Genomic DNA, 144,179 nt, shown 5'->3' with positions numbered 1-144,179 from the left:
AGCTTCGGAATCTATAACTAGTGTCACAGGAATGGTTCAAAGCATAGACAGTAAGAAGAGCCAGTCTTCTTGTACTTGAGTTGGAATTGTGCCTATGTATTTAATTCCGATGCAATTTCTGTGTTTCATCGTCAATAAGAAGGTCAGAGGGTTACAGTAAACCTGAAGTGAAGCATCGGAATCTATAACTAGTGTCACAGGAATGGTTCAAAGCATAGACAGTAAGAAGAGCCAGTCTTCATGTACATGAGTCGGCATTGTGCCTTTTGTTTTTAATTCCGATGCAATTTCTGTGTTTCATCGTCAATAAGAAGGTCAGTGGGATACAGTAAACCCGAAGTGAAGCATCGGAATCTACAACTAGTGTCACAGGAATTGTTCAAAACATAGACGGTAGGAAGAGTCAGGTTTCTTGTACTTAAGTCGGAATTGTGCCTTTTCTATCTAATTCTGATGCAATTTCTGTGTTTCATCGTCAATAAGAAGGTCAGAGAGATACAGTAAACCTGAAGTGAAGCATCGGAATCTATAACTAGTGTCACGGGAATGCTTCAAAACATAGACAGTAAGAAGAGTCAGTTTTCTTGTACTTAAGTCGGCATTGTGCCTTTTCTATTTAATTCTGATGCATTTTCTGTGTTTCATCGTCAATAAGAAGGTCAGTGGGATACAGTAAACCTGAAGTGAAACATCGGAATCTATGACTAGTGTCACAGGAATGGTTCAAAGCATAGACAGTAAGAAGAGCCAGTCTTCTTGTACTTGAGTCGGCATTGTGCTTTTGTATTTAATTCCGATGCAATTTCTGTGTTTCATCGTCAATAAGAAGGTCAGTGGGATACAGTAAACCTGAAGTGAAGCATCTGAATCTATAACTAGTGTCACAGGAATGGTTCAAAACATAGACGGTAGGAAGAGTCAGTCTTCTTGCACTTAAGTCGGAATTGTGCCTTTTGTATTTAATTCCGATGCCATTTCTGTGTTTCATCTTCAATAAGAAAGTCCAAGGGATACAGTAAACCTCAGGTGAAGCATCGGAATCTAAAACTAGTGTCACAGGAATGGTCCAATACATAGACAGTAAAAAGAGCCAGTCTTCTTGTACTTGAGTCGGCATTGTGCCTAAGTATTTAATTCCGATGCAATTTCTGTGTTTCATCGTCAATAAGACGGTCAGAGGGATACAGTAAACCTGAACTCAAGCATCGGAATCTATAACTAGTGTCACAGGAATAGTTCAAAGCATAGACAGTAAGACGAGTCAGTCTTCTTGTACTTAAGTCGGCATTGTGCCTTTTGTATTTAATTCCGATGCAATTTCTGTGTTTCATCGCCAATAAGAAGGTCAGAGGGATACAGTAAACCTGAAGTGAAGCATTGGAAATTATAACTAGTGTCACAGGAATGGTTCAAAACATAGACAGTAAGAAGAGTCAGTTTTCTTGTAGTTGATTCGGCCTTGTGCCTTTTGAATTTAATTCCGATTTAATTTCTGTGTTTCATCGTCAACAAGAAGGTCAGAGGGATACAGTAAACCTGAAGTGAAGCATCGGAATCTATAACTAGTGTCACAGGAATGGTTCAAATCAAAGACAGTAAGAAGAGTCAGTTTTCTTGTACTTAAGTCGGCATTTTGCCTTTTGTATTTAATTCCGCTGCAATTTCTGTGTTTCATCGTCAATACGAAGGTCAGAGGGATACAGTAAACGTGAAGTAAAGCATCGGAATGTGTAACTAGTGTCACAGGAATGGTTCAAAACATAGACAGTAAGAAGAGTCAATTATCTTGTACTTAAGTCGGCATTGTGCCTCTTCTATTTAATTCCGATGCAATTTCTGTGTTTCGTCGTCAATAAGAAGATCAAAGGGATACAGTAAACCCGAAGTGCAGCATCGGAATCTAAAACCAGTCTCACAGGAGAGTTTCAAAACATAGACAGTAAGAAGCGCCAGTCTAATTGTACTTGAGTCGGCATTGTGCATTTTGTATTTAATTCCGATGCAATTTCTGTGTTTCATCGCAAATAAGAACGTCAGAGAGATACAGTGTACCTGAAGTGAAGCATCGGAATCTATAACTAGTGTCACAGGAATGGTTCAAAGCATACACAGTAAGAAGAGTCAGTTTTCTTGTACTTAAGTCGCCATTGTGCCTTTTGTATTTAATTCCAATTCAATTTCTGTGTTTCATCATCAATAAGAAAGTCCATGGGATACAGTAAACATATAGTGAAGCATCGGAATCTAAAACTGGTCGCACAGGAAAAGTTGAAATCATAGTCAGTAGGAAGAGTCAGTCTTCTTGTACTTAAGTCAGCATTATGCGTTTTGTATTTAATTCTGATGCAATTTCTGTGTATCATCGTCAATAAGAAGGTCCAAGGGATACAGTAAACATATAGTCAAGCATCGGAATCTAAAACTGGTCTCACAGGAAATGTTCAAAACATAGTCAGTAAGAAGAGTCAGTCTTCTAGTACTTAAGTCGGCGTTGTGCCTTTTGTATTTAATTCCGATGCAATTTCTGTGTTTCATCGTCAATAAGAAGGTCCAAAGGATACAGTAAACCTGAAGTGAAGCATCGGAATCTAAAACTGGTCGCACAGGTAAGGTTCAGAACATAGACTGTAGGAAGAGTTAGTTTTCTTGTACTTGTGTCGGCATTGTGCCTTTTCTATTTAATTCCGATGCTATTTCTGTGTTTCATCGTCAATAAGAAGGTCAGAGACATACAGTTAACCTGAAGTGAAGCTTCGGAATCTTTAACTAGTGTCACAGGAATGGTTCAAAGCATAGACAGTAAGAAGAATCAGTCTTCTTGTACTTGAGTCGGAAATGTGCCTATGTATTTAATTCCGATGCCATTTCTGTGTTTCTTCGTCAATAAGAAGGTCAGGGGGTACAGTAAACCTGAAGTGAAGCATCTGAATCTATAACTAGTGTCACAGGAATGGTTCAAAACATAGACGGTAGGAAGAGTCAGTCTTCTTGCACTTAAGTCGGAATTGTGCCATTTGTATTTAATTCCGATGCCATTTCTGTGTTTCGTCGTCAATAAGAAGGTCCAAGGGATACAGTAAACCTCAGGTGAAGCATCGGAATCTAAAACTAGTGTCACAGGAATGGTTCAATACATAGACAGTAAAAAGAGCCAGTCTTCTTGTACTTGAGTCGGCATTGTGCCTAAGTATTTAATTCCGATGCAATTTCTGTGTTTCATCGTCAATAAGACGGTCAGAGGGATACAGTAAACCTGAACTGAAGCATCGGAATCTATAACTAGTGTCACCGGAATGGTTCAAAACATAGACAGTAGGAAGAGCCAGTCTTCTTGTACTTGATTCGGCATTGTGCCTTTTGTATTTAATTCCGATGCAATTTCTGTGTTTCATCGTCAACAAGAAGGTCACAGGGATACAGTAAACCTGAAGTGAAGCATCGGAATCTATAACTAGTGTCACAGGAATAGTTCAAAGCATAGAGAGTAAGACGAGTCAGTCTTCTTGTACTTAAGTCGGCATTGTGCCTTTTGTATTTAATTCCGATGCAATTTCTGTGTTTCATCGCCAATAAGAAGGTCAGAGGGACACAGTAAAACTGAAGTGAAGCATTGGAAATTATAAGTAGTGTCATAGGAATGGTTCAAAACATTGACAGTAAGAAGAGTCAGTTTTCTTGTAGTTGATTCGGCCTTGTGCCTTTTGTAGTTTATTCCGATGCAATTGCTGTGTTTCATCGTCAACAAGAAGGTCAGAGGGATACAGTAAACCTGAAGTGAAGCATCGGAATCTATAACTAGTGTCACAGGAATGGTTCAAATCAAAGACAGTAAGAAGAGTCAGTTTTCTTGTACTTAAGTCGGCATTTTGCCTTTTGTATTTAATTCCGCTGCAATTTCTGTGTTTCATCGTCAATACGAAGGTCAGAGGGATACAGTAAACGTGAAGTGAAGCATCGGAATGTGTAACTAGTGTCACAGGAATGGTTCAAAACATAGACAGTAAGCAGGGTCAGTTATCTTGTACTTAAGTCGGCATTGTGCTTCTTCTATTTAATTCCGATGCAATTTCTGTGTTTCGTCGTCAATAAGAAGATCAAAGGGAATATAGTAAACCGGAAGTGAAGCATCGGAATCTAAAACCAGGCTCACAGGAAAGTTTCAAACATAGACAGTAAGAAGAGCCAGTCTACTTGTACTTGAGTCGGCATTGTACCTTTTGTATTTAATTCCGATGCAATTTCTGTGTTTCATCGTCAATAAGAAAGGCCATGGGATACAGTAGACATATAGTGAAGCATCGGAATCTTAAACTGGTCTCACAGGAAATGTTGAAATCATAGTCAGTAGGAAGAGTCAGTCTTCTTGTACTTAAGTCAGCATTGTGCCTTTTGTATTTAATTCTGATGCAATTTCTGTGTTTCATCGTCAATAAGAAGGTCCAAGGGATACAGGAAACATATAGTCATCCATCGGATTCGCAAAACTGGTCTCACAGGAAATGTTCAAAACATAGTCAGTAAGAAGAGTCAGTCTTCTTGTACTTAAGTCGGCGTTGTGCCTTTTGTATTTAATTCCGATGCAATTTCTGTCTTTCGTAGTCAATAAGAAGGTCCAAGGGATACAGTAAGCCTGAAGTGAAGCCCCGGAATCTAAAACCGGTCTCTCAGGAAAGGTTTGAAACATAGAGAGTAAGAAGTGCCAGTCATCTTGTATTTGAGTCGGCATTGTGCATTTTGTATTTAATTCCGATGCAGTTTCTGTGTTTCATCGTCAATAAGTAGGTCAGAGGGAATCAGTAAACCTGAAGTGAACCATCGGAATCCATAACTAGTGTCACAGGAATGGTTAAAACATAGACAGTAGGAAGAGTCAGTCTTTTTGTACTTGAGTCGGCATTGTGCCTATGCATTTAATTCCGATGCAATTTCTGTGTTTCATCGTCAATAAGAAGGTCAGAGGCATACAGTTAACCTGAAGTGAAGCTTCGGAATCTATAACTAGTGTCACAGGAATGGTTCAAAGCATAGACAGTAAGAAGAATCAGTCTTCTTGTACTTGAGTCGGAATTGTGCCTATGTATTTAATTCCGATGCAATTTCTGTGTTTCTTCGTCAATAAGAAGGTCAGTGGGATACAGTAAACCTGAAGTGAAGCATCTGCATCTATAACTAGTGTGACAGGAATGGTTCAAAACATAGACGGTAGGAAGAGTCAGCCTTCTTGCACTTAAGTCGGAATTGTGCCTTTTGTATTTAATTCCGATGCCATTTCTGTGTTTCGTCGTCAATAAGAAGGTCCAAGGGATACAGTAAACCTCAGGTGAAGCATCGGAATCTAAAACTAGTGTCACAGGAATGGTTCAATACATAGACAGTAAAAAGAGCCAGTCTTCTTGTACTTGAGTCGGCATTGTGCCTAAGTATTTAATTCCGATGCAATTTCTGTGTTTCATCGTCAATAAGACGGTCAGAGGGATACAGTAAACCTGAACTGAAGCATCGGAATCTATAACTAGTGTCACCGGAATGGTTCAAAACATAGACAGTAGGAAGAGCCAGTCTTCTTGTACTTGATTCGGCATTGTGCCTTTTGTATTTAATTCCGATGCAATTTCTGTGTTTCATCGTCAACAAGAAGGTCAGAGGGATACAGTAAACCTGAAGTGAAGCATCGGAATCTATAACTAGTTTCACAGGAATAGTTCAAAGCATAGAGAGTAAGACGAGTCAGTCTTCTTGTACTTAAGTCGGCATAGTGCCTTTTGTATTTAATTCCGATGCAATTTCTGTGTTTCATCGCCAATAAGACGGTCAGAGGGACACAGTAAAACTGAAGTGAAGCATTGGAAATTATAAGTAGTGTCATAGGAATGGTTCAAAACATAGACAGTAAGAAGAGTCAGTTTTCTTGTAGTTGATTCGGCCTTGTGCCTTTTGTATTTTATTCCGATGCAATTTCTGTGTTTCATCGTCAACAAGAAGGTCAGAGGGATACAGTAAACCAGAGGTGAAGCATCGGAATCTATAACTAGTGTCACAGGAATGGTTGATAACTTAGGCAGTAGGAAGAGCCTGTCTTCTTGTACTTGATTCGGCATTGTGCCTTTTGTATTTAGTTCCGATGCAATTTCTGTGTTTCATCGTCAACAAGAAGGTCAGAGGGATACAGTAAACCTGAAGTGAAGCATCGGAATCTATAACTAGTGTCACAGGAATAGTTCAAAGCATAGACAGTAAGACGAGTCAGTCTTCTTGTACTTAAGTCGGCATTGTGCCTTTTGGGTTTAATTCCGAAGCAATTTCTGTGTTTCATCGCGAATAAGAAGGTCAGAGGGATTCAGTAAACCTGAAGTGAAGCATTGGAAATTATAACTAGTGTCACAGGAATGGTTCAAAACATAGACAGTAAGAAGAGTCAGTTTTTTTGTACTTGAGTCGGCATTGTGCCTTTTGTATTTAATTCCGATGCAATTTCTGTGTTCCATCGTCAATAAGAAGGTCAGAGAGATACAGTGTACCTGAAGTGAAGCATCGGAATCTATAACTAGTGTCACAGGAATGGTTCAAAGCATACACAGTAAGAAGAGTCAGTTTTGTTGTACTTAAGTCGGCATTGTGCCTTTTGTATTTAATTCCAATTCACTTTCTGTGTTTCATCGTCAATAAGAAAGTCCATGGGATACAGTAAACATATAGTGAAGCATCGGAGTCTTAAACTGGTCTCACAGGAAATGTTGAAATCATAGTCAGTAGGAAGAGTCAGTCTTCTTGTACTTAAGTAATCATTGTGCCTTTTGTATTTAATTCTGATGCAATTTCTGTGTTTCATCGTCAATAAGAAGGTCCAAGGGATACAGTAAACATATAGTCATGCATCGGATTCTAAAACTGGTCTCACAGGAAATGTTCAAAACATAGTCAGTAAGAAGAGTCAGTCTTCTTGTACTTAAGTCGGCGTTGTGCCTTTTGTATTTAATTCCGATGCAATTTCTGTCTTTCGTAGTCAATAAGAAGGTCCAAGGGATACAGTAAGCCTGAAGTGAAGCCCCGGAATCTAAAACCGGTCTCTCAGGAAAGGTTCGAAACATAGAGAGTAAGAAGAGCCAGTCATCTTGTATTTGAGTCAGCATTGTGCATTTTGTATTTAATTCCGATGCAGTTTCTGTGTTTCATCGTCAATACGTAGGTCAGAGGGAATCAGTAAACCTGAAGTGAAACATCGGAATCTATAACTAGTGTCACAGGAATGGTAAAAACATAGACAGTAAGAAGAGCCAGTCTTCTTGTACTTGAGTCGGCATTGTGCTTTTGTATTTAATTCCAATGCAATTTCTGTGTTTCATCGTCAATGAGAAGGTCAGAGGGATACAGTAAACCAGAAGTGAAGCATCGGAATCTATAACTAGTGTCACAGGAATGGTTGAAAACTTAGGCAGTAGGAAGAGCCAGTCTTCTTGTACTTGATTCGGCATTGTGCCTTTTGTATTTAGTTCCGATGCAATTTCTGTGTTTCATCGTCAATGAGAAGGTCAGAGGGATACAGTAAACCTGAAGTGAAGCATCGGAATCTATAACTAGTGTCACAGGAATAGTTCAAAGCATAGACAGTAAGACGAGTCAGTCTTCTTGTACTTAAGTCGGCATTGTGCCTTTTGTATTTAATTCCGAAGCAATTTCTGTGTTTCATCGCGAATAAGAAGGTCAGAGGGATTCAGTAAACCTGAAGTGAAGCATTGGAAATTATAACTAGTGTCACAGGAATGGTTCAAAACATAGACAGTAAGAAGAGTCAGTTTTTTTGTACTTGATTCGGCATGTGCCTTTTGTATTTAATTCCGATGCAATTTCTGTGTTTCATCGTCAACAAGAGGGTCAGAGGGATACAGTAAACCTGAAGTGAAGCATCGGAATCTATAACTAGTGTCACAGGAATGGTTCAAATCAAAGACAGTAAGAAGAGTCAGTTTTCTTGTACTTAAGTCGTCATTTTGCCTTTTGTATTTAATTCCGCTGCAATTTCTGTGTTTCATCGTCAATACGAATGTCAGAGGGATACAGTGAACGTGAAGTGAAGCATCGGAATGTGTAACTAGTGTCACAGGAATAATTCAAAAACATAGACAGTAAGAAGAGTCAGTTATCTTGTACTTAAGTCAGCATTGTTGCTCTTCTATTTAATTCCGACGCAATGTCTGTGTTTCGTCGTCAATAAGAAGATCAAAGGTATACAGTAAACCGGAAGTGAAGCATCGGAATCTAAAACCAGACTCACAGGAAAGTTTCATATCATAGACAGTAAGAAGAGCCAGTCGACTTTTACTTGAGTCGGCATTGTGCCTTTTGTATTTAATTCCGATGCAATTTCTGTGTTTCATCGTCAATAAGAAGGTCAGAGAGATACAGTGTACCTGAAATGAAGCATCGGAATCTATAACTAGTGTCACAGGAATGGTTGAAAGCATACACAGTAAGAAGAGTCAGTTTTCTTGTACTTAAGTCGGCATTGTGCCTTTTGTATTTAATTCCAATTCAATTTCTGTGTTTCATCGTCAATAAGAAAGTCCATGGGATACAGTAAACATATAGTGAAGCATCGGAATCTAAAACTGGTCTCACAGGAAATGTTGAAATCATAGTCAGTAGGAAGAGTCAGTCTTCTTGTACTTAAGTCGGCGTTGTGCCTTTTGTATTTAATTCCGATGCAATTTCTGTGTTTCATCGTCAATAAGAAGGTCCAAAGGATACAGTAAACCTGAAGTGAAGCATCGGAATCTAAAACTGGTCGCACAGGTAAGGTTCAGAACATAGACTGTAAGAAGAGTAGTTTTTTTGTACTTAAATCAGCATTGTGCCTTTTCTATATAATTCTGTTTCAATTTCTGTGTCTCGTCGTCAGTAAGAAGGCCCAAGGGATACAGTAAACCTGAAGTGAAGCATCTGAATCTAAAACCGGTCTCACAGGAAAGCTTCAAAACATAGACAGTAAGAAGAGCCAGTCTTCTAGTACTTAAGTCGGCACTGTGCCTTTTCTATTTAATTCCGATGCTATTTCTGTGTTTCATCGTCAATAATAAGGTCAGAGGCATACAGTTAACCTGAAGTGAAGCTTCGGAATCTATAACTAGTGTCACAGGAATGGTTCAAAGCATAGACAGTAAGAAGAGACAGTCTTCTTGTACTTGAGTTGGAATTGTGCCTATGTATTTAATTCCGATGCAATTTCTGTGTTTCATCATCAATAAGAAGGTCAGAGTTATACAGTAAACCTGAAGTGAAGCATCGGAATCTATAACTAGTGTCACAGGAATGGTTCAAACATATACAGTAAGAAGAGCCAGTCTTCATGTACATGAGTCGGCATTGTGCCTTTTGTTTTTAATTCCGATACAATTTCTGTGTTTCATCGTCAATAAGAAGGTCAGTGGGATACAGTAAACCCGAAGTGAAGCATCGGAATCTACAACTAGTGTCACAGGAATTGTTCAAAACATAGACGTTAGGAAGAGTCAGCCTTCTTGTACTTAAGTCGGAATTGTGCCTTTTCTATCTAATTCTGATGCAATTTCTGTGTTTCATCGTCAATAAGAAGGTCAGAGAGATACAGTAAACCTGAAGTGAAGCATCGGAATCTATAACTAGTGTCACGGGAATGCTTCAAAACATAGACAGTAAGAAGAGTCAGTTTTCTTGTACTTAAGTCGTCATTGTGCCTTTTCTATTTAATTCTGATGCAATTTCTGTGTTTCATTGTCAATAAGAAGGTCAGAGGGATACAGTAAACCTGAAGTGAAACATCGGAATCTATGACTAGTGTCACAGGAATGGTTCAAAGCATAGACAGTGAGAAGAGCCAGTCTTCTTGTACTTGAGTCGGCATTGTGCCTATGTATTTAATTCCGATGCAATTTCTGTGTTTCATCGTCAATAAGAAGGTCAGTGGGATACAGTAAACCTGAAGTGAAGCATCTGAATCTATAACTAGTGTCACAGGAATGGTTCCAAACATAGACGGTAGGAAGAGTCAGTCTTCTTGCACTTAAGTCGGAATTGTGCCTTTTGTATTTAATTCCGATGCCATTTCTGTGTTTCATCGTCAATAAGAAGGTCCAAGGGATACAGTAAACCTCAAGTGAAGCATCGGAATCTAAAACTAGTTTCACAGGAATGGTTCAATACATAGACAGTAAAAAGAGCCAGTCTTCTTGTACTTGAGTCGGCATTGTGCCTAACTATTTAATTCCGATGCAATTTCTGTGTTTCATCGTCAATAAGACGGTCAGAGGGATACAGTAAACCTGAACTGAAGCATCGGAATCTATAACTAGTGTCACAGGAATGGTTCAAAACATAGACACTAGGAAGAGCCAGTCTTCTTGTACTTGATTCGGCATTGTGCATTTTGTATTTAATTCCGATGCAATTTCTGTGTTTCATCGTCAACAAGAAGGTCAGAGGGATACAGTAAACCTGAAGTGAAGCATCGGAATCTATAACTAGTGTCACAGGAATGGTTCAAAGCATAGACAGTAAGAAGAGCCAGTCTTCTTGTACTTGAGTTGGAATTGTGCCGATGTATTTAATTCCGATGCAATTTCTGTGTTTCATCGTCAATAAGAAGGTCAGAGGGATACAGTAAACCTGAAGTGAAGCATCGGAATCTATAACTAGTGTCACAGGAATGGTTCAAAGCATAGACAGTAAGAAGAGCCAGTCTTCATGTACATGAGTATGCATTGTGCCTTTTGTTTTTAATTCCGATGCAATTTCTGTGTTTCATCGTCAATAAGAAGGTCAGTGGGATACAGTAAACCCGAAGTGAAGCATCGGAATCTACAACTAGTGTCACAGGAATTGTTCAAAACATAGACAGTAGGAAGAGTAGATCTCTTGTACTTAATTCGGCATTGTGCTTTTGTATTTAAGTCCGATGCAAATTCTGTGTTTCATCGTCAATAAGAAGGTCAGAGGGATGCAGTAAACCTGAAGTGAAGCATCTGAATCTATAACTAGTGTCACAGGAATGGTTCAAAACATAGACGGTAGGAAGAGTCAGCCTTCTTGTACTTAAGTCGGAATTGTGCCTTTTGTATTTAATTCCGACCCCATTTCTGTGTTTCATCGTCAATAAGAAGGTCCAAGGGATACAGTATAAATGAAGTGAAGCATCGGAATCTAAAACTGGTCGCACAGGTAAGGTTCAGAACATAGACTGTAAAAAGAGTTAGTTTTTTTGTACTTAAATCTGCATTGTGCCTTTTCTATATAATTCAGGTTCAATTTCTGTGTTTCGTCGTCAAAAAGAAGGCCCAAGGCATACAGTAAACCTGAAGTGAAGCATCTGAATCTAAAACCGGTCTCACAGGAAAGCTTCAAAACATAGACAGTAAGAAGAGCCAGTCTTCTAGTACTTAAGTCGGCATTGTGCATTTCCTATTTAATTCCGATGCTATTTCTGTGTTTCATCGTCAATAAGAAGGTCAGAGGCATTCAGTTAACCTGAAGTGAAGCTTCGGAATCTATAACTAGTGTCACAGGAATGGTTCAAAGCATAGACAGTAAGAAGAGCCAGTCTTCTTGTACTTGAGTTGGAATTGTGCCTATGTATTTAATTCCGATGCAATTTCTGTGTTTCATCGTCAATTAGAAGGTCAGAGGCATTCAGTTAACCTGAAGTGAAGCTTCGGAATCTATAACTAGTGTCACAGGAATGGTTCAAAGCATAGACAGTAAGAAGAGCCAGTCTTCTTGTACTTGAGTTGGAATTGTGCCTATGTATTTAATTCCGATGCAATTTCTGTGTTTCATCGTCAATAAGAAGGTCAGTGGGATACAGTAAACCCGAAGTGAAGCATCGGAATCTACAACTAGTGTCACAGGAATTGTTCAAAGCATAGACAGTAGGAAGAGTAGATCTCTTGTACTTAATTCGGCATTGTGCCTTTTGTTTTTAATTCCGATGCAATTTCTGTGTTTCATCGTCAATAAGAAGGTCAGTGGGATACAGTAAACCCGAAGTGAAGCATCGGAATCTACAACTAGTGTCACAGGAATTGTTCAAAACATAGACGGTAGGAAGAGTCAGCCTTCTTGTACTTAAGTCGGAATTGTGCCTTTTCTATCTAATTCTGATGCAATTTCTGTGTTTCATCGTCAATAAGAAGGTCAGAGAGATACAGTAAACCTGGAGTGAAGCATCGGAATCTATAACTAGTGTCACGGGAATGCTTCAAAACATAGACAGTAAGAAGAGTCAGTTTTCTTGTACTTAAGTCGGCATTGTGCCTTCTCTAAATAATTCTGATGCAATTTCTGTGTTTCATCGTCAATAAGAAGGTCAGAGGGATACAGTAAACCTGAAGTGAAACATCGGAAACTATGACTAGTGTCACAGGAATGGTTCAAAGCATAGACAGTAAGAAGAGCCAGTCTTCTTGTACTTGAGTCAGCATTGTGCCTATGTATTTAATTCCGATGCAATTTCTGTGTTTCATCGTCAATAAGAAGGTCAGTGGGATACAGTAAACCTGATGTGAAGTATCTGAATCTATGACTAGTGTCACAGGAATGGTTCAAAACATAGACGGTAGGAAGAGTCAGTCTTCTTGCACTTAAGTCGGAATTGTGCCTTTTGTATTTAATTCCGAAGCCATTTCTGTGTTTCATCGTCAATAAGAAGGTCCAAGGGATACAGTAAACCTCAGGTGAAGGATCGGAATCTAAAACTAGTGTCACAGGAATGGTTCAATACATAGACAGTAAAAAGAGCCAGTCTTCTTGTACTTGAGTCGGCATTGTGCCTAAGTATTTAATTCCGATGCAATTTCTGTGTTTCATCGTCAATAAGACGGTCAGAGGGATACAGTAAACCTGAACTGAAGCATCGGAATCTATAACTAGTGTCACAGGAATGGTTCAAAACATAGACAGTAGGAAGAGCCAGTCTTCTTGTACTTGATTCGGCATTGTGCCTTTTGTATTTAATTCCGATGCAATTTCTGTGTTTCATCGTCAACAAGAAGGTCAGAGAGATACAGTAAACCTGAAGTGAAGCATCGGAATTTATAACTAGTGTCACAGGAATAGTTCAAAGCATAGAGAATAAGACGAGTCAGTCTTCTTGTACTTAAGTCGGCATTGTGCCTTTTGTATTTAATTCCGATGCAATTTCTGTGTTTCATCGCCAACAGGAAGGTCAGAGGGATACAGTAAACCTGAAGTGAAGCATCGGAATCTATAACTAGTGTCACAGGAATGGTTCAAATCAAAGACAGTAAGAAGAGTCAGTTTTCTTGTACTTAAGTCGGCATTTTGCCTTTTGTATTTAATTCCGCTGCAATTTCTGTGTTTCATCGTCAATACGAAGGTCAGAGGGATACAGTAAACGTGAAGTGAAGCATCGGAATGTGTAACTAGTGTCACAGGAATAATTCAAAACATAGACAGTAAGCAGGGTCAGTTATCTTGTACTTAAGTCGGCATTGTGCTTCTTCTATTTAATTCCGATGCAATTTCTGTGTTTCGTCGTCAATAAGAAGATCAAAGGGATACAGTAAACCGGAAGTGAAGCATCGGAATCTAAAACCAGTCTCACAGGAAAGTTTCAAAACATAGACAGTAAGAAGAGCCAGTCTACTTGTACTTGAGTCGGCATTGTGCCTTTTGTATTTAATTCCGATGCAATTTCTGTGTTTCATCGTCAATAAGAAGGTCAGAGAGATACAGTGTACCTGAAGTGAAGCATCGGAATCTATAACTAGTGTCACAGGAATGGTTCAAAGCATACACAGTAAGAAGAGTCAGTTTTGTTGTACTTAAGTCGGAATTGTGCCTTTTGTATTTAATTCCAATTCACTTTCTGTGTTTCATCGTCAATAAGAAAGTCCATGGGATACAGTAAACATATAGTGAAGCATCGGAATCTTAAACTGGTCTCACAGGAAATGTTGAAATCATAGTCAGTAGGAAGAGTCAGTCTTCTTGTACTTAAGTCAGCATTGTGCCTTTTGTATTTAATTCCGATGCAATTTATGAGTTTAATCGTCAATAAGAAGGTCCAAGGGATACAGTAAACATATAGTCAAGCATCGGATTCTAAAACTGGTTTCACAGGAAATGTTCAAAACATAGTCAGTAAGAAGAGTCAGTCTTCTTGTACTTAAGTCGGCGTTGTGCCTTTTGTATTTAATTCCGATCTAATTTCTGTCTTTCGTAGTCAATAAGAAGGTCCAAGGGATACAGTAAGTCTGAAGTGAAGCCCCAGAATCTAAAACCGGTCTCTCAGGAAAGGTTCGAAACATAGAGAGTAAGAAGAGCCAGTCATCTTGTATTTGAGTCGGCATTGTGAATTTTGTATTTAATTCCGATGCAGTTTCTGTGTTTCATCGTCAATAAGTAGGTCAGAGGGAATCAGTAAACCTGAAGTGAACCATCGGAATCTATAACTAGTGTCACAGGAATGGTTAAAACATAGACAGTAGGAAGAGTCAGTCTTTTTGTACTTGAGTCGGCATTGTGCCTATGCATTTAATTCCGATGCAATTTCTGTGTTTCATCGTCAATAAGAAGGTAAGAGGGATACAGTAATCCTGAAGTGAAGCATCGGAATCTATAATTAGTGTCACAGGAATGGTTCAAAGCATAGACAGTAAGAAGAACCAGTCTTCTTGTACTTGAGTCGGCATTGTGCTTTTGTATTTAATTCCAATGCAATTTCTGTGTTTCATCGTCAATGAGAAGGTCAGAGGGATACTGTAAACCAGAAGTGAAGCATCGGAATCTATAACTAGTGTCACAGGAATGGTTGAAAACTTAGGCAGTAGGAAGAGCCAGTCTTCTTGTACTTGATTCGGCATTGTGCCTTTTGTATTTAGTTCCGATGCAATTTCTGTGTTTCATCGTCAACAAGAAGGTCAGAGGGATACAGTAAACCTGAAGTGAAGCATCGGAATCTATAACTAGTGTCACAGGAATAGTTCAAAGCATAGACAGTAAGACGAGTCAGTCTTCATGTACTTAAGTCGGCATTGTGCCTTTTGTATTTAATTCCGAAGCAATTTCTGTGTTTCATCGCGAATAAGAAGGTCAGAGGGACTCAGTAAACCTGAAGTGAAGCATTGGAAATTATAACTAGTGTCACAGGAATGGTTCAAAACATAGACAGTAAGAAGAGTCAGTTTTTTTGTACTTGATTCGGCATGTGCCTTTTGTATTTAATTCCGATGCAATTTCTGTGTTTCATCGTCAACAAGAAGGTCAGAGGGATACAGTAAACCTGAAGTGAAGCATCGGAATCTATAACTAGTGTCACAGGAATGGTTCAAATCAAAGACAGTAAGAAGAGTCAGTTTTCTTGTACTTAAGTCGTGTTTTTGCCTTTTGTATTTAATTCCGCTGCAATTTCTGTGTTTCATCGTCAATACGAAGGTCAGAGGGATACAGTAAACGTGAAGTGAAGCATCGGAATGTGTAACTAGAGTCACAGGAATGGTTCAAAAACATAGACAGTAAGAAGAGTCAGTTATCTTGTACTTAAGTCAGCATTGTGGCTCTTCTATTTAATTCCGATGCAATTTCTGTGTTTCGTCGTCAATAAGAAGATCAAAGGGATACAGTAAACCGGAAGTGAAGCATCGGCATCTAAAACCAGTCTCGCAGGAAAGTTTCAAAACATAGACAGTAAGAAGAGCCAGTCGACTTGTACTTGAGTCGGCATTGTGCCTTTTGTATTTAATTCCGATGCAATTTCTGTGTTTCATCGTCAACAAGAAGGTCAGAGGGATACAGTAAACCTGAAGTGAAGCATCGGAATCTATAACTAGTGTCACAGGCATGGTTCAAATCAAAGACAGTAAGAAGAGTCAGTTTTCTTGTACTTAAGTCGGCATTTTGCCTTTTGTATTTAATTCCGCTGCAATATCTGTGTTTCATCGTCAATACGAAGGTCAGAGGGATACAGTAAACGTGAAGTGAAGCATCGGAATGTGTAACTAGTGTCACAGGAATGGTTCAAAACATAGACAGTAAGCAGGGTCAGTTAGTTTGTACTTAAGTCGGCATTGTGCTTCTTCTATTTAATTCCGATGCAATTTCTGTGTTTCGTCGTCAATAAGAAGATCAAAGGGATACAGTAAACCGGAAGTGAAGCATCGGAATCTAAAACCAGGCTCACAGGAAAGTTTCAAAACATAGACAGTAAGAAGAGCCAGTCTACTTGTACTTGAGTCGGCATTGTACCTTTTGTATTTAATTCCGATGCAATTTCTGTGTTTCATCTTCAATAAGAAGGTCAGAGAGATACAGTGTACCTGAAGTGAAGCATCGGAATCTATAACTAGTGTCACAGGAATGGTTCAAAGCATACACAGTAAGAAGAGTCAGTTTTGTTGTACTTAAGTCGGCATTGTGCCTTTTGTATTTAATTCCAATTCACTTTCTGTGTTTCATCGTCAATAAGAAAGTCCATGGGATACAGTAGACATATAGTGAAGCATCGGAATCTTAAACTGGTCTCACAGGAAATGTTGAAATCATAGTCAGTAGGAAGAGTCAGTCTTCTTGTCCTTAAGTCAGCTTTGTGCCTTTTGTATTTAATTCTGATGGAATTTCTGTGTTTCATCGTCAATAAGAAGGTCCAAGGGATACAGTAAACATATAGTCATGCATCGGATTCGCAAAACTGGTCTCACAGGAAATGTTCAAAACATAGTCAGTAAGAAGAGTCAGTCTTCTTGTACTTAAGTCGGCGTTGTGCCTTTTGTATTTAATTCCGATGCAATTTCTGTCTTTCGTAGTCAATAAGAAGGTCCAAGGGATACAGTAAGCCTGAAGTGAAGCCCCGGAATCTAAAACCGGTCTCTCAGGAAAGGTTTGAAACATAGAGAGTAAGAAGAGCCAGTCATCTTGTATTTGAGTCGGCATTGTGCATTTTGTATTTAATTCCGGTGCAGTTTCTGTGTTTGATCGTCAATAAGTAGGTCAGAGGGAATCAGTAAACCTGAAGTGAACCATCGGAATCTATAACTAGTGTCACAGGAATGGTTAAAACATAGACAGTAGGAAGAGTCAGTCTTTTTGTACTTGAGTCGGCATTGTGCCTTTTGTATTTAACTCCGATGCAATTTCTGTGTTTCATCGCAAATAAGAAGGTCAGTGGGATACAGTAAACCCGAAGTGAAGCATCGGAATATATAACTAGTGTCACAGGAATGGTTAAAAACATAGACAGTAAGAAGAGCCAGTCTTCTTGTACTTGAGTCGGCATTGTGCTTTTGTATTTAATTCCAATGCAATTTCTGTGTTTCATCGTCAATGAGAAGGTCAGAGGGATACAGTAAACCAGAGGTGAAGCATCGGAATCTATAACTAGTGTCACAGGAATGGTTGAAAACTTAGGCAGTAGGAAGAGCCAGTCTTCTTGTACTTGATTCGGCATTGTGCCTTTTGTATTTAGTTCCGATGCAATTTCTGTGTTTCATCGTCAACAAGAAGGTCAGAGGGATACAGTAAACCTGAAGTGAAGCATCGGAATCTATAACTAGTGTCACAGGAATAGTTCAAAGCATAGACAGTAAGACGAGTCAGTCTTCTTGTACTTAAGTCGGCATTGTGCCTTTTGTATTTAATTCCGAAGCAATTTCTGTGTTTCATCGCGAATAAGAAGGTCAGAGGGATTCAGTAAACCTGAAGTGAAGCATTGGAAATTATAACTAGTGTCACAGGAATGGTTCAAAACATAGACAGTAAGAAGAGTCAGTTTTTTTGTACTTGAGTCGGCATTGTGCCTTTTGTATTTAATTCCGATGCAATTTCTGTGTTTCATCGTCAATAAGAAGGTCAGAGAGATACAGTGTACCTGAAGTGAAGCATCGGAATCTATAACTAGTGTCACAGGAATGGTTCAAAGCATACACAGTAAGAAGAGTCAGTTTTGTTGTACTTAAGTCGGCATTGTGCCTTTTGTATTTAATTCCAATTCACTTTCTGTGTTTCATCGTCAATAAGAAAGTCCATGGGATACAGTAAACATATAGTGAAGCATCGGAATCTTAAACTGGTCTCACAGGAAATGTTGAAATCATAGTCAGTACGAAGAGTCAGTCTTCTTGTACTTAAGTCAGCATTGTGCCTTTTGTATTTAATTCTGATGCAATTTCTGTGTTTCATCGTCAATATGAAGGTCCAAGGGATACAGTAAACATATAGTCATGCATCGGATTCCAAAACTGGTCTCACAGGAAATGTTCAAAGCATAGTCAGTAAGAAGAGTCAGTCTTCTTGTACTTAAGTCGGCGTTGTGCCTTTTGTATTTAATTCCGATGCAATTTCTGTCTTTCGTAGTCAATAAGAAGGTCCAAGGGATACAGTAAGCCTGAAGTGAAGCCCCGGAATCTAAAACCGGTCTCTCATGAAAGGTTCGAAACATAGAGAGTAAGAAGAGCCAGTCATCTTGTATTTGAGTCGGCATTGTGCATTTTGTATTTAATTCCGATGCAGTTTCTGTGTTTCATCGTCAATACGTAGGTCAGAGGGAATCAGTAAACCTGAAGTGAACCATCGGAATCTATAACTAGTGTCACAGGAATGGTTCAAACATAGACAGTAAGAAGAGCCAGTCTTCATGTACATGAGTCGGCATTGTGCCTTTTGTTTTTAATTCCGATGCAATTTCTGTGTTTCATCGTCAATAAGAAGGTCAGTGGGATACAGTAAACCCGAAGTGAAGCATCGGAATCTGCAACTAGTGTCACAGGAATTGTTCAAAACATAGACGGTAGGAAGAGTCAGCCTTCTTGTACTTAAGTCGGAATTGTGCCTTTTCTATCTAATTCTGATGCAATTTCTGTGTTTCATCGTCAATAAGAAGGTCAGAGAGATACAGTAAACCTGAAATGAAGCATCGGAATCTATAACTAGTGTCACGGGAATGCTTCAATACATAGACAGTAAGAAGAGTCAGTTTTCTTGTACTTAAGTCGGCATTGTGCCTTTTCTATTTAATTCTGATGCAATTTCTGTGTTTCGTTGTCAATAAGAAGGTCAGAGGGATACAGTAAACCTGAAGTGAAACATCGGAATCTATGACTAGTGTCACAGGAATGGTTCAAAGCATTGACAGTAAGAAGAGCCAGTCTTCTTGTACTTGAGTCGGCATTGTGCCTATGTATTTAATTCCGATGCAATTTCTGTGTTTCATCGTCAATAAGAAGGTCAGTGGGATACAGTAAACCTGAAGTGAAGCATCTGAATCTATAACTAGTGTCACAGGAATGGTTCCAAACATAGACGGTAGGAAGAGTCAGTCTTCTTGCACTTAAGTCGGAATTGTGTCTTTTGTATTTAATTCCGATGCCATTTCTGTGTTTCATCGTCAATAAGAAGGTCCAAGGGATACAGTAAACCTCAAGTGAAGCATCGGAATCTAAAACTAGTTTCACAGGAATGGTTCAATACATAGACAGTAAAAAGAGCCAGTCTTCTTGTACTTGAGTCGGCATTGTGCCTAACTATTTAATTCCGATGCAATTTCTGTGTTTCATCGTCAATAAGACGGTCAGAGGGATACAGTAAACCTGAACTGAAGCATCGGAATCTATAACTAGTGTCACAGGAATGGTTCAAAACATAGACAGTAGGAAGAGACAGTCTTCTTGTACTTGATTCGGCATTGTGCCTTTTGTATTTAATTCCGATGCAATTTCTGTGTTTCATCGTCAACAAGAAGGTCAGAGGGATACAGTAAACCTGAAGTGAAGCATCGGAATCTATAACTAGTGTCACAGGAATGGTTCAAAGCATAGACAGTAAGAAGAGCCAGTCTTCTTGTACTTGAGTTGGAATTGTGCCTATGTATTTAATTCCGATGCAATTTCTGTGTTTCATCGTCAATAAGAAGGTCAGAGGGATACAGTAAACCTGAAGTGAAGCATCGGAATCTATAACTAGTGTCACAGGAATGGTTCAAAGCATAGACAGTAAGAAGAGCCAGTCTTCATGTACATGAGTCGGCATTGTGCCTTTTGTTTTTAATTCCGATGCAATTTCTGTGTTTCATCGTCAATAAGAAGGTCAGTGGGATACAGTAAACCCGAAGTGAAGCATCGGAATCTACAACTAGTGTCACAGGAATTGTTCAAAACATGGACAGTAGGAAGAGTAGATCTCTTGTACTTAATTCGGCATTGTGCTTTTGTATTTAAGTCCGATGCAAATTCTGTGTTTCATCGTCAATAAGAAGGTCAGAGGGATGCAGTAAACCTGAAGTGAAGAATCTGAATCTATAACTAGTGTCACAGGAATGGTTCAAAACATAGACGGGAGGAAGAGTCAGCCTTCTTGTACTTAAGTCGGAATTGTGCCTTTTGTATTTAATTCCGACCCCATTTCTGTGTTTCATCGTCAATAAGAAGGTCCAAGGGATACAGTATAAATTAAGTGAAGCATCGGAATCTAAAACTGGTCGCACAGGTAAGGTTCAGAACATAGACTGTAAAAAGAGTAATTTTTTTTGTAGTTAAATCTGCATTGTGCCTTTTCTATATAATTCAGGTTCAATTTCTGTGTTTCGTCGTCAAAAAGAAGGCCCAAGGCATACAGTAAACCTGAAGTGAAGCATCTGAATCTATAACCGGTCTCACAGGAAAGCTTCAAAACATAGACAGTAAGAAGAGCCAGTCTTCTAGTACTTGAGTTGGAATTGTGCCTATGTATTTAATTCCGATGCAATTTCTGTGTTTCATCGTCAATAAGAAGGTCAGAGGCATTCAGTTAACCTGAAGTGAAGCTTCAGAATCTATAACTAGTGTCACAGGAATGGTTCAAAGCATAGACAGTAAGAAGAGCCTGTCTTCTTGTACTTGAGTTGGAATTGTGCCGATGTATTTAATTCCTATGCAATTTCTGTGTTTCATCGTCAATAAGAAGGTCAGTGGGATACAGTAAACCCGAAGTGAAGCATCGGAATCTACAACTAGTGTCACAGGAATTGTTCAAAACATAGACAGTAGGAAGAGTAGATCTCTTGTACTTAATTCGGCATTGTGCCTTTTGTTTTTAATTCCGATGCAATTTCTGTGTTTCATCGTCAATAAGAAGGTCAGTGGGATACAGTAAACCCGAAGTGAAGCATCGGAATCTACAACTAGTGTCACAGGAATTGTTCAAAACATAGACGGTAGGAAGAGTCAGCCTTCTTGTACTTAAGTCGGAATTGTGCCTTTTCTATCTAATTCTGATGCAATTTCTGTGTTTCATCGTCAATAAGAAGGTCAGAGAGATACAGTAAACCTGGAGTGAAGCATCGGAATCTATAACTAGTGTCACGGGAATGCTTCAAAACATAGACAGTAAGAAGAGTCAGTTTTCTTGTACTTAAGTCGGCATTGTGCCTTCTCTAAATAATTCTGATGCAATTTCTGTGTTTCATCGTCAATAAGAAGGTCAGAGGGATACAGTAAACCTGAAGTGAAACATCGGAATCTATGACTAGTGTCACAGGAATGGTTCAAAGCATAGACAGTAAGAAGAGCCAGTTTTCTTGTACTTGAGTCAGCATTGTGCCTATGTATTTAATTCCGATGCAATTTCTGTGTTTCATCGTCAATAAGAAGGTCAGTGGGATACAGTAAACCTGAAGTGAAGCATCTGAATCTATGACTAGTGTCACAGGAATGGTTCAAAGCATAGACGGTAGGAAGAGTCAGTCTTCTTGCACTTAAATCGGAATTGTGCGTTTTGTATTTAATTCCGAAGCCATTTCTGTGTTTCATCGTCAATAAGAAGGTCCAAGGGACACAGTAAACCTCAGGTGAAGCATCGGAATCTAAAACTAGTGTCACAGGAATGGTTCAATCCATAGACAGTAAAAAGAGCCAGTCTTCTTGTACTTGAGTCGGCATTGTGCCTAAGTGTTTAATTCCGATGCAATTTCTGTGTTTCATCGTCAATAAGACGGTCAGAGGGATACAGTAAACCTGAACTGAAGCATCGGAATCTATAACTAGTGTCACAGGAATGGTTCAAAACATAGACAGTAGGAAGAACCAGTCTTCTTGTACTTGATTCGGCATTGTGCCTTTTGTATATAATTCCGATGCAATTTCTGTGTTTCATCGTCAACAAGAAGGTCAGAGAGATACAGTAAACCTGAAGTGAAGCATCGGAATCTATAACTAGTGTCACAGGAATAGTTCAAACATAGAGAGTAAGACGAGTCAGTCTTCTTGTACTTAAGTCGGCATTGTGCCTTTTGTATTTAATTCCGATGCAATTCCTGTGTTTCATCGCCAACAAGAAGGTCAGAGGGATACAATAAACCTGAAGTGAAGCATCGGAATCTATAACTAGTGTCACAGGAATGGTTCAAATCAAAGACAGTAAGAAGAGTCAGTTTTCTTGTACTTAAGTCGGCATTTTGCCTTTTGTATTTAATTCCGCTGCAATTTCTGTGTTTCATCGTCAATACGAAGGTCAGAGGGATACAGTAAACGTGAAGTGAAGCATCGGAATGTGTAACTAGTGTCACAGGAATAATTCAAAACATAGACAGTAAGCAGGGTCAGTTATTTTGTACTTAAGTCGGCATTGTGCTTCTTCTATTTAATTCCGATGCAATTTCTGTGTTTCGTCGTCAATAAGAAGGTCAGAGGGATACAGTGAACCGGAAGTGAAGCATCGGAATCTAAAACCAGTCTCACAGGAAAGTTTCAAAACATAGACAGTAAGAAGATCTAGTCTACGTGTACTTGAGTCGGCATTGTGCCTTTTGTATTTAATTCCGATGCAATTTCTGTGTTTCATCGTCAATAAGAAGGTCAGAGAGATACAGTGTACCTGAAGTGAAGTATCGGAATCTATAACTAGTGTCACAGGAATGGTTCAAAGCATACACAGTAAGAAGAGTCAGTTTTGTTGTACTTAAGTCGGAATTGTGCCTTTTGTATTTAATTCCAATTCACTTTCTGTGTTTCATCGTCAATAAGAAATTCCATGGGATACAGTAAACATATAGTGAAGCATCGGAATCTTAAACTGGTCTCACAGGAAATGTTGAAATCATAGTCAGTAGGAAGAGTCAGTCTTCTGGTACTTAAGTCAGCATTGTGCCTTTTGTATTTAATTCCGATGCAATTTCTGAGTTTAATCGTCAATAAGAAGGTCCAAGGGATACAGTAAACATATAGTCAAGCATCGGATTCTAAAACTGGTCTCACAGGAAATGTTCAAAACATAGTCAGTAAGAAGAGTCAGTTTTCTTGTACTTAAGTCGGCGTTGTGCCTTTCGTATTTAATTCCGATCTAATTTCTGTCTTTCGTAGTCAATAAGAAGGTCCAAGGGATACAGTAAGCCTGAAGTGAAGCCCCAGAATCTAAAACCGGTCTCTCAGGAAAGGTTCGAAACATAGAGAGTAAGAAGAGCCAGTCATCTTGTATTTGAGTCGGCATTGTGCATTTTGTATTTAATTCCGATGCAGTTTCTGTGTTTCATCGTCAATAAGTAGGTCAGAGGGAATCAGTAAACCTGAAGTGAACCATCGGAATCTATAACTAGTGTCACAGGAATGGTTAAAACATAGACAGTAGGAAGAGTCAGTCTTTTTGTACTTGAGTCGGCATTGTGCCTATGCATTTAATTCCGATGCAATTTCTGTGTTTCATCGTCAATAAGAAGGTAAGAGGGATACAGTAATCCTGAAGTGAAGCATCGGAATCTATAACTAGTGTCACAGGAATGGTTCAAAGCATAGACAGTAAGAAGAACCAGTCTTCTTGTACTTGATTCGGCATTGTGCCTTTTGTATTTAACTCCGATGCAATTTCTGTGTTTCATCGCAAATAAGAAGGTCAGTGGGATACAGTAAACCCGAAGTCAAGCATCGGAATCTATAACTAGTGTCACAGGAATGGTTAAAAACATAGACAGTAAGAAGAGCCAATCTTCTTGTACTTGAGTCGGCATTGTGCTTTTGTATTTAATTCCAATGCAATTTCTGTGTTTCATCGTCAATGAGAAGGTCAGAGGGATACTGTAAACCAGAAGTGAAGCATCGGAATCTATAACTAGTGTCACAGGAATGGTTGAAAACTTAGGCAGTAGGAAGAGCCAGTCTTCTTGTACTTGATTCGGCATTGTGCCTTTTGTATTTAGTTCCGATGCAATTTCTGTGTTTCATCGTCAACAAGAAGGTCAGAGGGATACAGTAAACCTGAAGTGAAGCATCGGAATCTATAACTAGTGTCACAGGAATAGTTCAAAGCATAGACAGTAAGACGAGTCAGTCTTCTTGTACTTAAGTCGGCATTGTGCCTTTTGTATTTTATTCCGAAGCAATTTCTGTGTTTCATCGCGAATAAGAAGGTCAGAGGGACTCAGTAAACCTGAAGTGAAGCATTGGAAATTATAACTAGTGTCACAGGAATGGTTCAAAACATAGACAGTAAGAAGAGTCAGTTTTTTTGTACTTGATTCGGCATGTGCCTTTTGTATTTAATTCCGATGCAATTTCTGTGTTTCATCGTCAACAAGAAGGTCAGAGGGATACAGTAAACCTGAAGTGAAGCATCGGAATCTATAACTAGTGTCACAGGAATGGTTCAAATCAAAGCCAGTAAGAAGAGTCAGTTTTCTTGTACTTAAGTCGTGTTTTTGCCTTTTGTATTTAATTCCGCTGCAATTTCTGTGTTTCATCGTCAATACGAAGGTCAGAGGGATACAGTAAACGCGAAGTGTAGCATCGGAATGTGTAACTAGTGTCACAGGAATGGTTCAAAAACATAGACAGTAAGAAGAGTCAGTTATCTTGTACTTAAGTCAGCATTGTGGCTCTTCTATTTAATTCCGATGCAATTTCTGTGTTTCGTCGTCAATATGAAGATCAAAGGGATACAGTAAACCGGAAGCGAAGCATCGGAATCTAAAACCAGTCTCGCAGGAAAGTTTCAAAACATAGACAGTAAGAAGAGCCAGTCGACTTGTACTTGAGTCGGCATTGTGCCTTTTGTATTTAATTCCGATGCAATATCTGTGTTTCATCGTCAAAAAGAAGGTCAGAGAGATACAGTGTACCTGAAGTGAAGCATCGGAATCTATAACTAGTGTCACAGGAATGGTTGAAAGCATACACAGTAAGAAGAGTCAGTTTTCTTGTACTTAAGTCGGCATTGTGCCTTTTGTATTTAATTCCAATTCAATTTCTGTGTTTCATCCTCAATAAGAAGGTCCAAGGGATACAGTAAAACATATAGTCAAGCATCGGAATCTAAAACTGGTCTCACAGGAAATGTTCAAAACATAGTCAGTAAGAAGAGTCAGTCTTCTTGTCCTTAAGTCGGCGGTGTGCCTTTTGTATTTAATTCCGATGCAATTTCTGTGTTTCATCGTCAATAAGAAGGTCCAAAGGATACAGTAAACCTGAAGTGGAGCATCGGAATCTAAAACTGGTCGCACAGGTAAGGTTCAGAACATAGACTGTAAGAAGAGTAGTTTTTTTGTACTTAAATCAGCATTGTGCCCTTTCTATATAATTCTGTTTCATTTTCTTTGTCTCGTCGTCAGTAAGAAGGCCCAAGGGATACAGTAAACCTGAAGTGAAGCATCTGAATCTAAAACCGGTCTCACAAGAAAGCTTCAAAACATAGACAGTAAGAAGAGCCAGTCTTCTAGTACTTAAGTCGGTATTGTGCCTTTTCTATTTAATTCCGATGCTATTTCTGTGTTTCATCGTCAATAAGAAGGTCAGAGGCATACAGTTAACCTGAAGTGAAGCTTCGGAATCTATAACTAGTGTCACAGGAATGGTTCAAAGCATAGACAGTAAGAAGAGCCAGTCTTCATGTACATGAGTCGGCATTGTGCCTTTTGTTTTTAATTCCGATGCAATTTCTGTGTTTCATCGTCAATAAGAAGGTCAGTGGGATACAGTAAACCCGAAGTGAAGCATCGGAATCTACAACTAGTGTCACAGGAATTGTTCAAAACATAGACAGTAGGAAGAGTAGATCTCTTGTACTTAATTCGGCATTGTGCTTTTGTATTTAAGTCCGATGCAAATTCTGTGTTTCATCGTCAATAAGAAGGTCAGAGGGATGCAGTAAACCTGAAGTGAAGCATCTGAATCTATAACTAGTGTCACAGGAATGGTTCAAAACACAGACGGTAGGAAGAGTCAGCCTTCTTGTACTTAAGTCGGAATTGTGCCTTTTGTATCTAATTCCGATGCCATTTCTGTGTTTCATCGTCAATAAGAAGGTCCAAGGGATACAGTATACCTGAACTGAAGCATCGGAATCTAAAACTGGTCGCACAGGTAAGGTTCAGAACATAGACTGTAAAAAGAGTTAGTTTTTTTGTACTTAAATCTCCATTGTGCCTTTTCTATATAATTCAGTTTCAATTTCTGTGTTTCGTCGTCAATAAGAAGGCCCAAGGGATACAAAAAACCTGAAGTGAAGCATCTGAATCTAAAACCGGTCTCACAAGAAAGCTTCAAAACATAGACAGTAAGAAGAGCCAGTCTTCTAGTACTTAAGTCGGCATTGTGCCTTTTCTATTTAATTCCGATGCTATTTCTGTGTTTCATCGTCAATAAGAAGGTCAGAGGCATTCAGTTAACCTGAAGTGAAGCTTCGGAATCTATAACTAGTGTCACAGGAATGGTTCAAAGCATAGATAGTAAGAAGAGCCAGTCTTCTTGTACTTGAGTTGGAATTGTGCCTATGTATTTAATTCCGATGCAAATTCTGTGTTTCATCGTCAATAAGAAGGTCAGAGGGTTACAGTAAACCTGAAGTGAAGCATCGGAATCTATAACTAGTGTCACAGGAATGGTTCAAAGCATAGACAGTAAGAAGAGCCAGTCTTCATGTACATGAGTCGGCATTGTGCATTTTGTTTTTAATTCCGATGCAATTTCTGTGTTTCATCGTCAATAAGAAGGTCAGTGGGATACAGTAAACCCGAAGTGAAGCATCGGAATCTACAACTAGTGTCACAGGAATTGTTCAAAACATAGACGGTAGGAAGAGTCAGCCTTCTTGTACTTAAGTCGGAATTGTGCCTTTTCTATCTAATTCTGATGCAATTTCTGTGTTTCATCGTCAATAAGAAGGTCAGAGAGATACAGTAAACCTGAAGTGAAGCATCGGAATCTATAACTAGTGTCACGGGAATGCTTCAAAACATAGACAGTAAGAAGAGTCAGTTTTCTTGTACTTAAGTCGGCATTGTGCCTTTTCTATTTGATTCTGATGAAATTTCTGTGTTTCATCGTCAATAAGAAGGTCAGAGGGATACAGTAAACCTGAAGTGAAACATCGGAATCTATGACTAGTGTCACAGGAATGGTTCAAAGCATAGACAGTAAGAAGAGCCAGTCTCCTTGTACTTGAGTCGGCATTGTGCCTATGTATTTAATTCCGATGCAATTTCTGTGTTTCATCGTCAATAAGACGGTCAGAGGGGTACAGTAAACAAGAAGTGAAGCATCGGAATCTATAACTAGTGTCACAGGAAAGGTTCAAAACATAGACAGTAGGAAGATCCAGTTTTCTTGTACTTGATTCGGCATTGTGCCTTTTGTATTTAATTCCGCTGCAATTTCTGTGTTTCATCGTCAATACGAAGGTCAGAGGGATACAGTAAACGTGAAGTGAAGCATCGGAATGTGTAACTAGTGTCACAGGAATGGTTCAAAACATAGACAGTAAGAAGAGTCAGTTATCTTGTACTTAAGTCGGCATTGTGCTTCTTCTATTTAATTCCGATGCGATTTCTGTGTTTCATCGTCAATAAGAAGGTCAGAGAGATATAGTAAACCTGAAGTGAAGCCACGGAATCTATAACTAGTGTCACGGGAATGCTTCAAAACATAGACAGTAAGAAGAGTCAGTTTTCATGTACTTAAGTCGGCATTGTGCCTTTTCTATCTAATTCAGATGCAATTTCTGTGTTTCATCGTCAATAAGAAGGTCAGAGGGATACAGTAAACCTGAAGTGAAGCATCGGAATCTATGACTAGTGTCACAGGAATGGTTCAAAGCATAGACAGTAAGAAGAGCCAGTCTTCTTGTACTTGAGTCGGCATTGTGCCTATGTATTTAATTCCGATGCAATTTCTGTGTTTCATCGTCAATAAGACGGTCAGAGGGGTACAGTAAACCAGAAGTGAAGCATCGGAATCTATAACTAGTGTCACAGGAATGGTTCAAAACATAGACAGTAGGAAGAGCCAGTCTTCTTGTACTTGATTCGGCATTGTGCCTTTTGTATTTAATTCCGATGCAATTTCTGTGTTTCATCGTCAACAAGAAGGTCAGAGGGATACAGTAAACCTGAAGTGATGCATCGGAATCTATAACTAGTGTCACAGGAATAGTTCAAAGGATAGACAGTAAGACGAGTCAGTCTTCTTGTACTTAAGTCGGCATTGCGCTTTTGTATTTAATTCCGATGCAATTTCTGTGTTTCATCGCCAATAAGAAGGTCAGAGGGATACAGTAAACCTGAAGTGAAGCATTGGAAATTATAACTAGTGTCACAGGAATGTTTCAAAACATAGACAGTAAGAAGAGTCAGTTTTCTTGTACTTGATTAGGCATTGTGCCTTTTGTATTTAATTCCGATGCAATTTCTGTGTTTCATCGTCAACAAGAAGGTCAGGGGGATACAGTAAACCTGAAGTGAAGCATCGGAATCTATAACTAGTGTCACAGGAATGGTTCAAATCAAAGACAGAAAGAAGAGTCAGTTTTCTTGTACTTAAGTCGGCATTTTGTCTTTTGTATTTAATTCCGCTGCAATATCTGTGTTTCATCGTCAATACGAAGGTCAGAGGGATACAGTAAACGTGAAGTGAGGCATCGGAATGTGTAACTAGTGTCACAGGAATGGTTCAAAACATAGACGGTAAGCAGAGTCAGTTATCTTGTACTTAAGTCGGCATTGTGCCTCTTCTAGTTAATTCCGATGCAATTTCTGTGTTTCGTCGTCAATAAGAAGATCAAAGGGATACAGTAAACCTTAAGTGAGGCATCGGAATCTATAACTAGTGTCGCAGGAATGGTTCAAAACATAGACAGTAAGAAGAGTAAGTCTTGTTGTACTCAAGTCGTCATTCTGCCTTTTGTATTTAATTCCGATGCAATTTCTGTGTTTCATCGTCAATAAGAAGGTCAGAGGGATACAGTAAACCTGAAGTGAAGCATCGGAATCAATAACTAGTGTCACAGGAATGGTTCAAAACATAGACAGTAAGAAGAGTCAGTCTTCATGTACTTAAGTCTGCATTGTGCCTTTTGTATTTAATTCCGATGCAATTTTTGTGTTTCATCGTCAATAAGAAGGTCAGAGGGATACAGTAAACCTGATGTGAAGCATCGGAATCTATAACTAGTGTCACAGGAATGGTTCAAAACATAGACAGTAAGAAGAGTCAGTTTTCTTGTACTTAAATCGGCATTGTGCCTTTTGTATTTGATTCCGATGCAATTTCTGTGTTTCATCGTCAATAAGAATGTCAGAGCGATACAGTAAACCTGAAGTGAAGTATCGGAATCGATAACTGGAGTCACAGGAATGGTTCAAAACACAGACAGTAAGAAAAGGCAGATGTCTTGTACTTAAGTCGGCATTTTGCCTTTTGTATTTAATTCCGATGCAATTTCTGAATTTAATCGTCAATAAGAAGGTCAGAGGCATTCAGTAATCATATAGTGAAGCACCGGAATCTAAAACTTGTATCACAGGAAATGTCAAAACGTAGTCAGTAAGAAGAGTCAGTCTTCTTGTACTTAAGTCGGCATTCTCCCTTTTCTATTTCATTCCGATGCAATTTCTGTGTTTCATCGTCAATAAGAAGGTCAGAGGGATACAGTAAACCCGAAGTGAAGCATCGGAATCTATAACTAGTGTCACAGGAATGGTTCAAATCATAGACAGTAGGAAGAGTCAGTTTTCTTGTACTTAAGTCGGCATTGTGTCTTTTGTATTTAATTCCGATGCAATTTCTGTGTTTCATCGTCAATAAGAAGGTCCAAGGGATACAGTAAACGTATAGTGAAGCATCAGAATCTAATACTGGTCCCACAGGAAAGGTTCGAAACATAGACAGTAAGAGGAGTTGGTTTTCTTGTACTTAAGTCAACATTGTGCCTTTTCTATTTAATTCTGATTCAATTTCTGTGTTTCGTCGTCAATAAGAAGGTCCAAGGGATACATTAAACCTAAAGTGAAGCATCGGAATCTGAAACCGGTCTCACAAGAAAGGTTCAAAACACAGGCAGTAAGAAGAGCCAGTCTTCTTATACTTGAGTCGGCATTGTGCCTTTTTTATTTAATTCCGTTATAATTTCTGAGTTTAATCGTCAATAAGAAGGTCAGAGGCATTCAGTAATCATATAGTGAAGCACCGGAATCTAAAACTGGTCTCACAGGAAATGTCAAAACGTAGTCAGTAAGAAGTCAGTCTTCTTGTACTTAAGTCGGCATTCTCTCTTTTCTATTTCATTCCGATGCAATTTCTGTGTTTTGTCGTCAACAAGAAGGTCCAAGGGATACAGTAAACCTGAAGTGAAGCATCGGAATCTAAAACCGGTCTCACAGGAAAGGTTCAAAACATTGACAGTAAGAAGAGCCAGTCTTCTTGAACTTGAGTCGCCATTGTGCCTCTTGTAATTAATTCCGATGCAATTTCTGTGTTTCATCGTCAATAAGGAGGTCAGAGGGATACAATAAACCTGAGGTGAAGCATCGGAATCTATAACTAGTATCACAGGAATGGTTCAGAACATTGACAGTAAGAAGAGTCAGTCTCCTTGTACTTAAATCGGCAATGTGACATTTACATTTAATACCGATGCAATTTCCGTGTTTCATCGGCAATAAGAAGGTCCAAGGGATACAGTAAATCTGAAGTGAAGCATCGGAATCTATAACTAGTGTCACAGGAATGGTTCAAAACATAGACAGTAGGAAGAGCCAGTGTTCTTGTACTTATGTCGGCATTGTGACTATTGTGTTTAATTCCGATGTAATTTCTGGGATTCATCGTCAATAAGAAGGCCAGAGAGATACAGTAAACCTGAAGTGAAGCATCGGAATCTATAACTAGTGTCACGGGAATGCTTCAAAACATAGACAGTAAGAAGAGTCAGTTTTCTTGTACTTAAGTCGGCATTGTGCCTTTTGTTATTAATTCCGATGCAATTTCTGTGTTTCATCGTCAATAAGAAGGTCAGTGGGATACAGTAAACCCGAAGTGAAGCATCGGAATCTATAACTAGTGTCACAGGAATGGTTCAAAGCATAGACAGTAAGAAGAGCCAGTCTTCATGTACATGGGTCGGCATTGTGCTTATGTATTTAATTCCGATGCAATTTCTGTGTTTCATCGTCAATAAGACGGTCAGAGGGGTACAGTAAACAAGAAGTGAAGCATCGGAATCTATAACTAGTGTCACAGGAATGGTTCAAAACATAGACAGTAAGAAGAGCCAGTCTTCTTGTACTTGAGTCGGCATTGTGCTTATGTATTTAATTCCGATGCAATTTCTGTGTTTCATCGTCAATAAGACGGTCAGAGGGGTACAGTAAACAAGAAGTGAAGCATCGGAATCTACAACTAGTGTCACAGGAATTGTTCAAAACATAGACAGTAGGAAGAATAGATCTCTTGTACTTAATTCGGCATTGTGCTTTTGTATTTAAGTCCGATGCAAATTCTGTGTTTCATCGTCAATAAGAAGGTCAGAGGGATGCAGTAAACCTAAAGTGAAGCATCTGAATCTATAACTAGTGTCACAGGAATGGTTCAAAACATAGACGGTAGGAAGAGTCAGCCTTCTTGTACTTAAGTCGGAATTGTGCCTTTTGTATCTAATTCCGATGCCATTTCTGTGTTTCATCGTCAATAAGAAGGTCCAAGGGATACAGTATACCTGAACTGAAGCATCGGAATCTAAAACCGGTCTCACAGGAAAGCTTCAAAACATAGACAGTAAGAAGAGCCAGTCTTCTAGTACTTAAGTCGGCATTGTGCCTTTTCTATTTAATTCCGATGCTATTTCTGTGTTTCATCGTCAATAAGAAGGTCAGAGGCATTCAGTTAACCTGAAGTGAAGCTTCGGAATCTATAACTAGTGTCACAGGAATGGTTCAAAGCATAGATAGTAAGAAGAGCCAGTCTTCTTGTACTGGAGTGGGAATTGTGCCTATGTATTTAATTCCGATGCAATTTCTGTGTTTCATCGTCAATAAGAAGGTCAGAGGGTTACAGTAAACCTGAAGTGAAGCATCGGAATCTATAACTAGTGTCACAGGAATGGTTCAAAGCATAGACAGTAAGAAGAGCCAGTCTTCATGTACATGAGTCGGCATTGTGCCTTTTGTTTTTAATTCCGATGCAATTTCTGTGTTTCATCGTCAATAAGAAGGTCAGTGGGATACAGTAAACCCGAAGTGAAGCATCGGAATCTACAACTAGTGTCACAGGAATTGTTCAAAACATAGACGGTAGGAAGAGTCAGCCTTATTGTACTTAAGTCGGAATTGTGCCTTTTCTATCTAATTCTGATGCAATTTCTGTGTTTCATCGTCAATAAGAAGGTCAGAGAGATACAGTAAACCTGAAGTGAAGCATCGGAATCTATAACTAGTGTCACGGGAATGCTTCAAAACATAGACAGTAAGAAGAGTCAGTTTTCTTGTACTTAAGTCGGCATTGTGCCTTTTCTATTTGATTCTGATGAAATTTCTGTGTTTCATCGTCAATAAGAAGGTCAGAGGGATACAGTAAACCTGAAGTGAAACATCGGAATCTATGACTAGTGTCACAGGAATGGTTCAAAGCATAGACAGTAAGAAGAGCCAGTCTCCTTGTACTTGAGTCGGCATTGTGCCTATGTATTTAATTCCGATGCAATTTCTGTGTTTCATCGTCAATAAGACGGTCAGAGGGGTACAGTAAACAAGAAGTGAAGCATCGGAATCTATAACTAGTGTCACAGGAATGGTTCAAAACCTAGACAGTGGGAAGAGCCAGTTTTCTTGTACTTGATTCGGCATTGTGCCTTTTGTATTTAATTCCGCTGCAATTTCTGTGTTTCATCGTCAATACGAAGGTCAGAGGGATACAGTAAACGTGAAGTGAAGCATCGGAATGTGTAACTAGTGTCACAGGAATGGTTCAAAACATAGACAGTAAGAAGAGTCAGTTATCTTGTACTTAAGTCGGCATTGTGCTTCTTCTATTTAATTCCGATGCGATTTCTGTGTTTCATCGTCAATAAGAAGGTCAGAGAGATACAGTAAACCTGAAGTGAAGCCACGGAATCTATAACTAGTGTCACGGGAATGCTTCAAAACATAGACAGTAAGAAGGGTCAGTTTTCTTGTACTTAAGTCGGCATTGTGCCTTTTCTATCTAATTCTGATGCAATTTCTGTGTTTCATCGTCAATAAGAATGTCAGAGGGATACAGTAAACCTGAAGTGAAGCATCGGAATCTATGACTAGTGTCACAGGAATGGTTCAAAGCATAGACAGTAAGAAGAGCCAGTCTTCTTGTACTTGAGTCGGCATTGTGCCTATGTATTTAATTCCGATGCAATTTCTGTGTTTCATCGTCAATAAGACGGTCAGAGGGGTACAGTAAACCAGAAGTGAAGCATCGGAATCTATAACTAGTGTCACAGGAATGGTTCAAAACATAGACAGTAGGAAGAGCCAGTCTTCTTGTACTTGATTCGGCATTGTGCCTTTTGTATTTAATTCCGATGCAATTTCTGTGTTTCATCGTCAACAAGAAGGTCAGAGGGATACAGTAAACCTGAAGTGATGCATCGGAATCTATAACTAGTGTCACAGGAATAGTTCAAAGGATAGACAGTAAGACGAGTCAGTCTTCTTGTACTTAAGTCGGCATTGCGCTTTTGTATTTAATTCCGATGCAATTTCTGTGTTTCATCGCCAATAAGAAGGTCAGAGGGATACAGTAAACCTGAAGTGAAGCATTGGAAATTATAACTAGTGTCACAGGAATGGTTCAAAACATAGACAGTAAGAAGAGTCAGTTTTCTTGTACTTGATTAGGCATTGTGCCTTTTGTATTTAATTCCGATGCAATATCTGTGTTTCATCGTCAACAAGAAGGTCAGGGGGATACAGTAAACCTGAAGTGAAGCATCGGAATCTATAACTAGTGTCACAGGAATGGTTCAAATCAAAGACAGAAAGAAGAGTCAGTTTTCTTGTACTTAAGTCGGCATTCTCCCTTTTCTATTTCATTCCGATGCAATTTCTGTGTTTCATCGTCAATAAGAAGGTCAGAGGGATACAGTAAACCCGAAGTGAAGCATCGGAATCTATAACTAGTGTCACAGGAATGGTTCAAATCATAGACAGTAGGAAGAGTCAGTTGTCTTGTACTTAAGTCGGCATTGTGTCTTTTGTATTTAATTCCGATGCAATTTCTGTGTTTCATCGTCAATAAGAAGGTCCAAGGGATACAGTAAACGTATAGTGAAGCATCAGAATCTAATACTGGTCTCACAGGAAAGGTTCAAAACATAGACAGTAAGAGGAGTTAGTTTTCTTGTACTTAAGTCAACATTGTGCCTTTTCTATTTAATTCTGATTCAATTTCTGTGTTTCGTCGTCAATAAGAAGGTCCAAGGGATACATTAAACCTAAAGTGAGGCATCGGAATCTGAAACCGGTCTCACAAGAAAGGTTCAAAACACAGGCAGTAAGAAGAGCCAGTCTTCTTATACTTGAGTCGGCATTGTGCCTTTTTTATTTAATTCCGTTATAATTTCTGAGTTTAATCGTCAATAAGAAGGTCAGAGGCATTCAGTAATCATATAGTGAAGCACCGGAATCTAAAACTGGTCTCACAGGAAATGTCAAAACGTAGTCAGTAAGAAGTCAGTCTTCTTGTACTTAAGTCGGCATTCTCTCTTTTCTATTTCATTCCGATGCAATTTCTGTGTTTTGTCGTCAACAAGAAGGTCCAAGGGAAACAGTAAACCTGCAGTGAAGCATCGGAATCTAAAACCGGTCTCACAGGAAAGGTTCAAAACATTGACAGTAAGAAGAGCCAGTCTTCTTGAACTTGAGTCGCCATTGTGCCTCTTGTAATTAGTTCCGATGCAATTTCTGTGTTTCATCGTCAATAAGGAGGTCAGAGGGATACAATAAACCTGAGGTGAAGCATCGGAATCTAAAACTAGTGTCACAGGAATGGTTCAGAACATTGACAGTAAGAAGAGTCAGTCTTCTTGTACTTAAGTCGGCAAAGTGACATTTACATTTAATACCGATGCAATTTCCGTGTTTCATCGGCAATAAGAAGGTCCAAGGGATACAGTAAATCTGAAGTGAAGCATCGGAATCTATAACTAGTGTCACAGGAATGGTTCAAAACATAGACAGTAGGAAGAGCCAGTGTTCTTGTACTTACGTCGGCATTGTGACTATTGTGTTTAATTCCGATGTAATTTCTGGGATTCATCGTCAATAAGAAGGTCAGAGAGATACAGTAAACCTGAAGTGAAGCATCGGAATCTATAACTAGTGTCACGGGAATGCTTCAAAACATAGACAGTAAGAAGAGTCAGTTTTCTTGTACTTAAGTCGGCATTGTGCCTTTTCTATTTAATTCTGATGCAATTTCTGTGTTTCATCGTCAATAAGAAGGTCAGAGGGATACAGTAAACCTGAAGTGAAACATCGGAATCTATGACTAGTGTCACAGGAATGGTTCAAAGCATAGACAGTAAGAAGAGCCAGTCTTCTTGTACTTGAGTCGGCATTGTGCTTATGTATTTAATTCCGATGCAATTTCTGTGTTTCATCGTCAATAAGACGGTCAGAGGGGTACAGTAAACAAGAAGTGAAGCATCGGAATCTATAACTAGTGTCACAGGAATGGTTCAAAACATAGACAGTAAGAAGAGCCAGTCTTCATGTACATGAGTCGGCATTGTGCCTTTTGTTTTTAATTCCGATGCAATTTCTGTGTTTCATCGTCAATAAGAAGGTCAGTGGGATACAGTAAACCCGAAGTGAAGCATCGGAATCTACAACAAGTGTCACAGGAATTGTTCAAAGCATAGACGGTAGGAAGAGTCAGCCTTCTTGTACTTAAGTCGGAATTGTGCCTTTTCTATCTAATTCTGATGCAATTTCTGTGTTTCATCGTCAATAAGAAGGTCAGAGGGATACAGTAAACCTGAAGTGAAGCATCGGAATCTATAACTAGTGTCACAGGAATGGTTCAAAACATAGACAGTAAGAAGAGTCAGTCTTCATGTACTTAAGTCTGCATTGTGCCTTTTGTATTTAATTCCGATGCAATTTTTGTGTTTCATCGTCAATAAGAAGGTCAGAGGGATACAGTAAACCTGATTAAACCTGAAGTGAAGCATCGGAATCTATAACTAGAGTCACAGGAATGGTTCAAAGCATAGACAGTAGGAAGAGTCAGTCTTCTTGTGCATAATTCGGCTTTGTGCCTTTTCCATATAATTCCGATGCAATTTCTGTGTTTCGTCGACAATAAGAGGGTCAGAGGGATACAGTAAACCTGACGTGAAGCATCGGAATCTATAACTAGTGTCACAGGAATGGTTGAAAACATACACAGCAAGAAGAGTCAGTCTTCTTGTACTTAAGTCGGCATTGTGCCTTTTGTATTTAATTCCGATGCAATTTCTGTGTTTCATCGTCAATAAGAAGGTCCAAGGAATAAAGTAAACATATAGTGAAGCATCGGAATCTAAAACTGGTCTCACAGGAAATGTTCAAATCATAGTCAGTAAGAAGAGTCAGTCTGCTTATACTTAAGTCGGCTTTGTGCCTTTTGTATTTAATTCCGATGCAATTTCTGCAATTCATCGTCAATATGAAGGTCCAAGGGATACAGTAAACATATAGTGAAGCATCGGAATCTTAAACTGGTCTCACAGGAAATGTTCACAACATAGTCAGTAAGAAGAGTCAGTCTTCTTGTACTTAAGTCGGCACTGTGCCGTTTGTATTTAATTCCGATGCAATTTCTGTGTTTCATCGTCAATAAGAATGTGAGAGGGATACAGTGAACCTGAAGTGAAGCATCGGAATCTAGAACTAGTGTCACAGGAATGGTTCAAAACATAGACAGTAGCAAGAGTCACTCTTCTTGTACTTAAGTCGGCATTGTGTATTTCTATTTAATTCCGATGCAATTTCTGTGTTTCGTCGTCAATAATTAGGTCCAAGGGATACAGTAAACCTGAAGTGAAGCATCGGAATCTATATCTAGTGTCACAGGAAAGGTTCAAATCATACACAGTAAGAAGAGTCAGTCTTCTTGTACATGAGTCGGCATTGTGCCTTTTGTATTTAATTCCGATGCAATTACTGTGGTTCATTGACAATAAGAAGGTCAAAGGGATGCAGTAAACCTGAAGAGAACCATCGGAATCTATAACTAGTGTCACAGGAATGGTTCAAAACATACACAGCAAGAAGATTCAGTCCTCTTGTACTTATGTCGGCATTGTGCCTTTTGTATTTAATTCCGATGCAATTTCTGTGTTTCGTCGTCAATAAGAAGGTCGAAGGGATACAGTAAACCTGAATTGAAGGATCGGAATCTATAACTAGTGTCATAGGAATGGTTAAAACATAGACAGTGGGAAGGGTCAGTCTTCTTGTACTTAAGTCGGCATTGTGCCTTTTGTATTTAATTCCGATGCAAATCCTGTGTTTCATCATCAATAAGAAGGTCCAAAGGATACAGTAAACCTGAAGTGAAGCTTCGGAATCTATAACTAGTGGCACAGGAATGGTGCAGAACATAGAAAGTAAGAAGAATCAGTCTTCTTGTTCTTAAGTCAGCATTGTGCCTTTTGTATATAATTCCGATTCTATTTCTGTGTTTCACGTCAATAAGAGTGTTAGAGGGATACAGTAAACCAGAAGTGAAGCATCGGAATCTATGACTAGTGTCACAGGAATGGTTCAAATCATAGACAGTTGGAAGAGTCAGTCATCTTGTACTTAAGTCGGCATTGCTCCTTTTCTACTTAATTCCGATGCAATTTCTGTGTTTCATCGTCAATAAGAACGTCCAAGGGATGCAGTAAACCTGAAGTGAAGCATCGGAATCTATAACTAGTGTGACAGGAATGGTTCAAAACATAGGCAGTAATAAGAGTCAGTCTTCTTGTACTTAAGTCGGCATTGTGCCTTTTGTATTTAATTCCGATGCAATTTCTGTGTTTCGTCGTCAATAAGAAGGTCAGAGGGATACAGTAAACCTGAAGTGAAGCATCGGAATCTATAACTAGAGTCGCAGGAATGGTTCAAAACATAGACCGTAGGAAGAGTCAGTCCTCTTGTACTTATGTCGGCATTGTGCCTTTTGTATTTAATTCCGATGCAATTTCTGTGTTTCATCGTCAATAAGAGTGTCAGAGGGATACAGTAAACCTGAAGTGAAGCATCGGTTTCTATAACTAGTATCACAGGAATGGTTCAAAACATAGACAGTTGGAAGAGTCAGTCTTCTTGTACTTAAGTCGGCATTGTGCCTTTTCTTTTTAGTTCCGATGCAATTTCTGTGTTTCGTCGTCAACAAGATGGTCCAAGGGATACAGTTAACCTGAAGTGAAGCATCGGAATCTATATCTAGTGTCACAGGAATGGTTCAAAACATAGACACGGAAGAGTCAGTCTTCTTGTACTTAAGTCGGCATTGTGCCTTTCCTATTTAATTCCGATGCAATTTCTGTGTTTCGTCGTCAATAAGAAGGTCCAAGGGATACAGTAAACCTGAAGTGAAGCATCGGAATCTATAACTAGTGTCACAGAAAAGGTTCAAAACATAGACAGTAAGAAGAGTCAGTCTTTTGGTACTTGAGTCGGCTTTGTGCCTCTTGTATTCAATTCCGATGCAATTTCTGTGTTTCATCGTCAATAAGAAGGTCAGAGGGATACAGTAAACCTGAAGTGAAGCATCGGAATCTATAACTAGAGTCGCAGGAATGGTTCAAAACATAGAACGTAGGAAGAGTCAGTCTTCTTGTAATTATGTCGGCATTGTGCCTTTTCTATTTAATTTCGATGCAATTTGTGTGTTTCGTCGTCAATAAGAAGGTCAGAGGGATACAGTAGACCTAAAGTGAAGCATCGCAATATATAACTAGTGTCACAGGAATGGTTCAAAACATACACAACAAGAAGGGTCAGTCTTCTTGAACTTAAGTCGGCATTGTGCCTTTCGTATTAAATTCCGATGTAATTTCTGTGTTTCATCGTCAATAAGAAGGTCCAAGGGATACATTAAACCTGAAGTGATGCATCGGAATCTATAACTAGTGTCACAGGAATGGTTCAAAACATAGACAGTAAGACGAGTCAGTCTTCTTGTACTTAAGTCGGCATTGTGCCTTTTGTATTTAATTCCGATGCAATTTCTGTGTTTCATCGTCAATATGAACGTCAGAGGGATACAGTAAACCTGAAGTGAAGCATCGTAATCTATAACTAGAGTCACAGGAATGGTTCAAAGCATAGACAGTAGGAAGAGTCAGTCTTCTTGTACATAATTCGACATTAAGCTTTTTCTAGTTAATTCCGATGCAATTTCTGTGTTTCGTCGTCAATAAGAAGGTCCAAGGGATACAGTAAACCTGAAGTGAAGCATCGGAATCTATAACTGGTGTCACAGAAAAGGTTCAAAACATAGACGGTAAGAAGAGTCAGTCTTCTTGTACTTAAGTCGGCATTGTGCCTTTTGTATTTAATTCCGATGCATTTTCTGTGTGTCATCGTCAATATGAGCGTCAGAGGGATACAGTAAACCTGAAGTGAAGCATCGTAATCTATAACTAGAGTCACAGGAATGGTTCAAAGCATAGACAGTAGGAAGAGTCAGTCTTCTTGTACATAATTCGACGTTGTGCCTTTTCTATTTAATTCCGATGCAATTTCTGTGTTTCGTCGTCAATCAGAGGGTCAGAGGGATACAGTAAACCTAAAGTGAAGCATCGGAATCTATAACTAGTGTCACAGGAATGGTTGAAAACATACACAGCAAGAAGAGTCAGTCTTCTTGTACTTAAGTCAGCATTGTGCCTTTTGTATTTAATTCCAATGCAATTTCTGTGTTTCATCGTCAATAAGAAGATCCAAGGGATACAGTAAACCTGAAGTGATGCATCGGAATCTATAACTAGTGTCACAGGATTGGTTCAAAACATAGACAGTAGGAAGGGTCAGTCTTCTTGTACTTAAGTCGGCATTGTGCCTTTTGTATTTAATTCCGATGCAATTTCTGTGTTTCATCGTCAATAAGAATGTCCAAGGAATACAGTAAACATATAGTGAAGCATCGGAATCTAAAACTGGTCTCACAGGAAATGTTCAAATCATAGTCAGTAACAAGAGTCAGTCTCCTTATACTTAAGTCGGCTTTGTGCCGTTTGTATTTAATTCCGATGCAATTTCTGTGTTTCATCGTCAATAAGAATGTGAGAGGGATACAGTGAACCTGAAGTGAAGCATCGGAATCTAGAACTAGTGTCACAGGAATGGTTCAAAACATAGACAGTAGCAAGAGTCACTCTTCTTGTACTTAAGTCGGCATTGTGCATTTCTATTTAATTCCGATGCAATTTCTGTGTTTCGTCGTCAATAATAAGGTCCAAGGGATACAGTAAACCTGAAGTGAAGCATCGGAATCTATATCTAGTGTCACAGGAAAGGTTCAAATCATAGACAGTAAGAAGAGTCAGTCTTCTTGTACATGAGTCGGCATTGTGCCATTTTAGTTTAATTCCGATGCAATTACTGTGGTTCATTGACAATAAGAAGGTCAGAGGGATACAGTAAACCGGAAGAGAACCATCGGAATCTATAACTAGTGTCACAGGAATGGTTCAAAACATACACAGCAAGAAGAGTCAGTCTTCTTGTACTTATGTCGGCATTGTGCCTTTTGTATTTAATTCCGATGCAATTTCTGTGTTTCGTCGTCAATAAGAAGGTCGAAGGGATACAGTAAACCTGAGGTGAAGCATCGGAATCTAAAACCGGTCTCACAGGAAAGGTTCAAAACATCGAGAGTGAGAAGAGCCAGTCATCTAGTATTTGAGTCGGCAGTGTGCCTTTTGTATTTAATTCCGATGCAATTTCTGTGTTTCATCGTCAATAAGAAGGTCAGAGGGATACAGTAAACCTGAAGTGAAGCATCGGAATCTATAACTAGTGTCACAGGAATGGTTAAAACATAGACAGTGGGAAGGGTCAGTCTTCTTGTACTTAAGTCGGCATTGTGCATTTTGTATTTAATTCTGATGCAAATTCTGTGTTTCATCATCAATAAGAGGGTCCAAAGGATACAGTAAACCTGAAGTGAAAGTTCGGAATCTATAACTTGTGGCACAGGAATGGTTCAAATCATAGACAGTAAGAAGAATCAGTCTTCTTGTTCTTAAGTCAGCATTGTGCCTATTGTATTTAATTCCGATGCTATTTCTGTGTTTCATCGTCAATAAGAGTGTCAGAGGGATACAGTAAACCAGAAGTGAAGCATCGGAATCTATAACTAGTGTCACAGGAATGGATCAAATCATAGACAGTTGGAAGAGTCAGTCTTCTTGTACTTAAGTCGGCATTGTGCCTTTTCTACTTAATTCCGATGCTATTTATGTGTTTCGTCGTCAACAAGAAGGTCCAAGGGATACAGTAAACCTGAAGTGAAGCGTCGGAATCCAAAACCGGTCTCACAGGAAAGGTTCAAAACATAGAGAGTAAGAAGAGCCAGTCATCTTGTATTTGAGTCGGCATTGTGCATTTTGAATTTAATTCCGATGCAATTTCTGCGTTTCATCGTCAATAAGAAGGTCAGAGGGATACAGTAAACCTGAAGTGAAGCATCGGAATCTATAACTAGTGTCACAAGTATGTTTAAAACATAGACAGTAGGAAGAATCAGTCTTCTTGTACTTAAGTCGGCATTGTGCCTTTTCTATTTAATCCCGATTCAATTTCTGTGTTTCGTCGGCAATAAGAAGGTCCAAGGGATACAGTAAACGTGAAGTGAAGCATCGGAATCTATAACTAGTGTAACAGGAATGGTGAAAACATAGACAGTAGGAAGGGTCAGTCTTCTTGTACTTAAGTCGGCATTGTGCCTTTTGTATTTAATCCTGATTCAATTTCTGTGTTTCGACGTCAATAAGAAAGTCCAAGGGATACAGTAAACCTGAAGTGAAGCATCGGAATCTATAACTAGTTGCACAGGAATGGTTCAAAACACAGACAGTAAGATGAGTCAGTCTTCTTGTACTTAAGTCGGCATTGCGCCTTTTGTATTTAATTCCGATGCAACTTCTGTGTTTCATCGTCAACAAGAATGTCCCAGGGATACAGTAAACATTTAGTGAAGCATCGGAATCTAAAACTGGTCTCACAGGAAATGTTCAAATCATAGTCAGTAAGAAGAGTCAGTCTTCTTATACTTATGTCGGCATTGTGCCTTTTCTACTTAATTCCGATGCAATTCCTGTGTTTCGTCGGCAATAAGAAGTCCAAGGGATTCAGTAAACCTGAAGTGAATCATCGGAATCTAAAACCGGTCTCACAGGAAAGGTTCAAAGAATAGAGAGTAAGAAGAGCCAGTCATCTTGTATTTGTGTCGGCATTGTGCCTCTTGTAATTAATTCCGATGCAATTTCTGTGTTTCATCGTCAATATGAACGTCAGAGGGATACGGTAAACCTGAAGTGAAGTATCGGAATCTATAACTAGAGTCTCAGGAATGGTTGAAAAGCATAGACTGTAGGAAGAGTCAGTCTTCCTGTACTTAAGACGGCATTGTGCCTTTTGTATTTAATTCCGATGCAATTTCTGTGTTTCATCGTCAATATGAACGTCAGAGGGATACGGTAAACATGAAGTGAAGCATCGGAATCTATATCTAGTGTCACAGGAATGGTTCAAAGCATAGACATGGAAGAGTCTATCTTCTTGTACTTAAGTCGGCATTGTGCCTTTTCTATTTAATTCCGATGCAATTTCTGTGTTTCGTCGTCAATAAGAAGGTCCAAGGGAAACAGTAAACCTGAAGTGAAGCATCGGAATCTATAATTAGTGTCACAGAAAAGGTTCAAAACATAGACAGTAAGAAGAGTCAGTCTTCTTGTACTTAAGTCGGCATTGTGCCTTTTGTATTTAATTCCGATGCAATTTCTGTGTTTCATCGTCAATATGAACGTCAGAGGGATACGGTAAACCTGAAGTGAAGTATCGGAATCTATAACTAGAGTCTCAGGAATGGTTCAAAGCATAGACAGTAGGAAGAGTCAGTCTTCTTGTACTTAATTCGGCATTGTGCCTTTTCTATTTAACTCCGATGCAATTTCTGTGTTTCGTCGTCAATAAGAGGGTCAGAGGGATACAGTAAACCTGAAGTGTAGCATCGGAATCTATAACTAGTGTCACAGGAATGGTTCAAAACATAGACAGTAAGAAGAGTCAGTCTTCTTGTACTTGAGTCGACATTGTGCCTTTTGTATTTCATTCCGATGCAATTTCTGTGTTTCATCGTCAATATGAACGTCAGAGGGATACAGTAAACCTGAAGTGAAGCATCGGAATCTATAACTAGAGTCACAGGAATGGTTCAAAGCATAGACAGTAGGAAGAGTCAGTCTTCTTGTACTTAATTCGGCATTGTGTCTTTTCTATTTAATTCCGATGCAATTTCTGTGTTTCGTCGTCAATAAAAGGGTCCGAGGGATACAGTAAACCTGAAGTGAAACATCGGAATCTATAACTAGTGTCACAGGAATGGTTGAAAACATACACAGCAAGAAGAGTCAGTCTTCATGTACTTAAGTCGGCATTGTGCCTTTTGTATTTATTTCCAATGCAATTTCTGTGTTTCATCGTCAATAAGAAGATCCAAGGGATACAGTAAACCTGAAGTAATGCATCGGAATCTATAACTAGTGTCACAGGATTGGTTCAAAACATAGACAGTAGGAAGGGTCAGTCTTCTTGTACTTATGTCGGCATTGTGTCTTTTGTATTTAATTCCGATGCAATTTCTGTGTTTTATCGTCATTAAGAAGGTCCAAGGGATACAGTAAACCTGAAGTGAAGCATCGGAATCTATATCTAGTGTCACAGGAAAGGATCAAATCATAGACAGTAAGAAGAGTCAGTCTTCTTGTACATGAGTCGGCAATGTGCCTTTTGTATTTAATTCCGATGCAATTACTGTGGTTCATTGACAAAAAGAAGATCAGAGGGATACAGTAAACCGGAAGAGAACCATCGGAATCTATAACTAGTGTCACAGGAATGGTTCAAAACATACACAGCAAGAAGAGTCAGTCTTCTTGTACTTATGTCGGCATTGTGCTTTTGTAGTTAATTCCGATGCAATTTCTGTGTTTCGTCGTCAATAAGAAGGTCGAAGGGATACAGTAAACCTGATGTGAAGCATCGGAATCTAAAACCGGTCTCACAGGAAAGGTTCAAAACATCGAGAGTGAAAAGAGCCAGTCATCTTGTATTTGAGTCGGCAGTGTGCCTTTTGTATTTAATTCCGATGCATTTTCTGTGTTTCATCGTCAATAAGAAGGTCAGAGGGATACAGTAAACCTGAAGTGAAGCATCGGAATCTATAACTAGTGTCACAGGAATGGTTAAAACATAGACAGTGGGAAGGGTCAGTCTTCTTGTACTTAAGTCGGCATTGTGCCTTTTGTATTTTATTCCGATGCAAATCCTGTGTTTCATCATCAATAAGAAGGTCCAAAGGATACAGTAAACCTGAAGTGAAGGCTCGGAATCTATAACTAGTGGCACAGGAGTGGTTCAAAACATAGACAGTAAGAAGAATCAGTCTTCATGTTCTTAATTCAGCATTGTGCCTTTTGTATTTAATTCCGATGCTATTTCTGTGTTTCATCGTCAATAAGAGTGTCAGAGGGATACAGTAAACCTGACGTGAAGCATCGGAATCTATAACTAGTGTCACAGGAATGGTTCAAATCATAGAGAGTTGGAAGATCAGTCTTTTTGTACTTAAGTCGGCATTGTGCCTTTTCTACTTAATTCCGATGCAAATTCTGTGTTTCGTCGTCAACAAGAAGGTCCAAGGGATACAGTGAACCTGAAGTGAACCATCCGAATCTAAAACCGGTCTCACAGGAAAGGTTCAAAACATAGAGAGTAAGATGAGCCAGTCATTTTGTATTTGAGTCGGCATTGTGCATTTTGTATTTAAATCCGATGCAATTTTTGTGTTTCATCGCCAATAAGAAGGTCAGAGGGATACAGTAAACCTGAAGTGAAGCATCGGAATCTATAACTAGAGTCACAGGAATGGTTAAAACATAGACAGTAGGAAAAATCAGTCTTCTTGTACTTAAGTCGGCATTATGCCTTTTCTATTTAATTCCGATTCAATTTCTGTGTTTCGTCGGCAATAAGAAGGTCCAAGGGATACAGTAAACGTGAAGTGAAGCATCGGAATCTATAACTAGTGTCACAGGAATGGTGAAAACATAGACAGTAGGAAGGGTCAGTCTTCTTGTACTTAAGTCGGCATTGTGCCTTTTCTATTTAATCCCGATTCAATTTCTGTGTTTCGTCGGCAATAAGAAGGTCCAAGGGATACAGTAAACGTGTAGTGAAGCATCGGAAACTATAACTAGTGTCACACGTATCGTGAAAACATAGATAGTAGGAAGGGTCAGCCTTCTTGTACTTAAGTCGGCATTGCGCCTTTTCTATTTAATCCCGATTCAATTCCTGTGTTTCGTCGGCAATAAGAAGGTCTAAGGGATACAGTAAACCTGGAGTTAAGCATCGGAATCTAAAACCGGTCTCACAGGAAAGGTTCAAAGCATAGAGAGTAAGAAGAGCCAGTCATTTTGTATTTGAGTCGGCATTGTGCATTTTGTATTTAAATCCGATGCAATTTCTGTGTTTCATCGTCAATAAGAAGGTCCAAGGGATACAGTAAACGTGAAGTGAAGCATCGGAATCTATAACTAGTGTCACAGGAATGGTGAAAACATAGACAGTAGGAAGGGTCAGTCTTCTTGTACTTAAGTCGGCATTGTGCCTTTTCTATTTAATCCCGATTCAATTTCTGTGTTTCATCGTCAATATGAAGGTCAGAGGGATACAGTAAACCTGAAGTGAAGCAACTGAATCTATAACTAGTGTCACAGGAATGGTTCAAAGCATAGACACGGAAGAGTCAGTCTTGTTGTACTTAATTCGGCATTGTGCCTTTTCTATTTAACTCCGATGCAATTTCTGTGTTTCGTCGTCAATAAGAGGGTCAGAGGGATACAGTAAACCTGAAGTGAAGCATCGGAATCTATAACCATTGTCACAGGATTGGTTCAAAACATAGACAGTAGGTAGAGTCAGTCTTCTTGTACTTAAGTCGGCTTTGTGCATTTTGTATTTAATTCCGATGCAATTTCTGCTTTTCATCGTCAATAAGAAGGTCCAAGGGATACAGTAAACATATAGTGAAGCATCAGAATCTTAAACTGGTCTCACAGGAAATGTTCTCAACATAGTCAGTGAGAAGAGTCAGTCTTCTTGTACTTAAGTCGGCACTGTGCCGTTTGTATTTAATTCCGATGCAATTTCTGTGTTTCATCGTCAATAAGAATGTGAGAGGGATACAGAGAACCTTGAAGTGACGCATCGGAATCTAGATCTAGTGTCACAGGAATGGTACAAAACATAGACAGTAGCAAGAGTCATTCTTCTTGTACTTAAGTCGGCATTGTGCATTTCTATTTAATTCCGATGCAATTTGTGTGTTTCGTCGTCAATAATAAGGTCCAAGGGATACAGTAAACCTGAAGTGAAGCATCGGAATCTATATCTAGTGCCACAGGAAAGCTTCAAATCATAGACAGTAAGAAGAGTCAGTCTTCTTGAACATGAGTCGGCATTGTGCCTTTTGTATTTCATTCCGATGCAATTACTGTGGTTGATTGACAATAAGAAGGTCAGAGGGATACAGTAAACCTGAAGAGAACCATCGGAATCTATAACTAGTGTCACAGGAATGGTTCAAAGCATACACAGCAAGAAGAGTCAGTCTTCTTGTTCTTATGTCGGCATTGTGCCTTTTGTATTTAATTCCGATGCAATTTCTGTGTTTCGTCGTCAATAAGAAGGTCGAAGGGATACAGTAAACCTGAAGTGAAGCATCGGAATCTAAAACCGGTCTCACAGGAGAGGTTCAAATCATCGAGAGTGAGAAGAGCCAGTCATCTTGTATTTGAGTCGGCAGTGTGCCTTTTGTATTTAATGCCGATGCAATTTCTGTGTTTCATCGTCAATAAGAAGGTCAGAGGGATACAGTAAACCTGAAATGAAGTATCGGAATCTATAACTAGTGTCAGAGGAACGGTTAAAACATAGACAGTGGGAAGGGTTAGTCTTCTTGTACTTAAGTCGGCATTGTGCCTTTTGTATATAACTCCGATGCAAATTCTGTGTTTCATCATCAATAAGAAGGTCCAAAGGATACAGTAAACCAGAAGTGAAGCTTCGGAATCTATAACTAGTCTCACAGGAATAGTTCAAAACATAGACAGTAAGAAGAATCAGTCTTCTTGTTCTTAAGTCAGCATTGTGCCTTTTGTATTTAATTCCGATGCTATTTCTGTGTTTCATCGTCAATAAGAGTGTCAGAGGGATACAGTAAACCAGAAGTGAAGCATCGGAATCTATTACTAGTGTAACAGGAATGGTTCAAATCATAGACAGTTGGAAGAGTCAGTCTTCTTGTACTTAAGTCGGCATTGTGCCTTTTCTACTTAATTCCGATGCAATTTCTGTGTTTCATCGTCAACAAGAAGGTCCAAGGGATACAGTAAACCTGAAGTGAATCATCGGAATCTAAAACCGGTCTCACAGGAAAGGTTCAAAACATAGATAGTAAGAAGAGCCAGTCATCTTGTATTTGAGTCGACAGTGTGCATTTTGTATTTAATTCCGATGCAATTTCTGCGTTTCATCGTCAATAAGAAGGTCAGAGGGATACAGTAAACCAGAAGTGAAGCATCGGAATCTTTAACTAGTGTCACAGGAATGGTTAAAACATAGACAGTAGGAAGAATCAGTCTTCTTGTACTTAAGTCGGCATTGTGCCTTTTCTATTTAATCCCGATTCAATTTCTGTGTTTCGTCGGCAATAAGAAGGTCCAAGGGATACAGTAAACGTGAAGTGAGGCGTCGGAATCTATAACTAGTGTCATAGGAATGGTGAAAACATAGACAGTAGGAAGGGTCAGTCTTCTTGTACTTAAGTCGACATTGTGCCTTTTGTATTTAATCCTGATTCAATTTCTGTGTTTCGTCGTCAGTAAGAAGGTCCAAGGTGTACAGTAAACCTGAAGTGAAGCATCGGAATCTATAACTAGTGTCACAGGAATGGTTCAAAACTTAGACAGTAAGAAGAGTCAGTCTTCTTGTACTTAAGTCGGCATTGTGCCTTTTGTATTTAATTCCGATGCTATTTCTGTGTTTCATCGTCGATAAGATGGTCCAAGGGATACAGTAAACCTGAAGTGAAGCGTCGGAATCTATTACTAGTGTCACAGAAATTGCTCAAAACATAGACAGTAAGAAGAGTCAGTCTTTTTGAACTTGAGTCGGCATTGTGAATGTTGTATTGAATTCCGATGCAAATCCTGTGTTTCATCGTCAATACGAAGGTCCAAAAGATACAGTAAACCTGAATTGAAGCTTGGGAATCTATAACTAGTGTCACAGGAATGGTTCAAAACATAGACAATAAGAAGAATCATTCTTCTTGTACTTAAGTCGGCGTTGTGCCTTTTGTATTTAATTATGATGCAATTTCTGTGTTTCGTCGTCAATAAGAAGGTACAAGTTATAACGTAAACCTATAATGAAGTATCGTAATCTATAACACGTGTCACAGGAATGGTTCAAAACGTAGACAGTAAGAAGAGTCAGTCTTCTTGTACATATGTCGGCATTGTGCCTTTTGTATTTAATTCCGATGCAATTTCTGTGTTTCATCGTCCATAAGAAGGTCAGAGGGATTCAGTAAACCTGAACTGAAGCATCGGAATCTATAAGTAGTGTCACAGGAATGGTTGAAAACATACACAGCAAGAAGAGTCAGTTTTCTTGTACTTAAGTCGGCATTGTGCCTTTTGTATTTAATTCCAATGCAATTTCTGTGTTTCATCGTCAATAAGATGGTCCAAGGTATACAGTAAACATATAGTGAGGCATCGGAATCTAAAACTGGTCTCACAGGCAATGTTCAAATCATAGTCAGTAAGAAGAGTCAGTCTGCTTATACTTAAGTCGTCTTTGTGCCTTTTGTATTTAATTCCGATGCAATTTCTGTGTTTCATCGTAAATAAGAAGGTCCAAGGGATACAGTAAACATATAGTGAAGCATCGGAATCTTAAACTAGTCTCACAGGAAATGTTCACAACATAGTCAGTAAGAAGAGTCAGTCTTCTTGTACTTAAGTCGGCACAGTGCCGTTTGTATTTGATTCCGATGCATTTTCTGTGTTTCATCGTCAATAAGAATGTGAGAGGGATACAGTGAACCTGAAGTGAAGCATCGGAATCTAGAACTTGTGTCACAGGAATGGTTCAAATCATTAACAGTAAGAAGAATCAGTCTTCTTGTACATGAGTCGGCATTGTGCCTTTTGTATTTAATTCCGATGCAATTACTGTGGTTCATTGACAATAAGAAGGTCAGAGGGATACAGTAAACCTGAAGAGAACCATCGGAATCTATAACTAGTGTCACAGGAATGGTTCAAAACTTACACAGCAAGAAGAGTCAGTCTTCTTGTACTTATGTCGGCATTGTGCCTTTTGTATTTAGTTCCGTTGCAATTTCTGTGTTTCGTCGTCAATAAGAAGGTCGAAGGGATACAGTAAACCTGAAGTGAAGCATCGGAATCTAAAACCGGTCTCACAGGAAAGGTTCAAAACATCGAGAGTGAGAATAGCCAGTCATCTTGTATTTGAGCCGGCAATGTGCCTTTTGAATTTAATTCCGATGCAATTTCTGTGTTTCATCGTCAATAAGAAGGTCAGAGGGATACAGTAAACCTGAAGTGAAGCATCTGAATCTATAACTAGTGTCACAGGAATGGTTAAAACATAGACAGTGGGAAGGGTCAGTCTTCTTGTACTTAAGTCAGCATTGTGCCTTTTGTATTTAATTCCGATGCTATTTCTGTGTTTCATCGTCAATAAGAGTGTCAGAGGGATACAGTAAACCTGAAGTGAAGCATCGGAATCTAAAACCGGTCTCACAGGAAAGGTTCAAAACATAGAGAGTAAGAAGAGCCAGCCATCTTGTATTTGAGTCGGCATTGTGCATTTTGAATTTAATTCCGATGCAATTTCTGCGTTTCATCGTCAATAAGAACCTCAGAGGGATACAGTAACCTGAAGTGAAGCATCGGAATCTATAACTAGTGTCACAGGAATGGTTAAAACATAGACAGTAGGAAGAATCAGTCTCCTCGTACTTAAGTCGGCATTGTGCCTTTTCTATTTAATCCCGATTCAATTTCTGTGTTTCGTCGGCAATAAGAAGGTCCAAGGGATACAGTAAACGTGAAGTGAAGCATCCGAATCTATAACTAGTGTCTCAGGAATGGTGAAAACATAGACTGTAGGAGGGGTCAGTCTTCTTGTACTTAAGTCGGCATTGTGCCTTTTGTATTTAATCCTGATTCATATTCTGAGTTTCGTCGTCAATAAGAAGGTCCAAGGGATACAGTAAACCTGAAGTGAAGCATCGGAATCTATAACTAGTGTCACAGGAATGGTTCAAAACATAGACAGAGGGAAGAGTCAGTCTTCTTGTACTTAAGTCGGCATTGTGCCTTTTGTATTTAATTCCGATGCTATTTCTGTGTTTCATCGTCGATAAGAAGGTCCAAAGGATACAGTAAACCTGAAGTGAAGCGTCGGAATCTATAACTAGTGTCACAGAAATTGCTCAAAACATAGACAGTAAGAAGAGTCAGTCTTTTTGTACTTAAGTCGGCATTGAGCCTTTTGTATTGAATTCCGATGCAAATACTTTGTTTCATCGTCAATAAGAAGGTCCAAAAGATACAGTAAACCTGAAGTGAAGCTTCGGAATCTATAACTAGTGTCACAGGAATGGTTCAAAACATAGAGAGTAGGAAGAATCATTCTTCTTGTACTTAAGTCGGCGTTGTGCCTTTTGTATTTAATTCCGATGCAATTTCTGTGTTTCATCGTCAAAAAGAGTGTCAGGGGGATACATGAAACCTGAAGTGAAGCATCGGAATGTATAACTAGTGTCACAGGAATCTTTCAAAACATAGAGAGTTGGAAGAGTCAGTCTTCTTGTACTTAAGTCGGCATTGTGCCTTTTCTATTTAATTCCGATGCAATTTCTGTGTTTCGTCGTCAATAAGAACGTCCAAGGGATACAGTAAACCTGAAGTGAAGCATCGGAATCTATAACTAGTGTCACAGGAATGGTTCTAAACATAGAGAGTTAGAAGAGTCAGTCTTCTTGTACTTAAGTCGTCATTGTGCCATTTGCATTTAATTGCGATGCTATTTCTGTTTTTCATCGTCGATAAGAAGGTCCAAGGGATACAGTAATCCTGAAGTGAAGTATCGGAATCTATAACTCTCGTTACAGGAATTGCTCAAAACATAGACAGTAAGAAGAGTCAGTCTTCTTGTACTTAAGTCGGCATTGTGCCTTTTGTATTTCGTTCCGATGCAGTTTCTGTGTTTCATCGTCAATATGAAGATCAGAGGGAATCAGTAAACCTGAAGTGAAGCATCGGAATCTATAACTAGTGTCACAGGAATGGTTAAAACGTAGACAGTAGGAAGAATCAGTCTTCTTGTACTTAAGTCGGAATTGTGCCTTTTCTATTTAATTCCGATGAAATTTCTGTGTTTCATCGTCAATAAGAAGGTCCAAGGGATACAGTAAACATATAGTGAATTATCGGAATCTAAAGCTGGTCTCACAGGAAATGTTCACAACATAGTCAGTAAGAAGAGTCAGTCTTCTTGTACTTAAGACGGCATTGTGCATTTTGTATTTAATTCCGATGCAATATTTGTGTTTCATCATCAATAAGAATGTCAGAGGGATACAGTAAACCTGAAGTGAAGCATCGGAATCTATAACTAGTGTCACAGGAATGGTTCAAAACACAGACAGTAGGAAGAGTTAGTCTTCTTGTACTTAAGTCGGCATTGTGCCTTTTCTATTTAATTCCGATTCAATTTCTGTGTTTCGTCGTCAATAAGAAGAAGAATGGGTAGCTTTGAGGGATGAAGTAGTGAAGGCAGCAGAGGATCCATTAGGTAAAAAGACGAGGTCTAGTAGAAATCCTTGGGTAACAGAAGAAATATTGAATTTAATTGATGAAAGGAGAAAATATAAAAATGCAGTAAGTGAAACAGGCAAAAGGGAATACAAACGTCTCAAAAATAAGATCGACAGGAAGTGCAAAATGGCTAAGCAGGGATGGCTAGAGGACAAATGTAAGGACGTAGAGGCCTATCTCACTAGGGGTAAGATAGATACTGCCTACAGGAAAATTAAAGAGACCTTTGAAGATAAGAGAACGACTTGTATGAATATTAAGAGCTCAGATGGAAACCCAGTTCTAAGCAAAGAAGGGAAAGCAGAAAGGTGGATGGAGTATATAGAGGGTCTATACAAGGGCGATGTACTTGAGGACAATATTATGGAAATGGAAGAGGATGTAGATGAAGATGAAATGGGAGATACGATACTGCGTGAAGAGTTTGACAGAGCACTGAAAGACCTGAGTCGAAACAAGGCCCCCGGAGTAGACAATATTCCATTGGAACTACTGACGGCCTTGGGAGAGCCAGTCCTGACAAAACTCTACCATCTGGTGAGCAAGGTGTATGAAACAGGTGAAATACCCGCAGACTTCAAGAAGAATATAATAATTCCAATCCCGAAGAAAGCAGGTGTTGACAGATGTGAAAATTACTGAACTATCAGCTTAATAAGTCACAGCTGCAAAATACTAACACGAATTCTTTACAGACGAATGGAAAAACTAGTAGAAGCCCACCTCGGGGAAGATCAGTTTGGATTCCGTAGAAACACTGGAACACGTGAGGCAATACTGACCTTACGACTTGTCTTAGAAGAAAGATTAAGGAAAGGCAAACCTACGTTTCTAGCATTTGTAGACTTAGAGAAAGCTTTTGACAATGTTGACTGGAATACTCTCTTTCAAATTCTAAAGGTGGCAGGGGTAAAATACAGGGAGCGAAAGGCTATTTACAATTTGTACAGAAACCAGATGGCAGTTATAAGAGTCGAGGGACATGAAAGGGAAGCAGTGGTTGGGAAGGGAGTAAGACAGGTTTGTAGCCTGTCCCCGATGTTATTCAATCTGTATATTGAGCAAGCAGTAGAGGAAACAAAAGAAAAATTCGGAGTAGGTATTAAAATTCATGGAGAAGAAATAAAAACTTTGAGGTTCGCGGATGACATTGTAATTCTGTCAGAGACAGCAAAGGACTTGGAAGAGCAGTTGAATGGAATGGACAGTGTCTTGAAAGGAGGATATAAGATGAACATCAACAAAAGCAATACAAGGATAATGGAATGTAGTCTAATTAAGTCGGGTGATGCTGAGGGAATTAGATTAGGAAATAAGGCACTTAAAGTAGTAAAGGAGGTTTGCTATTTGGGGAGAAAAATAACTGATGATGGTAGAAGTAGAGAGGATATAAAATGTAGACTGGCAATGGCAAGGAAAGCGTTTCTGAAGAAGAGAAATTTGTTAACATCCAGTATTGATTTAAGTGTCAGGAAGTCATTTCTGAAAGTATTCGTATGGAGTGTAGCCATGTATGGAAGTGAAACATGGACGATAAATAGTTTGGACAAGAAGAGAATAGAAGCTTTCGAAATGTGGTGCTACAGAAGAATGCTGAAGATAAGATGGGTAGATCACATAACTAATGAGGAAGTATTGAATAGGATTGGGGAGAAGAGAAGTTTGTGGCACAACTTGACCAGAAGAAGGGATCGGTTGGTAGGACATGTTCTGAGGCATCAAGAGATCACCAATTTAGTATTGGAGGGCAGCGTGGAGGGTAAAAATCGTAGGGGTAGACCAAGAGATGAATACACTAAGCAGATTGAGAAGGATGTAAGTTGCAGTAGGTACTGGGAGATAAAAAAGCTTGCACAGGATAGAGTAGCATGGAGAGCTGCATCAAACCAGTCTCAGGACTGACGACCACAACAACAACAACAAGAAGGTCCAAGGGATACAGTAAACCTAAAATGAAGTATCGGAATCTATAACAGGTGTCACAGGAATGGTTCAAAACGTAGACAGTAAGAAGAGTCAGTCTTCTTGTACTAAAGACGGCATTGAGCCTCTTGTATTTAATTCCGATGCAATTTCTGTGTTTCATCGTCGATAAGAAGGTCCAAGGTATACAGTAAACCTGAAGTGAAGCATCGGAATCTATAACTAGTGTCACAGGAATGGTTCACAACATAGACAACAGGAAGAGTCAGCCTTCTTGTACTTAAGTCGGCATTGTGCCTTTCCTATTTAATTCCGATGCAATTTCTGTGTTTCGTCGTCAATAAGAATGTCCAAGGGATACAGTAAACCTGAAGTGAAGCATCGGAATCTATAACTAGTGTCACAGGAATGGTTGAAACATAGTCAGTAAGAAGAGTGAGTCTTCTTGTACTTAAGACGGCATTGTGCCTTTTCTATTTAATTCCGATGCAATTTCTGTGTTTCATCGTCAATAAGAAGGTCAGAGGGATACAGTAAACCTGAAGTGAAGCATCGGAATCTATAACTAGTGTCACAGGAATGGTTCACAACATAGACAACAGGAAGAGTCAGCTTTCTTGTACTTAAGTCGGCATTGTGCCTTTCCTATTTAATTCCGATGCAATTTCTGTGTTTCGTCGTCAATAAGAATGTCCAAGGGATACAGTAAACCTGAAGTGAAGCATCGGAATCTATAACTAGTGTCACAGGAATGGTTGAAACATAGTCAGTAAGAAGAGTGAGTCTTCTTGTACTTAAGACGGCATTGTGCCTTTTCTATTTAATTCCGATGCAATTTCTGTGTTTCATCGTCAATAAGAAGGTCAGAGGGATACAGTAAACCTGAAGTGAAGCATCGGAATGTATAACTAGTGTCACAGGAATGGTTCAAAACATACACATTAGGAATAGTCAGTCTTCTTGTATTTGAGTCGGCATTGTGCCTTTTGTATTTATTTCCGATGCAATTTCTTAGTTTCATCGTCAATAAGAAGGTCAGATGGATACAGTAAACCTAAAGTGAAGCATCGGAATCTATAACTAGTGTCACAGGAACGGTTCAAAACATAGACACTAGGAAGAGTCAGTCTTCTCGTACTTAATTCGGCATTGTGCCTTTTGTATTTAATTCCGATGCAATTTCTGTGTTTCATCATCAATAAGAAGGTCCAAGGGATACAGTAAACCTGAAGTGAAGCATCGGAATCTATAACTAGTGTCACAGGAATGGATCAAAACATAGACAGTGAGAAGAGTCAATCTTCTTGTACTTATGTCGGCATTGTGTCTTTTGTATTTAATTTCGATGCAATTTCTGTGTTTCATCGTCAATAAGAAGGTCCAAGGGATACAGTAAACACATAGTGAAACATCGGAATCTAAAACTGGTCTCACAGGAAATGTTCAAATCATAGTCAGTAAGAAGAGTCAGTCTTCTTGTACTTAAGTCGGCATTGTGCCTTTTGTGTTTAATTCCGATGCAATTTCTGTGTTTCGTCGTCAGTAAGAAGGTCCAAGGGATACAGTAAACCTGAAGTGAAGCACCGGAAACTAAAACCGGTCTCTCAGGAAAGGTTCAAAACATAGAGAGTAAGAAGAGCCAGTCATCTTGTATTTGAGACGGCATTGTGCCTTTTGTATTTCGTTTCGATGCTGTTTCTGTGTTTCATCGTCAATATGAAGATCAGAGGGAATCAGTAAACCTGAAGTGAAGTATCGGAAACTATAACTAGTGTCACAGGAATGGTTAAAACGTAGCCAGTAGGAAGAGTCAGTCCTCTTACACTTAAGTCGGCTTTGTGCATTTTCTATTTAATTCCGATGCAAATTCTGTGTTTCGTCGTCAATAAGAAGGTCCAAGATATACAGTAAACCTGAAGTGAAGCATCGGAATCTATAACTAGTGTCTCAGGAATGGATCAAAGCATAGACAGTAAGAAGAGTCAGTTTTCTTGTACTTAAGTCGGCATTGTGCCTTTTCTATTTAATTCCGATGCAATTTCTGTGTTTCGTCGTCAGTAAGAAGGTCCAAGGGATACCGTAAACCTGAAGTGAAGCATCTGAATCTATAACTAGTGTCACAGGGATGGTTCAAACATAGTCAGTAAGAAGAGTGAGTCTTCTTGTACTTAAGTCGGCATTTTGCCTTTTCTATTTAATTCCGATGCAATTTCTGTGTTTCATCGTCAATAAGAACGTCAGAGGGATACAGTAAAACTGAAGTAAAGCATCGGAATGTATAACTAGTGTCACAGGAATGGTTCAAAACGTAGAGAGTAGGAAGGGTCAGTCTTCTTGTATTTGAGTCGGCATTGTGCCTTTTGTATTTATTTCCGATGCAATTTTTGAGTTTCATCGTCAATAAGAAGGTCAGATGGATACAGTAAACCTGAAGTGAAGCATCGGAATCAATAACTAGTGTCAGAGGAATGGTTCAAACATAGACAGCAGGAAGAGTCATTCATCTTGTGCTTAAGTCGGCATTGTGCCTTTTCTATTTAATTCCGATGCAATTTCTGTGTTTCATCGTCATTAAGAAGGGCAAAGGGATACAGTAAACGTGAAGTGAATCATCGGAATCTATAACTAGTGACACAGGAATGGTTCAAAACATAGACAGTAAGAAGAGTCAGTCTTCTAGTACTTCAGTCGGCATTGTGGCTTATGTATTTAATTCCGATGCAATTTCTGTGTTTCATCGTCAATAAGAAGGTCCAAGGGATACAGTAAACCTGAAGTAAAGCATCGGAATCTCTAACTAGTGTCACAAGGATGGTTCAAAAATTAGACAGTAGGAAGAGTCAGTCTTCTTATACTTAAGTCGGCATTGTGCCTTTTCTGTTTAATTCCGATGCAATTTCTGTGTTTCATCGTCAATAAGAAGGTCAGAGGGAAACAGTAAAACTGAAGTGAAGCATCAGAATCTATAACTAGTGTCACAGGAATGGTTCAAAACATAGACAGTAAGAAGAGTCAGTCTACTTGTACTTAAGTCGGCATTGTGCCTTTTGTATTTTATCCCGATGCAATTTCTGTGTTTCATCGTCAATAAGAAGGTCCAAGGAGTACAGTACACCTGAAGTGAAGCATCGGATTATTACTAGTGTCACAGGAATGGTTCAAATCATAGACAGTAAGAAGAGTCAGTCTTCATGTACTTAAGTCGATATTGTGGCCTTTCTATTTAATTCCGATGCAATTTCTGTGTTTCATCATCAAGATGAAGGTCAAAGGAATGAAGTAAACCTGAAGTGAAGCATCGGAATCTATAACTAGTGTCACAGACAAGGTTCAAAACATAGACCGTAAGGAGAGTCTCTCTTCTTGTACTTAAGTCGACATTGTGCCTTTTGTATTTAATTCCGATGCAATTTCTGTGTTTCATCGTCAATAAGAAGGTCCAAGGAGTACAGTACACCTGAAGTGAAGCATCGGATTATTACTAGTGTCACAGGAATGGTTCAAAGCATACACAGCAAGAAGGGTCAGAATTCTTGTACTTAAGTCGGCATTGTGCCTTTTGTATTTAATTCCGATGCAATTTCTGGGTTTCATCGTCAATAAGAAGGTCCAAGGGATACTGTAAACATATAGTGAAACATCGGAATCTAAAACAGGTCTCACAGGAAATGTTCACATCATAGTCAGTAAGAAGAATCGGTCTTCTTGTACTTAAGTCGGCATTGTGCATGTTGTATTTAATTCCGATGCAATTTCTGTGTTTCATCATCAATAAGAAGGTCAGAGGGATACAGTAAACCTGAAGTGAAGCATCGGAATCTATAACTAGTGTCACAGGAATGGTTCAAAACATAGACAGTAGGAAGAGTCAGTCTTCTTGTACTTAAGTCGGCATTGTGCTTTTTCTATTTAATTCCGATGCAATTTCTGTTTTTCATCATGAAGAAGAATGTCAGAGGGATGCTGTAATCCTGAAGTGAAACATCGGAATCTATAACTAGTGTCACAGAAAGTGTTCAAAACATAGACAGTAAGAAGAGTCTGTCTTCTTGTACTGAAGTCGACATTGTGCCTTTTGTATTTAATTCCGATGCAATTTCTGTGTTTCATCGTCAATAAGAAGTTCAGAGGTATACAGTAAATCTGAAGTGAAGCATCGGAATCTATAACTAGTGTCACAGGAATGGTTCAAAGCATAGACAGTAGGAAGAGTCAGTCTTCTTGTACTAAAGTCGGCATTGTGCCTTTTCTGTTTAATTCCGATGCAATTTCTGTGTTTCGTCGTCAATAAGAAGGTCAGAGGGATACAGTAAACCCGAAGTGAAGCATTGGAATCTATAACTAGTGTCACAGGAATAGTTCAAATCATAGACAGTAAGATGAGTCAGTCTTCTTGTACTTAAGTCGGCATTGTGCATTTTGTATTTAATTTCGATGCAATTTCTGTGTTTCATCGTCAATAAGAAGGTCCAAGGGATACAGTAAACACATAGTGAAGCATCGGAATCTAAAACTGGTCTCACAGGAAATGTTCATAACATAGTCAGTAAGAAGAGTCAGTCTTCTTGTACTTAAGTCGGCTTTGTGCCTTTTCTATTTAATTCCGATGCAATTTCTGTGTTTCGTTGTCAGTAAGAAGGTCCAAGGGATACAGTAAACCTGAAGTGAAGCACCGGAATCAAAAACCGGTCTCTCAGGAAAGGTTCAAAACATAGAGAGTAAGAAGAGCCAGTCATTTTGTATTTGAGTTGGCATTGTGCCTTTTATATTTAATTCCGATGCAGTTTCTGTGTTTCATCGTCCATAAGAAGGTCAGAGGGAATCAGTAAACCTGAAGTGGAGCATCGGAATCTATAACTAGTGTCACAGGAATGGTTAAAACATAGACAGTCGGAAGAGTCAGTCTTCTTGTACTTAAGTCGGCATTGTGCCTTTTCTATTTAATTCCGATGCAATTTCTGTGTTTCGTCGTCAATAAGAAGGTCCAAGGGATACAGTAAACCTAAAATGAAGCATCCGAATCTATAACAAAGGACAAAGGAATGGTTCAAAACGTAGACAGTAAGAAGAGTCTGTCATCTTGCACTTAAGTCAGCATTGTGCCTTTTGTATTTAATTCCGATGCAATTTCTGTGTTTCATCGTCAATAAGAAGGTAAGAGGGAATCAGTAAACCTGAAGTGAAGCATCGGAAACCATAACTAGTGTCACCAGAATGATTCAAAGCATAGACAGTAAGAAGAGTCAGTCTTCTTGTACTTAAGTCGGCTATGTGCCTTTTGTATTTAGTTCCGATGCAATTTCTGTGTTTCATCGTAAATAAGAAGGTCAGAGGGATACAGTAAACCGGAAGTGAAGCATCGGAATCTATAACTAGTGTCACAGGAATGGTTCTAAACATAGACAGTAAGAAGAGTCAGTCATCTTGCACTTAAGTCAGCATTGTGCCTTTTGTATTTAATTCCGATGCAATTTCTGTGTTTCATCATCAATAAGAAGGTCAGAGGGATACAGTAAACCTGAAGTGAAGCATCGGAATCTATAACTAGTGTCACAGGAATGGTTCAAAACTTAGACAGTAGGAAGAGTCAGTCTTCTTGTAATTAAGTCGGCATTGTGCCTTTCCTATTTAATTCCGATGCAATTTATGTGTTTCATCATGAAGAAGAAGGTCAGAGGGATGCAGTAAACCTGAAGTGAAGCATCTGAATCTATAACTAGTGTAGCAGAAAGGGGTCAAAACATAGACAGTAAGAAGAGTCTGTCTTCTTGTATTTAAGTCGACATTGTGGCTTTTGTATTTAATTCCGATGCAATTTCTGTGTTTCATCGTGAATAGGAAGGTCAGAGGGATACAGTAAACCTGAGGTGAAACACCAAAATCTATAACTAGTGTCACAGGAATGGTTCAAAGCATGGACAGTAGGAAGACTCAGTCTTCTTGTACTTAAGTCGACATTGTGCCTTTTCCGTTTATTTCCGATGCTATTTCCGTGTTTCGCCGTCAATAAGAAGGTCAGAGGGATACAGTAAACCTGAAGTGAAGCATCGGAATCTATAACTAGTGTAACAGGAATCGTTCAAAACATACACAGCAAGAAGAGTCAGTCTTCTTGTAATTAAGTCGGCATTGTGCCCTTTGTACTTAATTCCGATGCAATTTCTGAGTTTCATCGTCAATAAGAACGTCCAAGGGATACAGTATACCTGAAGTGATGCATTGGAAGCTATAACTAGTGTCACAGGAATGGTACAAATCATAGACAGTAGGAGGAGTCAGTCTTCTTGTACTTAAGTCGGCATTGTGCCCTTTGTATTTAATTCCGATGCATTTTCTGTGTTTTATCGTCAATAAGAGGGTCCAAGGGATACAGTAAACCTCAAGTGAAGCACCGGAATCTAAAACGAGTCTCTCAGGAAAGGTTCAAAACATAGAGAGTAAGAAGAGCCAGTCATCTTGTATTTGAGTTGGCATTGTGCCTTTTGTATTTAATTCCGATGCAGTGACTGTGTTTCATCGTCAATAAGAAGGTCCAAGGGATACAGTAAACCAGAGGTGAAGCATCGGAATCTATAACTAGTGTCACAGGAATGGTTCAAAACATAGACAGCAAGAAGAGTCGGTCTTCTTGTACTTAAGTCGGCATTGTGGGTATTGTATTTAATTCCGATGCAATTTCTGTGTTTCATCGTCAATTAGAGGGTCAGAGGGATACCGTCAACCTGAAGTGAAGCATCGGAATCTATAACTAGTGTCACAGGTATGGTTCAAAACATAGACAATAGGAAGGGTAAGTGTCTTTGTACATAAGTCGGCATTGTGCCTTTCCTATTTAATTCCGATGCAATTTCTGTGTTTCGTCGTCAATAAGATGGTCCAAGGGATGCAGTAAACCTGAAGTGAAGCATCGGAATCTATAGCGAGTGTCACAGGAATGGTTCAAAACATAGACAGTAAGAAGAGTCAGTCCTCTTGTACTTAAGTCGGCATTGTGCCATTTGTATTTAATTCCGATGCAATTTCTGTGTTTCATCGTCAATAAGTAGGTCAGACGGATACAGTATACCTGAAGTGATGCATCGGAATCTATAACTAGTGTCACAGGAATTGTTAAAACATAGCCAGTAGGAAGAGTCAGTCTTCTTGTACTTAGGTCGGCATTGTGCCTTTTGTATTTAATTACATGCAATTTCTGTGTTTCATCGTCAGTAACAAGGTCCAAGTGATACAATAAATATATAGTGAAGCATCGGAATCTAAAACTGGTCTCACAGGAAATGTTCACAACATAGTCAGAAAGAAGAGTCAGTCTTCTTGTACTTAAGTCAGCATTGTGCCTTTTGTATATAGTTCCGATGCAATTTCTGTGTTTCATCGTCAATAGGAAGGTCAGAGGGATACAGTAAACCTGAAGTGAAGCATCGGAATCTATAACTAGTGTCACAGGAATGGTTCAAAACAGAGACAGTAGGAAGAGTCAGTCTTCTTGTACTTAAGTCGGCATTGTGCCTTTTCTATTTAATTCCGTTGCAAATTCTGTGTTTCGTCGTCAATAAGAAGGTCCAAGGGATACAGTAAACCTGAAGTGAAGCATCGGAATCTACAACTAGTGTCACAGGAATGGTTCAAAACATAGACAGTAAGAAGAGTCAGTCTTCTTGTACTTAAGTCGACATTGTGCCTTTTGTATTTAATTCCGATGCAATTTCTGTGTCTCATCGTCAATAAGAGGGTCAGAGGGATACAGTAAACCTGAAGTGAAGCATGGGAAGATATAACTAGTGTCACAGGAATGGTTCAAAACATAGGAAATAGGGATGGTCAGTCTTCTTTTACTTAAGTCCTCATTGTGCCTTTACTATTTAATTCCGGTGCAATTTCTGTGTTTCGTCGTCAATAAGATGGTCCAAGGGATGCAGTAAACCTGAAGTGTAGCATCCAAATGTATAACTGGTGTCACAGGATTGGATCAAACATAGACAGTAGGAAGAGTCAGTCTTCTTGTACTTAAGTCGGCATTGTGCATTTTCTATTTAATTCCGATGCAATTTCTGTGTTTCGTCGTCAATGAGAAGGTCCAAAGGATACAGTAAAAGGATACAGTAAACCTGAAGTGAAGCATCGGAATCTATAACTAGTGTCACAGGAATGGTTCAAAACATAGACAGTAAGAAGAGTCAGTCTACTTGTACTCAAGTCGGCATTGTGCCTTTTGTATTTAATCCCGATGGAATTTCCGTGTTTCATCGTCAATAAGAAGGTCCAAGGGATACAGTACACCTGAAGTGAAGTATCGGAATCTATAACTAGAGTCACAGGAATGGTTCAAATCATAGACAGTAAGAAACTCAGTCTTCTAGTACTTAAGCCGGCATTGTGCCTTTTCTATTTAATTCCGATGCAATTTCTGTGTTTCATCATCAAGATGAAGGTCAGAGGGATACAGTAAACCAGAAGCGAAGCATCGGAATGTGTAACTAGTGTTACAGGAATGGTTCAAAACATAGACAGTAGGAAGAGTCAGTCTTCCTGTACTTGAGTCGGCATTGTGCCTTTTGTATTTAATTCAGATGCAATTTATGTGTTTCATCGTCAATAAGGAGGTCAGAGGAATACAGTAAACCTGAAGTGATGCATCGGAATCTACAACTAGTTTCACAGGAATGGTTCAAAACATACACAGCAAGAAAAGTCAGTCTTCTTGTACTTAAGTCGGCATTGTGCCTTTTGTATTTAATTCCGATGCAATTTCTGTGTTTCATCGTCAATAAGAAGGTCCAAGAGATACAGTAAACCTGAAGTGAAGCATCGGAATCTATAACTAGTGTCACAGGAATGGTTCAAAACATAGACAGTAAGAAGAGTCAGTCTTCTTGTACTTAAGTCGGCATTGTGCCTTTTGTATTTACTTTCGATGCAATTTCTGTGTTTCATCGTCAATAAGAAGGTCCAAGGGATACAGTAAACCTGAAGGGAAGCATCGGAATCTATAACTAGTGTCACAGGAATGGTTCAAAACATAGACAGTAAGAAGAGTCAGTCTTCTTGTACTTAAGTCGGCATTGTGCCTTTTCTATTTAATTCCGATGCAATTTCTGTGTCTCATCGTCAATAAGAGGGTCAGAGGGATACAGTAAACCTGAAGTAAAGCATGGGAAGATATAACTAGTGTCACAGGAATGGTTCAAAACATAGGAAATAGGGATGGTCAGTCTTCTTTTACTTAAGTCCTCATTGTGCCTTTCCTATTTAATTCCGGTGCAATTTCTGTGTTTCGTCGTCAATAAGATGGTCCAAGGGATGCAGTAAACCTGAAGTGTAGCATCGGAATGTATAACTAGTGTCACAGGATTGGATCAAACATAGACAGTAGGAAGAGTCAGTCTTCTTGTACTTAAGTCGGCATTGTGCATTTTCTATTTAATTCCGATGCAATTTCTGTGTTTCGTCGTCAATGAGAAGGTCCAAAGGATATAGTAAAAGGATACAGTAAACCTGAAGTGAAGCATCGGAATCTATAACTAGTGTCACAGGAATGGTTCAAAACATAGACAGTAAGAAGAGTCAGTCTACTTGTACTCAAGTCGGCAATGTGCCTTTTGTATTTAATCCCGATGGAATTACTGTGTTTCATCGTCAATAAGAAGGTCCAAGGGATACAGTACACCTGAAGTGAAGTATCGGAATCTATAACTAGTGTCACAGGAATGGTTCAAATCATAGATAGTAAGAAACTCTGTCTTCTAGTACTTAAGCCGGCATTGTGCCTTTTCTATTTAATTCCGATGCAATTTCTGTGTTTCATCATCAAGAAGAAGGTCAGAGGGATACAGTAAACCAGAAGCGAAGAATCGGAATGTGTAACTAGTGTTACAGGAATGGTTGAAAACATAGACAGTAGGAAGAGTCAGTCTTCCTGTACTTCAGTCGGCATTGTGCCTTTTGTATTTAATTCAGATGCAATTAATGTGTTTCATCGTCAATAAGGAGGTCAGAGGGATACAGTAAACCTGAAGTGAAGCATCGGAATCTACACCTAGTCTCACAGGAATGGTTCAAAACATACACAGCAAGAAAAGTCAGTCTTCTTGTACTTAAGTCGGCATTGTGCCTTTTGTATTTAATTCCGATGCAATTTCTGTGTTTCATCGTCAATAAGCAGGTCCAAGAGATACAGTAAACCTGAAGTGAAGCATCGGAATCTATAACTAGTGTCACAGGAATGGTTCAAAACATAGACAGTAAGAAGAGTCAGTCTTCTTGTACTTAAGTCGGCATTGTGACTTTTCTATTTAATTCCGATGCAATATCTGTGTTTCGTCGTCAATAAGAAGGTCCAAGGGATACAGTAAACCAGAGGTGAAGCATCGGAATCTATAACTAGTGTCACAGGAATGGTTCAAAACATAGACAGCAAGAAGAGTCGGTCTTCTTGTACTTAAGTCGGCATTGTGGGTATTGTATTTAATTCCGATGCAATTTCTGTGTTTCATCGTCAATTAGAGGGTCAGAGGGATACCGTCAACCTGAAGTGAAGCATCGGAATCTATAACTAGTGTCACAGGAATGGTTCAAAACATAGACAATAGGAAGGGTAAGTGTCTTTGTACATAAGTCGGCATTGTGCCTTTCCTATTTAATTCCGATGCAATTTCTGTGTTTCGTCGTCAATAAGATGGTCCAAGGGATGCAGTAAACCTGAAGTGAAGCATCGGAATCTATAGCGAGTGTCACAGGAATGGTTCAAAACATAGACAGTAAGAAGAGTCAGTCCTCTTGTACTTAAGTCGGCATTGTGCCATTTGTATTTAATTCCGATGCAATTTCTGTGTTTCATCGTCAATAAGTAGGTCAGACGGATACAGTATACCTGAAGTGATGCATCGGAATCTATAACTAGTGTCACAGGAATGGTTCAAAACATAGACAGTAGGAGGAGTCAGTCTTCTTGTACTTAAGTAGGCATTGTGCCTTTTGTATTTAATTCCGATGCAGTTTCTATGTTTCATCGTCAATAAGAAGGTCCAAGGGATACAGTAAACCTGAAGTGAAGCATCGAAATCTATAACTAGTGTCAAAGGAATGGTTCAAAGCATGGACAGTAGGAAGAGTCAGTCTTCTTGTACTTAAGTCGGCATTGTGCCTTTTCTGTTTAGTTCCGATAGAATTTCTGTGTTTCGTCGTCAATAAGAGGGTCCAAGGGATACAGTAAACCTGAAGTGAAGCACCGGAATCTAAAACCAGTCTCTCAGGAAAGGTTCAAAACAGAGAGAGTAAGAAGAGCCAGTCATCTTGTATTTGAGTCGGCATTGTGCCATTTGTATTTAATTTCGATGCAGTGTCTGTGTTTCATCGTCAATAAGAAGGTCAGGGGGAATCAGTAAACCTGAAGTGATGCATCGGAATTTATAACTAGTGTCACAGGAATGGTTTAAACATAGACAGTAGGAAGAGTCAGTCTTCTTGTACTTAAGTTGGCATTGTGCCTTTTGTATTTAATTGCGATGCAATTTCTGTGTTTCATCGTCAATAACAAGGTGCAAGTGATACAATAAACATATAGTGAAGCATCGGAACCTAAAACTGTTCTCACAGGAAATGTTCACAACATAGTCAGAAAGAAGAGTCAGTCTTCTTGTACTTAAGTCACCATTGTGCCATTTGTATTTAATTCCGATGCAACTTCTATGTTTCATCGTCAATAAGAAGGTCAGAGGGATACAGTAAACCTGAAGTGAAGCATCGGAATCTATAACTAGTGTCACAGGAATTGTTCAAAACAGAGACAGTAGGAAGAGTCAGTCTTCTTGTACTTAAGGCGGCATTGTGCCTTTTCTATTTAATTCCGATGCAATTTCTGTGTTTCATCGTCAATAAGAGGGTCAGAGGGATACAGTAAACCTGAAGTGAAGCATCGGAAGATATAACTAGTGTCACAGGAATGGTTCAAAACGTAGGAAATAGGGAGGGTCAGCCTTCTTTTACTTAAGTCGGCATTGTGCCTTTCCTATTTAATTCCGGTGCAATTTCTGTGTTTCGTCGTCAATAAGATGCTCCAAGAGATGCAGTAAACCTGAAGTGAAGCATCGGAATGTATAACTAGTGTCACAGGAATGGTTCAAAACATAGACAGTAGGAAGGGTCAGTCTTCTTGTACTTAAGTCGGCATTGTGCATTTTCTATTTAATTCCGATGCCATTTTTTGTGTTTCGTCGTCAATGAGAAGGCCCAAAGGATACAATAAAAGGATACAGTAAACCTGAAGTGAAGCATCGGAATCTATAACTAGTGTCACAGCAATGGTTCAAAACATAGACAGTAAGAAGAGTCAGTCTACTTGTACTCATGTCGGCATTGTGCCTTTTGTATTTAATCCCGATGCAATTTCTGTGTTTCATCGTCAATAAAAAGGTCCAAGGGATACAGTACACCTGAAGTGAAGCATCGTAATCTTTAACTAGTGTCACAGGAATGGTTCAAATCATAGACAGTAAGAAACTCAGTCTTCTAGTACTTAAGCCGGCATTGTGCCTTTTCTATTTAATTCCGATGCAATTTCTGTGTTTCATCATCAAGAATAAGGTCAGAGGGATACAGTAAACCAGAAGCGAAGCATCGGAATGTGCAACTAGTGTCACAGGAATCGTTCAAAACATAGACAGTAGGAAGAGTCAGTCTTCCTGTACTTGAGTCGGCATTGTGCCATTTGTATTTAATTCCGATGCAATTTCTGTGTTTCATCGTTAATAAGAAGGTCAGAGGGATACAGAAAACCTGAAGTGAAGCATCAGAATCTATAACTAGTGTCACAGGAATGGTTCAAATCATAGACAGTAGGAGGAGTCAGGCTTCTTGTACTTAAGTCGCCATTGTGACTTTTGTATTTAATTCCGATGCAATTTCTGTGTTTCATCGTCAATAAGAAGGTCCAAGGGATACAGTAACCCTGAAATGAAGCATCGGAATCTGTTACTAGCGTCACAGGAATGGTTAAAAAACATAGACACTAAGAAGAGTCAGTCTCTTGTACTTAAGTCGGCATTGTGCCTTTTCTATTTAATTCCGATGCAATATCTGTATTTCATCGTCAATAAGAGGGTCAGAGGGATACCGTAAACCTGAAATGAAGCATCGGAATCTATAACGAGTCTCACAGGAATGGTTCAAAACATAGAAAATAAGATGAGTCAGTCTTCTTGTACGTAAGTCGGCATTGTGCCTTTTGTATTTAATTCCGATGCAATTTCTGTGTTTCATAGTCAATAAGAAGGTCAGAGGGGATACAGTGAACCTGAAGTGAAGCATCGGAATCTATTACTAGTGTCACGGTAGTGGTTCAAAACATATAGATTAGGAAAGGTCAGTCTTCTTATACGTAAGTCGGCACTGTGCCTTTTGTATTTAATTCCGATGCAATTTCTGTGTATCATCGTCAATAAAAAGGTCCAAGGTATACAGTAAACCTGGAGTGAAGCATCGGAATCTATAACTAGTGTCACAGGAATGGTTAAAACATAGACAGTCGGAAGAGTCAGTCTTCTTGTACTTAAGTCGGCATTGTGCCTTTTCTATTTAATTCCGATGCAATTTCTGTGTTTCGTCGTCAATAAGAAGGTCCAAGGGATACAGTAAACCTAAAATGAAGCATCCGAATCTATAACAAAGGACACAGGAATGGTTCAAAACGTAGACAGTAAGAAGAGTCTGTCATCTTGCACTTAAGTCAGCATTGTGCCTTTTGTATTTAATTCCGATGCAATTTCTGTGTTTCATCGTCAATAAGAAGGTAAGAGGGAATCAGTAAACCTGAAGTGAAGCATCGGAAACCATAACTAGTGTCACCAGAATGATTCAAAGCATAGACACTAAGAAGAGTCAGTCTTCTTGTACTTAAGTCGGCTATGTGCCTTTTGTATTTAATTCCGATGCAATTTCTGTGTTTCATCGTAAATAAGAAGGTCAGTGGGATACAGTAAACCGGAAGTGAAGCATCGGAATCTATAACTAGTGTCACAGGAATGGTTCTAAACATAGACAGTAAGAAGAGTCAGTCATCTTGCATTTAAGTCAGCATTGTGCCTTTTGTATTTAATTCCGATGCAATTTCTGTGTTTCATCATCAATAAGAAGGTCAGAGGGATACAGTACACCTGAAGTGAAGCATCGGAATCTATAACTAGTGTCACAGGAATGGTTCAAAACTTAGACAGTAGGAAGAGTCAGTCTTCTTGTAATTAAGTCGGCATTGTGCCTTTCCTATTTAATTCCGATGCAATTTATGTGTTTCATCATGAAGAAGAAGGTCAGAGGGATGCAGTAAACCTGAAGTGAAGCATCTGAATCTATAACTAGTGTAGCAGAAAGGGGTCAAAACATAGACAGTAAGAAGAGTCTGTCTTCTTGTATTTAAGTCGAAATTGTGGCTTTTGTATTTAATTCCGATGCAATTTCTGTGTTTCATCGTGAATAGGAAGGTCAGAGGGATACAGTAAACCTGAGGTGAAACACCAAAATCTATAACTAGTGTCACAGGAATGGTTCAAAGCATGGACAGTAGGAAGACTCAGTCTTCTTGTACTTAAGTCGACATTGTGCCTTTTCTGTTTATTTCCGATGCTATTTCCGTGTTTCGCCGTCAATAAGAAGGTCAGAGGGATACAGTAAACCTGAAGTGAAGCATCGGAATCTATAACTAGTGTAACAGGAATCGTTCAAATCATACACAGCAAGAAGAGTCAGTCTTCTTGTACTTAAGTCGGCATTGTGCCCTTTGTACTTAATTCCGATGCAATTTCTGAGTTTCATCGTCAATAAGAACGTCCAAGGGATACAGTATACCTGAAGTGATGCATCGGAAGCTATAACTAGTGTCACAGGAATGGTACAAATCATAGACAGTAGGAGGAGTCAGTCTTCTTGTACTTAAGTCGGCATTGTGCCCTTTGTATTTAATTCCGATGCATTTTCTGTGTTTTATCGTCAATAAGAGGGTCCAAGGGATACAGTAAACCTCAAGTGAAGCACCGGAATCTATAACGAGTCTCTCAGGAAAGGTTCAAAACATAGAGAGTAAGAAGAGCCAGTCATCTTGTATTTGAGTTGGCATTGTGCCTTTTGTATTTAATTCCGATGCAGTGACTGTGTTTCATCGTCAATAAGAAGGTCAGAGGGAATCAGTAAACCTGAAGTGAAGCATCGGAATCTATAACTAGTGTCACAGGAATTGTTAAAACATAGACAGTAGGAAGAGTCAGTCTTCTTGTACTTAGGTCGGCATTGTGCCTTTTGTATTTAATTACATGCAATTTCTGTGTTTCATCGTCAATAACAAGGTCCAAGTGATACAATAAATATATAGTGAAGCATCGGAATCTAAAACTGGTCTCACAGGAAATGTTCACAACATAGTCAGAAAGAAGAGTCAGTCTTCTTGTACTTAAGTCAGCATTGTGCCTTTTGTATATAGTTCCGATGCAATTTCTGTGTTTCATCGTCAATAGGAAGGTCAGAGGGATACAGTAAACCTGAAGTGAAGCATCGGAATCTATAACTAGTGTCACAGGAATGGTTCAAAACAGAGACAGTAGGAAGAGTCAGTCTTCTTGTACTTAAGTCGGCATTGTGCCTTTTCTATTTAATTCCGTTGCAAATTCTGTGTTTCGTCGTCAATAAGAAGGTCCAAGGGATACAGTAAACCTGAAGTGAAGCATCGGAATCTGCAACTAGTGTCACAGGAATGGTTCAAAACATAGACAGTAAGAAGAGTCAGTCTTCTTGTACTTAAGTCGACATTGTGCCTTTTGTATTTAATTCCGATGCAATTTCTGTGTCTCATCGTCAATAAGAGGGTCAGAGGGATACACTAAACCTGAAGTGAAGCATGGGAAGATATAACTAGTGTCACAGGAATGGTTCAAAACATAGGAAATAGGGATGGTCAGTCTTCTTTTACTTAAGTCCTCATTGTGCCTTTCCTATTTAATTCCGGTGCAATTTCTGTGTTTCGTCGTCAATAAGATGGTCCAAGGGATGCAGTAAACCTGAAGTGTAGCATCCAAATGTATAACTGGTGTCACAGGATTGGATCAAACATAGACAGTAGGAAGAGTCAGTCTTCTTGTACTTAAGTCGGCATTGTGCATTTTCTATTTAATTCCGATGCAATTTCTGTGTTTCGTCGTCAATGAGAAGGTCCAAAGGATACAGTAAAAGGATACAGTAAACCTGAAGTGAAGCATCGGAATCTATAACTAGTGTCACAGGAATGGTTCAAAACATAGACAGTAAGAAGAGTCAGTCTACTTGTACTCAAGTCGGCATTGTGCCTTTTGTATTTAATCCCGATGGAATTTCCGTGTTTCAGCGTCAATAAGAAGGTCCAAGGGATACAGTACACCTGAAGTGAAGTATCGGAATCTATAACTAGAGTCACAGGAATGGTTCAAATCATAGACAGTAAGAAACTCAGTCTTCTAGTACTTAAGCCGGCATTGTGCCTTTTCTATTTAATTCCGATGCAATTTCTGTGTTTCATCATCAAGATGAAGGTCAGAGGGATACAGTAAACCAGAAGCGAAGTATCGGAATGTGTAACTAGTGTTACAGGAATGGTTCAAAACATAGACAGTAGGAAGAGTCAGTCTTCCTGTACTTGAGTCGGCATTGTGCCTTTTGTATTTAATTCAGATGCAATTTATGTGTTTCATCGTCAATAAGGAGGTCAGAGGGATACAGTAAACCTGAAGTGATGCATCGGAATCTACAACTAGTTTCACAGGAATGGTTCAAAACATACACAGCAAGAAAAGTCAGTCTTCTTGTACTTAAGTCGGCATTGTGCCTTTTGTATTTAATTCCGATGCAATTTCTGTGTTTCATCGTCAATAAGAAGGTCCAAGAGATACAGTAAACCTGAAGTGAAGCATCGGAATCTATAACTAGTGTCACAGGAATGGTTCAAAACATAGACAGTAAGAAGAGTCAGTCTTCTTGTACTTAAGTCGGCATTGTGCCTTTTGTATTTACTTTCGATGCAATTTCTGTGTTTCATCGTCAATAAGAAGGTCCAAGGGATACAGTAAACACATAGTGAAGCATCGGAATCTAAAACTGGTCTCACAGGAAATGTTCAAATCATAGTCAGTAAGAAGAGTCAGTCTTCTTGTACTTAAGTCGGCATTGTGCCTTTTCTATTTAATTCCGATGCAATATCTGTGTTTCGTCGTCAATAAGAAGGTCCAAGGGATACAGTAAACCAGAGGTGAAGCATCGGAATCTATAACTAGTGTCACAGGAATGGTTCAAAACATAGACAGCAAGAAGAGTCGGTCTTCTTGTACTTAAGTCGGCATTGTGGGTATTGTATTTAATTCCGATGCAATTTCTGTGTTTCATCGTCAATTAGAGGGTCAGAGGGATACCGTCAACCTGAAGTGAAGCATCGGAATCTATAACTAGTGTCACAGGAATGGTTCAAAACATAGACAATAGGAAGGGTAAGTCTTTTTGTACATAAGTCGGCATTGTGCCTTTCCTATTTAATTCCGATGCAATTTCTGTGTTTCGTCGTCAATAAGATGGTCCAAGGGATGCAGTAAACCTGAAGTGAAGCATCGGAAAATATATCGAGTGTCACAGGAATGGTTCAAAACATAGACAGTAAGAAGAGTCAGTCCTCTTGTACTTAAGTCGGCATTGTGCCTTTTGTATTTAATTCCGATGCAATTTCTGTGTTTCATCGTCAATAAGTAGGTCAGACGGATACAGTATACCTGAAGTGATGCATCGGAATCTATAACTAGTGTCACAGGAATGGTTCAAAGCATAGACAGTAGGAGGAGTCAGTCTTCTTGTACTTAAGTCGGCATTGTGCCTTTTGTATTTAATTCCGATGCAGTTTCTGTGTTTCATCGTCAATAAGAAGGTCCAAGGGATATAGTAAACCTGAAGTGAAGCATCGAAATCTATAACTAGTGTCAAAGGAATGGTTCAAATCATAGACAGTAGGAAGAGTCAGTCTTCTTGTACTTAAGTCGGCATTGTGCCTTTTCTGTTTAGTTCCGATGGTATTTCTGTGTTTCGTCGTCAATAAGAGGGTCCAAGGGATACAGTAAACCTGAAGTGAAGCACCGGAATCTAAAACAAGTCTCTCAGGAAAGGTTCAAAACATAGAGAGTAAGAAGAGCCAGTCATCTTGTATTTGAGTCGGCAGTGTGCCTTTTGTATTTAATTCCGATGCAGTGTCTGTGTTTCATCGTCAATAAGAAGGTCAGAGGGAATCAGTAAACCTGAAGTGAAGCATCGGAATTTATAACTAGTGTCACAGGAATGGTTTAAACATAGACAGTAGGAAGAGTCAGTCTTCTTGTACTTAAGTTGGCATTGTGCCTTTTGTATTTATTTGCGATGCAATTTCTGTGTTTCATCGTCAATAACAAGGTGCAAGTGATACAATAAACATATAGTGAAGCATCGGAATCTAAAACTGGTCTCACAGGAAATGTTCACAACATAGTCAGAAAGAAGAGTCAGTCTTCTTGTACTTATGTCGCCATTGTGCCTTTTGTATTTAATTCCGATGCAATTTCTGTGTTTCATCGTCAATAAGAAGGTCAAAGGGATACAGTAAACCTGAAGTGAAGCATCGGAATCAATACCTAGTGTCACAGGAATGGTTCAAAACAGAGACAGTAGGAAGAGTCAGTCTTCTTGTACTTAAGTCGGCATTGTGCCTTTTCTATTTAATTCCGATGCAAATTCTGTGTTTCGTCGTCAATAAGAAGGTCCAAGGGATACAGTAAACATGAAGTGAAACATCGGAATCTATAACTAGTGTCACAGGAATGGTTCAAAACATAGACAGTAAGAACAGTCAGTCTTCTTGTACTTAAGTCGGCATTGTGCCTTTTCTATTTAATTCCGATGCAATTTCTGTGTTTCATCGTCAATAAGAGGGTCAGAGGGATACAGTAAACCTGAAGTGAAGCATCGGAAGATATAACTAGTGTCACAGGAATGGTTGAAAACGTAGGAAATAGGGAGGGTCAGCCTTCTTTTACTTACGTCGGCATTGTGCCTTTCCTATTTAATTCCGGTGCAATTTCTGTGTTTCGTCGTCAATAAGATGGTCCAAGGGATGCAGTAAACCTGAAGTGAAGCATCGGAATGTATAACTAGTGTCACAGGAATGGTTCAAATCATACACAGCAAGAAGATTCAGTCTTCTTGTACTTAAGTCGGCATTGTGCATTTTCTATTTAATTCCGATGCCATTTTATGTGTTTCGTCGTCAATGAGAAGGCCCAAAGGATACAGTAAAAGGATACAGTAAACCTGAAGTGAAGCATCGGAATCTATAACTAGTGTCACAGGAATGGTTCAAAACATAGACAGTAAGAAGAGTCAGTCTACTTGTACTCAAGTCGGCATTGTGGCTTTTGTATTTAATCCCGATGCAATTTCTGTATTTCATCGTCAATAAGAAGGTCCAAGGGATACAGTACACCTGAAGTGAAGCATCGTAATCTGTAACTAGTGTCACAGGAATGGTTCAAATCATAGACAGTAAGAAACTCAGTCTTCTAGTACTTAAGCCGGCATTGTGCCTTTTCTATTTAATTCCGAAGCAATTTCTGTGTTTCATCATCAAGAATAACGTCAGAGGGATACAGTAAACCAGAAGCGAAGCATCGGAATGTGCAACTAGTGTCACAGGAATCGTTCAAAACATAGACAGTAGGAAGAGTCAGTCTTCCTGTACTTGAGTCGGCATTGTGCCTTTTGTATTTAATTCCGATGCAATTTATGTGTTTCATCGTCAATAAGAAGGTCAGAGGGATACAGTAAACCTGAAGTGAAGCATCGGAATCTATAACTAGTTTCACGGGAATGGTTCAAATCATACACAGCAAGAAAAGTCAGTCTTATTGTACATAAGTCGGCATTGTGCCTTTTGTATTTAATTCCGATGCAATTTCTGTGTTTCATCGTCAATAAGAAGGACCAAGGGATACAGTAAACCTGAAGTGAAGCATCGGAATCTATAACTAGTGTCACAGGAATGGTTCAAAACATAGACAGTAAGAAGAGTCAGTCTTCTTGCACTTAAGTCGGCATTGTGCTTTTTGTAGTTACTTTCGATGCAATTTCTGTGTTTCATCGTCAATAAGAAGGTCCAAGGGATACAGTAAACACATAGTGGAGCATCGGAATCTAAAACTGGTCTCACAAGAAATAATCAAATCATAGTCAGTAAGAAGAGTCAGTCTTCTTGTACTTAAGTCGGCATTGTGCCTTTTCTATTTAATTCCGATGCAATATCTGTGTTTCGTCGTCAATAAGAAGGTCCAAGGGATACAGTAAACCAGAGGTGAAGCATCGGAATGTGTAAGTAGTGTCACAGGAATGGTTCAAAACATAGACAGTAGTACTTGTACTTGAGTCGGCATTGTGCCTTTTGTATTTAATTCCGATGCAATTTATGTGTTTCATCATCAATAAGAAGGTCAGAGGGATACAGTAAACCTGAAGTGAAGCACCGGAATCTATAACTAGTGTCACAGAAATGGTTCAAAACATAGACAGCAAGAAGAGTCGGTCTTCTTGTACTTAAGTCGGCATTGTGGGTATTGTATTTAATTCCGAAGCAATTTCTATGTTTCATCGTCAATAAGAAGGTCCAAGGGATACAGTAAACCTGAAGTCAAGCATCGGAATCTATAACTAGTGTCACAGGAATGGTTCAAAACATAGACAGTAAGAAAAGTCAGTCTTCTCGTACTTAAGTCGGCATTGTGCCTTTTCTATTTAATTCCGATGCAATTTCTGTGTTTCATCGTCAATAAGAGGGTCAGAGGGATACCGTCAACCTGAAGTGAAGCATCGGAATCTATAGCTAGTGTCACAGGAATGGTACAAAACATAGACAATAGGAAGGGTAAGTCTTCTTGTACTTAAGTCGGCATTGTGCCTTTTCTATTTAATTCCGTTGCAAATTCTGTGTTTCGTCGTCAATAAGAAGGTCCAAGGGATACAGTAAACCTGAAGGGAAGCATCGGAATCTATAACTAGTGTCACAGGAATGGTTCAAAACATAGACAGTAAGAAGAGTCAGTCTTCTTGTACTTAAGTCGGCATTGTGCCTTTTCTATTTAATTCCGATGCAATTTCTGTGTCTCATCGTCAATAAGAGGGTCAGAGGGATACAGTAAACCTGAAGTAAAGCATGGGAAGATATAACTAGTGTCACAGGAATGGTTCAAAACATAGGAAATAGGGATGGTCAGTCTTCTTTTACTTAAGTCCTCATTGTGCCTTTCCTATTTAATTCCGGTGCAATTTCTGTGTTTCGTCGTCAATAAGATGGTCCAAGGGATGCAGTAAACCTGAAGTGTAGCATCGGAATGTATAACTAGTGTCACAGGATTGGATCAAACATAGACAGTAGGAAGAGTCAGTCTTCTTGTACTTAAGTCGGCATTGTGCATTTTCTATTTAATTCCGATGCAATTTCGGTGTTTCGTCGTCAATGAGAAGGTCCAAAGGATATAGTAAAAGGATACAGTAAACCTGAAGTGAAGCATCGGAATCTATAACTAGTGTCACAGGAATGGTTCAAAACATAGACAGTAAGAAGAGTCAGTCTACTTGTACTCAAGTCGGCAATGTGCCTTTTGTATTTAATCCCGATGGAATTACTGTGTTTCATAGTCAATAAGAAGGTCCAAGGGATACAGTACACCTGAAGTGAAGTATCGGAATCTATAACTAGTGTCACAGGAATGGTTCAAATCATAGATAGTAAGAAACTCTGTCTTCTAGTACTTAAGCCGGCATTGTGCCTTTTCTATTTAATTCCGATGCAATTTCTGTGTTTCATCATCAAGAAGAAGGTCAGAGGGATACAGTAAACCAGAAGCGAAGAATCGGAATGTGTAACTAGTGTTACAGGAATGGTTGAAAACATAGACAGTAGGAAGAGTCAGTCTTCCTGTACTTGAGTCGGCATTGTGCCTTTTGTATTTAATTCAGATGCAATTTATGTGTTTCATCGTCAATAAGGAGGTCAGAGGGATACAGTAAACCTGAAGTGAAGCATCGGAATCTACACCTAGTCTCACAGGAATGGTTCAAAACATACACAGCAAGAAAAGTCAGTCTTCTTGTACTTAAGTCGGCATTGTGCCTTTTGTATTTAATTCCGATGCAATTTCTGTGTTTCATCGTCAATAAGAAGGTCCAAGAGATACAGTAAACCTGAAGTGAAGCATCGGAATCTATAACTAGTGCCACAGGAATGGTTCAAAACATAGACAGTAAGAAGAGTCAGTCTTCTTGTACTTAAGTCGGCATTGTGCCTTTTCTATTTAATTCCGATGCAATATCTGTGTTTCGTCGTCAATAAGAAGGTCCAAGGGATACAGTAAACCAGAGGTGAAGCATCGGAATCTATAACTAGTGTCACAGGAATGGTTCAAAACATAGACAGCAAGAAGAGTCGGTCTTCTTGTACTTAAGTCGGCATTGTGGGTATTGTATTTAATTCCGATGCAATTTCTGTGTTTCATCGTCAGTTAGAGGGTCAGAGGGATACCGTCAACCTGAAGTGAAGCATCGGAATCTATAACTAGTGTCACAGGAATGGTTCAAAACATAGACAATAGGAAGGGTAAGTCTCTTTGTACATAAGTCGGCATTGTGCCTTTCCTATTTAATTCCGATGCAATTTCTGTGTTTCGTCGTTAATAAGATGGTCCAAGGGATGCAGTAAACCTGAAGTGAAGCATCGGAATCTACAGCGAGTGTCACAGGAATGGTTCAAAACATAGACAGTAAGAAGAGTCAGTCCTCTTGTACTTAAGTCGGCATTGTGCCATTTGTATTTAATTCCGATGCAATTTCTGTGTTTCATCGTCAATAAGTAGGTCAGACGGATACAGTATACCTGAAGTGATGCATCGGAATCTATAACTAGTGTCACAGGAATGGTTCAAAACATAGACAGTAGGAGGAGTCAGTCTTCTTGTACTTAAGTAGGCATTGTGCCTTTTGTATTTAATTCCGATGCAGTTTCTATGTTTCATCGTCAATAAGAAGGTCCAAGGGATACAGTAAACCTGAAGTGAAGCATCGAAATCTATAACTAGTGTCAAAGGAATGGTTCAAAGCATGGACAGTAGGAAGAGTCAGTCTTCTTGTACTTAAGTCGGCATTGTGCCTTTTCTGTTTAGTTCCGATAGAATTTCTGTGTTTCGTCGTCAATAAGTGGGTCCAAGGGATACAGTAAACCTGAAGTGTAGCACCGGAATCTAAAACCAGACTCTCAGGAAAGGTTCAAAACATAGAGAGTAAGAAGAGCCAGTCATCTTGTATTTGAGTCGGCATTGTGCCTTTTGTATTTAATTTCGATGCAGTGTCTGTGTTTCATCGTCAATAAGAAGGTCAGGGGGAATCAGTAAACCTGAAGTGATGCATCGGAATTTATTACTAGTGTCACAGGAATGGTTTAAACATAGACAGTAGGAAGAGTCAGTCTTCTTGTACTTAAGTTGGCATTGTGCCTTTTGTATTTAATTGCGATGCAATTTCTGTGTTTCATCGTCAATAACAAGGTGCAAGTGATACAATAAACATATAGTGAAGCATCGGAACCTAAAACTGTTCTCACAGGAAATGTTCACAACATAGTCAGAAAGAAGAGTCAGTCTTCTTGTACTTAAGTCACCATTGTGCCATTTGTATTTAATTCCGATGCAACTTCTATGTTTCATCGTCAATAAGAAGGTCAGAGGGATACAGTAAACCTGAAGTGAAGCATCGGAATCTATAACTAGTGTCACAGGAATTGTTCAAAACAGAGACAGTAGGAAGAGTCAGTCTTCTTGTACTTAAGGCGGCATTGTGCCTTTTCTATTTAATTCCGATGCAATTTCTGTGTTTCATCGTCAATAAGAGGGTCAGAGGGATACAGTAAACCTGAAGTGAAGCATCGGAAGATATAACTAGTGTCACAGGAATGGTTCAAAACGTAGGAAATAGGGAGGGTCAGCCTTCTTTTACTTAAGTCGGCATTGTGCCTTTCCTATTTAATTCCGGTGCAATTTCTGTGTTTCGTCGTCAATAAGATGCTCCAAGGGATGCAGTAAACCTGAAGTGAAGCATCGGAATGTATAACTAGTGTCACAGGAATGGTTCAAAACAAAGACAGTAGGAAGGGTCAGTCTTCTTGTACTTAAGTCGGCATTGTGCATTTTCTATTTAATTCCGATGCCATTTTTTGTGTTTCGTCGTCAATGAGAAGGCCCAAAGGATACAGTAAAAGGATACAGTAAACCTGAAGTGAAGCATCGGAATCTATAACTAGTGTCACAGCAATGGTTCAAAACATAGACAGTAAGAAGAGTCAGTCTACTTGTACTCATGTCGGCATTGTGCCTTTTGTATTTAATCCCGATGCAATTTCTGTGTTTCATCGTCAATAAAAAGGTCCAAGGGATACAGTACACCTGAAGTGAAGCATCGTAATCTGTAACTAGTGTCACAGGAATGGTTCAAATCATAGACAGTAAGAAACTCAGTCTTCTAGTACTTAAGCCGGCATTGTGCCTTTTCTATTTAATTCCGATGCAATTTCTGTGTTTCATCATCAAGAATAAGGTCAGAGGGATACAGTAAACCAGAAGCGAAGCATCGGAATGTGCAACTAGTGTCACAGGAATCGTTCAAAACATAGACAGTAGGAAGAGTCAGTCTTCCTGTACTTGAGTCGGCATTGTGCCTTTTGTATTTAATTCCGATGCAATTTATGTGTTTCATAGTCAATAAGAAGGTCAGAGGGATACAGTAAACCTGAAGTGAAGCATCGGAATCTATAACTAGTTTCACGGGAATGGTTCAAATCATACACAGCAAGAAAAGTCAGTCTTCTTGTACTTAAGTCGGCATTGTGCCTTTTGTATTTAATTCCGATGCAATTTCTGTGTTTCATCGTCAATAAGAAGGTCCAAGGGATACAGTCAACCTGAAGTGAAGCATCGGAATCTATAACTAGTGTCACAGGAATGGTTCAAAGCATAGACAGTAGGAAGAGTCATCTTCTTGTACCTAAGTTTGCATTGTGCCTTTTATATTTAATTCCGAATCTATTTCTGTGTTTCATCATCAAGAAGAAGATCAGAGGGATGCAGTAAACCTGAAGTGAAGCATCGGAATCTGTAACTAGTGTCACAGAAAAGGTTCAAAACATATACAGTAAGAAGAGTCTGTCTTCTTGTACTTAAGTCTACATTGTGCCATTTGTATTTAATTCCGATGCAATTTCTGTGTTTCATCGTCAATAAGAAGGTCAGAGGGATACAGAAAACCTGAAGTGAAGCATCAGAATCTATAACTAGTGTCACAGGAATGGTTCAAATCATAGACAGTAGGAGGAGTCAGGCTTCTTGTACTTAAGTCGCCATTGTGACTTTTGTATTTAATTCCGATGCAATTTCTGTGTTTCATCGTCAATAAGAAGGTCCAAGGGATACAGTAACCCTGAAGTGAGGCATCGGAATCTGTTACTAGCGTCACAGGAATGGTTAAAAAACATAGACAGTAAGAAGAGTCAGTCTCTTGTACTTAAGTCGGCATTGTGCCTTTTCTATTTAATTCCGATGCAATATCTGTATTTCATCGTCAATAAGAGGGTCAGAGGGATACCGTAAACCTGAAATGAAGCATCGGAATCTATAACGAGTGTCACAGGAATGGTTCAAAACATAGAAAATAAGATGAGTCAGTCTTCTTGTACGTAAGTCGGCATTGTGCCTTTTGTATTTAATTCCGATGCAATTTCTGTGTTTCATAGTCAATAAGAAGGTCAGAGGGGATACAGTGAACCTGAAGTGAAGCATCGGAATCCATTACTAGTGTCACGGTAGTGGTTCAAAACATATAGATTAGGAAAGGTCAGTCTTCTTATACGAAAGTCGGCACTGTGCCTTTTGTATTTAATTCCGATGCAATTTCTGTGTATCATCGTCAATAAAAAGGTCCAAGGTATACAGTAAACCTGGAGTGAAGCATCGGAATCTATAACTAGTGTCACAGGAATGGTTCAAAACATAAACAGTAGGAAGAGTCAGTCTTCTAGCACATAAGTCGGCATTGTGCCTTTTCTATTTAATTCCGATGCAATTTCTGTGTTTCATCGTCAATAAGAAGGTCAGAGGGATACAGAAAACCTGAAGTGAAGCATCGGAATCTATAACTAGTGTCACAGAAAAGGCTCAAAACATATACAGTAAGAAGAGTCTGTCTTCTTGTACTTAAGTCTACATTGTGCCATTTGTATTTAATTCCGATGCAATATCTGTGTTTCGTCGTCAATAAGAAGGTCCAAGGGATACAGTAAACCAGAGGTGAAGCATCGGAATGTGTAAGTAGTGTCACAGGAATGGTTCAAAACATAGACAGTAGTACTTGTACTTGAGTCGGCATTGTGCCTTTTGTATTTAATTCCGATGCAATTTATGTGTCTCATCGTCAATAAGAAGGTCAGAGGGATACAGTAAACCTGAAGTGAAGCACCGGAATCTAAAACTAGTGTCACAGAAATGGTTCAAAACATAGACAGCAAGAAGAGTCGGTCTTCTTGTACTTAAGTCGGCATTGTGCCTTTTGTATTTAATTCCGATGCAATTTCTGTGTTTCGTCGTCAATAAGAAGGTCTAACGGATACAGTAAACCGGAAGTGAAGCACCGGAATCTATAACTAGTGTCACAGGAATGGTTCAAACATAGTCAGTAAGAAGAGTCAGTCTTCTTGTACTTAAGTCGGCATTGTGCCTTTTCTATATAATTCCGATGCAATTTCCGTGTTTTATCGTCACTAAGAAGGTCAGAGGGATACAGTAAACCTGAAGTGAAGCATCGGAATGTATAACTAGTGTCACAGGAATGGTTCAAAACATAGACAGTAGGAAGGGTCAGTCTTCTTGTACTTGAGTCGGCATTGTACCTTTTGTACTTATTTCCGATGCAATTTCTGTGTTTCATCGTCAATAAGAAGGTCAGAGGGATACAGTAAACCTGAAGTGAAGCATCGGAATCTATAACTAGTGTCACAGGAATGGTTCGAATCATAGACAGTAGGAGGAGTCAATCTTCTTGTACTTAAGTCGGCATTGTGCCTTATGTATTTAATTCCGATGCAATTTCTGTGTTTCATCGTCAATAAGAAGGTCCAAGGGATACAGTAAACATATAGTGAAGCATCGGAATCTAAAACTGGTCTCACAGGAAATGTTCACAATATAGTCAGTAAGAAGAGTCAGTCTTCTTGTACTTAAGTCGGCATTGTGCATTTTGTATTTAATTCCGATGCAATTTCTGTGATTCATCATCAATACGAAGGTCAGAGGGATACAGTAAACCTGAAGTGAAGCAATGGAATCTATAACTAGTGTCACAGGAATGGTTCAAAGCATAGACAGTAGGAAGAGTCATCTTCTTGTACCTAAATTGGCATTGTGCCTTTTCTATTTAATTCCGAAGCTATTGCTGTGTTTCATCATCAAGAAGAAGATCAGAGGGATGCAGTAAACCTGAAGTGAAGCATCGAAATCTATATCTAGTGTCACAGAAAAGGTTCAAAACATAGACAGTAAGAAGAGTCTGTCTTCTTGTACTTAAGTCGACATTGTGCCATTTGTATTTAACTCCGATGCAATTTCTGTGTTTCATCGTCAATAAGAAGGTCAGAGGGATACAGAAATCCTGAAGTGAAGCATCGGAATCTATAACTAGTGTCACAGGAATGGTTCGAATCATAGACAGTAGGAGGAGTCAGTCTTCTTGTACTTAAGTCGGCATTGTGCCTTATGTATTTAATTCCGATGCAATTTCTGTGTTTCATCGTCAATAAGAAGGTCCAAGGGATACATTAAACCTGAAGTGAAGCATCGGAATCTGTAACTAGCGTCACAGGAATGGTTCAAAACATAGACAGTAAGAAGAGTCAGTCTCTTGTACTTAAGTCGGCATTGTGCCTTTTCTATTTAATTCCGATGCAATATCTGTGTTTTCTCGTCAATAACGGGGTCAGAGGGATACCGTAAACCTGAAGTGAAGCATCGGAATCTATAACTAGTGTCACAGGAATGGTTCATAACATAGACAATAGGAAGGGTCAGTCTTCTTGTACATAAGTCTGCATTGTGCCTTTCCTATTTAATACCGTTGCAATTTCTGTGTTTCGTCGTCAATAAGAAGGTCCAAGGGATGCAGTAAACCTGAAGTGAAGCATCGGAATCTATAATGAGTGTCACAGGAATGGTTCAAAACATAGAATATAAGATGAGTCAGTCTTCTTGTACGTAAGACGGCATTGTGCATTTTGTATTTAATTCCGATGCAATTTCTGTGTTTCATCGCCAATAAGAAGGTCAGAGGGGATACAGTAAACCTCAAGTGAAGCATCCGAATCTATAACTAGTGTCACGGTAATGGTTCAAAACATAGAGATTAGGAAAGGTCAGTCTTCTTATACTTAAGTCGGCACTGTGCCTTTTGTATTTAATTCCGATGCAATTTCTGTGTCTCATCCTCAATAAGAAGGTCAGAAGGATACAGTAAACCATAAGGGAAGCATCGGAATCTATAACTAGTGTCACAGGAATGGTTCAAAACATAAACAGTAGGAAGAGTCAGTCTTCTAGCACTTAAGTCGGCATTGTGCCTTTTCTATTTAATTCCGATGCAATTTCTGTGTTTCATCGTCAATAAGAAGGTCCAAGGGATATAGTAAACCTGGAGTGAAGCATCGGAATCTATAACTAGTGTCACAGGAATGGTTCAAAACATAGTCAGTAAGAAGAGTCAGTCTTCTTGTACTTAAGTAGGCATTGTGCCTTTTGTATTTAATTCCGATGCAATTTCTGTGTTTCATCGTCAATAAGAAGGTCTAACGGATACAGTAAACCGGAAGTGATGCACCGGAATCTATAACTAGTGTCACATGAATGGTTCAAAACATAGTCAGTAAGAAGAGTCAGTCTTCTTGTACTTAAGTCGCCAATGTGCCTTTTGTATTTAATTGCGATGCAATTTCTGTGTTTCATCGTCAATAAGAAGGTCCAAGGGATACAGTAAACCTGGAGTGAAGCATCGGAATCTATAACTAGTGTCACATGTATGTTTCAAAACATAGACAATAAGAAGAGTCAGTCTTCTTGTACTTAATTCGGCATTGTGCCTTTTGTATTTAATTCCGATGCAACTTCTGTGTTTCATCGTCAATAAGAAGGTCAGAGGGATACAATAAACCTGAAGTGAAGCACCGGAATCTATAACTAGTGTGACAGGAATGGTTCAAACATAGTCAGTAAGAAGAGTCAGTCTTCTTGTACTTAAGTCGGCATTGTTCCTTAAGTATTTAATTCCGATGCAATTTCTGTGTTTCATCGTCAATAAGAAGGTCCAAGGGATACAGTAAACCTGAAGTGAAGCATCGGAATCTATAAGTAGTGTCACAGGAATGGTCCAAAACATACACAGTAGGAAGAGTCAGTGTTGTTGTACTTAAGTTGGCATTGTGCCTTTTTATTTAATTCCAATGCAATTTCTGTGTTTCATTGTCAATAAGAAGGGCAGAGGGATACTGTAAACTTGTAGTGAAGCATCGGAATCTATAACTAGTGTCACAGGAATGGTTCAAAGCATAGTCAGTAAGAAGAGTCAGTCTTCTTGTACTTAAGTCGCCATTATGCCTTTTCCATTTAATTCCGATGCAATTTCTGTGTTTCATCATCAATAAGAAGATCCAAGGGATACAGTAAACCTGGAGTAAAGCATAGGAATCTATAACTTGTGTCACAGGAAGGGTTCAAAACATAGACAGAAAGAAGAGTCAGTCTTCTTGTACTTAAGTCGGCATTGTGCCTTTTGTATTAAATTCCAATGCAATTTCGGTGTTTGATCGTCAATAAGGAGGTCCAAGGGATACAGTAAACCTGGAGTGAAGCATCGGAATCTATAACTAGTGTCACAGGAATGGTTCAAAACATAGTCAGTAAGGAGAGTCAGTCTTCATGTACTTAAGTCGGCATTGTGAATTTTGTATATAATTCCGATGCCATTTCTGTGTTTCATCGTCAATACGAAGGTCCAAGGGATAGGGTTAACCTGGAGTGAAGCTTCGGAATCAATAACTAGTGTCACAGGAATGAATCAAACATAGTCAGTAAGAAGAGTCAGTCTTCTTGTACTTAAGTCGGCATTGTGCCTTTTGTATTTAATTCCGATGCAATATCTGTGTTTCATCGTCAACAAGAAGGTCCAAGGGATACAGTAAAACTGAAGTGAAGCCTCGGAATCTATAACTAGTTTCACAGGAATGGTTCAAAACATAGACTGTAATAAGAGTCAGTCTTCTTGTACTTAAGTCGGCATTGTGCCTTTTTTATTTAATTCCGATGCAATTTCTGTGTTTCATCGTCTATAGGAAGGTCCAAGGGATACAGTAAACCTGGAGTGAAGCATCGGAATCTATAACTAGTGTCACAGGAATGAATCAAACATAGTCAGTAAGAAGAGTCAGTCCTCTTGTACTTAAGTCGGCATTGTGTCTTTTCTATTTAATTCCGATGCAATTTCTGTGTTTCATCGTCAATAAGAAGGTCCAAGAGATATAGTAAACCTGGAGTGAAGCAACGGAATCTATAACTAGTGTCACAGGAATGGTTCAAAACATAGACAGTAAGAAGAGTCTGTCTTCTTGTACTTAAGTCGGCATTGTGCCTTTTTTATTTAATTACGATGCAAATTCTGTGTTACATCGTCTATAGGAAGGTCCAAGGGATACAGTAAACCTGAAGTGAAGCATCGGAATCTATAACTAGTGTCACAGGAATGGTTCAAAACATAGTCAGTAAGAAGAGTCAGTCTTCTTGTACTTAAGTCGGCATTGTGCCTTTTGTATTTAATTCCGAGGCAATTACTGTGTTTCATCGTCAATAAGAATGTCCAAGGGATACAGTAAACCTGAAGGGAAGCATCAGAATCTATAACTAGTGTCACAGGAATGTTTCAAAACATAGTCAGTAAGAAGAGTCAGTCTTCTTGTACTTAAGTCGGCATTGTGCCTTTTGTATTTAATTCCGACGCAATTTCTGTGTTTCATCGTCAATAAGAAGGTCTAACGGATACAGGAAACCGGAAGTGAAGCACCGGAATCTATAACTAGTGTCACATGAATGGTTCAAAACATAGTCAGTAAGAAGAGTCAGTCTTCTTGTACTTAAGTCGCCAATGTGCCTTTTGTATTTAATTGCGATGCAATTTCTGTATTTCATCGTCAATAAGAAGGTCCAAGGGATACAGTAAACCTGGAGTGAAGCATCGGAATCTATAACTAGTGTCACATGAATGTTTCAAAACATAGACAATAAGAAGAGTCAGTCTTCTTGTACTTAATTCGGCATTGTGCCTTTTGTATTTAATTCCGATGCTATTTCTGTGTTTCATTGTCAATAAGAAGGGCAGAGGGATACTGTAAACTTGTAGTGAAGCATCGGAATCTATAACTAGTGTCACAGGAATGGTTCAAAACATAGACAGTAGAAAGAGTCAGTCTTCTAGTACTTAAGTCGGCATTGTGCCTTTTGTATTTAATTCCGATGCAATTTCTGTGTTTCATCGTCAATAAGAATGTCCAAGGGATACAGTAAACCTGAAGGGAAGCATCAGAATCTACAACTAGTGTCACAGGAATGGTTCAAAACATAGTCAGTAAGGAGAGTCACTCTTCATGTACTTAAGTCGGCATTGTGAATTTTGTATATAATACCGATGCCATTTCTGTGTTTCATCGTCAATACGAAGGTCCAAGGGATAGGGTTAACCTGGAGTGAAGCATCGGAATCTATAACTAGTGTCACAGGAATGGTTCAAAACATAGACAGTAAGAAGAGTCTCTCATCTTTTACTTAAGTCGGCATTGTGCATTTTTAATTTAATTACGATGCAAATTCTGTGTTACATCGTCTATAGGGAGGTCCAAGGGTTATAGTAAACCTTGAGTGAAGCATCGGAATCTATAACTAGTGTCACAGGAATGGTTCAAAACATAGACAATAAGAAGAGTCAGTCTTCCTGTACTTAATTCTGCATTGTGCCTTTTGTATATGATTCCGATGCAATTTCTGTGTTTCATCGTCTTTAAGAAGGTCAGAGGGATCCAATAAACCTGAAGTGAAGCACCGGAATCTATAACTAGTGTGACAGGATTGGTTCAAAACATAGTCAGTAAGAAGAGTCAGTCTTCTTGTACTTAAGTCGACATTGTTCCTTAAGTATTTAATTCCGAAGCAATTTCTGTGTTTCATCGTCAATAAGAAGGTCCAAGGGATACAGTAAACCTGAAGCGAAGCACCGGAATCTATAAGTAGTGTCACAGATATGGTTCAAAACGTACACAGTAGGAAGAGTCAGTATTGCTGTACTTAAGTTGGCATTGTGCCTTTTTATTTAATTCCAATGCAATTTCTGTGTTTCATCGTCAATAAGAAGGGCAGAAAGATACTGTAAACCTGTAGTGAAGCATCGGAATCTATAACTAGTGTCACAGGAATGGTTCAAAGCATAGACAGTAGAAAGAGGCAGTCTTCTAGTACTTAAGTCGGCATTGTGCCTTTTCTATTTCATTCCGATGGAATTTCTGTGCTTCATCGTCAATAAGAAAGTCCAAGGGATACAGTAAACCTGAAGTGAAGCATCGGAATCTATAACTAGTGTCGCAGGAATGGTTCAAACATAGTCAGTAAGAAGAGTCAGTCTTCTTGTACTTAAGTCGCCATTATGCCTTTTCCATTTAATTCGATGCAATATCTGTGTTTCATCATCAATAAGAAGGTCCAAGGGATACAGTAAACCTGGAGTGAAGCATCGGAATCTATAACTAGTGTCACAGGAATAGTTCAAAACGTAGACAGTAAGAAGAGTCAGTCTTCTTGTACTTAAGTCGGCATTGTGCCTTTTGTATTTAATTCCGATGCAATTTCTGTGTTTGATCGTCAATAAGGAGGTCCAAGGGATACAGTAAACCTGGAGTGAAGCATCGGAATCTATAACTAGTGTCACAGGAATGGTTCAAAACATAGTCAGTAAGGAGAGTCAGTCTTCATGTACTTAAGTCGCATTGTGAATTTTGTATATAATTCCGATGCCATTTCTGTGTTTCATCGTCAATACGAAGGTCCAAGGGATAGGGTTAACCTGGAGTCAAGCTTCGGAATCTATAACTAGTGTCACAGGAATGAATCAAACATAGTCAGTAAGAAGAGTCAGTCTTCTTGTACTTAAGTCGGCATTGTGCCTTTTGTATTTAATTCCGATGCAATATCTGTGTTTCATCGTCAACAAGAAGGTCCAAGGGATACAGTAAAACTGAAGTGAAGCCTCGGTATCTATAACTAGTGTCACAGGAATGGTTCAAAACATAGACTGTAATAAGAGTCAGTCTTCTTGTACTTAAGTCGGCATTGTGCCTTTTTTATTTAATTCCGATGCAATTTCTGTGTTTCATCGTCTATAGGAAGGTCCAAGGGATACAGTAAACCTGGAGTGAAGCATCGGAATCTATAACTAGTGTCACAGGAATGAATCAAACATAGTCAGTAAGAAGAGTCAGTCCTCTTGTACTTAAGTCGGCATTGTGTCTTTTCTATTTAATTCCGATGCAATTTCTGTGTTTCATCGTCAATAAGAAGGTCCAAGAGATATAGTAAACCTGGAGTGAAGCAACGGAATCTATAACTAGTGTCACAGGAATGGTTCAAAACATAGACAGTAAGAAGAGTCTGTCTTCTTGTACTTAAGTCGGCATTGTGCCTTTTTTATTTAATTACGATGCAAATTCTGTGTTACATCGTCTATAGGAAGGTCCAAAGAATACAGTAAACCTGAAGTGAAGCATCGGAATCTATAACTAGTGTCACAGGAATGGTTCAAAACATAGTCAGTAAGAAGAGTCAGTCTTCTTGAACTTAAGTCGGCATTGTGCCTTTTGTATTTAATTCCGAGGCAATTACTGTGTTTCATCGTCAATAAGAATGTCCAAGGGATACAGTAAACCTGAAGGGAAGCATCAGAATCTATAACTAGTGTCACAGGAATGTTTCAAAACATAGTCAGTAAGAAGAGTCAGTCTTCTTGTACTTAAGTCGGCATTGTCCCTTTTGTATTTAATTCCGACGCAATTTCTGTGTTTCATCGTCAATAAGAAGGTCTAACGGATACAGGAAACCGGAAGTGAAGCACCGGAATCTATAACTAGTGTCACATGAATGGTTCAAAACATAGTCAGTAAGAAGAGTCAGTCTTCTTGTACTTAAGTCGCCAATGTGCCTTTTGTATTTAATTGCGATGCAATTTCTGTATTTCATCGTCAATAAGAAGGTCCAAGGGATACAGTAAACCTGGAGTGAAGCATCGGAATCTATAACTAGTGTCACATGAATGTTTCAAAACATAGACAATAAGAAGAGTCAGTCTTCTTGTACTTAATTCGGCATTGTGCCTTTTGTATTTAATTCCGATGCAATTTCTGTGTTTCATTGTCAATAAGAAGGGCAGAGGGATACTGTAAACTTGTAGTGAAGCATCGGAATCTATAACTAGTGTCACAGGAATGGTTCAAAACATAGACAGTAAGAAGAGTCTGTCATCTTTTACTTAAGTCGGCATTGTGCATTTTTAATTTAATTACGATGCAAATTCTGTGTTACATCGTCTATAGGGAGGTCCAAGGGATATAGTAAACCTTGAGTGAAGCATCGGAATCTATAACTAGTGTCACAGGAATGGTTCAAAACATAGTCAATAAGAAGAGTCAGTCTTCCTGTACTTAATTCTGCATTGTGCCTTTTGTATTTAATTCCGATGCAATTTCTGTGTTTCATCGTCTTTAAGAAGGTCAGAGGGATCCAATAAACCTGAAGTGAAGCACCGGAATCTATAACTAGTGTGACAGGATTGGTTCAAAACATAGTCAGTAAGAAGAGTCAGTCTTCTTGTACTTAAGTCGACATTGTTCCTTAAGTATTTAATTCCGAAGCAATTTCTGTGTTTCATCGTCAATAAGAAGGTCCAAGGGATACAGTAAACCTGAAGCGAAGCACCGGAATCTATAAGTAGTGTCACAGATATGGTTCAAAACGTACACAGTAGGAAGAGTCAGTATTGCTGTACTTAAGTTGGCATTGTGCCTTTTTATTTAATTCCAATGCAATTTCTGTGTTTCATCGTCAATAAGAAGGGCAGAAAGATACTGTAAACCTGTAGTGAAGCATCGGAATCTATAACTAGTGTCACAGGAATGGTTCAAAACATAGACAGTAGAGAGAGTCAGTCCTCTAGTACTTAAGTGGGCATTGTGCCTTTTCTATTTCATTCCGATGGAATTTCTGTGCTTCATCGTCAATAAGAAAGTCCAAGGGATACAGTAAACCTGAAGTGAAGCATCGGAATCTATAACTAGTGTCGCAGGAATGGTTCAAACATAGTCAGTAAGAAGAGTCAGTCTTCTTGTACTTAAGTCGCCATTATGCCTTTTCCATTTAATTCGATGCAATATCTGTGTTTCATCATCAATAAGAAGGTCCAAGGGATACAGTAAACCTGGAGTGAAGCATCGGAATCTATAACTAGTGTCACAGGATTAGTTCAAAACGTAGACAGTAAGAAGAGTCAGTCTTCTTGTACTTAAGTCGGCATTGTGCCTTTTGTATTTAATTCCGATGCAATTTCTGTGTTTGATCGTCAATAAGGAGGTCCAAGGGATACAGTAGACCTGGACTGAAGCATCGGAATCTATAACTAGTGTCACAGGAATGGTTCAAAACATAGTCAGTAAGAAGAGTCAGTCTTCTTGTACTTAAGTCGGCATTGTGCCTTTTGTATATAATTCCAATGCAATTTCTGTGTTTCATCGTCAATACGAAGGTCCAAGGGATAGAGTAAACCTGGAGTGAAGCATCGGAATCTAAAACTAGTGTCACAGGAATGAATCAAACATAGTCAGTAAGAAGAGTCAGTCTTCTTGTACTTAAGTCGGCATTGTGCCTTTTGTATTTAATTCCGATGCAATATCTGTGTTTCATCGTCAACATGAAGGTCCAAGGGATACAGTAAACCTGAAGTGAAGCCTCGGAATCTATAACTAGTGTCACAGGAATGGTTCAAAACATAGAGAGTAAGAAGAGTCAGTCTTCTTGTAATTAAGTCGGCATTGTGCCTTTTTTATTTAATTCCGATGCAATTTCTGTGTTTCATCGTCTATAGGAAGGTCCAAGGGATACAATAAACCTGGAGTGAAGCATCGGAATCTATAACTAGTGTCACAGGAATGAATCAAACATAGTCAGTAAGAAGAGTCAGTCCTCTTGTACTTAAGTCGGCATTGTGTCTTTTCTATTTAATTCCGAAGCAATTTCTGTGTTTCATCGTCAATAAGAAGTTCCAAGAGATATAGTAAACCTGGAGTGAAGCATCGGAATCTATAACTAGTGTCACAGGAATGGTTCAAAACATAGACAGTAAGAAGAGTCTGTCTTCTTGTACTTAAGTCGGCATTGTGCCTTTTTTATTTAATTACCATGCAAATTCTGTGTTACATCGTCTATAGGAAGGTCCAAGGGATACAGTAAACCTGAAGTGAAGCATCGGAATCTATAACTAGTGTCACAGGAATGGTTCAAAACATAGTCAGTAAGAACAGTCAGTCTTCTTGTACTTAAGTCGGCATTGTGCCTTTTGTATTTAATTCCGATGCAATTACTGTGTTTCATCGTCAATAAGAATGTCCAAGGGATACAGTAAACATGAAGTGAAGCATCAGAATCTATAACTAGTGTCACAGGAATGTTATGAAACATAGACAGTAAGAAGAGTCAGTCTTCTTGTACTTAAGTCGGCATTGTGCCTTATGTATTTAATTCCGATGCAATTTCTGTGTTTCATCGTCAATAAGAAGGTCTAACGGATACAGTAAACCGGAAGTGAAGCACCGGAATCTATAACTAGTGTCAAAGGAATGGCTCAAAACACAGACAGTAGGAAGAGTCAGTCTTCTTGTACTTAAGTCGGCATTGTGCTTTATGTATTTAATTCCGATGCAATTTCTGTGTTTCATCGTCAATAAGAAGGTCTGACGGATACAGTAAACCGGAAGTGAAGCACCGGAATCTATAACTAGTGTCACATGAATGGTTCAAAACATAGTCTGTAAGAAGAGTCAGTCTTCTTGTACTTAAGTCGCCCATGTGCCTTTTGTATTTAATTGCAATGCAATTTCTGTGTTTCATCGTCAATAAGAATGTCCAGAGGAAACAGTAAACATGAAGTGAAGCATCAGAATCCTTAACTAGTGTCACAGGAATGTTTCAAAACATAGTCAGTAAGAAGAGTCAGCCTTCTTGTACTTAAATCTTCATTGTGCTTTTTGTAATTAATTCCGATGCAATTTCTGTGTTTCATCGTCAATAAGAAGGTCTAACAGATACATTAAACCGGAAGTGAAGCACCGGAATCTATAACTAGTGTCACATGAATGGTTCAAAACATAGTCAGTAAGAAGAGTCAGTCTTCTTGTACTTAAGTCGCCAATGTGCATTTTGTATTTAATTGCGATGCAATTTCTGTGTTTCATCGTCAATAAGAAGGTCCAAGGGATACAGTAAAACTGGAGTGAAGCATCGGAATCTATAACTAGTGTCACATGAATGTTTCAAAACATAGACAGTAAGAAGAGTCAGTCTTCTTGTACTTAATTCGGCATTGTGCCTTTTGTATTTAATTCCGATGCAATTTCTGTGTTTCATCGTCAATAAGAAGGTTAGAGGGATACAGTAAACCTGAAGTGAAGCACCGGAATCTATAACTAGTGTGACAGGAATGGTTCAAAACATAGTCAGTAAGAAGAGTCAGTCTTCTTGTACTTAAATCGACATTGTTCCTTAAGTATTTAATTCCGATGCAATTTCTGTGTTTCATCGGCAATAAGAAGGTCCAAGGGATACAGTAAACCTGAAGTGGAGCATCGGAATCTATAAGTAGTGTCACAGGAATGGTTCAAAATATACACAGTAGGAAGAGTCAGTATTGTTGTACTTAAGTTGGCATTGTGCCTTTTTATTTAATTCCAATGCAATTTCTGTGTTTCATCGTCAATACGAAGGGCAGAGGGATACTGTAAACCTGTAGTGATGCATCGGAATCTATAACTAGTGTCACAGGAATGGTTCAAAACATAGACAGTAGGAAGAGTCAGTCTTCTAGTTCTTAAGTCGGCATTGTACCTTTTCTATTTAATTCCGATGAAATTTCTGTGCTTCATCGTCAATAAGAAAGTCCAAGGGATACAGTAAACCTGAAGTGAAGCATCGGAATCTATAACTAGTGTCACAGGAATGGTTGAAAACATAGTCAGTAAGAAGAGTCAGTCTTCTTGTACTTAAGTCGTCATTATGCCTTTTCCATTTAATTCCGATGCAATTTCTGTGTTTCATCATCAATAACAAGGTCCAAGGGATACAGTACACCTGGAGTGAAGCATCGGAATCTATAACTAGTGTCACAGGAATGGTTCAAAACATAGACAGTAAGAAGAGTCAGTCTTCTTCTGCTTAAGTCGGTATTGTGCCCTTTGTATTTAATTCCGATGTAATTTCTGTGTTTGATCGTCAATAAGGAGGTCCAAGGGATACAGTAAACCTGGAGTGAAGCATCGGAATCTATAACTAGTGTCACAGGAATGGTTCAAAACATAGTCAGTAAGAAGAGTCAGTCTTCTTGTACTTAAGTCGGCATTTTGCCTTTTGTATATAATTCCGATGCAATTTCTGTGTTTCATCGTCAAAACGAAGGTCCAAGGGAAAGAGTAAACCTGGAGTGAAGCATCGGAATCTATAACTAGTGTCACAGGAATGAATCAAACATAGTCAGTAAGAAGAGTCAGTCTTCTTGTACTTAAGTCGGCATTGTGCCTTTTGTATTTAATTCCGATGCCATATCTGTGTTTTATTGTCAACAAGAAGGTCCAAGGGATACAGTAAACCTGAAGTGAAGCATCATAATCTATAACTAGTGTCACAGGAATGGTTCAAAACATAGACAGTAAGAAGAGTCAGTCTTCTTGTACTTAAGTCGGCATTGTCCCTTTTTTATTTAATTCCGATGCAATTTCTGTGTTTCATCGTCTATAGGAAGGTCCAAGGGATACAGTAAACTTGGAGTGATGCATCGGAATCTATAACTAGTGTCACAGGAATGAATCAAATATAGTCAGTAAGAAGAGTCAGACCTCTTGTACTTAAGTCGGCATTGTGCCTTTTCTATTTAATTCCGATGCAATTTCTGTGTTTCATCGTCAATAAGAAGGTCCAAGAGATATAGTAAACCTGGAGTGTAGCATCGGAATCTATAACTAGTGTCACAGGAGTGGTTCAAAACATAGACAGTTAGAAGAGTCTGTCTTCTTGTACTTAAGTCGGCATTGTGCCTTTTTTATTTAATTACGATGCAAATTCTGTATTACATCGTCTATAGGAAGGTCCAAGGGATACAGTAAACCTGAAGTGAAGCATCGGAATCTATAACTAGTGTCACAGGAATGGTTCTAAACATAGTCAGTAAGAAGAGTCAGTCTTCTTGTACATAAGTCGGCATTGTGCCTTTTGTATTTAATTCCGATGCAATTACTGTGTTTCATCGTCAATAAGAATGTCCAAGGGATACAGTAAACCTGAAGTGAAGCATCATAATCTATAACTAGTGTCACAGGAATGTTTCAAAACATAGTCAGTAAGAAGAGTCAGTCTTCTTGTACTTACGTCGGCATTGTGCCTCTTGTATTTAATTCCGATGCAATTTCTGTGTTTCATCGTCAATAAGAAGGTCCAACGGATACAGTAAACCTGAAGTGAAGCACCGGAATCTATAACTAGTGTCACATGAATGGTTCAAAACATAGTCAGTAAGAAGAGTCAGTCTTCTTGTACTTTAGTCGCCATTGTGACTTTTGTATTTAATTCCGATGCAATTTCTGTGTTTCATCGTCAATAAGAAGGTCCAAGGGATACAGTAAACCTGGAGTGAAGCATCGGAATCTATAACTAGTGTCACATGAATGTTTCAAGACATAGACAGTAAAAAGAGTCAGTCTTCTTGTACTTAATTCTACATTGTGCCTTTTGTATTTAATTCCGATGCAATTTCTGTGTTTCATCGTCAATAAGAAGGTCAAAGGGATACAGTAAACCTGAAGTAAAGCATCGGAATCTATAACTAGTGTCACAGGAATGGTTCAAAACATAGTCAGTAAGAAGCGTCAGTCTTCTTGTACTTAAGTCGGCATTGTGCCTTTTGTGTGTAAATGCGATGCAATTTCTGTGTTTCATCGTCAATAAGAAGGTCCAAGGGTTACAGTAAACCTGGAGTGAAGCATCGGAATCTATAACTAGTGTCACAGGAATGAATCAAACATAGTCAGTAAGAAGAGTCAGTCTTCTTGTACTTAAGTCGGCATTGTGCCTTTTGTATTTAGTTCCGATGCAGTTTCTGTGTTTCATCGTCAACAAGAAGGTCCAAGGGATACAGTAAACCTGAAATGAAGCATCGGAATGTGTAACTAGTGTCACAGGAATGGTTCAAAACATAGACAGTAAGAACTGTCAGATATCTTGTAATTAAGTCGGCATTGTGCCTTTTCTATTTAATTCCGATGCAATTTCTGTGTTTCATCGTCAATAAGAAGGTCCAAAGGATACAGTAAACCTGGAGTGAAGCACCGGATCTATAACTAGTGTCAAAGGAATGGTTCAAAACATAGACAGTAGGAAGAGTCACTCTTCTTGTACTTAAGTCGGCATTGTGCCTTTTGTATTTAATTCCGATGCAATTTCTGTGTTTCATCGTCAATAAGAAGGTCAGAGGGATACAGTAAACCTGAAGTGAAGCATCGGATTCTATAACTAGTGTCACAGGAATGGTTCAAAACATAGTCAGTAAGAAGAGTCAGTCTTCTTGTACTTAACTCGGCATTGTGCCTTTTATATTTAATTCCGATGCAATTTCTGTGTTTCATCGTCAATAAGAAGGTCAAAGGGATACAGTAAACCTGAAGTGAAGCATCGGAATCTAAAACTAGTGTCACAGGAATGGTTCAAATCATAGACAGTAGGAAGAGTCAGTCCCCTTGTACTTAAGTCGGCATTGTGCCTTTTGTATTTAATTCCGATGCAATTTCTGTGATCCATCTTCAATAAGTATGTCCAAGGGATCAAGTAAACCTAAAGTGAAGCACCGGAATCTGTAACTAGTGTCACAGGAATGGTTCAAATCATAGTCAGTAAGAAGAGTCAGTCTTCTTGTACTTAAGTCGCCATTGTGCCTTTTGTAATTAATTCCGATGCAATTTCTGTTTTTCATCGTCAATAAGCAGGTCCAAGGGATGCAGTGAACCTGGAGTGGAGCATCGGAATCTGTAACTAGTGTCACAGGAATGGTTCAAAACATAGACCGTGAGAAGAGTCAGTCTAGTTGTACTTCATTCGGCACTGTGCTTTTGGATTTAATTCCGATGAAATTTCTGTGTTTCATCGACAATAAAAAGGTCAGAGTTATACAGTAAACCTGAAGTGAATCATCGGAATCTATAACTATTGTGTTAGGATTGGTTCATAACATAGACAGTAAGAAGAGTCAGTGTTCTTGTACTTAAGTCGGCACTGTGCCTTTTGTATTTAATTCCGACCCAATTTCTGTGTTTCATCGTCAATAACAACATCCAACGGATACAGTAAATCTGAAGTGAAGCATCGGAATCTATAACTAGTGTCACAGGAATGGTTCAAAACATAGTCAGTAAGAAGAGTCAGTCATCTTGTACTAAAGCCGGCATTGTGCCTTTTGTATTTAATTCCGATGCAATTTCAGTGTTTCATCGTCAATAAGAATGTCAAATTGATACAGTAAACATGGAGTGAAGCTTAGGAATCTATAACAAGTGTCACATTGATGGTTGAAAACATAGACAGTAAGAAGAGTCAGTATTCTTGTACTTAAGTCGGCATTGTGCCTTTTGCATTTAATTCCGATGCAATTTCTGTGTTTCATCCTCAATACGAAGGTCCAGGGGATACAGTAAACCTGAAGTGAAGCATCGGAATCCATAACTAGTGTCACAGGAATGGTTCAAAACATAGACAGTAGAAAGAATCAGTCTTCTTGTACTTAATTCGGCATTGTGCCTTTTCTATTCAATTCCGATGCAATTTCTGTATTTCATCGTCAATAAGAAGGTCCAAGGGATACATTAAACATGGAGTGAAGCATCGGAATCTATAACTAGTGTCACAGGAGTGGTTCAAAAAATCGGCAGTAAGAAGAGTCAGTCTTCTTGTACTTAATTCGGCATTGTGCCTTTAATATTTAATTCCGATGCAATTTCTGTGTTTCATCGGCAATATGAAGGTCAGAGGGAAACAGCAAATCTGAAGTAATGCATCGGAATCTATAACTAATGTCAGAGGAATGGTTCAAAACATAGTCAGTAAGAAGAGTCAGTCTTCTTGTACTTAAGTTGGCATTGTGCCTTTTGTATTTAATTCCGATGCAATTTCAGTGTTTCATCGTCAATAAGAATGTCAAATTGATACAGTAAAAATGGAGTGAAGCTTAGGAATCTATAACAAGTGTCACATTGATGGTTGAAAACATAGACAGTAAGAAGAGTCAGTATTCTTGTACTTAAGTCGCCATTGTGCCTTTTGTATTTAATTCGGATGCAATTTCTGAGTTTCATCGTCAATAAGAAGGTCCAAGGGATACAGTAAACGTGGAGTGAAGCATCGGAATCTATAACTAATGTCACAGGATTGGTTCAAAACATAGTCAGTAAGAAGAGTCGATCTTCTTGTACTAAAGTCGGCATTGTGCCTTTTGTATTTAATTCCGATGCAATTTCTGTGTTTCATCGTCAATAAGAATGTCCAAGGGATACAGTAAACCTGGAGTGTAGCATCGGAATCTGTAACAAGTGTCACAGGGATGGTTCAAAACATAGACAGTAAGAAGAGCCAGTATTCTTGTACATAAGTCGGCATTGTGCCTTTTCTATTTAATTCCGATGCAATATCTGTGTTTCGTCGTCAATAAGAAGGTCCAAGCGATACAGTAAACCTGAAGTGAAGCATCAGAATCTATAACTAGTGTCACAGATAAGGTTCAAAAAATAGATAGTAAGAAGAGTCAGTCTTCTAGTACTTAAGTCGTCATTGTGCCTTTTCAATTTACTTCCGATGCAATTTCTGTGTTTCGTCGTCAATAAGAAGGTCAGAGGGATACAGTAAACCTGAAGTGAAGCATCGGAATCTATAACTAGTGTCACAGGAATGGTTCAAAACATACACAGCAAGAAGAGTCAGTCTTCTTGTACTTAAGTCGGCATTGTGCCTTTTGTATTTAATTCCGATGCAATTTCTGTTTTTCATAGTCAATAGGAAGGTCCAAGGGATACAGTAAACCAGAAGTGATGCATCGGAATTTATAACTAGTGTCTCAGGAATGGTTCAAAACATAGACAGTAGGAAGAGTCAGTTTTCTTATACTTAAGTCGGCATTGTGCCTTTTGTATTTAATTACGATGCAATTTCTGTGTTTCATCGTATATAACAGGGTCCAAGGGATACAGTAAACCTGAAGTGAATCATCGGAATCTATTACTAGTGTCACAGGAATGGTTCAGAACATAGACAGTAAGAAGGGTCACTCATCTTGTACTTAAGTCGGAATTGTGCATTTGCATTTAATTCCGATGCAATTTCTGTGTTTCGTCGTCAATAAGAAGGTCCAAGGGATACAGTAAACCTGAAGTGAAGCATCGGAATCTATATCTAGTGTCACAGGAATGGTTCAAAACAAAGACACGGAAGAGTCAGTTTTCTTGTACTTAAGTCGGCATTGTGCCTTTTCTATTTAATTCCGATGCAATTTCTGTGTTTCGTCGTCAACAAGAAGGTCCAAGCGATACAGTAAACCTGAAGTGAAGCATCGGAATCTATATCTAGTGTCAGAGGTATGGTTCAAAACATAGACACGGAAGAGTCAGTCTTCTTGTACTTAAGTCGGCATTGTGCCTATTCTATTTAATTCCGATACAATTTCTGTGTTTCGTCGTCAATAACAAGGCCCAAGCGATACCGTATACCTGAAGTGAAGCATCAGAATCTATAACTAGTGTCACAGAAAAGGTTCAAAACATAGACAGTAGGAAGAGTCAGTCTTCTTGTACTTATGTCGGCATTGTGCATTTTGTATTTAATTGCGATGCAATTTCTGTGTATCGTCGTCAATAAGAAGGTCCAGGCGATACAGTAAACCTGAAGTGAAGCAACAGAATCTATAACTAGTGTCACAGATAAGGTTCAAAACATAGACAGTAAGAAGAGTCAGTCTTCTTGTACTTAAGTCGGCATTGTGCCTTTTGCATATAATTTCGGTGCAATTTCTGTGTTTTATCGTCAATAAGAAGGTCAGAGGGATACAGTTAACCTGAAGTGAAGCATCGGAATCTATAACTAGAGACACAGGAATGGTTCATAACATAGGCAGTACTAAGAGTCAGTCTTCTTGTACTTAAGTCGGCATTGTGCCTTTTGTATTTAATTCCGATGCAATTTCTGTTTTTCATAGTCAATAGGAAGGTCCAAGGGATACAGTAAACCAGAAGTGATGCATCGGAATTTATAACTAGTGTCTCAGGAATGGTTCAAAACATAGACAGTAGGAAGAGTCAGTCTTCTTATACTTAAGTCGGCATTGTGCCTTTTGTATTTAATTACGATGTAATTTCTGTGTTTCATCGTATATAACAGGGTCCAAGGGATACAGTAAACCTGAAGTGAATCATCGGAATCTATTACTAGTGTCACAGGAATGGTTCAGAACATAGACAGTAAGAAGGGTCACTCATCTTGTACTTAAGTCGGAATTGTGCATTTGCATTTAATTCCGATGATATTTCTGTGTTTCGTCGTCAATAAGAAGGTCCAAGCGATACAGTAAACCTGAAGTGAAGCATCGGAATCTAAAACTAGTGTCACAGGAATGGTTCAAATCATAGACAGTAGGAGGATTCAGTCTTCTTGTACTTAAGTCGGCATTGTGCCTTTTGTATTTAATTCCGATGCAATTTCTGTGTTTCATCGTCAATAACAAAGTCCAAGGGATACAGTAAACCTGAAGTGAAGCATCGGAATCTATATCTAGTGTCACAGGATTGGTTCAAAACATAGTCAGTAAGAAGAGTCAGTCTTCTTGTACTTAAGTCGGCATGGTGCCTTTTGTACTTAATTCCGATGCAATTTCTGTGTTTCATCGTCAATAAGAAGGTCCAAACGAAGCATCAGAATCTATAACTAGTGTCACAGGAATGGTTCAAAAGTTAGACAGTAAGTAGAGTCAGTCTTCTAGTACTTAAGTCGTCATTGTGCCTTTTCAATTTACCTCCGATGCAATTTCTGTGTTTCGTCGACAATAAGAAGGTCAGAGGGATACAGTAAACCTGAAGTGATGCATCGGAATCTATAACTAGTGTCAAAGGAATGGTTCAAAACATACACAGCAAGAAGAGTCAGTCTTCTTACACTTAAGTCGGCATTGTGCCTTTTGTATTTAATGCCGATGCAATTTCTTTGTTTCATCATCAATAAGAAGGTCCAAGGGATACAGTAAACCTGAAGTGATGCATCGGAATCTATAACTAGTGTCACAGGAATGGTTCAAACCATAGACAGTAGGAAGAGTCAGTCTTCTTGTACTTAAGACGGAATGTGCCTTTTGTATTTAATTACGATGCAATTTCTGTGTTTCATCTTCAATAACAAGGTCCAAGGGATACAGTAAACCTGAAGTGAATCATCGGAATCTATAACTAGTGTCACAGGAATGGTTCAGAACATATACAGTAAGAAGAGTCACTCATCTTGTACTTAAGTCGGAATTGTGTATTTGTATTTAATTCCGATGCAATTTCTGTGTTTCGTCGTCAATAAGAAGGCCCAAGCGATACCGTATACCTGAAGTGAAGCATCAGAATCTATAACTAGTGTCACAGAAAAGGTTCAAAACATAGACAGTAGGAAGAGTCAGTCTTCTTGTACTTAAGTCGGCATCGTGCCTTTTGTATTTAATTCAGATGCAATTTCTGTGTTTCGTCGTCAATAAGAAGGTCCTAGCGATACAGTAAACCTGAAGTGAAGCATCAGAATCTATAACTAGTGTCACAGATAAGGTTCAAAACATAGACAGTAAGAAGAGTCAGTCTTCTTGTACTTAAGTCGGCATTGTGCCTTTTGCATTTAATTTCGATGCAATTTCTGTGTTTTATCGTCAATAAGATGGTCAGAGGGATACAGTTAACCTGAAGTGAAGCATCGGAATATATAACTAGAGTCACAGGAATGGTTCAAAGCATAGGCAGTAGTAAGAGTCAGTCTTCTTGTACTTAAGTCGGCATTGTGCCTTTTCTATTTAATTCCGATGCAATTTCTGTGTTTCATCGTCAATAAGAAGGTCTGAGAAATACAGCAAACCTGAAGTGAAGCATCGAATTTTATAACTAGTGTCACAGGAATGGTTCAAACATAGACAGTAAGAAGAGTCAGTCTTCTTGCACTTAAGTCGGCATTGTGCCTTTTGTATTCAATTCCAATGCAATTTCTGTTTTTCATCGTCAATAAGAAGGTCCAAGGGATACAGTAAACCTGAAGTGAAGCATCGGAATCTATAACTAGTGTCACAGGAATGGTTCAAAACTTAGTCAGTAAGAAGAGTCAGTCTTCTTGTACTTAAGTCGGCATTGTGCCTTTTATATTTAATTCCGATGCAATTTCTGTGTTTCATCGTCATTAAGAAGGTCAGAGTGATACAGTAAACCTGAAGAGAAGCATCGGAATCTAAAACTAGTGTCACAGGAATGGTTCAAATCATACACAGTAGGAAGATTCAGTCTTCTTGTACTTAAGTCGGCATTGTGCCTTTTGTATTTAATTCCGATGCAATTTCTGTGTTTCAACGTCAATAACAAAGTCCAAGGAATACAGTAAACCTGAAGTGAATCATCGGAATCTATAACTAGTGTCACAGGAATGGTTCAAAACATACACAGCAAGAAGAGTCAGTCTTCTTGTACTTAAGTGGGCATTGTGCCTTTTGTATTTAATTCCGATGCAATTTCTGTGTTTCATCGTCAACAACAAGGTGTAAGGGATACAGTAAACCCTAAGTGAAGCATCGGAATCCATATTTAGTGTGACAGGATTGCTTCAATACATAGTCAGTAAGAAGAGTCAGTTTTCTTCTACTTAAGTCGGCACTGTGCCTTTTGTATTTAATTCCAATGCAATTTCAGTGTTTCATCGTCAATAAGAAAGTCCAAGGGATACAGTGAACCTGGAGTGAAGCATCGGAATCTATAACAAGTGTCACAGGGATGGTTCAAAACATAGACAGTAAGAAGAGTCAGTATTCTTGTACTTAATTCGGCATTGTGCCTTTTGTATTTAATTCCGATGCCATTTCTGTGTTTCATCTTCAATACGAAGGTCCAAGGGATACAGTAAACCTGAAGTGAAGCATCAGAATCTATAACTAGTGTCACAGGAATGTTTCAAAACAGAGTCAGTAAGAATAGTCAGTCTTCTTGTACTTAGGGCGGCATTGTGCCTTTTGTATTCAATTCCGATGCAATTTCTGTGTTTGGTCGTCAATAAGAAGGTCCAAGCGAAACAGTGAACCTGAAGTGAAGCATCAGAATCTATAACTAGTGTCACAGATAAGGTTCAAAACATAGACAGTAAGAAGAGTCAGTCTTCTTGTACTTAAGTCGGCATTGTGCCTTTTGCATTTAATTTCGATGCAATTTCTGTGTTTTATCGTCAATAAGAAGGTCAGAGGGATACAGTTAACCTGAAGTGAAGCATCGGAATCTATAACTAGAGTCACAGGAATGGTTCAAAACATAGGCAGTAGTAAGAGTCAGACTTCTTGTACTTAAGACGGCATTGTGCCTTTTAAATTTAATTCCGATGCAATTTCTGTCTTTCATCGTCAACAAGAAGGTCAGAGTGATACAGTAAACCTGAAGTGAAGCATCGGAATCTAAAACTAGTGTCACAGGAATGGTTCAAATCATACACAGTAGGAAGATTCAGTCTTCTTGTACTTAAGTCGGCATTGTGCCTTTTGTATTTAATTCCGATGCAATTTCTGTGTTTCAACGTCAATAACAAAGTCCAAGGAATACAGTAAACCTGAAGTGAATCATCGGAATCTATAACTAGTGTCACAGGAATGGTTCAAAACATACACAGCAAGAAGAGTCAGTCTTCTTGTACTTAAGTCGGCATTGTGCCTTTTGTATTTAATGCCGATGCAATTTCTTTGTTTCATCATCAATAAGAAGGTCCAAGGGATACAGTAAACCTGAAGTGATGCATCGGAATCTATAACTAGTGTCACAGGAATGGTTCAAATCATAGACAGTAGGAAGAGTCAGTCTTCTTGTACTTAAGTCGGAATGTGCCTTTTGTATTTAATTACGATGCAATTTCTGTGTTTCATCTTCAATAACAAGGTCCAAGGGATACAGTAAACCTGAAGTGAATCATCGGAATCTATAACTAGTGTCACAGGAATGGTTCAGAACATATACAGTAAGAAGAGTCACTCATCTTGTACTTAAGTCGGAATTGTGTATTTGTATTTAATTCCGATGCAATTTCTGTGTTTCGTCGTCAATAAGAAGGCCCAAGCGATACCGTATACCTGAAGTGAAGCATCAGAATCTATTACTAGTGTCACAGAAAAAGTTCAAAACATAGACAGTAGGAAGAGTCAGTCTTCTTGTACTTAAGTCGGCATCGTGCCTTTTGTATTTAATTCCGATGCAATTTCTGTGTTTCGTCGTCAATAAGAAGGTCCTAGCGATACAGTAAACCAGAAGTGAAGCATCAGAATCTATAACTAGTGTCACAGATAAGGTTCAAAACATAGACAGTAAGAAGAGTCAGTCTTCTTGTACTTAAGTCGGCATTGTGCCTCTTGCATTTAATTTCGATGCAATTTCTGTGTTTTATCGTCAATAAGATGGTCAGAGGGATACAGTTAACCCGAAGTGAAGCATCGGAATATATAACTAGAGTCACAGGAATGGTTCAAAACATAGGCAGTAGTAAGAGTCAGTCTTCTTGTACTTAAGTCGGCATTGTGCCTTTTCTATTTAATTCCGATGCAATTTCTGTCTTTCATCGTCAATAAGAAGGTCTGAGAAATACAGCAAACCTGAAGTGAAGCATCGAAATTTATAACTAGTGTCACAGGAATGGTTCAAACATAGACAGTAAGAAGAGTCAGTCTTCTTGTACTTAAGTCGGCATTGTGCCTTTTGTATTCAATTCCAATGCAATTTCTGTTTTTCATCGTCAATAAGAAGGTCCAAGGGATACAGTAAACCTGAAGTGAAGCATCGGAATCTATAGCTAGTGTCACAGGAATGGTTCGAAACATAGTCAGTAAGAAGAGTCAGTCTTCTTGTACTTAAGTCGGCATTGTGCCTTTTATATTTAATTCCGATGCAATTACTGTGTTTCATCGTCAATAAGAAGGTCAGAGTGATACAGTAAACCTGAAGAGAAGCATCGGAATCTAAAACTAGTGTCTCAGGAATGGTTCAAATCATACACAGTAGGAAGATTCAGTCTTCTTGTACTTAAGTCGGCATTGTGCCTTTTGTATTTAATTCCGATGCAATTTCTGTGTTTCATCGTCAACAACAAGGTCCAAGGGATACAGTAAACCTGAAGTGAAGCATCGGAATCTATATTTAGTGTGACAGGATTGGTTCAAAACATAGTCAGTAAGAAGAGTCAGTCTTCTTCTACTTAAGTCGGCACTGTGCCTTTTGTATTTAATTCCAATGCAATTTCAGTGTTTCATCGTCAATAAGAATGTCCAAGGGATACAGTGAACCTGGAGTGAAGCATCGGAATCTATAACAAGTGTCACAGGGATGGTTCAAAACATAGACCGTAAGAAGAGTCAGTATTCTTGTACTTAATTCGGCATTGTGCCTTTTGTATTTAATTGCGATGCAATTTCTGTGTTTCATCCTCAATACGAAGGTCCAAGGGATACAGTAAACCTGAAGTGTAGCATCAGAATCTATAACTAGTGTCACAGGAATGTTTCAAAACAGAGTCAGTAAGAATAGTCAGTCTTCTTGTACTTAGGTCGGCATTGTGCCTTTTGTATTCAATTCCGATGCAATTTCTGTGTTTGGTCGTCAATAAGAAGGTCCAAGCGATACAGTAAACCTGAAGTGAAGCATCAGAATCTATAACTAGTGTCACAGATAAGGTTCAAAACATAGACAGTAACAAGAGTCAGTCTTCTTGTACTTAAGTCGGCATTGTGCCTTTTGCATTTAATTTCGATGCAATTTCTGTGTTTTATCGTCAATAAGAAGGTCAGAGGGATACAGTTAACCTGAAGTGAAGCATCGGAATCTATAACTAGAGTCACAGGAATGGTTCAAAACATAGGCAGTAGTAAGAGTCAGACTTCTTGTACTTAAGTCGGCATTGTGCCTTTTGTATTTAATTCCGATGCAATTTCTGTGTTTCATCGACAATAAGAAGGTCTGAGGGATTCAGCAAACCTGAAGTGAAGCATCGAAATCTATAACTAGTGTCACAGGAATGGTTCAAACATAGACAGTAAGAAGAGGCTGTCTTCTTGTACTTAAGTCGGCATTGTGCCTTTTGTATTTAATTCCAATGCAATTTCTGTTTTTCATCGTCAATAAGAAGATCCAAGGGATACAGTAAACCTGAAGTGAAGCATCGGAATCTATAACTAGTGTCACAGGAATGGTTCAAAACATAGTCAGTAAGAAGAGTCAGTCTTCTTGTACTTAAGACGGCATTGTGCCTTTTATATTTAATTCCGATGCAATTTCTGTCTTTCATCGTCAACAAGAAGGTCAGAGTGATACAGTAAACCTGAAGTGAAGCATGGGAATCTAAAACTAGTGTCACAGGAATGGTTCAAATCATACACAGTAGGAAGATTCAGTCTTCTTGTACTTAAGTCGGCATTGTGCCTTTTGTATTTAATTCCGATGCAATGTCTGTGTTTCAACGTCAATAACAAAGTCCTAGGAATACAGTAAACCTGAAGTGAATCATCGGAATCTATAACTAGTGTCACAGGAATGGTTCATAACATAGAAATTAAGAAGAGTCAGTCATCTTGTACTTAAGTCGGCATTGTGCTTTCTGTATTTAATTCCGATGCAATTTCTGTGTTTCGTCGTCAATAAAAGGTCCAAGGGATATAGTAAACCTGAAGTGAAGCATCGGAATCTATATCTAGTGTCACAGGATTGGTTCAAAACATAGTCAGTAAGAAGAGTCAGTCTTATTGTACTTAAGTCGGCACTGTGCCTTTTGTATTTAATTCCGACACAATTTCTGTGTTTCATGGTCAACAAGAACGTCCAAGGGATACAGTAAATCTGAAGTGAAGCATCGGAATCTATAAATAGTCTCACAGGAATGGTTCAAAACATAGACAGAAGAAGACTCAGTCTTCTTGTGCTACAGTCGGCATTGTGAATTTTGTATTTAATTCCGCTGCAATTTCTGCGTTTCATCCTCAATAAGAAGGGCAGAGGGATGCAGTAAACCTGAAGTGAAGCATCGGAATCTGTACCTAGTGTCGCAGGAATGGTTCAAAACATAGACAGTAAGAAGAGTCAGTATTCTTGTACATAAGTCGACATTGTGCCTTTTCTATTTAATTCCGATGCAATTTCTGTGTTTCGTCGTCAATAAGAAGGTCCAAGCGATACAGTAAACCTGTAGTGAAGCATCAGAATCTATAACTAGAGACACAGATAGGGTTCAATACATAGACAGTAAGAAGAGTCAGTCTTCTTGTACTTAAGTCGGCATTGTGCCTTTTCTATTTAATTCCGATGCAAATTCTGTGTTTCGTCGTCAATAAGAGGGTCCAAGCGACACAGTAAACCTGAAGTGATGCATCAGAATCTATTACTAGGGTCACAGGAATGGTTCAAAACATAGACAGTAAGAAGAGTCAGTCTTCTTGTACTTAAGTCGGCATTGTGCCTTTTGTATTTAATTTCGATGCAATTTCTGTGTTTTATCGTCAATAAGACGGTCAGAGGGATACAGTAATCCTGATTTGAAGCATCGGAATCTATAACTAGTGTCACAGAAATGGTTCAAAACATACACAGCAAGAGGAGTCAGTCTTCTTGTACTTAAGTCGGCATTGTGCCTTTTGTATTTAATTCCGATGCAATTTCTGTGTTTCATCGTCAATAAGAAGGTCCAAGGGATACAGTAAACCTGAAGTGATGCATCGGAATCTATAAGTAGTGTCACAGGAATGGTTGAAAACATAGACAGTAGGAAGAGTCGGTCTTCTTGTACTTAAGTCGGCATTGTGCATTTTGTATTTAATTCCGATGCAATTTCTGTGTTTCATCGTCAATAACAAGGTCCAAGGGATACAGTAAACCTGAAGTGAATCATCGGAATCTATATCTAGTGTCACAGGAATGGTTCAAAACATAGACAGTAAGAAGAGTCAGTCTTCTTGTACTTAAGTCGGCATTGTGCCTTTTCTATTTAATTCCGATGCAATTACTGTGTTTCATCGTCAATAAGAAGGTCAGAGGGATACAGTAAATTTGAAGTGAAGAAACGGAATCTATAACTAGTCTTACAGGAATGGTTCAAAGCATAGACTGTAAGAAGGTTCAGTCTTCTTGTACTTAAGTCGGCATTGTGCCTTTTCTATTTAATTCCGATGCAATTTCTGTGTTTCGTCGTCAACACGAAGGTCCAAGGGATACAGTAAATCTGAAGTGAAGCATCGGAATCTATAACTAGTGTCACAGAAAAGGTTCAAAACATAGACAGGAAGAAGAGTCTGTCTTCTTGTACTTGAGTCGACATTGTGCCTTTTGTATTTAATATCGATGCAATTTCTGTGTTTCATCGCCAATAAGAAGGACAGAGGGATACAGTAAACCTGAAGTGAAGCATTGGAAATTATAACTAGTGTCACAGGAATGGTTCAAAACATAGACAGTAAGAAGAGTCAGTTTTCTTGTACTTGATTCCGCCTTGTGCCTTTTGTATTTCATTCCGATACAATTTCTGTCTTTCATCGTCAACAAGAAGGTCAGAGTGATACAGTTAACCTGAAGTGAAGCATCGGAATCTAAAACTAGTGTCACAGGAATGGTTCAAATCATACACAGTAGGAAGATTCAGTCTTCTTGTACTTAAGTCGGCATTGTGCCTTTTGTATTTAATTCCGATGCAATCTCTGTGTTTCATCGTCAATAACAAAGTCCAAGGAATACAGTAAACCTGAAGTGAATCATCGGAATCTATAACTAGTGTCACAGGAATGGTTCAAAACATAGACAGTAAGAAGAGTCAGTCATCTTGTACTTAAGTCGGCATTGTGCCTTCTGTATTTAATTCCGATGCAATTTCTGTGTTTCGTCGTCAATAAAAGGTCCAAGGGATACAGTAAACCTGAAGTGAAGCATCGGAATCTATATCTAGTGTCACAGGATTGGTTCAAAACATAGTCAGTAAGAAGAGTCAGTCTTATTGTACTTAAGTCGGCACTGTGCCTTTTGTATTTAATTCCGACACAATTTCTGTGTTTCATGGTCAATAAGAACGTCCAAGGGATACAGTAAATCTGAAGTGAAGCATCGGAATCTATAACTAGTGTCACAGGAATGGTTCAAAACATAGTCAGTAAGAAGAGTCAGTCATCTTGTTCTAAAGTCGGCATTGGGCCTTTGGATATAATTCCGATGCAATTTCAGTGTTTCATCGTCAATAAGAATGTCCAAGGGATACAGTAAACCTGAAGTGAAGCATCGGAATCTATATCTAGTGTCACAGGATTGGTTCAAAACATAGTCAGTAAGAAGAGTCAGTCTTATTGTACTTAAGTCGGCACTGTGCCTTTTGTATTTAATTCCGACACAATTTCTGTGTTTCATGGTCAATAAGAACGTCCAAGGGATACAGTAAATCTGAAGTGAAGCATCGGAATCTATAAATAGTGTCACAGGAATGGTTCAAAACATAGACAGAAGAAGAGTCAGTCTTCTTGTGCTAAAGTCGGCATTGTGAATTTTGTATTTAATTCCGCTGCAATTTCTGCGTTTCATCCTCAATAAGAAGGGCAGAGGGATGCAGTAAACCTGAAGTGAAGCATCGGAATCTGTACCTAGTGTCGCAGGAATGGTTCAAAACATAGACAGTAAGAAGAGTCAGTATTCTTGTACATAAGTCGGCATTGTGCCTTTTGTATTTAATTTCGATGCAATTTCTGTGTTTCGTCGTCAATAAGAAGGTCCAAGCGATACAGTAAAACCTGTAGTGAAGCATCAGAATCTATAACTAGTGACACAGATAGGGTTCAATACATAGACAGTAAGAAGAGTCAGTCTTCTTGTACTTAAGTCGGCATTGTGCCTTTTCTATTTAATTCCGATGCAATTTCTGTGTTTCGTCGTCAATAAGAAGGTCCAAGCGACACAGTAAACCTGAAGTGATGCATCAGAATCTATTACTAGAGTCACAGGAATGGTTCAAAACATAGACAGTAAGAAGAGTCAGTCTTCTTGTACTTAAGTCGGCATTGTGCCTTTTGTATTTAATTTCGATGCAATTTCTGTGTTTTATCGTCAATAAGACGGTCAGAGGGATACAGTAAACCTGAATTGAAGCATCGGAATCTATAACTAGTGTCACAGAAATGGTTCAAAACATACACAGCAAGAAGAGTCAGTCTTCTTGTAATTAAGTCGGCATTGTGCCTTTTGTATTTAATTCCGATGCAATATCTGTGTTTCATCGTCAATAAGAAGGTCCAAGGGATACAGTAAACCTGAAGTGATGCATCGGAATCTATAAGTAGTGTCACAGGAATGGTAGAAAACATAGACAGTAGGAAGAGTCGGTCTTCTTGTACTTAAGTCGGCATTGTGCATTTTGTATTTAATTCCGATGCAATTTCTGTGTTTCATCGTCAATAACAAGGTCCAAGGGATACAGTAAACCTGAAGTGAATCATCGGAATCTATAACTAGTGTCACAGGAATGGTTCAAAACATAGACAGTAAGAAGAGTCAGTCTTCTTGTACTTAAGTCGGCATTGTGCCTTTTCTATTTAATTCCGATGCAATTACTGTGTTTCATCGTCAATAAGAAGGTCAGAGGGATACAGTAAATTTGAAGTGAAGAAACGGAATCTATAACTAGTCTTACAGGAATGGTTCAAAGCATAGACTGTAAGAAGGTTCAGTCTTCTTGTACTTAAGTCGGCATTGTGCCTTTTCTATTTAATTCCGATGCAATTTCTGTGTTTCGTCGTCAACACGAAGGTCCAAGGGATACAGTAAATCTGATGTGAAGCATCGGAATCTATAACTAGTGTCACACAAAAGGTTCAAAACATAGACAGGAAGAAGAGTCTGTCTTCTTGTACTTGAGTCGACATTGTGCCTTTTGTATTTAATTCCGATGCAATTTCTGTGTTTCATCGCCAATAAGAAGGTCAGAGGGATACAGTAAACCTGAAGTGAAGCATTGGAAATTATAACTAGTGTCACAGGAATGGTTCAAAACATAGACAGTAAGAAGAGTCAGTTTTCTTGTACTTGATTCCGCCTTGTGCTTTTTGTATTTCATTCCGATACAATTTCTGTGTTTCATCGTCAACAAGAAGGTCAGAGGAATACAGTAAACCTGAAGTGAAGCATCGGAATCTATAACTAGTGTCACAGGAATGGTTCAAATCAAAGACAGTAAGAAGAGTCAGGTTTCTTGTACTTAAGTCGGCATTTTGCCTTTTGTATTTAATTCCAATTCACTTTCTGTGTTTCATCGTCAATAAGAAAGTCCATGGGATACAGTAAACATATAGTGAAGCATCAAAATCTAAAGCTGGTCTCACAGGAAATGTTCACAACATAGTCAGTAAGAAGAGTCATTCTTCTTGTACTTAAGTCGGCATTGTGCCTCTTGTGTTTAATTCCAATTCACTTTCTGTGTTTCATCGTCAATAAGAAAGTCCATGGGAAACAGTAAACATATAGTGAAGCATCGGAATCTAAAACTGGTCTCACAGGAAATGTTGAAATCATAGTCAGTAGGAAGAGTCAGTCTTCTTGTACTTAAGTCAGCATTGTGCCTTTTGTACTTAATTCTGATGCAATTTCTGTGTTTCATCGTCAATAAGAAGGTCCGAGGGATACAGTAAACATATAGTCAAGCATCATAATCTAAAACTGGTCTCACAGGAAATGTTCAAAACATAGTCAGTAAGAAGAGTCAGTTTTCTTGTACTTATGTCGGCGTTGTGCCATTTGTATTTAATTCCGATGCAATTTCTGTCTTTCGTAGTGAATAAGAAAGTCCAAGGTATACAGTAAGCCTGAAGTGAAGCCCCGGAATCTAAAACCGGTCTCTCAGCAAAGGTTCAAAACATAGAGAGTAAGAAGAGACAGTCATCTTGTATTTGAGTCGGCATTGTGCCTTTTGTATTTAATTCCGATGCAGTTTCTGTGTTTCATCGTCAATAAGAAGGTCAGAGGGAATCAGTAAACCTGAAGTGAACCATCGGAATCAATGACTAGTGTCACAGGAATGGTTCAAACATAGACAGTAGGAAGAGTCAGTCTTTTTGTACTTGAGTCGGCATTGTGCCTATGTATTTAATTCCGATGCAATTTCTGTGTTTCATCGTCATTAAGAAGGTAAGAGGGATACAGTAATCCTGAAGTGAAGCATCGGAATCTATAACTAGTGTCACAGGAATGGTTCAAAGCATACACAGTAAGAAGAGTCAGTCTTCTTGCACTTAAGTCGGAATTGTGCCTTTTGTATTTAATTCCGATGCCATTTCTGTGTTTCATCGTCAATAAGAAGGTCCAAGGCATACAGTAAACCTCAAGTGAAGCATCGGAATCTAAAACTAGTGTCACAGGAATGGTTCAATACATAGACAGTAAAAAGAGTCAGTCATCTTGTACTTGAGTCGGCATTGTGCCTAAGTATTTAATTCCGATGCAATTTCTGTGTTTCATCGTCAATAAGACGGTCAGAGGGATACAGTAAACCTGAACTGAAGCATCGGAATCTATAACTAGTGTCACAGGAATGGTTCAAAACATAGACAGTAGGAAGAGCCAGTCATCTTGTACTTGATTCGGCATTGTGCCTTTTGTATTTAATTCCGATGCAATTTCTGTGTTTCATCGCCAATAAGAAGGTCAGAGGGATACAGTAAACGTGAAGTGAAGCATCGGAATGTGTAACTAGTGTCACAGGATTGGTTCAAAACATAGACAGTAAGAAGAGTCAATTATCTTGTACTTAAGTCGGCATTGTGCCTCTTCTATTTAATTCCGATGCAATTTCTGTGTTTCGTCGTCAATAAGAAGTTCAAAGGGATACAGTAAACCCGAAGTGCAGCATCGGAATCTAAAACCAGTCTCACAGGAAAGTTTCAAAACATAGACAGTAAGAAGAGCCAGTCTACTTGTACTTGAGTCGGCATTGTGCATTTTGTATTTAATTCCGATGCAATTTCTGTGTTTCATCGTCAATAAGAAGGTCAGAAAGATACAGTGTACCTGAAGTGAATCATCGGAAACTATAACTAGTGTCACAGGAATGGTTCAAAGCATACACAGTAAGAAGAGTCAGTTTTCTTGTACTTAAGTCGGCATTGTGCCTTTTGTATTTAATTCCAATTCAATTTCTGTGTTTCATCGTCAATACGAAAGTCCATGGGATACAGTAAACATATAGTGAAGCATCGGAATCTAAAACTGGTCTCACAGGAAATGTTGAAATCATAGTCAGTAGGAAGAGTCAGTCTTCTTGTACTTAAGTCAGCATTATGCGTTTAGTATTTAATTCTGATGCAATTTCTGTGTATCATCGTCAATAAGAAGGTCCAAGGGATACAGTAAACATATAGTCAAGCATCGGAATCTAAAACTGGTCTCACAGGAAATGTTCAAAACATAGTCAGTAAGAAGAGTCAGTCTTCTAGTACTTAAGTCGGCGTTGTGCCTTTTGTATTTAATTCCGATGCCATTTCTGTGTTTCATCGTTAATAAGAAGGTCAGAGGGATACAGTAAAACTGAAGTGAAGCATTGGAAATAATAACTAGTGTCACAGGAATGGTTCAAAACAAAGACAGTAAGAAGAGTCAGTTTTCTTGTACTTGAGTCGGAATTGTGCCGATGTATTTAATTCCGATGCAATTTCTGTGTTTCATCGTCAATAAGAAGGTCAGAGGCATACAGTTAACCTGAAGTGAAGCTTCGGAATCTATAACTAGTGTCACAGGAATGGTTCAAAGCATAGACAGTAAGAAGAGCCAGTCTTCTTGTACTTGAGTCGGAATTGTGCCGATGTATTTAATTCCGATGCAATTTCTGTGTTTCATCGTCAATAAGAAGGTCAGTGGGATACAGTAAACCTGAAGTGAAGCATCTGAATCTATAACTAGTGTCACAGGAATGGTTCAAAACATAGACAGTAGGAAGAGCCAGTCTTCTTGTACTTGATTCGGCATTGTGCCTTTTGTATTTAATTCCGATGCCATTTCTGTGTTTCGTCGTCAATAAGAAGGTCCACGGGATACAGTAAACCTCAGGTGAAGCATCGGAATCTAAAACTAGTGTCACAGGAATGGTTCAATACATAGACAGTAAAAAGAGACAGTCTTCTTGTACTTGAGTCGGCATTGTGCCTAAGTATTTAATTCCGATGCAATTTCTGTGTTTCATCGTCAATCAGACGGTAAGAGGGATACAGTAAACCTGAACTGAAGCATCGGAATCTATAACTAGTGTCACAGGAATGGTTCAAAACATAGACAGTAGGAAGAGCCAGTCTTCTTGTACTTGATTCGGCATAGTGCCTTTTGTATTTAATTCCGATGCAATTTCTGTGTTTCATCGTCAACAAGAAGGTCAGAGGGATACAGTAAACCTGAAGTGAAGCATCGGAATCTATAACTAGTTTCACAGGAATAGTTCAAAGCATAGAGAGTAAGACGAGTCAGTCTTCTTGTACTTAAGTCGGCATTGTGCCTTTTGTATTTAATTCCGATGCAATTTCTGTGTTTCATCGCCAATAAGAAGGTCAGAGGGATACAGTAAAACTGAAGTGAAGCATTGGAAATAATAACTAGTGTCACAGGAATGGTTCAAAACAAAGACAGTAAGAAGAGTCAGTTTTCTTGTAGTTGATTCGGCCGTGTGCCTTTTGTATTTTATTCCGATGCAATTTCTGTGTTTCATCGTCAACAAGAAGGTCAGAGGGATACAGTAAACCTGAAGTGAAGCATCGGAATCTATAACTAGTGTCACAGGAATGGTTCAAATCAAAGACAGTAAGAAGAGTCAGTTTTCTTGTACTTAAGTCGGCATTTTGCCTTTTGTATTTAATTCCGCTGCAATTTCTGTGTTTCATCGTCAATACGAAGGTCAGAGGGATACAGTAAATGTGAAGTGAAGCATCGGAATGTGTAACTAGTGTCACAGGAATGGTTCAAAACATAGACAGTAAGCAGGGTCAGTTATCTAGTACTTCAGTCGGCATTGTGCTTCTTCTATTTAATTCCGATGCAATTTCTGTGTTTCGTCGTCAATAAGAAGATCAAAGGGATACAGTAAACCGGAAGTGAAGCATCGAAATCTAAACCCAGTCTCACAGGAAAGTTTCAAAACATTGTCAGTAAGAAGAGCCAGTCTACTTGTACTTAAGTCGGCATTGTGCCTTTTGTATTTAATTCCGATGCAATTTCTGTGTTTCATCGCCAATAAGAAGGTCAGAGGGATACAGTAAAACTGAAGTGAAGCTTCGGAATCTATAACTAGTGTCACAGGAATGGTTCAAATCATACACAGTAAGAAGAGTCAGTTTTGTTGTACTTAAGTCGGCATTGTGCTTTTTGTATTTAATTCCAATTCACCTTCTGTGTTTCATCGTCAATAAGAAAGTCCATGGGATACAGTAAACATATAGTGAAGCATCGGAATCTTAAACTGGTCTCACAGGAAATGTTGAAATCATAGTCAGTAGGAAGAGTCAGTCCTCTTGTACTTAAGTCAGCATTGTGCCTTTTGCATTTAATTCTGATGCAATTTCTGTGTTTCATCGTCAATAAGAAGGTCCAAGGGATACAGTAAACATATAGTCAACCATCGGATTCTAAAACTGGTCTCACAGGAAATGTTCAAAACATAGTCAGTAAGAAGAGTCAGTCTTCTTGTACTTATGTCGGCGTTGTGCCTTTTGTATCTAATTCCGATGCAATTTCTGTCTTTCGTAGTCAATAAGAAGGTCCAAGGGATACAGTAAGCCTGAAGTGAAGCCCCGGAATCTAAAACCGGTCTCTCAGGAAAGGTTCGAAACATAGAGAGTAAGAAGAGCCAGTCATCTTGTATTTGAGTCGGCATTGTGCATTTTGTATTTAATTCCGATGCAGTTTCTGTGTTTCATCGTCAATAAGTAGGTCAGAGGGAATCAGTAAACCTGAAGTGAACCATCGGAATCTATAACTAGTGTCACAGGAATGGTTAAAACATAGACAGTGGGAAGAGTCGGTCTTTTTGTACTTGAGTCGGCATTGCGCCTATGCATTTAATTCCGATGCAATTTCTGTGTTTCATCGTCAATAAGAAGGTAAGAGGGATACAGTAATCCTGAAGTGAAGCATCGGAATCTATAACTAGTGTCACAGGAATGGTTCAAAGCATAGACAGTAAGAAAAACCAGTCTTCCTGTAGGTGATTCGGCATTGTGCCTTTTGTATTTAACTCCGATGCAATTACTGTGTTTCATCGCAAATAAGAAGGTCAGTGGGATACAGTAAACCCGAAGTGAAGCATGGGAATCTATTACTAGTGTTACAGGAATGGTTAAAAACATAGATAGTAAGAAGAGCCAGTCTTCTTGTACTTGAGTCGGCATTGTGCTTTTGTATTTAATTCCAATGCAATTTCTGTGTTTCATCGTCAATGAGAAGGTCAGAGGGATACAGTAAACCAGAAGTGAAGCATCGGAATCTATAACTAGTGTCACAGGAATGGTTGAAAACTTAGGCAGTAGGAAGAGCCAGTCTTCTTGTACTTGATTCGGCATTGTGCCTTTTGTATTTAGTTCCGATGCAATTTCTGTGTTTCATCGTCAACAAGAAGGTCAGAGGGATACAGTAAACCTGAAGTGAAGCATCGGAATCTATAACTAGTGTCACAGGAATAGTTCAAAGCATAGACAGTAAGACGAGTCAGTCTTGTTGTACTTAAGTCGGCATTGTGCCTTTTGTATTTAATTCCGAAGCAATTTCTGTGTTTCATCGCGAATAAGAAGGTCAGAGGGATTCAGTAAACCTGAAGTGAAGCATTGGAAATTATAACTAGTGTCACATTAATGGTTCAAAACATAGACAGTAAGAAGAGTCAGTTAATTTGTACTTGATTCGGCATGTGCCTTTTGTATTTAATTCCGATGCAATTTCTGTGTGTCATCGTCAACAAGAAGGTCAGAGGGATACAGTAAACCTGAAGTGAAGCATCGGAATCTATAACTAGTGTCACAGGAATGGTTCAAATCAAAGACAGTAAGAAGTGTCAGTTTGCTTGTACTTAAGTCGTCATTTTGCCTTTTGGATTTAATTCCACTGCAATTTCTGTGTTTCATCGTCAATACGAAGGTCAGAGGGATACAGTAAACGTGAAGTGAAGCATCGGAATGTGTAACTAGTGTCACAGGAATGGTTCAAAATCATAGACAGTAAGAAGAGTCAGTTATCTTGTACTTAAGTCAGCATTGTGGCTCTTCTATTTAATTCCGATGCAATTTCTGTGTTTCGTCGTCAATAAGAAGATCAATGGGATACAGTGAACCGGAAGTGAAGCATCGGAATCTAAAACCAGTCTCACAGGAAAGTTTCAAAACACAGACAGTAAGAAGAGCCAGTCGACTTGTACTTGAGTCGGCATTGTGCCTTTTGTATTTAATTCCGTTGCAATTTCTGTGTTTCATCGTCAATAAGAAAGTCAGAGAGATACAGTGTACCTGAAGTGAAGCATCGGAATCTATAACTAGTGTCACAGGAATGGTTGAAAGCATACACAGTAAGAAGAGTCAGTTTTCTTGTACTTAAGTCGGCATTGTGCCTTTTGTATTTAATTTCAATTCAATATCTGTGTTTCATCGTCAATAAGAAAGTCCATGGGATACAGTAAACATATAGTGAAGCATCGGAATCTAAAACTGGTCTCACAGGAAATGTTGAAATCATAGTCAGTAGGAAGAGTCAGTCTTCTTGTACTTAAGTCAGCATTGTGCCTTTTGTATTTAATTCTGATGCAATTTCTGTGTTTCATCGTCAATAAGAAGGTCCAAGGTATACAGTAAAACATATAGTCAAGCATCGGAATCTAAAACTGGTCTCACAGGAAATGTTCAAAACATAGTCAGTAAGAAGAGTCAGTCTTCTTGTACTTACGTCGGCGTTGTGCCTTTTGTATTTAATTCCGATGCAATTTCTGTGTTTCATCGTCAATAAGAAGGTCCAAAGGATACAGTAAACCTGAAGTGAAGCATCGGAATCTAAAACTGGTCGCACAGGTAAGGTTCAGAACATAGACTGTAAGAAGAGTAGTATTTTAGTACTTAAATCAGCATTGTGCCTTTTCTATATAATTCTGTTTCAATTTCTGTGTCTCGTCGTCAGTAAGAAGGCCCAAGGGATACAGTAAACCTGAAGTGAAGCATCTGAATCTAAAACCGGTCTCACAGGAAAGCTTCAAAACATAGACAGTAAGAAGAGCCAGTCTTCTAGTACTTAAGTCGGCATTGTGCCTTTTCTATTTAATTCCGATGCTATTTCTGTGTTTCATCGTCAATGAGAAGGTCAGAGGCATACAGTTAACCTGAAGTGAAGCTTCGGAATCTATAACTAGTGTCACAGGAATGGTTCAAAGCATAGACAGTAAGAAGAGCCAGTCTTCATGTACATGAGTCGGCATTGTGCCTTTTGTTTTTAATTCCGATGCAATTTCTGTGTTTCATCGTCAATAAGAAGGTCAGTGGGATACAGTAAACCCGAAGTGAAGCATCGGAATCTACAACTAGTGTCACAGGAATTGTTCAAAACATAGACAGTAGGAAGAGTAGATCTCTTGTACTTAATTCGGCATTGTGCTTTTGTATTTAAGTCCGATGCAAATTCTGTGTTTCATCGTCAATAAGAAGGTCAGAGGGATGCAGTAAACCTGAAGTGAAGCATCTGAATCTATAACTAGTGTCACAGGAATGGTTCAAAACATAGACGGTCGGAAGAGTCAGCCTTCATGTACTTAAGTCGGAATTGTGCCTTTTGTATTTAATTCCGATGCCATTTCTGTGTTTCATCGTCAATAAGAAGGTCCAAGGGATACAGTATACCTGAAGTGAAGCATCGGAATCTAAAACTGGTCGCACAGGTATGGTTCAGAACATAGACTGTAAAAAGAGTTAGTTTTTTTGTACTTAAATCTGCATTGTGCCTTTTCTATATAATTCAGTTTCAATTTCTGTGTTTCGTCGTCAATAAGAAGGCCCAAGGGATACAGTAAACCTGAAGTGAAGCATCTGAATCTAAAACCGGTCTCACAGGAAAGCTTCAAAACATAGACAGTATGAAGAGCCAGTCTTCTAGTACTTAAGTCGGCATTGTGCCTTTTCTATTTAATTCCGATGCTATTTCTGTGTTTCATCGTCAATAAGAAGGTCAGAGGCAATCAGTTAACCTGAAGTGAAGCTTCGGAATCTATAACTAGTGTCACAGGAATGGTTCAAAGCATAGACAGTAAGAAGAGCCAGTCTTCTTGTACTTGAGTTGGAATTGTGCCTATGTATTTAATTCCGATGCAATTTCTGTGTTTCATCGTCAATAAGAAGGTCAGAGGGTTACAGTAAACCTGAAGTGAAGCATCGGAATCTATAACTAGTGTCACAGGAATGGTTCAAAGCATAGACAGTAAGAAGAGCCAGTCTTCATGTACATGAGTCGGCATTGTGCCTTTTGTTTTTAATTCCGATGCAATTTCTGTGTTTCATCGTCAATAAGAAGGTCAGTGGGATACAGTAAACCCGAAGTGAAGCATCGGAATCTACAACTAGTGTCACAGGAATTGTTCAAAACATAGACGGTAGGAAGAGTCAGCCTTCTTGTACTTAAGTCGGAATTGTGCCTTTTCTATCTAATTCTGATGCAATTTCTGTGTTTCATCGTCAATAAGAAGGTCAGAGGGATACAGTAAACATATAGTCAAGCATCGGATTCTAAAACTGGTCTCACAGGAAATGTTCAAAACATAGTCAGTAAGAAGAGTCAGTCTTCTTGTACTTAAGTCGGCCTTGTGCCTTTTGTATTTAATTCTGATGCAATTTCTGTGTTTCATCGTCAATAAGTAGGTCAGAGGGAATCAGTAAACCTGAAGTGAACCATCGGAATCTATAACTAGTGTCACAGGACTGGTTAAAACATAGACAGTGGGAAGAGTCAGTCTTTTTGTACTTGAGTCGGCATTGTGCCTATGCATTTAATTCCGATGCAATTTCTGTGTTTCATCGTCAATAAGAAGGTAAGAGGGATACAGTAATCCTGAAGTGAAGCATCGGAATCTATAACTAGTGTCACAGGAATGGTTCAAAGCATAGACAGTAAGAAGAACCAGTCTTCTTGTACTTGATTCGGCATTGTGCATTTTGTATTTAACTCCGATGCAATTTCTGTGTTTCATCGCAAATAAGAAGGTCAGTGGGATAAAGTAAACCCGAAGTGAAGCATCGGAATCTATAACTAGTGTCACAGGAATGGTTAAAAACATAGACAGTAAGAAGAGCCAGTCTTCTTGTACTTGAGTCGGCATTGTGCTTTTGTATTTAATTCCAATGCAATTTCTGTGTTTCATCGTCAATGAGAAGGTCAGAGGGATACAGTAAACCAGAAGTGAAGCATGGGAATCTATTACTAGTGTTACAGGAATGGTTAAAAACATAGACAGTAAGAAGAGCCAGTCTTCTTGTACTTGAGTCGGCATTGTGCTTTTGTATTTAATTCCAATGCAATTTCTGTGTTTCATCGTCAATGAGAAGGTCAGAGGGATACAGTAAACCAGAAGTGAAGCATCGGAATCTATAACTAGTGTCACAGGAATGGTTGAAAACTTAGGCAGTAGGAAGAGCCAGTCTTCTTGTACTTGATTCGGCATTGTGCCTTTTGTATTGAGTTCCGATGCAATTTCTGTGTTTCATCGTCAACAAGAAGGTCAGAGGGATACAGTAAACCTGAAGTGAAGCATCGGAATCTATAACTAGTGTCACAGGAATAGTTCAAAGCATAGACAGTAAGACGAGTCAGTCTTGTTGTACTTAAGTCGGCATTGTGCCTTTTGTATTTAATTCCGAAGCAATTTCTGTGTTTCATCGCGAATAAGAAGGTCAGAGGGATTCAGTAAACCTGAAGTGAAGCATTGGAAATTATAACTAGTGTCACATTAATGGTTCAAAACATAGACAGGAAGAAGAGTCAGTTAATTTGTACTTGATTCGGCATGTGCCTTTTGTATTTAATTCCGATGCAATTTCTGTGTGTCATCGTCAACAAGAAGGTCTGAGGGATACAGTAAACCTGAAGTGAAGCATCGGAATCTATAACTAGTGTCACAGGAATGGTTCAAATCAAAGACAGTAAGAAGTGTCAGTTTTCTTGTACTTAAGTCGTCATTTTGCCTTTTGTATTTAATTCCACTGCAATTTCTGTGTTTCATCGTCAATACGAAGGTCAGAGGGATACAGTAAACGTGAAGTGAAGCATCGGAATGTGTAACTAGTGTCACAGGAATGGTTCAAAATCATAGACAGTAAGAAGAGTCAGTTATCTTGTACTTAAGTCAGCATTGTGGCTCTTCTATTTAATTCCGATGCAATTTCTGTGTTTCGTCGTCAATAAGAAGATCAATGGGATACAGTGAACCGGAAGTGAAGCATCGGAATCTAAAACCAGTCTCACAGGAAAGTTTCAAAACATAGACAGTAAGAAGAGCCAGTCGACTTGTACTTGAGTCGGCATTGTGCCTTTTGTATTTAATTCCGTTGCAATTTCTGTGTTTCATCGTCAATAAGAAAGTCAGAGAGATACAGTGTACCTGAAGTGAAGCATCGGAATCTATAACTAGTGTCACAGGAATGGTTGAAAGCATACACAGTAAGAAGAGTCAGTTTTCTTGTACTTTAGTCGGCATTGTGCCTTTTGTATTTAATTTCAATTCAATATCTGTGTTTCATCGTCAATAAGAAAGTCCATGGGATACAGTAAACATATAGTGAAGCATCGGAATCTAAAACTGGTCTCACAGGAAATGTTGAAATCATAGTCAGTAGGAAGAGTCAGTCTTCTTGTACTTAAGTCAGCATTGTGCCTTTTGTATTTAATTCTGATGCAATTTCTGTGTTTCATCGTCAATAAGAAGGTCCAAGGTATACAGTAAAACATATAGTCAAGCATCGGAATCTAAAACTGGTCTCACAGGAAATGTTCAAAACATAGTCAGTAAGAAGAGTCAGTCTTCTTGTACTTACGTCGGCGTTGTGCCTTTTGTATTTAATTCCGATGCAATTTCTGTGTTTCATCGTCAATAAGAAGGTCCAAAGGATACAGTAAACCTGAAGTGAAGCATCGGAATCTAAAACTGGTCGCACAGGTAAGGTTCAGAACATAGACTGTAAGAAGAGTAGTTTTTTAGTACTTAAATCAGCATTGTGCCTTTTCTATATAATTCTGTTTCAATTTCTGTGTCTCGTCGTCAGTAAGAAGGCCCAAGGGATACAGTAAACCTGAAGTGAAGCATCTGAATCTAAAACCGGTCTCACAGGAAAGCTTCAAAACATAGACAGTAAGAAGAGCCAGTCTTCTAGTACTTAAGTCGGCATTGTGCCTTTTCTATTTAATTCCGATGCTATTTCTGTGTTTCATCGTCAATGAGAAGGCCAGAGGCATACAGTTAACCTGAAGTGAAGCTTCGGAATCTATAACTAGTGTCACAGGAATGGTTCAAAGCATAGACAGTAAGAAGAGCCAGTCTTCATGTACATGAGTCGGCATTGTGCCTTTTGTTTTTAATTCCGATGCAATTTCTGTGTTTCATCGTCAATAAGAAGGTCAGTGGGATACAGTAAACCCGAAGTGAAGCATCGGAATCTACAACTAGTGTCACAGGAATTGTTCAAAACATAGACAGTAGGAAGAGTAGATCTCTTGTACTTAATTCGGCATTGTGCTTTTGTATTTAAGTCCGATGCAAATTCTGTGTTTCATCGTCAATAAGAAGGTCAGAGGGATGCAGTAAACCTGAAGTGAAGCATCTGAATCTATAACTAGTGTCACAGGAATGGTTCAAAACATAGACGGTAGGAAGAGTCAGCCTTCATGTACTTAAGTCGGAATTGTGCCTTTTGTATTTAATTCCGATGCCATTTCTGTGTTTCATCGTCAATAAGAAGGTCCAAGGGATACAGTATACCTGAAGTGAAGCATCGGAATCTAAAACTGGTCGCACAGGTAGGGTTCAGAACATAGACTGTAAAAAGAGTTAGTTTTTTTGTACTTAAATCTGCATTGTGCCTTTTCTATATAATTCAGTTTCAATTTCTGTGTTTCGTCGTCAATAAGAAGGCCCAAGGGATACAGTAAACCTGAAGTGAAGCATCTGAATCTAAAACCGGTCTCACAGGAAAGCTTCAAAACATAGACAGTATGAAGAGCCAGTCTTCTAGTACTTAAGTCGGCATTGTGCCTATTCTATTTAATTCCGATGCTATTTCTGTGTTTCATCGTCAATAAGAAGGTCAGAGGCAATCAGTTAACCTGAAGTGAAGCTTCGGAATCTATAACTAGTGTCACAGGAATGGTTCAAAGCATAGGCAGTAAGAAGAGCCAGTCTTCTTGTACTTGAGTTGGAATTGTGCCTATGTATTTAATTCCGATGCAATTTCTGTGTTTCATCCTCAATAAGAAGGTCAGAGGGTTACAGTAAACCTGAAGTGAAGCATCGGAATCTATAACTAGTGTCACAGGAATGGTTCAAAGCATAGGCAGTAAGAAGAGCCAGTCTTCTTGTACTTGAGTTGGAATTGTGCCTATGTATTTAATTCCGATGCAATTTCTGTGTTTCATCGTCAATAAGACGGTCAGAGGGATACAGTAAACCTGAACTGAAGCATCGGAATCTATAACTAGTGTCACAGGAATGGTTCAAAACATAGACAGTAGGAAGAGCCAGTCTTCTTGTACTTGATTCGGCATTGTGCCTTTTGTATTTAATTCCGATGCAATTTCTGTGTTTCATCGTCAACAAGATGGTCAGAGGGATACAGTAAACCTGAAGTGAAGCATCGGAATCTATAACTAGTGTCACAGGAATAGTTCAAAGCATAGACAGTAAGACGAGTCAGTCTTCTTGTACTTAAGTCGGCATTGTGCCTTTTGTATTTAATTCTGATGCAATTTTTGTGTTTCATCGTCAATAAGAAGGTCCAAGGGATACAGTAAACATATAGTCAAGCATCGGATTCTAAAACTGGTCTCACAGGAAATGTTCAAAACATAGTCAGTAAGAAGAGTCAGTCTTCTTGTACTTAAGTCGGCATTGTGCCTTTTGTATTTAATTCTGATGCAATTTCTGTGTTTCATCGTCAATAAGTAGGTCAGAGGGAATCAGTAAACCTGAAGTGAACCATCGGAATCTATAACTAGTGTCACAGGACTGGTTAAAACATAGACAGTGGGAAGAGTCAGTCTTTTTGTACTTGAGTCGGCATTGTGCCTATGCATTTAATTCCGATGCAATTTCTGTGTTTCATCGTCAATAAGAAGGTAAGAGGGATACAGTAATCCTGAAGTGAAGCATCGGAATCTATAACTAGTGTCACAGGAATGGTTCAAAGCATAGACAGTAAGAAGAACCAGTCTTCTTGTACTTGATTCGGCATTGTGCATTTTGTATTTAACTCCGATGCAATTTCTGTGTTTCATCGCAAATAAGAAGGTCAGTGGGATAAAGTAAACCCGAAGTGAAGCATCGGAATCTATAACTAGTGTCACAGGAATGGTTAAAAACATAGACAGTAAGAAGAGCCAGTCTTCTTGTACTTGAGTCGGCATTGTGCTTTTGTATTTAATTCCAATGCAATTTCTGTGTTTCATCGTCAATGAGAAGGTCAGAGGGATACAGTAAACCAGAAGTGAAGCATCGGAATCTATAACTAGTGTCACAGGAATGGTTGAAAACTTAGGCAGTAGGAAGAGCCAGTCTTCTTGTACTTGATTCGGCATTGTGCCTTTTGTATTTAGTTCCGATGCAATTTCTGTGTTTCATCGTCAACATGAAGGTCAGAGGGATACAGTAAACCTGAAGTGAAGCATCGGAATCTACAACTAGTGTCACAGGAATTGTTCAAAACATAGACGGTAGGAAGAGTCAGCCTTCTTGTACTTAAGTCGGAATTGTGCCTTTTCTATCTAATTCTGATGCAATTTCTGTGTTTCATCGTCAATAAGAAGGTCAGAGAGATACAGTAAACCTGAAGTGAAGCATCGGAATCTATAACTAGTGTCACGGGAATGCTTCAAAACATAGACAGTGAGAAGAGTCAGTTTTCTTGTACTTAAGTCGGCATTGTGCCTTTTCTATTTAATTCTGATGCAATTTCTGTGTTTCATCGTCAATAAGAAGGTCAGAGGGATACAGTAAACCTGAAGTGAAACATCGGAATCTATGACTAGTGTCACAGGAATGGTTCAAAGCATAGACAGTAAGAAGAGCCAGTCTTCTTGTACTTGAGTCGGCATTGTGCCTATGTATTTAATTCCGATGCAATTTCTGTGTTTCATCCTCAATAAGAAGGTCAGTAGGATACAGTAAACCTGAAGTGAAGCATCTGAATCTATAACTAGTGTCACAGGAATGGTTCAAAACATAAACGGTAGGAAGAGTCAGTCTTCTTGCACTTAAGTCGGAATTGTGCCTTTTGTATTTAATTCCGATGCCATTTCTGTGTTTCATCTTTAATAAGAAGGTCCAAGGGATACAGTAAACCTCAGGTGAAGCATCGGAATCTAAAACTAGTGTCACAGGAGTGGTTCAATACATAGACAATAAAAAGAGCCAGTCTTCTTGTACTTGAGTCGGCATTGTGCCTAAGTATTTAATTCCGATGCAATTTCTGTGTTTCATCGTCAATAAGACGGTCAGAGGGATACAGTAAACCTGAACTGAAGCATCGGAATCTATAACTAGTGTCACAGGAATAGTTCAAAGCATAGACAGTAAGACGAGTCAGTCTTCTTGTACTTAAGTCGGCATTGTGCCTTTTGTATTTAATTCCGATGCAATATCTGTGTTTCATCGCCAATAAGAAGGTCAGAGGGATACAGTAAACCTGAAGTGAAGCATTGGAAATTATAACTAGTGTCACAGGAATGGTTCAAAACATAGACAGTAAGAAGAGTCAGTTTTCTTGTAGTTGATTCGGCCTTGTGCCTTTTGAATTTAATTCCGATGCAATTTCTGTGTTTCATCGTCAACAAGAAGGTCAGAGGGATACAGTAAACCTGAAGTGAAGCATCGGAATCTATAACTAGTGTCACAGGAATGGTTCAAATCAAAGACAGTAAGAAGAGTCAGTTTTCTTGTACTTAAGTCGGCATTTTGCCTTTTGTATTTAATTCCGCTGCAATTTCTGTGTTTCATCGTCAATACGCAGGTCAGAGGGATACAGTAAACGTGAAGTGAAGCATCGGAATGTGTAACTAGTGTCACAGGAATGGTTCAAAACATAGACAGTAAGAAGAGTCAATTATCTTGTACTTAAGTCGGCATTGTGCCTCTTCTATTAAATTCCGATGCAATTTCTGTGTTTCGTCGTCAATAAGAAGATCAAAGGGATACAGTAAACCCGAAGTGCAGCTTCGGAATCTAAAACCAGTCTCACAGGAAAGTTTCAAAACATAGACAGTAAGAAGCGCCAGTCTACTTGTACTTGAGTCGGCATTGTGCATTTTGTATTTAATTCCGATGCAATTTCTGTGTTTCATCGCAAATAAGAAGGTCAGAGAGATACAGTGTACCTGAAGTGAAGCATCGGAATCAATAACTAGTGTCACAGGAGTGGTTCAAAGCATACACAGTAAGAAGAGTCAGTTTTCTTGTACTTAAGTCGGCATTGTGCCTTTTGTATTTAATTCCAATTCGAATTCTGTGTTTCATCGTCAATAAGAAAGTCCATGGGATACAGTAAACATATAGTGAAGCATCGGAATCTAAAACTGGTCGCACAGGAAATGTTGAAATCATAGTCAGTAGGAAGAGTCAGTCTTCTTGTACTTAAGTCAGCATTATGCGTTTTGTATTTAATTCTGATGCAATTTCTGTGTATCATCGTCAATAAGAAGGTCCAAGGGATACAGTAAACATATAGTCAAGCATCGGAATCTAAAACTGGTCTCACAGGAAATGTTCAAAACATAGTCAGTAAGAAGAGTCAGTCTTCTAGTACTTAAGTCGGCGTTGTGCCTTTTGTATTTAATTCCGATGCAATTTCTGTGTTTCATCGTCAATAAGAAGGTCCAAAGGATACAGTAAACCTGAAGTGAAGCATCGGAATCTAAAACTGGTCGCACAGGTAAGGTTCAGAACATAGACTGTAAGAAGAGTTAGTTTTCTTGTACTTGAGTCGGCATTGTGCCTTTTCTATTTAATTCCGATGCTATTTCTGTGTTTCATCGTCAATAAGAAGGTCAGAGGCATACAGTTAACCTGAAGTGAAGCTTCGGAATCAATAACTAGTGTCACAGGAATGGTTCAAAGCATAGACAGTAAGAAGAATCAGTCTTCTTGTACTTGAGTCGGAATTGTGCCTATGTATTTAATTCCGATGCAATTTCTGTGTTTCTTCGTCAATAAGAAGGTCAGTGGGATACAGTAAACCTGAAGTGAAGCTTCGGAATCTATAACTAGTGTCACAGGAATGGTTCAAAGCATAGACAGTAAGAAGAGCCAGTCTTCATGTACATGAGTCGGCATTGTGCCTTTTGTTTTTAATTCCGATGCAATTTCTGTGTTTCATCGTTAATAAGAAGGTCAGTGGGATACAGTAAACCCGAAGTGAAGCATCGGAATCTACAACTAGTGTCACAGGAATTGTTCAAAACATAGACGGTAGGAAGAGTCAGCCTTCTTGTACTTAAGTCGGAATTGTGCCTTTTCTATCTAATTCTGATGCAATTTCTGTGTTTCATCGTCAATAAGAAGGTCAGAGGGATACAGTAAACCTGAAGTGAAACATCAGAATCTATGACTAGTGTCACAGGAATGGTTCAAAGCATAGACAGTAAGAAGAGCCAGTCTTCTTGTACTTGAGTCGGCATTGTGCCTATGTACACTCCTGGAAATGGAAAAAAGAACACATTGACACCGATGTGTCAGACCCACCATACTTGCTCCGGACACTGCGAGAGGGCTGTACAAGCAATGATCACACGCACGGCACAGCGGACACACTAGGAACCGCGGTGTTGACCGTCGAATGGCGCTAGCTGCGCAGCATTCGTGCACCGCCGCCGTCAGTGTCAGCCAGTTTGCCGTGGCATACGGAGCTCCATCGCAGTCTTTAACACTGGTAGCATGCCGCGACAGCGTGGACGTGAACCGTATGTGCAGTTGACGGACTTTGAGCGAGGGCGTATAGTGGGCATGCGGGAGGCCGGGTGGACGTACCGCCGAATTGCTCAACACGTGGGGCGTGAGGTCTCCACAGTACATCGATGTTGTCGCCAGTTGTCGGCGGAAGGTGCACGTGCCCGTCGACCTGGGACCGGACCGCAGCGACGCACGGATGCACGCCAAGACCGTAGGATCCTACGCAGTGCCGTAGGGGACCGCACCGCCACTTCCCAGCAAATTAGGGACACTGTTGCTGCTGGGGTATCGGCGAGGACCATTCGCAACCGTCTCCATGAAGCTAGGCTACGGTCCCGCACACCGTTAGGCCGTCTTCGGCTCACGCCCCAACATCGTGCAGCCCGCCTCCAGTGGTGTCGCGACAGGCGTGAATGGAGGGACGAATGGAGGCGTGTCGTCTTCAGCGATGAGAGTCGCTTCTGCCTTGGTGCCAATGATGGTCGTATGCGTGCTTGGCGCCGTGCAGGTGAGCGCCACAATCAGGACTGCATACGACCGAGGCACACAGGGCCAACACCCGGCATCATGGTGTGGGGAGCGATCTCCTACACTGGCCGTACACCACTGGTGATCGTCGAGGGGACACTGAATAGTGCACGGTACATCCAAACCGTCATCGAACCCATCGTTCTACCATTCCTAGACCGGCAAGGGAACTTGCTGTTCCAACAGGACAATGCACGTCCGCATGTATCCCGTGCCACCCAACGTGCTCTAGAAGGTGTAAGTCAACTACCCTGGCCAGCAAGATCTCCGGATCTGTCCCCCATTGAGCATGTTTGGGACTGGATGAAGCGTCGTCTCACGCGGTCTGCACGTCCAGCACGAACGCTGGTCCAACTGAGGCGCCAGGTGGAAATGGCATGGCAAGCCGTTCCACAGGACTACATCCAGCATCTCTACGATCGTCTCCATGGGAGAATAGCAGCCTGCATTGCTGCGAAAGGTGGATATACACTGTACTAGTGCCGACATTGTGCATGCTCTGTTGCCTGTGTCTATGTGCCTGAGGGTCTGTCAGTGTGATCATGTGATGTATCTGACCCCAGGAATGTGTCAATAAAGTTTCCCCTTCCTGGGACAATGAATTCACGGTGTTCTTATTTCAATTTCCAGGAGTGTATTTAATTCCGATGCAATTTCTGTGTTTCATCGTCAATAAGAAGGGCAGTGGGATACAGTAAACCTGAAGTGAAGCATCTGAATCTATAACTAGTGTCACAGGAATGGTTCAAAACATAGACGGTAGGAAGAGTCAGTCTTCTTGCACTTAAGTCGGAATTGTGCCTTTTGTATTTAATTCCGATGCCATTTCTGTGTTTCATCGTCAATAAGAAGGTCCAAGGGATACAGTAAACCTCAGGTGAAGCATCGGAATCTAAAACTAGTGTCACAGGAATGGTTCAATACATAGACAGTAAAAAGACCCAGTCTTCTTGTACTTGAGTCGGCAATATGCCTAAGTATTTAATTCCGATGCAATTTCTGTGTTTCATCGTCAATAAGACGGTCAGAGGGATACAGTAAACCTGAACTGAAGCATCGGAATCTATAACTAGTGTCACAGGAATGGTTCAAAACATAGACAGTAGGAAGAGCCAGTCTTCTTGTACTTGATTCGGCATTGTGCCTTTTGTATTTAATTCCGATGCAATTTCTGTGTTTCATCGTCAACAAGATGGTCAGAGGGATACAGTAAACCTGAAGTGAAGCATCGGAATCTATAACTAGTGTCACAGGAATAGTTCAAAGCATAGACAGTAAGACGAGTCAGTCTTCTTGTACTTAAGTCGGCATTGTGCCTTTTGTATTTAATTCTGATGCAATTTTTGTGTTTCATCGTCAATAAGAAGGTCCAAGGGATACAGTAAACATATAGTCAAGCATCGGATTCTAAAACTGGTCTCACAGGAAATGTTCAAAACATAGTCAGTAAGAAGAGTCAGTCTTCTTGTACTTAAGTCGGCATTGTGCCTTTTGTATTTAATTCTGATGCAATTTCTGTGTTTCATCGTCAATAAGTAGGTCAGAGGGAATCAGTAAACCTGAAGTGAACCATCGGAATCTATAACTAGTGTCACAGGACTGGTTAAAACATAGACAGTGGGAAGAGTCAGTCTTTTTGTACTTGAGTCGGCATTGTGCCTATGCATTTAATTCCGATGCAATTTCTGTGTTTCATCGTCAATAAGAAGGTAAGAGGGATACAGTAATCCTGAAGTGAAGCATCGGAATCTATAACTAGTGTCACAGGAATGGTTCAAAGCATAGACAGTAAGAAGAACCAGTCTTCTTGTACTTGATTCGGCATTGTGCATTTTGTATTTAACTCCGATGCAATTTCTGTGTTTCATCGCAAATAAGAAGGTCAGTGGGATAAAGTAAACCCGAAGTGAAGCATCGGAATCTATAACTAGTGTCACAGGAATGGTTAAAAACATAGACAGTAGGAAGAGCCAGTCTTCTTGTACTTGAGTCGGCATTGTGCTTTTGTATTTAATTCCAATGCAATTTCTGTGTTTCATCGTCAATGAGAAGGTCAGAGGGATACAGTAAACCTGAAGTGAAGCATCGGAATCTACAACTAGTGTCACAGGAATTGTTCAAAACATAGACGGTAGGAAGAGTCAGCCTTCTTGTACTTAAGTCGGAATTGTGCCTTTTCTATCTAATTCTGATGCAATTTCTGTGTTTCATCGTCAATAAGAAGGTCAGAGAGATACAGTAAACCTGAAGTGAAGCATCGGAATCTATAACTAGTGTCACGGGAATGCTTCAAAACATAGACAGTAAGAAGAGTCAGTTTTCTTGTACTTAAGTCGGCATTGTGCCTTTTCTATTTAATTCTGATGCAATTTCTGTGTTTCATCGTCAATAAGAAGGTCAGAGGGATACAGTAAACCTGAGGTGAAACATCGGAATCTATGACTAGTGTCACAGGAATGGTTCAAAGCATAGACAGTAAGAAGAGCCAGTCTTCTTGTACTTGAGTCGGCATTGTGCCTATGTATTTAATTCCGATGCAATTTCTGTGTTTCATCGTCAATAAGAAGGTCAGTAGGATACAGTAAACCTGAAGAGAAGCATCTGAATCTATAACTAGTGTCACAGGAATGGTTCAAACATAAACGGTAGGAAGAGTCAGCCTTCTTGCACTTAAGTCGGAATTGTGCCTTTTGTATTTAATTCCGATGCCATTTCTGTGATTCATCTTTAATAAGAAGGTCCAAGGGATACAGTAAACCTCAGGTGAAGCATCGGAATCTAAAACTTGTGTCACAGGAGTGGTTCAATACATAGACAGTAAAAAGAGCCAGTCTTCTTGTACTTGAGTCGGCATTGTGCCTAAGTATTTAATTCCGATGCAATTTCTGTGTTTCATCGTCAATAAGACGGTCAGAGGGATACAGTAAACCTGAACTGAAGCATCGGAATCTATAACTAGTGTCACAGGAATAGTTCAAAGCATAGACAGTAAGACGAGTCAGTCTTCTTGTACTTAAGTCGGCATTGTGCCTTTTGTATTTAATTCCGATGCAATATCTGTGTTTCATCGCCAATAAGAAGGTCAGAGGGATACAGTAAACCTGAAGTGAAGCATTGGAAATTATAACTAGTGTCACAGGAATGGTTCAAAACATAGACAGTAAGAAGAGTCAGTTTTCTTGTAGTTGATTCGGCCTTGTGCCTTTTGAATTTAATTCCGATGCAATTTCTGTGTTTCATCGTCAACAAGAAGGTCAGAGGGATACAGTAAACCTGAAGTGAAGCATCGGAATCTATAACTAGTGTCACAGGAATGGTTCAAATCAAAGACAGTAAGAAGAGTCAGTTTTCTTGTACTTAAGTCGGCATTTTGCCTTTTGTATTTAATTCCGCTGCAATTTCTGTGTTTCATCGTCAATACGCAAGTCAGAGGGATACAGTAAACGTGAAGTGAAGCATCGGAATGTGTAACTAGTGTCACAGGAATGGTTCAAAACATAGACAGTAAGAAGAGTCAATTATCTTGTACTTAAGTCGGCATTGTGCCTCTTCTATTTAATTCCGATGCAATTTCTGTGTTTCGTCGTCAATAAGAAGATCAAAGGGATACAGTAAACCCGAAGTGCAGCATCGGAATCTAAAACCAGTCTCACAGGAAAGTTTCAAAACATAGACAGTAAGAAGCGCCAGTCTACTTGTACTTGAGTCGGCATTGTGCATTTTGTATTTAATTCCGATGCAATTTCTGTGTTTCATCGCAAATAAGAAGGTCAGAGAGATACAGTGTACCTGAAGTGAAGCATCGGAATCTATAACTAGTGTCACAGGAATGGTTCAAAGCATACACAGTAAGAAGAGTCAGTTTTCTTGTACTTAAGTCGGCATTGTGCCTTTTGTATTTAATTCCAATTCAATTTCTGTGTTTCATCGTCAATAAGAAAGTCCATGGGATACAGTAAACATATAGTGAAGCATCGGAATCTAAAACTGGTCGCACAGGAAATGTTGAAATCATAGTCAGTAGGAAGAGTCAGTCTTCTTGTACTTAAGTCAGCATTATGCGTTTTGTATTTAATTCTGATGCAATTTCTGTGTATCATCGTCAATAAGAAGGTCCAAGGGATACAGTAAACATATAGTCAAGCATCGGAATCTAAAACTGGTCTCACAGGAAATGTTCAAAACATAGTCAGTAAGAAGAGTCAGTCTTCTAGTACTTAAGTCGGCGTTGTGCCTTTTGTATTTAATTCCGATGCAATTTCTGTGTTTCATCGTCAATAAGAAGGTCCAAAGGATACAGTAAACCTGAAGTGAAGCATCGGAATCTAAAACTGGTCGCACAGGTAAGGTTCAGAACATAGACTGTAAGAAGAGTTAGTTTTCTTGTACTTGAGTCGGCATTGTGCATTTTCTATTTAATTCCGATGCTATTTCTGTGTTTCATCGTCAATAAGAAGGTCAGAGGCATACAGTTAACCTGAAGTGAAGCTTCGGAATCAATAACTAGTGTCACAGGAATGGTTCAAAGCATAGACAGTAAGAAGAATCAGTCTTCTTGTACTTGAGTCGGAATTGTGCCTATGTATTTAATTCCGATGCAATTTCTGTGTTTCTTCGTCAATAAGAAGGTCAGTGGGATACAGTAAACCTGAAGTGAAGCTTCGGAATCTATAACTAGTGTCACAGGAATGGTTCAAAGCATAGACAGTAAGAAGAGCCAGTCTTCATGTACATGAGTCGGCATTGTGCCTTTTGTTTTTAATTCCGATGCAATTTCTGTGTTTCATCGTTAATAAGAAGGTCAGTGGGATACAGTAAACCCGAAGTGAAGCATCGGAATCTACAACTAGTGTCACAGGAATTGTTCAAAACATAGACAGTAGGAAGAGTAGATCTCTTGTACTTAATTCGGCATTCTGCTTTGTATTTAAGTCCGATGCAAATTCTGTGTTTCATCGTCAATAAGAAGGTCAGAGGGATGCAGTAAACCTGAAGTGAAGCATCTGAATCTATAACTAGTGTCACAGGAATGGTTCAAAACATAGACGGTAGGAAGAGTCAGCCTTCTTGTACTTAAGTCGGAATTGTGCCTTTTGTATTTAATTCCGATGCCATTTCTGTGTTTCATCGTCAATAAGAAGGTCCAAGGGATACAGTATACCTGAAGTGAAGCATCGGAATCTAAAACTGGTCGCACAGGTAAGGTTCAGAACATAGACTGTAAAAAGAGTTAGTTTTTTTGTACTTAAATCTGCATTGTGCCTTTTCTATATAATTCAGTTTCAATTTCTGTGTTTCGTCGTCAATAAGAAGGCCCAAGGGATACAGTAAACCTGAAGTGAAGCATCTGAATCTAAAACCGGTCTCACAGGAAAGCTTCAAAACATAGACAGTAAGAAGAGCCAGTCTTCTAGTACTTAAGTCGGCATTGTTCCTTTTCTATTTAATTCCGATGCTATTTTGGTGTTTCATCGTCAATAAGAAGGTCAGAGGCATTCAGTTAACCTGAAGTGAAGCTTCGGAATCCATAACTAGTGTCACAGGAATGGTTCAAAGCATAGACAGTAAGAAGAGCCAGTCTTCTTGTACTTGAGTTGGAATTGTGCCTATGTATTTAATTCCGATGCAATTTCTGTGTTTCATCGTCAATAAGAAGGTCAGAGGGTTACAGTAAACCTGAAGTGAAGCATCGGAATCTATAACTAGTGTCACAGGAATAGTTCAAAGCATAGACAGTAAGAAGAGCCAGTCTTCATGTACATGAGTCGGCATTGTGCCTTTTGTTTTTAATTCCGATGCAATTTCTGTGTTTCATCGTCAATAAGAAGGTCAGAGAGATACAGTAAACCTGAAGTGAAGCATCGGAACCTATAACTAGTGTCACGGGAATGCTTCAAAACATAGACAGTAAGAAGAGTCAGTTTTCTTGTACTTAAGTCGGCATTGTGCCTTTTCTATTTAATTCTGATGCAATTTCTGTGTTTCATCGTCAATAAGAAGGTCAGAGGGATACAGTAAACCTGAAGTGAAACATCGGAATCTATGACTAGTGTCACAGGAATGGTTCAAAGCATAGACAGTAAGAAGAGCCAGTCTTCTTGTACTTGAGTCGGCATTGTGCCTATGTATTTAATTCCGATGCAATTTCTGTGTTTCATCGTCAATAAGAAGGTCAGTGGGATACAGTAAACCTGAAGTGAAGCATCTGAATCTATAACTAGTGTCACAGGAATGGTTCAAAACATAGACGGTAGGAAGAGTCAGTCTTCTTGCACTTAAGTCGGAATTGTGCCTTTTGTATTTAATTCCGATGCCATTTCTGTGTTTCATCTTCAATAAGAAGGTCCAAGGGATACAGTAAACCTCAGGTGAGGCATCGGAATCTAAAACTAGTGTCACAGGAATGGTTCAATACATAGACAGTAAAAAGAGCCAGTCTTCTTGTACTTGAGTCGGCATTGTGCCTAAGTATTTAATTCCGATGCAATTTCTGTGTTTCATCGTCAATAAGACGGTCAGAGGGATACAGTAAACCTGAACTCAAGCATCGGAATCTATAACTAGTGTCACAGGAATAGTTCAAAGCATAGACAGTAAGACGAGTCAGTCTTCTTGTACTTAAGTCGGCATTGTGCCTTTTGTATTTAATTCCAATTCAATTTCTGTGTTTCATCATCAATAAGAAAGTCCATGGGATACAGTAAACATATAGTGAAGCATCGGAATCTAAAACTGGTCGCACAGGAAAAGTTGAAATCATAGTCAGTAGGAAGAGTCAGTCTTCTTGTACTTAAGTCAGCATTATGCGTTTTGTATTTAATTCTGATGCAATTTCTGTGTATCATCGTCAATAAGAAGGTCCAGGGGATACAGTAAACATATAGTCAAGCATCGGAATCTAAAACTGGTCTCACAGGAAATGTTCAAAACATAGTCAGTAAGAAGAGTCAGTCTTCTAGTACTTAAGTCGGCGTTGTGCCTTTTGTATTTAATTCCGATGCAATTTCTGTGTTTCATCGTCAATAAGAAGGTCCAAAGGATACAGTAAACCTGAAGTGAAGCATCGGAATCTAAAACTGGTCGCACAGGTAAGGTTCAGAACATAGACTGTAAGAAGAGTTAGTTTTCTTGTACTTGTGTCGGCATTGTGCCTTTTCTATTTAATTCCGATGCTATTTCTGTGTTTCATTGTCAATAAGAAGGTCAGAGACATACAGATAACCTGAAGTGAATCTTCGGAATCTACAACTAGTGTCACAGGAATGGTTCAAAGCATAGACAGTAAGAAGAATCAGTCTTCTTGTACTTGAGTCGGAATTGTGCCTATGTATTTAATTCCGATGCAATTTCTGTGTTTCTTCGTCAATAAGAAGGTCAGTGGGATACAGTAAACCTGAAGTGAAGCATCTGAATCTATAACTAGTGTCACAGGAATGGTTCAAAACATAGACGGTAGGAAGAGTCAGTCTTCTTGCACTTAAGTCGGAATTGTGCCATTTGTATTTAATTACGATGCCATTTCTGTGTTTCGTCGTCAATAAGAAGGTCCAAGGGATACAGTAAACCTCAGGTGAAGCATCGGAATCTAAAACTAGTGTCACAGGAATGGTTCAATACATAGACAGTAAAAAGAGCCAGTCTTCTTGTACTTGAGTCGGCATTGTGCCTAAGTATTTAATTCCGATGCAATTTCTGTGTTTCATCGTCAATAAGACGGTCAGAGGGATACAGTAAACCTGAACTGAAGCATCGGAATCTATAACTAGTGTCACCGGAATGGTTCAAAACATAGACAGTAGGAAGAGCCAGTCTTCTTGTACTTGATTCGGCATTGTGCCTTTTGTATTTAATTCCGATGCAATTTCTGTGTTTCATCGTCAACAAGAAGGTCAGAGGGATACAGTAAACCTGAAGTGAAGCATCGGAATCTATAACTAGTGTCACAGGAATAGTTCAAAGCATAGAGAGTAAGACGAGTCAGTCTTCTTGTACTTAAGTCGGCATTGTGCCTTTTGTATTTAATTCCGATGCAATTTCTGTGTTTCATCGCCAATAAGTAGGTCAGAGGGACACAGTAAAACTGAAGGGAAGCATTGGAAATTATAAGTAGTGTCATAGGAATGGTTCAAAAGATAGACAGTAAGAAGAGTCAGTTTTCTTGTAGTTGATTCGGCCTTGTGCCTTTTGTATTTTATTCCGATGCAATTGCTGTGTTTCATCGTCAACAAGAAGGTCAGAGGGTTACAGTAAACCTGAAGTGAAGCATCGGAATCTATAACTAGTGTCACAGGAATTGTTCAAATGAAAGACAGTAAGAAGAGTCAGTTTTCTTGTACTTAAGTCGGCATTTTGCCTTTTGTATTTAATTCCGCTGCAATTTCTGTGTTTCATCGTCAATACGAAGGTCAGAGGGATACAGTAAACGTGAAGTGAAGCATCGGAATGTGTAACTAGTGTCACAGGAATGGTTCAAAACATAGACAGTAAGCAGGGTCAGTTATCTTGTACTTAAGTCGGCATTGTGCTTCTTCTATTTAATTCCGATGCAATTTCTGTGTTTCGTCGTCAATAAGAAGATCAAAGGGATACAGTAAACCGGAAGTGAAGCATCGGAATCTAAAACCAGGCTCACAGGAAAGTTTCAAAACATAGACAGTAAGAAGAGCCAGTCTACTTGTACTTGAGTCGGCATTGTACCTTTTGTATTTAATTCCGATGCAATTTCTGTGTTTCATCGTCAATAAGAAGGTCAGAGAGATACAGTGTACCTGAAGTGAAGCATCGGAATCTATAACTAGTGTCACAGGAATGGTTGAAAGCATACACAGTAAGAAGAGTCAGTTTTGTTGTACTTAAGTCGGCATTGTGCCTTTTGTATTTAATTCCAATTCACTTTCTGTGTTTCATCGTCAATAAGAAAGTCCATGGGATACAGTAGACATATAGTGAAGCATCGGAATCTTAAACTGGTCTCACAGGAAATGTTGAAATCATAGTCAGTAGGAAGAGTCTGTCTTCTTGTACATAAGTCAGCATTGTGCCTTTTGTATTTAATTCTGATGCAATTTCTGTGATTCATCGTCAATAAGAAGGTCCAAGGGATACAGGAAACATATAGTCATCCATCGGATTCGCAAAACTGGTCTCACAGGAAATGTTCAAAACATAGTCAGTAAGAAGAGTCAGTCTTCTTGTACTTAAGTCGGCGTTGTGCCTTTTGTATTTAATTCCGATGCAATTTCTGTCTTTCGTAGTCAATAAGAAGGTCCAAGGGATACAGTAAGCCTGAAGTGAAGCCCCGGAATCTAAAACCGGTCTCTCAGGAAAGGTTTGAAACATAGAGAGTAAGAAGAGCCAGTCATCTTGTATTTGAGTCGGCATTGTGCATTTTGTATTTAATTCCGATGCAGTTTCTGTGTTTCATCGTCAATAAGTAGGTCAGAGGGAATCAGTAAACCTGAAGTGAACCATCGGAATCTATAACTAGTGTCACAGGAATGGTTAAAACATAGACAGTAGGAAGAGTCAGTCTTTTTGTACTTGAGTCGGCATTGTGCCTATGCATTTAATTCCGATGCAATTTCTGTGTTTCATCGTCAATAAGAAGGTCAGAGGCATACAGTTAACCTGAAGTGAAGCTTCGGAATCTATAACTAGTGTCACAGGAATGGTTCAAAGCATAGACAGTAAGAAGAATCAGTCTTCTTGTACTTGAGTCGGAATTGTGCCTATGTATTTAATTCCGATGCAATTTCTGTGTTTCTTCGTCAATAAGAAGGTCAGTGGGATACAGTAAACCTGAAGTGAAGCATCTGAATCTATAACTAGTGTCACAGGAATAGTTCAAAGCATAGAGAGTAAGACGAGTCAGTCTTCTTGTACTTAAGTCGGCATTGTGCCTTTTGTATTTAATTCCGATGCAATTTCTGTGTTTCATCGCCAATAAGAAGGTCAGAGGGACACAGTAAAACTGAAGTGAAGCATTGGAAATTATAAGTAGTGTCATAGGAATGGTTCAAAACATAGACAGTAAGAAGAGTCAGTTTTCTTGTAGTTGATTCGGCCTTGTGCCTTTTGTATTTTATTCCGATGCAATTTCTGTGTTTCATCGTCAACAAGAAGGTCAGAGGGATACAGTAAACCTGAAGTGAAGCATCGGAATCTATAACTAGTGTCACAGGAATAGTTCAAAGCATAGACAGTAAGACGAGTCAGTCTTCTTGTACTTAAGTCGGCATTGTGCCTTTTGGGTTTAATTCCGAAGCAATTTCTGTGTTTCATCGCGAATAAGAAGGTCAGAGGGATTCAGTAAACCTGAAGTGAAGCATTGGAAATTATAACTAGTGTCACAGGAATGGTTCAAAGCATACACAGTAAGAAGAGTCAGTTTTGTTGTACTTAAGTCGGCATTGTGCCTTTTGTATTTAATTCCAATTCACTTTCTGTGTTTCATCGTCAATAAGAAAGTCCATGGGATACAGTAAACATATAGTGAAGCATCGGAATCTTAAACTGGTCTCACAGGAAATGTTGAAATCATAGTCAGTAGGAAGAGTCAGTCTTCTTGTACTTAAGTAATCATTGTGCTTTTTGTATTTAATTCTGATGCAATTTCTGTGTTTCATCGTCAATAAGAAGGTCCAAGGGATACAGTAAACATATAGTCATGCATCGGATTCTAAAACTGGTCTCACAGGAAATGTTCAAAACATAGTCAGTAAGAAGAGTCAGTCTTCTTGTACTTAAGTCGGCGTTGTGCCTTTTGTATTTAATTCCGATGCAATTTCTGTCTTTCGTAGTCAATAAGAAGGTCCAAGGGATACAGTAAGCCTGAAGTGAAGCCCCGGAATCTAAAACCGGTCTCTCAGGAGAGGTTCGAAACATAGAGAGTAAGAAGAGCCAGTCATCTTGTATTTGGCTCGGCATTGTGCATTTTGTATTTAATTCCGATGCAGTTTCTGTGTTTCATCGTCAATACGTAGGTCAGAGGGAATCAGTAAACCTGAAGTGAAACATCGGAATCTATAACTAGTGTCACAGGAATGGTTAAAACATAGACAGTAAGAAGAGCCAGTCTTCTTGTACTTGAGTCGGCATTGTGCTTTTGTATTTAATTCCAATGCAATTTCTGTGTTTCATCGTCAATGAGAAGGTCAGAGGTATACAGTAAACCAGAAGTGAAGCATCGGAATCTATAACTAGTGTCACAGGAATGGTTGAAAACTTAGGCAGTAGGAAGAGCCAGTCTTCTTGTACTTGATTCGGCATTGTGCCTTTTGTATTTAGTTCCGATGCAATTTCTGTGTTTCATCGTCAACAAGAAGGTCAGAGGGATACAGTAAACCTGAAGTGAAGCATCGGAATCTATAACTAGTGTCACAGGAATAGTTCAAAGCATAGACAGTAAGACGAGTCAGTCTTCTTGTACTTAAGTCGGCATTGTGCCTTTTGTATTTAATTCCGAAGCAATTTCTGTGTTTCATCGTCAACAAGAAGGTCAGTGGGATACAGTAAACCCGAAGTGAAGCATCGGAATCTATAACTAGTGTCACAGGAATTGTTCAAAACATAGACGGTAGGACGAGTCAGCCTTCTTGTACTTAAGTCGGAATTGTGCCTTTTCTATCTAATTCTGATGCAATTTCTGTGTTTCATCGTCAATAAGAAGGTCAGAGAGATACAGTAAACCTGAAGTGAAGCATCGGAATCTATAACTAGTGTCACGGGAATGCTTCAAAACATAGACAGTAAGAAGAGTCAGTTTTTTTGTACTTGATTCGGCATGTGCCTTTTGTATTTAATTCCGATGCAATTTCTGTGTTTCATCGTCAACAAGAAGGTCAGAGGGATACAGTAAACCTGAAGTGAAGCATCGGAATCTATAACTAGTGTCACAGGAATGGTTCAAATCAAAGACAGTAAGAAGAGTCAGTTTTGTTGTACTTAAGTCGTCATTTTGCCTTTTGTATTTAATTCCGCTGCAATTCCTGTGTTTCATCGTCAATACGAAGGTCAGAGGGATACAGTGAACGTGAAGTGAAGCATCGGAATGTGTAACTAGTGTCACAGGAATAATTCAAAAACATAGACAGTAAGAAGAGTCAGTTATCTTGTACTTAAGTCAGCATTGTTGCTCTTCTATTTAATTCCGATGCAATTTCTGTGTTTCGTCGTCAATAAGAAGATCAAAGGTATACAGTAAACCGGAAGTGAAGCATCGGAATCTAAAACCAGCCTCACAGGAAAGTTTCAAAACATAGACAGTAAGATGAGCCAGTCGACTTTTACTTGAGTCGGCATTGTGCCTTTTGTATTTAATTCCGATGCAATTTCTGTGTTTCATCGTCAATAAGAAAGTCAGAGAGATACAGTGTACCTGAAATGAAGCATCGGAATATATAACTAGTGTCACAGGAATGGTTGAAAGCATACACAGTAAGAAGAGTCAGTTTTCTTGTACTTAAGTCGGCATTGTGCCTTTTGTATTTAATTCCAATTCAATTTCTGTGTTTCATCGTCAATATGAAAGTCCATGGGATACAGTAAACATATAGTGAAGCATCGGAATCTAAAACTGGTCTCACAGGAAATGTTGAAATCATAGTCAGTAGGAAGAGTCAGTCTTCTTGTACTTAAGTCAGCATTGTGCCTTTTGAATTTAATTCTGATGCAATTTCTGTGTTTCATCGTCAATAAGAAGGTCCAAGGGATACAGTAAAACATATAGTCAAGCATCAGAATCTAAAACTGGTCTCACAGGAAATGTTCAAAACATAGTCAGTAAGAAGAGACAGTCTTCTTGTACTTAAGTCGGCGTTGTGCCTTTTGTATTTAATTCCGATGCTATGTCTGTGTTTCATCGTCAATAAGAAGGTCCAAAGGATACAGTAAACCTGAAGTGAAGCATCGGAATCTAAAACTGGTCGCACAGGTAAGGTTCAGAACATAGACTGTAAGAAGAGTAGTTTTTTTGTACTTAAATCAGCATTGTGCCTTTTCTATATAATTCTGTTTCAATTTCTGTGTCTCGTCGTCAGTAAGAAGGCCCAAGGGATACAGTAAACCTGAAGTGAAGCATCTGAATCTAAAACCGGTCTCACAGGAAAGCTTCAAAACGTAGACAGTAAGAAGAGCCAGTCTTCTAGTACTTAAGTCGGCACTGTGCCTTTTCTATTTAATTCCGATGCTATTTCTGTGTTTCATCGTCAATAAGAAGGTCAGAGGCATACAGTTAACCTTAAGTGAAGCTTCGGAATCTATAACTAGTGTCACAGGAATGGTTCAAAGCATGGACAGTAAGAAGAGCCAGTCTTCTTGTACTTGAGTTGGAATTGTGCCTATGTATTTAATTCCGATGCAATTTCTGTGTTTCATCGTCAATAAGAAGGTCAGAGTTATACAGTAAACCTGAAGTGAAGCATCGGAATCTATAACTAGTGTCACAGGAATGGTTCAAACATATACAGTAAGAGGAGCCAGTCTTCATGTACATGAGTCGGCATTGTGCCTTTTGTTTTTAATTCCGATGCAATTTCTGTGTTTCATCGTCAATAAGAAGGTCAGTGGGATACAGTAAACCCGAAGTGAAGCATCGGAATCTATAACTAGTGTCACAGGAATTGTTCAAAACATAGACGGTAGGAAGAGTCAGCCTTCTTGTACTTAAGTCGGAATTGTGCCTTTTCTATCTAATACTGATGCAATTTCTGTGTTTCATCGTCAATAAGAAGGTCAGAGAGATACAGTAAACCTGAAGTGAAGCATCGGAATCTATAACTAGTGTCACGGGAATGCTTCAAAACATAGACAGTAAGAAGAGTCAGTTTTCTTGTACTTAAGTCGGCATTGTGCCTTTTCTATTTAATTCTGATGCAATTTCTGTGTTTCATTGTCAATAAGAAGGTCAGAGGGATACAGTAAACCTGAAGTGAAACATCGGAATCTATGACTAGTGTCACAGGAATGGTTCAAAGCATAGACAGTAAGAAGAGCCAGTCTTCTTGTACTTGAGTCGGCATTGTGCCTATGTATTTAATTCAGATGCAATTTCTGTGTTTCATCGTCAATAAGAAGGTCAGTGGGATACAGTAAACCTGAAGTGAAGCATCTGAATCTATAACTAGTGTCACAGGAATGGTTCCAAACATAGACGGTAGGAAGAGTCAGTCTTCTTGCACTTAAGTCGGAATTGTGCCTTTTGTATTTAATTCCGATGCCATTTCTGTGTTTCATCGTCAATAAGAAGGTCCAAGGGATACAGTAAACCTCAAGTGAAGCATCGGAATCTAAAACTAGTTTCACAGGAATGGTTCAATACATAGACAGTAAAATGAGCCAGTCTTCTTGTACTTGAGTCGCCATTGAGCCTAACTATTTAACTCCGATGCAATTTCTGTGTTTCATCGTCAATAAGACGGTCAGAGGGATACAGTAAACCTGAACAGAAGCATCGGAATCTATAACTAGTGTCACAGGAATGGTTCAAAACATAGACAGTAGGAAGAGCCAGTCTTCTTGTACTTGATTCGGCATTGTGCCTTTTGTATTTAATTCCGATGCAATTTCTAAGTTTCATCGTCAACAAGAAGGTCTGAGGCATTCAGTTAACCTGAAGTGAAGCTTCGGAATCTATAACTAGTGTCACAGGAATGGTTCAAAGCATAGACAGTAAGAAGAGCCAGTCTTCTTGTACTTGAGTTGGAATTGTGCCTATGTATTTAATTCCGATGCAATTTCTGTGTTTCATCGTCAATAAGAAGGTCAGAGGGATACAGTAAACCTGAAGTGAAGCATCGGAATCTATAACTAGTGTCACAGGAATGGTTCAAAGCATAGACAGTAAGAAGAGCCAGTCTTCATGTACATTGTCGGCATTGTGCCTTTTGTTTTTAATTCCGATGCAATTTCTGTGTTTCATCGTCAATAAGAAGGTCAGTGGGATTCAGTAAACCCGAAGTGAAGCATCGGAATCTACAACTAGTGTCACAGGAATTGTTCAAAACATGGACAGTAGGAAGAGTAGATCTCTTGTACTTAATTCGGCATTGTGCTTTTGTATTTAAGTCCGATGCAAATTCTGTGTTTCATCGTCAATAAGAAGGTCAGAGGGATGCAGTAAACCTGAAGTGAAGCATCTGAATCTATAACTAGTGTCACAGGAATGGTTCAAAACATAGACGGGAGGAAGAGTCAGCCTTCTTGTACTTAAGTCGGAATTGTGCCTTTTGTATTTAATTCCGACCCCATTTCTGTGTTTCATCGTCAGTAAGAAGGTCCAAGGGATACAGTATAAATTAAGTGAAGCATCGGAATCTAAAACTGGTCGCACAGATAAGGTTCAGAACATAGACTGTAAAAAGAGTAATTTTTTTTGTAGTTAAATCTGCATTGTGCCTTTTCTATATAATTCAGGTTCAATTTCTGTGTTTCGTCGTCAAAAAGAAGGCCCAAGGCATACAGTAAACCTGAAGTGAAGCATCAGAATCTAAAACCGGTCTCACAGGAAAGCTTCAAAACATAGACAGTAAGAAGAGCCAGTCTTCTAGTACTTAAGTCGGCATTGTGCATTTTCTATTTAATTCAGATGCTATTTCTGTGTTTCATCGTCAATAAGAAGGTCAGAGGCATTCAGTTAACCTGAAGTGAAGCTTCGGAATCTATAACTAGTGTCACAGGAATGGTTCAAAGCATAGACAGTAAGAAGAGCCAGTCTTCTTGTACTTGAGTTGGAATTGTGCCTATGTATTTAATTCCGATGCAATTTCTGTGTTTCATCGTCAATAAGAAGGTCAGAGGCATTCAGTTAACCTGAAGTGAAGCTTCAGAATCTATAACTAGTGTCACAGGAATGGTTCAAAGCATAGACAGTAAGAAGAGCCAGTCTTCTTGTACTTGAGTTGGAATTGTGCCTATGTATTTAATTCCGATGCAATTTCTGTGTTTCATCGTCAATAAGAAGTTCAGTGGGATACAGTAAACCCGAAGTGAAGCATCGGAATCTACAACTAGTGTCACAGGAATTGTTCAAAACATAGACAGTAGGAAGAGTAGAACTCTTGTACTTAATTCGGCATTGTGCCTTTTGTTTTTAATTCCGATGCAATTTCTGTGTTTCATCGTCAATAAGAAGGTCAGTGGGATACAGTAAACCCGAAGTGAAGCATCGGAATCTACAACTAGTGTCACAGGAATTGTTCAAAACATAGACGGTAAGAAGAGTCAGCCTTCTTGTACTTAAGTCGGAATTGTGCCTTTTCTATCTAATTCTGATTCAATTTCTGTGTTTCATCGTCAATAAGAAGGTCAGAGGGATACAGTAAACCTGAAGTGAAACATCGGAATCTATGACTAGTGTCACAGGAATGGTTCAAA

Source organism: Schistocerca serialis, chromosome 3, assembly GCF_023864345.2.
Source record: "Schistocerca serialis cubense isolate TAMUIC-IGC-003099 chromosome 3, iqSchSeri2.2, whole genome shotgun sequence".
Classification (NCBI taxonomy): Eukaryota; Metazoa; Arthropoda; class Insecta; order Orthoptera; family Acrididae; genus Schistocerca; species Schistocerca serialis.
The sequence above is the reverse complement of the archived record's forward strand: the minus strand, read 5'-3'. Positions refer to the sequence as shown.